The sequence below is a fragment of the Oryza brachyantha genome, chromosome 11 (assembly GCF_000231095.2).
Source record: "Oryza brachyantha chromosome 11, ObraRS2, whole genome shotgun sequence".
NCBI lineage: Eukaryota > Viridiplantae > Streptophyta > Magnoliopsida > Poales > Poaceae > Oryza > Oryza brachyantha.
This window is the reverse complement of record NC_023173.2, coordinates 12,242,735-12,386,447: the sequence shown is the minus strand read 5'-3', so window position 1 is coordinate 12,386,447 and position 143,713 is coordinate 12,242,735. Positions and strand designations below refer to the sequence as shown.

The window sequence follows — 143,713 nt, the reverse complement described above, 5'->3', positions numbered from 1 at the left end:
TTGTTCGTTTTTGCGTCTGAAGTTGGGTGCATCGTACTACCGTGCGTGCATACACCTTGGCTCGTCGTTGCTGATCCAATCCGTGGCCGACCGGCCGTCGCGTGCTGGCGCCGATGAGGTGGCTGAACGTTGCTAGTTTTAAAAAATTATGCAAACATGAAAATAAAATAAGTAGTGCTTAAAGTAATTTAATGATAAGGTAAATCATAATAAAATAAATAATAATTAAGTAGTTTTCTAATAAGACGGATAATTCAACCTATATTTAAAATTAACGGTGTTATATATTAAAAATCGGAGAGAGTACTCACTTGTCCGTACGCGTGTCGCTTAAAAATCTAAAATTACAGCATATGATGGTATTATGATCTACAAGGAGCTTCTCAGACCAAGATGGAATTGTGATGACGAATAAATTAAAATTTTAAGCATGCAAAGATTTCGAGTATCGATAGCCAATGCATCAAATCAATTAGGTATAGTTATCTTGCAATTACAACCACAGGTACTGAGTTTAAGGGCGGGCTCAGCCTTGGCCCTTGGGAGCGAAGGCATACAAACAGGCAAATGATCAAGCAACGAGACATAGAAATAGGCAAATGATCAAGAAGAAGAAATGTGACATATACAAAACTAGCATGAACAAAATTACCATGATAGATCAGATTTGCCTCTCTCATCTCAAATTATTTCGAAACATGAGGAATTGAGAGCAAGAGTACTGTTATCATCACCAATACATGATTCTAGTTGCAAGGAACAAACCTCACATATTCTAATCAACACCTGTGAAGTGATTTCTACTTAAGCTAATGCACAGATGCAACAGACTGCACTGCAGGCAACAAACAGCATAAAGAAAAAGAAGCAATAATCTAATTAATCATTCGTCGAGTAATTCGCATAAGAAAAAGCGAAATGAAAGTAGCTCAAGTGGTTAGGTAGTGGTAGGCAACATCCCGTTGATGGTGAGACATATGCTGTGACTTCGTCAATCCTAATTTGTTATCGGCCCAGTCTTGATTTGCTCAAGAAAAAAGTATGAACAGTAAAGGGGAGGTCTTTCAATTTACCAGAAACTCGGAGCCCGATCTGGAGCGAGGAAGGCAGCCCGGGTCGATGTCTCTGAGCCATAAGCACATCGGCCTATCTAGCTATTCACCACGTCACTCCACCCAAGATCAAACTCCATTGTGCTCTCCAGCCTGGAATTTTTTATTATTGATTTTATTTTTATAAATATTTACAGAAATATATTTTTATTTTAAAAATTACAATACTAACCTCCTCGCACCCAATTAGTGGGCACGGTGTATAAAGTGCAATCCGGGAGAACACGGCATGTGACATGACAGACGACAAGTGGGGCGCGAGAGACGACCGTTAGGGGTGTGAGGCTTTTTTGCTAGCATCCCCCTTAAAGCCCTCTAGTAGAGCGTTTTATCTGTAGCAAAGGGGTCTGTAAAAAAGACAGCGCAGTAATTTTACAGGCGACCCCTTAAAGCCATCTGGTAGAGCGTTTTATCGGCAATAATGGACTGCCTGCAAAAAAGCAGCATGGTAATATTGCAAGCGGTCCCCTGGCCGTCGATAAAACCCCCTTACAGAGGGCGGCAAGGGGACCACTCGCAAAATTCTACCCTGCCCCTAACGGCCGTCTCCTGCACACCACTCGTTGTCTGCCACGTCATCTACCGCGTGTAATTATAGGGTGTTTTATACAGATAAAATTAATAATAATAAAAATTCTCCAGCCTGCCTATACAAGTCATTTTTCCGGTCGTTGTCCAGGAACTGCATCGACACAGGATGGAAACCTGGCCGAATGCAACAAGCCATGAGCAGAGAGCGTGCTTTGTGTCTGGAAGCAGCTCCTTTTCATTATTGTGAGCTTTTTCTGTTCATGAATTTGAGAAATACCTGCCTGTCAACAAGAAAAACATGCTAATGCTTTTCATAAAAAAGGAAATAAAGACTTGCTAAATAGTTACAAGGAGGACTGTGAGTTTCCATCCTGAATGGTTAATTTATACCACCACTTTCATGTCCATACACAGGACTGCAGATTTCCCCCCTAGAAAAGAAGCAATGAAACCCACGATTGTTCAGTCCTACCCAAATCTCAGGCAGCACGTCCAGATCAGTCAACCGATCGATTAGTTGTGTCAAATACAACACCATCACTAAACATCCATAAGCTAGCCTGCAGTACTGATGATGCAAACGACCAGGCAATTTTAGTGGTTTATTCCCGGTGAAATGTTAAGTGGGTTATTTGCATAATTGGTGAAGTCACACTTGAAATTGGCATCCTTCTTATTACATCTTGTGCATATTTTAATAAGATGGGCATTCTTTCTTCCCGGACCAAACTTCCTCAAGGACTAGGTCAGCTTCCTCGTATATATGCTTCTACTCCGTAGGTAAGGGCACGTTGATACGGTAGAGTCTCGCGTAGACTTAGAAAATATTCCCTCCGTTCCATATTATAAGACTTTCTGACCTTATCTAAATTTATTTATTTGCTAATAAATCTAGATATATATATATATAACATATACATTGATATATGAATGAATCTAAACAAACCCAGAAAGTCTTATAATATGGAACGGAGGGAGTACATGTAATCAAAGAGACCATGAAACTCCACTATTTAAGAGCAAGATTAATAGCAGAGAGCCGACTAATAGCTACTACATCCATCTCATAACATAATAGATTTTGGCTATATAAATGCATAACCAAAATTCCTTATATTATAGAACTGAGGTAATATAATCCTATATTAGAGCTAACATGTATAATAAATTAATTATAAAGTTGGCTCTACTATTTTTTTTTTCATATATATATTTCTCACTTATGTATTTAATGCATTTATCAACATGTGCTCTTACCTGAGAGCTAACAATTCTTATTTTTTATTTTTTCTTTCCTTCACGTGTGCTTATAATTGACTTGTAGTCAGCTATTGTTTTTCAATAATAAAAGGTTTATTGAACTCAATCAATTACATCAAGATGATAAAACAAATTGTGCTAACTCCGGCCTATGCATAACTAAAATACACGCATCCAAAAAAAATACACGCACACTAACACACACACAAAAGACAGAAACAAAGGACTCAATGGCTATCAATCCGTAGGCTAGATCACCACCCATGCTCCTGGTAAAACATTCCTGTGTCACCCTGTCCAATTACTGACATGCCACTGCAAAGATATCATGTAACCCTGGTCAATGAAGAATGGCCCAGGAACAGATCCACCGGTAACCCAAAAAAAACCCTACAAAAGATTCACTTGTTTGTTGTAAAAAATGACAGCATTTCTATATAGCCATAGTGACCAACATAATGTCGTTGCACCCATCAAAAGCAAGTTTCTCATTTCCTTGGGAACGCATAAAAGTCAACTCCCTAACATATGAGAAACACTGTGAGTAGGTTTCAAATTAGAAGTTGTAAGGGTAATAGACAACACTAGATGAGCTAAACGACAATGAAAGAACAAGTGTTGTATAGTTTCATTTTTGTGACAAAACCAAGAAGTCATACATCCATTTCAATTTCACTTAGCTAAGTTATCTTTTGCGAGAACTACACCATATCAAAGATACCTCGTGAAAATCTTAACCTTTAGCAATACTTTTATCTTCCAGATACATCTATTAATGTTTGGCATCCTAGTGTGAACTAGAACTAAGTAATGAGATTTGACATAGAAAACCCCACTTGGTATAAGGTTCCAATGAAACTCATCTTGCTCCTGGTGCCAACTCTAAATTAGCGATGCGACGTAACAAATCATTCCAAGCTGCCAATTAAATCACGTCTCCATCAAAAGTTTGGTGGGTTGGTTTGGTAGATCTAGGAGATGGTCGACTGCTTATGCCTAACAATGTTATAAAAGATAGGGATATTGGTCTTGCAATGGGACATTACCCAACCATCTATACTCCCAAAATCTAATTTGAAGGTCAAAAAAAATATGAATCCTTGCTTTCCAATAAGCCTGAGAGAAAGGATGTGATCCTAAATACTTATGACGTAACATCTGTTGCCACGTTTCATCGGTGGTGAGTAACTTACATAACCACTTACTAAGCAACCCAATGTTCTTAATATCTAGATCATGAATTCCTAAACCCCCTTTATCTTTGGGCCAACAAATGATGTTTCACCCAAGCCGATATTTCTTCTTATGTTCGTCTCCTTGCCAATAAAACCTAGATCGACAATAATCAAGTTTCTTCAGAACCCCGCTAGGAATTGCAAGGAACACCATTGTCTGTGTTGTGGGAACCAGGGTATCCACTTTAATAGCTCGTGTTGCCTCAAAGGCCAGGTGACGCTTAGTCAGAATTAGTCACTGACCAGATCTCATCGGCTGATTGACTCTGGAGACGACCCTCTAGTCGCATGGCCCTAGTTGCTTCCATCGGTCCATTAGCCGAATAGGAGAAGTGGGTTGACTAGGCGGTTAGAGGACATGGCTCACCCCCGATATGAGGGATCGGGTTACCCCGGGCCCCTATCACAGGAATAGGCAAGCCCTCCTTCAGGACACAGTTTGCCCCCACTAAGAGAGGTCGGGCTCTCCCGGCCCTCTCCTAGGAGTAGGCAAAGACGTGTCCTGTGTAGGTGTGCAAAGAAAGCATCTAACTTCATAAATACAGGAGTAGTGAGTCTTATTGGCTTACTACTGGTGGAAGCTCTTTCCTACTTGCTGACGTGCTCGGCATGCAAAGGCTCCCAAAGCCTTGTCATCTAACACCAGCTAGTGTGCATGGGAAAGTGGGCGATATGTAGAGATTGATGCCGTCACATTCACCTGTGCCAAGTCACTTCAGCATCCAATCAATAGGACGACCATTTATGACTTCACCAAGAACATTTAAGACATTGTTCATATTCCTACCTCCCAAGCACTATGTACCTCCTTTAAGTATAAAAGGAGGGACTCGCCGAGAGAGGAGAACTTTTTGAACCCAGAAAAAATCATACATAAAATAGGAGTAGGGTATTCTACCTCCATGCGGGCCAAACTTGTATAAACACTTGCGTCACTCTTTCTTGTTCGCTTGGACCTACAATTTTCGTCCTAGTCTCTTGACCTACAGTTTTCATCCTAGTCTGAGTTCGCTTGGCTGAACTCTACCGGTGTCCCGCTAGAGGAGAAAGCTCTCCAACAGCAACCATATACATTGGGAGGCTACTAAGCACCGAGTTATCAAAGTTAGTCGTCCTCCTAATGAAAGAAAATTCCCTTTTCAGCTGCTCAACCTCTTCTTAAAGCGTTCCACCACCTCTTTCCATTCCATATTTCTTAACTTTCTATAATGAATAGGTATACCAAGATATTAAAATAAAAATTCACCGACTTAAGTCCAAAAATTTGGATGTAGTTGTCAGTAAAGTCTAATGCTTCTCCAAAATAGTACGGATCACTTTTACGAAAATTGGTCTTAAGACCCAATTACTGCTCAAAAGCTAGAAGAATTGTCATCATGTTCTTAGCCTTGTCAAGGTCATGATCCATAAAAAGCACCGTACCATCAGCATGTGTAAAATGGACAAACCTCCACCAATGAGGTGTGGTATTAGTCCCGCAATCTACCCCTGTGTTTTGGCCTTATTTATCAAGGTGGCTAACAATAACCTGCTATTGTACCTGCTCTAAATCGGCCTATCGGCTTTAGCAATTAATAATCTATGAAGTTTTCTATTCTCCTTTTCGTTCCTCGTTAGTTCCACTTTTCTCACTAACATCATAGGTAGAAACGCCATCACTCAACTACCTCTAACCTCCTTTCTCCTCCTTACCAATAGATCACTGACCGGTAGAGCTCCTCCATCCGATTATCTTGAGCTCGCCACCGATGGATCCGTATCTTCATAGAGGTGGTGCCCACAGCAGAGGATGGGCTGCCACGATTAGGTTGGTTCGGGTCTTCCTGGAGACGGATTCTCCAATGCCCGTCCCTTCTCGTGTTTGCTCGCTTTCTGCATGTTTTGAGCCAATGTCATGCATAACATCTTTGTTTCTCTATCTTCCCCTATCTTTAGTCCATATCAATGAATTTTCTTGTCTAGTAATTGGAAGAGCTAACTAATAAACATTATTGTACATGCCTAAAAGGACTGATTGCCTGGCTCGATACATATCACTGCTGCAGGGAGATCCCCAGAGCTTGCAAACATCAAAATCTGGTCTGTCATTGTCAGAGATGATGCGGTATGCCAGGAGGAAACACACACTGCTGCCTTCTTTGGCCAACTGCCCCTCTTCCTCCTCCCACTGCTATGATTGTACTGTAGCATTTATTTGGCATGATTGTTTCGTTGATTCTGCCTAATGCAGAAAACTTCTGACAAGTGACTCTGGCTTTGTAAAAAAATAGGCTGAGATATTTTATTTCATAATACAAAAAGAATTTGACATGCTCCTGCATGGTTTAGAAGCATGACAACCTGGTTCTTGTTTATTGTAAATTCACAGCTGATCGGGACAACAATATTCTTGACTACTGATACCGTCTCTAAGGATGTAATTATGTTAAGACATATTTCAGTTTGGTTGAATGGTTGTAAGATATTCGATTGAGCAAGTGGGTAAACTCTTTTCTTTTTCTTTTTTTTTTTCTGAAACGAAACTCTTTTTGTGGGATACCTATACCAGGGGTATCCGTAGACTACGCGATTGCGTACGGTCAAAGCAGTACCGAATAGGAAGGAGTTTGTATCCGTATGGCATTGACTAGGGGTTTGGTAACTACCGGATTGCATGCCGTGTGTACCATATCCGAGTCATAACCGAATAAGGATAGATCTTAGTCTTGTTAAATTAGGACTCTGTCATATCTGTAAGCCTTACCCCCACTATATAAGGGGGAATGGGGCACCCCACCGGGGACACGGTTATTCACATCCAATTCCATCGACAAGCAGGATTAGGGTATTATCTCGCTAAGTCGAGAGCCTGAACCTGGGTAAATCGTCTCCTCCTTCATCTTAACCATCGAGTTCCCAGCGTAATAGCCACCCCGTAAGTTTATTGCCGACACCAAACATCGATAGTTGGCGTGCCAGGTAGGGGTTCCACGCTATCTTCTTTTCTCGCTAAGGTTCTTTGCAGACCGGCTCGATGGACTTCAACTCTGATATTATGAAGAAGAGGTTCCCGCCGGGTTCGACGTTCAAGTTTGGTGGCATCCGGCTCCAGATCGACCAGTTTGGTGCCCTCTCCTACACCGACTCCAGCTCGGCTGACTCTGGTGAAGAGGTTTGCCATTTCGAGCCCGACACAAAGGTCTCGGATCAAATCCAGATCCAATCTGAGTCACATGATACCAAGATCCAATCTCCGCGGTAGGCTAGCCAAGGCGCCATCCCCATGGAGGTGGACATGAAGCCCGAGCAGGTGTGGGCCTCTAATACACGCAGCAGCACGGGAAACTTCGTGCCGCCACGCGAGGTCTTTGCCACCATTCAGTCGACTGGTTCGAACACCTCCGAGGGGAGACGACAAGAGGAGGAAGCCGCCCGACTGGCGGAAGAGCGCCGGATCCAGGACGACAAGGAGCGTCAGGAACGGGAAGAGCGGGAACGACGTGCGACCCAGTCGCATGCCGAGCTGCGTGCCCAGTCCCGGAAGATGCAGCGTAATCTGCTGCAAACTCAAGTCGAGGGGCACGATGTCTTCAAGACGCCCCAACAAAATGTCCGAGTGGCAGCAGACCTACTCGGTGACGTCGTTTAGCAGCTCCCACAACAAGATCTTCAGGTGGTCAACACCATCAACAAGATCAAAGCCATGGTGATGACGGCTGTGATCCAACAATCCCTTCAGCATACTTTAGGTACACCAGCGGCCCGTTCGGAGGCTCAGTCGTCTAGATCGCCAAGATCTAGGCCAAACGTTTCCCAGCAGCCGACTGGTTCGCGACAACCAACTGAAAACCGATCGCGCCGCGGATGCCCTGAAGCTTCATCAAGAAGAGACGTCGATAGGCAACACCGCATCGATGAAGAGATCCGCTGACTGGACCGGCAGTGCCAAGACCTCAAGGTGGAAAGGAGGCGCCTACACACCGAAGGCCCCTCCGTCCTCCGCCACAAGCTTGAACACCAATGCCGAGCACATCGGGATGGTCACCATCGCAACCGCGATCGTGATCATCGCAGTCGGAGTCAGGCGTTCAGGCATCGGTCACCCGAAAGCTTAGACACTAACACGATAGATGGCATCTCGGCCTTTACCAAGAACTTGAGTCAACTGACTTGGTCGATTGGTTTCAAGCCTACTGGCATAAAGAAGTAAGACGGCTCAACCGATCCAAAAGCCTGGCTGACGGTGTACTCTATGGCCATCCGTGCTGCAGGAGGAGACTCCAAGGCAATAGCCAACCACCTCCCGGTTGTGCTGGACGACTCGGCAATGTCTTCGATCCCCTCCTCTTTCTTATCCGTCCTTACTAAATAAATTACGACAAAGCCATAAAACCAAAAATATATACAAATAATGAACTAAATAATCTAAATATTTTAACCAACAAATAAATACTACAATAATATTTTCCTTTCTTACATACTAAAATATTACAGTAAATTACATATTATTAAAAAAATAAATTATTATTAAAAAATAGACGAGAGTACCAATCGAACAGGTAGTGTTCGATAGGGTTCTATTGAGGGCCTGTCGAACTAGTGGTGCTCGACAGGGCCTGTCGAGGGCTTATCAAACTGCCCCTATTTAACATGGCCTATTGAACTTGCAGCGTTTCGATTATCTTTTGAGTCGTGCGCTGGCCGTTTGATAGGAAGCCTATCGAACTACACCCGTTCGACAGAGACCTATATTTGCGATTTACCCCGGCTAGGCTAAAAGTAATTTTCCATTAAAACAATATTATTTTCAAAAAAAAATTCCCTCGTTCCGCCCCTCTACCCTCGTGCTAGGGTTCATCCACGCCCTCCTCCCGTCGCCACCCACGGCCTCCTCCACCCGCAAACCGGCGCGACTCCCCGCCGTTTCCTTCCTCCTCCCGCACCCGCCGGCGCCTCCGTCCTCGCGCACCACCCGGCGCCGCCTCCTCCGTCCTCCTCCCTCCTCCCGCCACCACCCCCGCCGCCTCCTTCCTCCTGCCGCGAAGCAGTCCGCCTCATCCCGGTGCCAGAAGCAGTCCGCCGCCGGCTCGGGCGGTCTCCCCCTGTCGTCGTCGTCCAGATCTGGAAGACACCGAGGCCCCGCCGCCGGAAGACCCCCACGCCACCTCCTCCCATCGCCGGCAGCCCGAGACTCCTCCCCCGCACCCCGTGGTATTGTTTTGATCTAGATATGTGCTGTGGATATGACTGTTCTTGCAGCATGATGATTTTTATTGCATGTTCATGTGATTTTTCTATATATAGATCTGTTCACTTCGTGTAGGCATGATTATGTGGAAATTGATTGTGCTGGGACTGGAACAAATTCCTATATTTTCTTTTGTGAACTGATGCTTCAGGTGGTACTGGACACCATGTCAGCTATTTTACTGTATCAAATAATTGGATCAGATGTTTCCATTCCACTAATTGGGTCTTTCTGGTGGCTAATGCTTGTGTTTTGTACTGGATTGCAAAATGGTCATGCTTCATTATTTGTGTGAATGATGTAACAGCAATGGTGATGCTTGATTATTTATGCGAATGCTTGTGTTTTGTACTGGAATGCCAAACCTGTTCTAGCATGCTTATGTTATGTTTGTCAATTCATCGGTTCTTATGGTATATATACATTGCTTATTCTTGTTTCTCAAGTGACAAACTGGTAGTTACTTGCTTTCTATAAACCACTTGCAGAAAGTATGCCATATATTTTATTGTGCACAAGCATGGTGCATCTAATCTGTCAAAACAGAAAGTTGTTCAGCAAGTGTTGAGGTGCAGTACTAATATATAAATTGGAAATATATATAAGTTCTTTAGTTTATTCTTTCTAAAAAAACTTTGTTCAAATCAACCACTTAACTAAAAATGATTTGACAATTTGTTCACTACACATCAGTAAGGACATAAAATAATTTTTCATTGTAATGATTCAAGTGGTAACCTTACCTTTCATAATAAGAGGTGACTGAACTCAGGTCCAAAACATCCAACCAAACACCATCTTTGGATAGAGCATCCAGAGATATAACCAACCAAACAATATCTCAGATCATCCAGGACAAACCCATACAAGCAACCAAATAGAGACAATTACATTACTCTAGCCAGGCTGAGAGCGGCCTGGATGAAGGATACGGACCAGGCTGGGGACATACGAACAACCAAACAGACCATATGTACATCCCTCCGTAACCTGGTTAGATGGATCCACGTGCAAATGCACAATGCAAAGTGGAAGTGTTGAACTTATTTGCATATACATGTTTATGATAGATTTATATAAGTAGTCTATTATTTTACTGCAAAACTGTTAGTCTAATTTTTTTTGTTGAGTTCTATAATTGCATATTTTGGATAAATCATATACAATTTGCACACACATGTGAGCTCAACTTGCAATTTGATACATGTAGTGAACGGCTGTACTCTTAACCTTTCTCTTGAATGAATCCACTCGCAGAAGAAAATGGTGGTGAAGAACTTTTAATGCTTGCCAGTTACACAACTAAAAGAAATTCTCAAATGGATGCTGCTGCTGCTGAACTAGAGGTTCATGTGCTATTTTTATCTTGTGTTCATTTGCATCCCATGTAACAAGTTTTCTCTGCACAAAATAACGCTTTTACTCTCCCGATCCCATTTGTTTTGTTTCTATGTTCAATAGAGTCACATGTTTGACTGCTCTGGGGATGGTGCAAGCTGTGAGAATGAAACTAATTTCACTGATTATGCGAAACAGTCAAATGAGCTTGGCCATACAAGAATGTCGGTAAGCTCATTGTTATTCCATTCTCTCAGTAATCTGCATTACGTCTGATATAGATCTGAATTAGCACGTAAAGAAAACAGCTCTCTAGCATGCTTTTAAGTGAGGGAACATGCCAAATTCCCTTAGATTAGGACACTCAAACGACTTTAAAATTTCCCAAAAACTTTACTGATGTAAGATCTAAAATCCTTCTGTAGTGATAAACTAGACAGGAAATTTGTTGTGAAAAATTATTTTCTCTCTTCCAGTTTAATTATCTGACAGACTTTTTACTTCATTTCTTTTTGCACAAGCTGTTTTTGAGCATGACTTCTATAGTCTTGCCAGTGACAGTTAGGTGTGATAATGAATGTCTTATTAGTACTTCGTTTGAATTGTATGGTACATCCTGTTATTGCTAAAACCACTTATTGGTTCCTGGATCTAAACATGAGTAACCATCATCTAGTGCCTCACATTTGCATAAGTTATCGATTACAAGTTAAGTTGCATGTGGATATGGTTCCTTGAACCTAATGTGAACCAGATTAAACTGTCCTTGTGAATCACTTGTGTAAGTTTATAGACGTTAGTGTTGAGTTATCAAGTTCATAAAACTAACAGAACATCATGCAAACTTAAGAAACTATTGTACAGTTCATTCAATTATAGTATCTGGAGCCACCACATTTCTTTTTGTTTGGGAGACTTTGATTAGTCATAGTGTTTATACCTGTCTCCTAGCTTGAAGGCATTCTGTTCATTACACAGGGTACTGGTGGGGGTGATGTTCAGCAGATGCTCGCAGAGCACACCATTATCTCTGAAGCATTTCTTTCTGCAGCAACCTGTTCATGGTACGTGAAACTTACATGACGTATAGTTTCATTGCTAGATATGAAGTGTACAATTGCTTACATTAGTTTTGAACGCAGGTTTGAGAAAGACAAAGCTTTGCTTGCCTCTCTCCTTAGTTCCTTGAAAAGTCTTTGGGCACAACCACAGTGGCAAGCTTGCCTAAAGCATTTATGTTGTCATGGTGATTTTAGGAGGGCTATGCTCAAAATTGTAAAATTATTTGAGAAAGAGCTTAAAAACCACAGGGTAGAGACTGATATATTACATAAACCAGACCAAATAAGCTATTCAACTTTAATTTCCCTTGTTTCATTGATCGTTCCTCCACTTCTTAAGGTAAATCTTATCTAATTCGTCAGTTTAATTAGAGTAGTTGAATATTATAAGTCTAACAGTTGCTTGATATTGCTAATAATAACACTGAAGAATTGAATATGACTATTGAATTTCAGCTGATTCGATTTGTACATGCACTATGGACCAATGAAGCTGTATTTAGATTCCCAGAGGAACTTATAGAAGCTAGAAAGTTGAAAAATGTTGATCAGATTTTGAGATTCAAAGGAGAAATGCTGGAATTTCTCGATGTTAGTCTTGAAGAGTTGGAAGAGAATGATTTAGCACAATGGTTACAACTAATGCGAGAGAGTGGGTATGGCACCCTTTTGCATTTTTTTCCTTTATTTTGTTTCCTTCTGTCAAAGAATGCTTTCCAAGAAGTAGATTTTATGAATTGCACCAGCGTTCTCAAATTTTGTTCAGAAATATGTATTTCTTTGAGTTGTCAATCAATTGTTGTAGGAATAAGCTCGATTTGTTATACTAGGCATGTTCTCCTTGATTTAAATTTAGAGAGAGAATGAGAGCAAGGAGAGGAGATTCACAGGTATACTAGGCATGTTCTCCTTGATTTAAATTTAGAGAGAGAATGAGCAAGGAGAGGAGATTCACAGGTCAGCGTGGACATGGGAAGAGGAAGAGGGTGAGAGTGTGAGCTTAACCTGACCTTTGGTTCTACCACCTAGTTGTAATCACTGGCCTAGTCACCTTGCAGTAGCTCACCTCTATTTGGTTTCAGGGTGGTTGGGTTTGATTGGTGTTACTTATTCTTTGTATCTACCAGATTTGGTGCCACAATTTTGGGTTTGTGTGTTTATTGGTCCCACTGGATCTGGCCCCATTGCTTCTGGCAGTGCTTATCTTGATGCTGGTAAAAAAAAAAGAAGAGAGAAGAACTGTACTTCTCCATCCCAAAATATAAGAGTACTTATTTTTAGGAAAATCAATAATTGGAAATCTTGACTAACAGTTCAACTATCAATATATATGTTTAATTTCATGCATGTGGTATCATTAGATTTGTACTTGAAAGTATTTCCGTATGATGTTAATTCATAGTTGTTGATATCTATCATGGAAGGAATTAATGGTCAAAGTATAATGTTGGAGAGCATGTAAAAAGCTCATACACCCTATATTTTGGGCTAGAGGGAGGTAGTGTTGGATGGGGAGGTCCAGGGTGTCTAAGCTACCCTTGTTAACTGTATACACCTCGTCGACAGTAACATCATTCTTTTTGTAATGACAGCTATTTAGTGGTAATTCCATCACATTTGCCCCAAAAAATAGTTATCTTTATATATGTAATTAGCTCAACCTATGCTATGATTTCATTTGTGAACTAAGGCAGTGGTGCAAAAAAGTTGCCATGCCATATAAGTAGCGATGCTGGTGCCTAGTTGCTAAATTACAATGCAGTAATATGTAGGTATAAAATGATACTGAATCATAAATGAAATGTTATGCATAAGCAGTGTAATTACCATATGGAAATTCATTTCTGTTTCGTGTTCAACTTTCTTTCATGATCGTACTTTGGACTTTCGGTATGTCATGAGGCTGACTACATGTTCATATGTATGTAATTTATGTACTTTGGATGCCCTTTTCCCTCTGCAGATCCTATATATTAGTGGGAGTGATTCACTAGCAAAAAATGGTGGGTGAGAAGCATTGTGTAACCACAAGTTGTATGTATCATGTTAACACTGTAATTATTTAGTTTATTTGCTGTAGAGCTTTTCCTCATGTCATTGTTCACAACAAAGGTATTCTGCTCAACATTCACTACTGCAAGCATTGCTGTCTAATGTTGTACTATTGCTTACAGTTTTCTCAGATCTGTACTGCAAATGCAGTTACTGTTTAGTCTTTTGTTTCTTATTCGTTCTTTTAACTTTAAACTTGATATGTATACTAGTTTTTGTTATGGGCTGTACTGTTTAGTCTTTTTTCCTTATTCTTATTCCTTTAAATTTTAAATACGATAGTTACAGTTTCTTTTGACCAATTTTGCATTTGAGCATCTTTGTTTGTATATTGCTGCAGGTACAACCTATTAGGTTTATGTGCAACCATTAAGGGAGCATTCTCAGAGTTGTTAGACATTTCATCAATCAACGATGCTATCATGGAAAACATAAGATCAATGGAATTCCGGCATGTAGCCAAACTTATCGATCTTGTCATTATTCCATTCATCAAGCATTGCCCTCATAATCTATGGGAAGAATGGATGTTGAAGCTCTTACTACCCTTGTTTGACTATTGTGGAGACATGCTTCACTACTCATGGTTCACTCTTCTAAATAATGGTCGGGCTGATGTTCCACATTACTTTGGTTATCTTTGTGGATCAGAAGAAACTGTAAACAAAATGGAAAATTACCTACTGCTTGACTTGACTCGTAAAGTCTCCAAGTTGCTTGGGGCCTTAGCCTCGCAAGAACTGAATCATGATGTTTGCCATGCTGCTCTTCATTCTGTCCTTGACAAGTGCACACCTTCTACCTCTTTAGTTGGGTATGCAAAAAGACTAACTAGAGTGTTTTTATTTCCTTGGTGGCATTACATTATGTTCATGTTTCATCATTTGTAAATGTGGCTCTAAGAGAGCACATGACCTTTATTTGCAGATATATTTTACTCAATGGTTGCTTTGAAAGCTTAAGCATGGACGTCTTTGGATGGTGGGTGGATGGTGAAGCAGCAATAGATTCTGTTCCCTTTTGTCATGCTTTGGTCCAAGTGGCAGTTGATAGCAACAATGAAAAGCTCAGGCGATTTGTAAAAGATGATATGCTTCGTGCTATAGTCCACCGCCTATGTGATGATCTTCCATGTGCAGTTCAAAAGACCATCAGAAAGTTATCTCCCCTGATGAACTTAACCAAGTGCAGGAAGGCCAGCAAGGATCTTTTCATTCTGTGTCAAGAGATTTATGAAGTTTACATACAATGTCAGGTAGTTTTTCTTGATGGCCTTGTTCCCATTCCAATCTTATTTGTTGATGGCTTGTATGCACACAAATGTCATTGACTTATTGGCTAGGTAGGTGGTTGGCTGTCTGGTCGTACTGGTAGCAGACTAGCAGCCATAACAGCTAGGTCTGACTATGAGTTCTGTCTAGCTACTGTTAGGGATAGGTTATTGTCTAGATGGAACGCATTGTTATCAAGTCATGCAACTAGTTGCCAAGTTGGCCTAGCAGCATGACTAGTGCACTATATCTCAACTAGAGCATTTAGTCGTGCAGCTAGGTGACTAGCTGACTAATCATTTACTAGCTCAGGCTAGTCTGGCACGACTGTCATGTTAAGTGTGGACTGGAAGAGTAAATCATCATTTGCATGGGCCTTGAGAGATTGGCCCACTTGCCAATGCTTAGCTACTGGCATGGTCAGCATAGAACAGGGAACAAACAAGCAGGCAAAGCATCAAGACCGAGAGGCAGCTGAGGCTGCACTCATCACTGGTCCACTGGTCTGTAACCTCTTTGAGGTAAGCCTGATGGATATATTCTGGTACCCTCCTAATACACCCCAGATCTTTGTGTTTCAAAGATGGTGGTTATCCGTCATATGGCTGGATAAAGCGGATGAGAAGCTCCAAGAGAGAGCTTACCATGTTCTTCTCTCATCTAATAGTTAGATATCCCTTATTTCTCTCCTTTTCCTGATCTTGTGCCTTTTTCTGCTACTCTGTTTTACTCAAGCTCCATGGGCAGCAGCAGCAAGTAGTTGCATGATGGCTTGACTTTATGACTTAAATGCCATTTCAGAATGTCGTCTTACCTGATTATAATGTTATATCAGCTAGTTGGATTAAATCTGTTTGTTATGGGCTGGCTCCATATAAGGCATGCGATGTATTCCTCCCTCGTAGAGAAAAAAAATTACCAAGACTGGGTGGTGATAGGAGAAATGGGAAATGCTATACCTGAGAGTAATGTAGTAACATGTAAACTGTGCTTTTTTTTGTTCCATATAAAGTGGCAAATGGTTAGATTATGCTAGCGATACAATTATCATAAGAAGTGTAGGATAGTAGATTCCGTGAACAGTCCAAGATCCTGGAAAGGAATGTGAAGTTGATCAATTTTATATACTCATACCACATAAGCTCTCTACTCTTATATTTTGAAACATTGATTTACATTACTTTATGTCTTTCTGTTATGTATATATACATTAGGATTTGGAAGGTGAAGACCAGGATAATGATAGCACAGCACATCGGTTTGAAGATTGGTTTACAAATCAAAAGAAAGATCTCTGTGTAAAGGCATCCTCTGCTATTCCTGATGAATTTCCAGCTGCATTGTGGAATTGGGAGGTTCATTTTCTTGTTAACTTTGTCTTACATGTCATATTCGAAACATTACCTGGCCTAGTTTTTATGTTTATTTTTTCTTTTACAATACTTAATTCCCTAACCAGTTTGAAGAGGAATTTCGAAGGTATCTTCCTACATATCTTGATGTGCTGCATGAAGTCGATGCAATGGATGACTGTCTAGAGGTAATTGTTTTGTTTGAACTGGAGTACATGTACCGTGATGTTCTTTTCTTAGTTAAATCCATTCCCACCCCCCAAAAGACCACTAAATTTGCACCAAAGGAAACACCTAGCAAAATTGTATTGTTGATCTTACACTGGGGTAGTAGTAGTAACTAGTTGAAGTGACGAGAAAAAAAGGATAGGTGTAGTACAGCTTTAAAGCTTATTTATTCTCACCAAATTAATTGATCAGAAACTAGTTGAAGTAACTAGTTTCTGGGTGGTGGTTGATGCACTTGGGTGGTAGCAGTGACTAGTTGAAGATATGGTCCACCTTTCAAACTCATTGATTCTCACAAAATCATCTGACTATTTCATGTTTCCACAATGATGTACAATTTACTTTTTTTTTCATTATATAGTGCTCTGCTCTGTACGATCTTTCACAACTTGAAAGAATCATGCCAATTTCTGTCATAATCTAGATTGTTCTAAAGTATTTACTAGAAAAGAATAGCTTACGTGGTTTTTAATCAGATTATTTATGCATATCTTATATTACTCTTCTTGAGAGGGAGTTAAGGGTGAGGGTAGGTTTTCTATTTTCTGCATTCACCCCCGCTTTGGATCTTTTGTGCCTGTAAATCTGTAGACATTTATGTGTTATTTATAAGAATTTTATAGAAAAATTATTGAACAAATCGACTATACACTATCGAGGAGGCTCATATTTATAATATACAATAACAAAGGATGATTCCATTTTATTCCAATATGCTGTTGTACAAGCCATTTTGTTCCTTCTTATTACTCCGTCCATTAGACACAGTAAAAGTCCAATTTGCTCAGTGATATGGACATACGAGATGGTAATACACCCAATGCACTGAAAATACAACATAACGAGATGGTGATGTTTGAACTTATTCAAATCAGCAAACAGTGAAAAGAAATATTGTTCCAAATGCAAATTCCCATTGGTTGAATTGATTATCCAGCTATTTAAGTGGGTTCTGGGCTGCTTTAGCTTTTATGTAAAAAAGCTTTGCAGTGAGCAATTTGCTTATGCTTTTTAGATGCTCAGATGACTTTCGGAAAAGGATGTTGAAATGTTAGACCATATGCAATGTAAAGATAGAGCGGTAATTTCCTTGGCGATTTCCTTGTGAAGAGAACAGTTTGTCTAATATATTATCTATTCATTTGCAGGGTAATTGTTTGGACAGCACCAAGATATTTGAGAATCTGAGTCTGGAATTTCGATCTAGGCATGCCATTAGCAGCTGTACAGATCACCTTGTGTGGATGATATCAAATTTGTTACAAGTATACAATATTCTGCATAACTTCACACTCATGTGTATGTGCATGTGTCTTGCCTAATAATTGTTAATCTTCTTTTTTCTAAAGCGGAAGATGCCTGCAGCATACTCAGAGCAACGCTCTGATCAAATTTCCAAATGCATTTGTAAACTCATTACATCGAAGCCTTACATCAAGGTGCTTTTCTTGTTCACTAGTTTTTTTACTGAGTCAAAGTATCGTAGTATACCTGGATGTTACAATACCGTATGTGAACTTGAATACTTTACAGCGCTCTGATGGTTGGAATAATGCTATGAAACGGCTGGAGGAAAACTTTGAGATAAATTTGCATACTAGATTGAGTGCAGAAGATGCAGTTGATGTGCGTATTATCCTTAATTCAATTTTGTCGCTAAATGCACTATTCGGAAATTATTCTGACAACTGTTGCTCATTAGATCTTTTACATTTCAATATTACGTCTCTGGGAACCACAATTTCATCCTTTAATCCGGGAGGTGAGCTGCCCTTCCCCCCTCCCCCCAAAAGAAAATCTTTGTCTGTTGTTTCTTACTGTGCATCTTTTGAAATGTTTGTATTATACAGGGTCAAAAGGATGTACTTGTAAAGATAGCTCGACAGTTTGCTTTTGCAAAAGAGAGAGAAAACTATGAGGTTTGTTTCTTCGTATCCTTTTCCCTTGTTTGTTTTACCTTGTTGGACTGTTCAATGTAAGTGAAGATCTTTTTTTTTTCAGCCATTGGAACCCGATTCATTAGATTTTTTGGACCATTTGCAACTTTATGCATCATTTTACATCTATAGAAAGAAGAAAGAATCTGGGGTATGTCTCATTATGTTATTGATATTATTTTGTGCATTTACTTTGTGATTTTGATTACGGTCTGTTTATTTGTATTGTCTTAAATTAAACTATACAGTGTTCTTCTATTGAGGTACTTCTTGCATTTTCCAATGAATTAGAATATGTGATTTAAGGACTTTTTTGTAATTTTCTGTCCCATAACTTCATTATTGACCACAAAATAGCTCTTCAATGATATGATGAATGCTTATTGTGATAAATGACTAGATAATGCAAGAACCTACTAATTTCAAACAGCTCCAAACCAGTGGCCTGCAAACTTAATCTTTTGAGCAAAAGGTACAAAAGAGGGACACATTTTACATTTTTGCATCCTATTATAATGCCAAGACAACACAAATCTATAGATAGTAAAATTAAATTTTAGTCAGAATATCGCATAGTACAAGATTTATGAATTAATGAGGATGTTTCTGGTTGTGTTGAATTACAAGTAGCAAAAGTCAAAAGGAATTATAATATGAGTTGTTTTGTCAGAAGGAAACGGAAGTATCTACTACATAATTACGGAGCATATATATACATGGCTTGCAAATTAGTATTGGACCCTGCCATCTGGAAAAAGCACCACATTTGATGTAGTCATCAACTAACCCTAGAGATTCAGCAGCTTACAAATTTATATTGGATACGCACCACCTGGCAAAAGCACCATGTTGATGTGGTCATCAACTAACCCATGAAATTCATAGGACTGAATCACGGAAAGTTTATTTGCTTGGAGCCAATGAGGCAAGTATTTGATGATGAGCTAGAAATGAACCTATTTTGGGACGGAGGAAGTAATAGAAAAAGGTCTGTAGATTTGTTTCTCAACCCAAACTCATGGGATTAGATTTTGTTATACCAAATGGTTCAGAAAGATGTAGAAAGGTATAGTATCCGCTGAGCAATGTGACTTGGAATTGCAATGGACCAAATAGGCCATAAATTGATGAAGACAACTAAACAAATAGAAGAGTTAAATACACCAGCAGCTATACAATACACCTACAGGATTAACTTCTAGGATTGATATGTTGCTTTCGCTTTCAGTATAACTTTGGCTAGTGGCGGAGCCTGGATTTTGCCGATGTGACTCAAGTGGTACAACAACATAATTAAATGCTAAGACGATTCTAACTATACATGCATGTTAAAATCTTAATGAAGCAAACTGTATATTTCTATTGAAGATTTGCACCGAGGGTCACAAAATATGAGAATATTTCGACATGAAGAGATTATACCTTGATTAGCAGGATAATTATCTAGCTAATGGTCTCATCTGTACATGGAAATGTAAAAGCTAGAGACTAACAGCAATCTTGTTATATATAGAAGGAAATATATGTAAGGAGATTAGCGGCAAGATTACTTATCTAATTGAAATAGCTCTACATGATTAATGGTAAAGTTAATGGCAGGACTTGCGTATTGGGCAGCTGTCCTGATTATTATACCTAACAAGTTCTGTTCCAAAATTTTTGGGGATGCAACCGCACCCCATGCATCTTCATTGGATCCGACACTGAACTTGGCATACTTTCCAAAATACAGTTGAGCATTTTTTTCCATAACGCATTCTTGGTGATGACCCTGAATAGTTATAAAAAGAGTTTCTTGTGGTAGGTCAAACAGAAGCAAGCACCCAAAGTGTATTCTTAATTGTTTCTGTTTTGTGAATATACAGCTTGGTTATATCTCTGTTTTACTAGATAATCCTATTACATCAAGACTATGCTATTAGCCTTTTGTGAGTTTGAAGTACTAATGTGCAGTTCTTTTGTAGTATTTTATGGCAAGAGAACAAGTCAAATTGCATGAAGAATTCGACAGATTCTTGGATTCAGGCAAATTGGACAGTGATATTTGTAAGCTCAGTTGTTTACAGGTACATATATTGTTGTGATAGTTCAACTGTAGTTTTGGATTGGACTAATACAACTTCCAACTAGCCGAGCTTTTATGTATTCCATTAGGCTATGCCAAATTATAACTGCAGTGAAAAGGAAATATGTGCCAGTTTACTTTTTAGTATTACCTAATAATTAATAAATCCCTCGCTTCCTGCCAACTGTGTGGAACCGAACCATGCACAAGAAAAGTCGCCACTTCTATTCACCACTCCTTTATTGCTTTCGAGGTTTTATGCCCCCTGAAAAACGCTTCCTCATCCCTTGTGGTTCTATTCTTTGGAATCGTGTGATTCCACTTGTTGCAGAATATAAACATTTTAATGGCTTATCTCCAAATTTTCTTATGGCAACTAAATATGCTATCCTAGTCAGTTCAATGCAATTACTAGTTAAGTGTTTTGTCCCTTCCTGCAGGATGACTTTATCGAAAAATTTGCTGATAAACAGATTGCGAAAAGTCAATTTGTGCAATTGGACAAGAAACTCGTTATATTGTCATTGGAGGTACAGTGACTATTTTTGCATAATTTCGTGGTTGGTTTTGGTTACATTATATCCTTAGAATTTTATTTTGTTTAATAGCAACGAGCTCAGCTCCTGGATACACAACGTCAAAAAAACGCTTATGCTGAATGTTTGAGAAATATCCTGACAGATCAGAAGGTATGCTATATTGCTATTTTGGTGTCTTTATTTCATGCAATGTTCCTGAGTATTAGTTCAAGTTGGTCCAGTGCGTTGTAATGAGAAATTTAACTCATAATACAAGTTCTAACATTGCCAATATTACTGTAGGTAATCGATTGTATGAGTAATATTTTAATGGTAAATGAAAGATGATATGTTAGAACCTTCGTGATTTGTGGAAAATTGAGCTGATGATATTCTGATAATTTTTTCTGCGTTCCTGCTGTTTATTGTTAATTTTTTGGAAGAAGTCCATTAAAGCTGATTGCACTTTACCATTTTGTTGATCTAGCAATGCTAATTTCACCACCTGATTGACATATCCTGTATTTGGCTTAGAAATACACAGATGGACTTTTGAGGAAATAGAAGATTGAAATGCAACTTTTGCCTTCACTGTAATAACTAATAAATCACACAAATATACCTGTACATGTAATTACGTCTCTTTGATTTTTTTTAAGACATGAACGCGGATCTTAGTTAGTAAACCGCTCATGCTCTTTGCTTGTGTTATTATTCTCTTGGGCTGATTTCTTTGTATTTAAATATATAACACAAATTCCAGCTGCAAGATGGTCTTCAAAGATTGATAAGTGAGCTAGAAGTACAAGGTTTCTTTGATGTGGATAACAATTCTATAGATTGGGTATGTCGCTCACCGAAATAGATGCCTTCTTCCTTTTTCTTTTGCTAAATATGTCATTTGTTAGTCATTTTCCTATTTTTGTAGGAGAAGGGATGCTTCTTACCACTTGTTGACAAATTCGAAGGTTTAGTTTTCAAAGGACATAGCTTTCCCCAATACCTTGTCATTCAAGGAATTATGGTATTCTTTTTCGTTGGTGTTGTTTTCTTGTATATTCCAAGTAATGAGTGAAGCTCAACATAACTTGTGACTAATGCAAGGATTATCGGAAAATGTCACAACAAAGCGACAGTAACTTGAAAGATTCTTTTGAACAGGTTGGCCACCAGATCTCGTGAAATCTAGGCCTTATTAACTTCATTCATTAGAATATTCCTTCTGTGAAAACAAACTTACTTTGTTGGCAATTTGGCAGGCTGTTAATTGGAGGCAAGATCTTACACGGGTATGGATAGTTTTCCATCTTCTGTGTTTAGAACAATAGTTAACTATTTAGTTTGTCTGTGTAGATTTGGATGGCTACAAGATACTATGAAGGCTTATATTATGATGTACTTAGGAAACCTTTAAAAAAGGTAGGTGCCTTTATTGTACTGGTACACAATACCTGCAAAATTCAGTTTCTTCTGGTTGCCAGTTGTTGCATGTAATGGAGCCTGTAACGATACTTTGCTGTCAAATCACTTTTTTCCTGTTTGACTTTTGGAGGAGCTTGTTATATTATTATTTTTTTGGAGGATAAGATTACATGGTCATGTACCAGCAAAAAGATCTGGCATCTTATATTTTAACATTTGTATGACCACTCATGTGGACTATGGTTTTGCATCCTGTTGGTAACCAATTATTAATTACTGAATATCCGTTTGGGAATAGTATTTTAGGGAACTGTCTGATTTTGTTAAATTTAAATGGAACAGTTTCTTGTTTCTTTTTCTTATCGAACCCATATTTGCGTATAAATTTCCATTAGAGGTTATCCTAGTATCTCTGTTTACAATATGATCCAATACCTGACTGGCACTGTTTTCCTAGAACCAGTTTCCGAAACCTTGTTGCCTGACATGATTTGTTAACTAGATAGATGCGCATCTAAATGGATTATGGGAGTGTCTTGCATATTTTTACCTTTTGAGGATTACAATGCAGCAATATCTTTAGTTTTGCTCCAAACCACGTTGAAAATTTGTTAGGAAAAGTCTGTTGAAAGTTGTGCTAGTTGTCATATGACCTAACAATCGATGTGTCGATCAGATTGCAACAATTTGTTTAAAATGTTCTTTTGTAGGTATTTAATTTGGTAAATTTTTGTAATGATTTGGCTATCAATTTGTAATATCATCATTGTACTGATTTGACCTCTCATGGTTTCTGTTGCTTACATGTTTCTGCCTTTTTGTAAGTTATGACTAATGTGGGCTTTTGTTTTCCTTAACAGATCTTCATGCAAAACACTGAAGCATCAAAACTATAGCTTCAGTTTTTATGTCAGAAGTACGAATATCCATGCCAGCTATCATTTCTGATAGTGAAGGACGCCGTTGTTTTCATCATTCTGAATGTAATCCCATTGTTAATAATTTGAGAAATGTTTCCTTACATGATTTACCTATTGTTGGTTTTAGTACGATATATAAGCACGCGTATGTGCAAATAACATTAAGCTATCACACACTAACAGAAAGCTTGCTTGAGCCATGAGTTGCATGTAAACTTTCTAAGGTTAAGCAGACATGAATTAAACTGTTGTGCCCGTCACAAGAAGTCAAGAGCAAAAGAGTTCCGTTTCAGAAAAAAGAAGAAAAAGAAAAGAGCACAAAAGTTTATCCACTTGCTCAATCGAAGATCTTACAATCATTCAACCGAACTGAAATATGTCGTAACATGATTACATCCTTAAAGGGTATCAGTAATCAAGAATATTGCTGACCTGATCAACTGCGATTGACTGGTGGTGGTGATGGTGATGGGTGATATATTTCCAGTGATAGCAAGAGTGAACTCTAGCAATCTACTGAAATTACTTTAGCCATTTTACAAATATATACTCTGTAATATAAAATGGACTAGTGGTGTGGTCGACAGTGGATGGACCACCATTATCTTTTTATTTTTTAAAATAAAAAATAATTGTGGTACTCATGTATCAATAAGCTTTACTTTTTTACTTTTTTTAAAGAAAAAATAAAGGACCAATTGACTCGTATTTCTAGTAGAGTCAGTTTGTTCTTTCCATCCTATGTTGCAAAAACTACTACTTTAAAACTAAAAAAAAATCAAGTGTTTTCTTTAAGAAAATTGTTTTTTTTTTCATGAGCCTATGCAATTCATCGTTAGTTGTATAGATCATTTTTTTATGGGCTTATGCAGTCTATCCTTAGTTGTATGAATATATCAAAGTGTTACTAGTATTAGTAAAAAGTGTATGCAACAATTAAGAGATCATACATATACATATAAAAAGTTTCATGTTGATAATTTTCTTTAATAAATTCCTATTGCAAGGCTAATCTTGATATTTTTTATTCGTTTCCACATCTGGGTAAGACCTAGCAAGCCTGCAGACCACTTTTCCAAGCTAAAACACTATGCTAGTAGACCATAAAAAATGTAACAAGATTTTAAAATCAGGCTGAAAAGACTCATGGGTTCAACACCTAATGTGATCAGGCCAAAGATGTTACATCCAATGTCTTAGTAACATGAATCCTGACATACACCCTGTGGCATATGGATTACCACCTGTTATAGTAATTGTTAACCATTATGACACTGAAAACATGGTTATAATTTATAATAGAAAAGTGTTATACCATGTCGCACTGTCCCTTGACAGGCGGATGATATAGCCCCCTACACTTAGACTCATTTGCGCTTGTCCTTATGAACCACAAACGTATCCCTTACATTTTTAATGTCAAGCCTAATCTTGATAATTTTTTATTCGTTTCTACATCTTAGCGCACGAGTACCAGATTCAAATGATGACCCGTTAATGACTCACGCGAACGGTGACGAATCAGCGGAAAACTCGCACGAAACACAGATTCACACGGAATAACCAGGACCTCGTATGAAACACAGATTCGCATGGTTGAACTGATCTGTCGCACGGATAGTGAAACAGGTAGACGAAAAAACGACAGCAACCACGGCTTGCGGCTGCATAACACGAACAGGGGATTCACACAATGAAACAACAGGTTCGGCTGGTGGCTAGGACAGGTGTCGGTCCCTAATTCTGGAAATCGGTAACCTTCTGTATTTATCACTATCAATCACTAGATCAGTAGTTGGTACACGCATACATAGCTGAATCATAGCATATCACGAATGAAATAAGGGTAAAGTGTTACTTACAATATTATCGGTTACACTAGTACTTTTTCAGAGAACAACAGCGGAAGATAAAAAGTAATAATAGGGTCCAGCTGACATGCCACGTACATTCGACTGGGAAACGACACCTAGAAAGGAACCACACTTCGTCATCCTGTTAAGTATGCAAACGAACTAACAAGTGCTTCTCTTCAACACTTCGCTAAAGATTTATATAGAGCAATAATGAGTACAAAAGTACTTAGCAATAATGGTGGTTATGTAACTTAGGAAGGAACTTAACATCTAAGGCTTACTTCTAGTTGACATGGTGGCTTAGATTGGAGATAACCTATATCATGGATATATTACTTTGGTCAATTATGTTTCGGTGTAGTTTGAGTGTAGCTAAAGGTCTTGCACTAGAGGATGGTTTAAGATCAATCAAAACATAATAGCAAATCGTTTATACTTTCATTATTAACTTCACTTGTAAACTAGATTATTAATTAATAAGTTAGATTCTATTTACATGATCTTAATGGTTCATTAAATCATTATCTATCCATATTTATAATACTTAGCTAACGGTTTTCACCTTGCCGTTAAGTTCGGGTGTACTGTTCAAGTGAGTATATATGTATATATATATATATATATATATATATATATATATATATATATATATATATATATATATATATATATATATATATATATTAGACATTGATTAATAATTTTACAGGTAGTCGAATGAATTAGCTTGCTCTTGTCATTTTATTTCAAATATACAATATCAAGCATGATTTATTTATTTGTTCTTTTTAACACTATTGTAAGGATAAAATTCATTTAAATAATTATAAGCCATGTATTTAATTCTATATGGGGATAAGCTAACAGTGGTGTAAAGTATTTCTAGCGTTGAATTAATTTGATTCAATATTATCTTTAGGTTATAATATTCTAATAAGCCATGCTAGATATGATAAATGTATTTCTACTGTTATGGATTAATTATCTATCTACCATATGTGAAAGGGGTACCTACGTCGAGCACGACACAACCACGTCCGCATGTATTACAAACTCCGCCTTATATTCACCACACTTAGGGAGCATCTGGGTTGGCACACTTCTCTTACATGCTAACAGGGGACAAGGTGTTGAACACACCAGCATGGAGACTTCATATCACTCCGCGTGCGCCAGAGCAAGGCCACAAACAGCATACATGTAAGTCATTTTAAACAATAACACACTTTTAGGGTCTAATTATATATATCATTACTAAGTACGTCTTTTTTTTTCTCCCTTCTTATGCAAACAAATGATGAGTACGGTTCGGCGTCGACGCATCACGGAATGTCTGCTTACTCCCCTCTCTCAACATTCATTGAGGACTTCTTTTCCACTCAGCCTCCTCAAGGGAAAGCAGTGATGGAGCATGCAGCACCTTCGGTCACACAGCCGACGCAGGAGACGGAGGCCGTTCAGGCACCCGAGGTGATACCACAGCAGGCACCAAGAGATAGGCACCCCCTGATCATTTGACATATCCCACTGAGTAGATTAGGTGTAGGAAGAAGGGGGACCTAGCAAGCGTGTGAAGGGCACTGATCGTCCTTAACTTATCTATTTGTATTAAAATTTGATACATTTATGTTTTCTCCCTACTATTTGTGAAACACTTTATTATTAACGTAGTAACTATCAGTACTATTTTATAATCTTTTTCTTCTATTAAGCTCATTTCGGCATCCGCTCATCTTCTTGAGCTTTGAAGTGATGCCACTCATCTTCAAAATATGCTCTCTATCCCCTCCACCGGGATACTTCATTGTCACTAAGTTCTTGACGAGGTGTTTGAGGTCAAAAATGAACTTGATGATGTGTTACACACGTGGGCCTGGAAGACTTTCTGAGACTACTTTAGTGCAGGACCTACTTCTTAGAATCTTAAGATAAACAGGTGTGCCGGTCAATTTGACCGTACAACTGACAAGATATAAAAAGAAACAAAAAGAAAGCATTAAACCTAAATGCTCTATCGACAAGATAGCCGATATCGCTTTAGGACCCTAGCCGATGAATAACATAAATTGGCTCCGCAGAAATTTCATGATAAGTAAATATAGCACTCATTATCGACTGAATTATGGATATAATAATCAATATACTGCCTGATTAACCAGCTAATCCCAGAAGATCAGACTTAACCAAGATAGTTCAAGAATTAACTAAGCGATCACTCCGCTTATTGTCTATTATATGTGCAATCGACAACCGATAAGATTTTACTATGAATATAAACATAGCAAACTAAATTAATAACTCGATTACCACTATAAAACAATACCAAGTAAGTTCATGCATAGTGAAGCTAAACCTAGAAGATTAGATTTAAGCATGTTGAGGCATAAAATCAACATAGTGTTTTATAATATTGGTAATTGACTATTAAATCAGCGTGGTTCATCAACTTATCTACTAAATCTAGTAGATCAGAGATGCTTCTGAAACCAAATCGGACTAGACTAACATAGATCAAATTGAACCGAGATAGTACGCAATCCAAACCGATATGATCACAGATGACACAACGATCTATAAGCTCAATAAACCAGCCGATGAATCACTCAAGATAATGCGAGCTAAAACTCCAGCAAAAGGAACATGCAAGCATTCAATCTAGTCTACAAACATGAACTCAGAAAATACAATTGATAGGACAAAATTGAGATAGGATCACATCTACCTAATTCATGTCAATAAACACAATCAAACCCCAGCATATACCTTGATTGAGACTAAGCTATTACCTTGAATATAGATCAAAATAATCACGAAGCCTCAAATAAACCGTCAAATAGATTAGATAGAATATCGGACTAAACCGAGAAAGTTCCATCTAATCGATCCGACGGGTTGATAATTACGAATTTACATCACAAAGTCGCTTAACCTTGTGCCGAAAGCTCGCGCTTTCAAAATATGTGGCGATGCGCCGAAAGAGGTGTATTGATCTGTCGCTGATACCTATTACAAGCTACGGGTTATGCATTTATACCCCTAAAACTGACTGATATGGACTCGCATCTATTAACTAACCGTAACAAAAATATTCTTGCACTGGAAAAATAACATATTATTTCACATTCATCTACTCTCTACGCAATTGTCACGTTGGCTTAACTTGCTTAGAAATTATTGCAATCAATAACTTAAAACATACAAGTTTTTGAAACAGGGATTGAAATCAGACTTATTTCCTTTTTCTTTGGCCCCGAGGAACCAAATTTAGACTTATTTCTGGCCTTGCCGGTTCGGCCCACGACCAATTTCATGCGCGCGTGATGTTCCTGAGCTACCCAAGCAGCAACCTAGGCCTGGGTCATGAAAGTCGCGGCCACTCCCTTCCCGCGTAGGGCGCATCTGGCCCAGCTAGTTCCTGGTCGTCCAATCGGCTAGGGTTCCGATCGGACGACCGGGCGACAAGATCGAGGAAACAAAACCCCCGATCCGGCTGTTGCCGCCGCCCGATCAATCCCTCACCCTAACTCTCTCCTCTCCTCTCGTTCGAGCGATGCGGCGAGGTGCAGCGGCGCCGTCGCACGACCCCTTGTCGGCATGCGCGCTCGCCTGAGGGTGAGGGCGCTGCCGTCGAGCGGCCTCACGGTGGTGCCTGGACCGGAGCATAGCACCCCCTTCTTTCTTTCTACTTCCTGTGCGGGGCTGGCGGTGGTCGTGGTTCCCTCTTTTTCTTTTTTTTTTGTTTGTTTCATGTAGCATTTTTCTTCAGGGTCCGAGACCCCTTCTTCCTTCCTCCTAGCTTGGCTCTGATATCATTGTTAGATACTAGGGTTTCTAGGTGCGGATCTAGTGGTAGGGTTCTTGGCTCTTTTGAATAAAAGTGCGAGTCTCAGGGAGTGAACGGAGAAAGAGAGAGACGAGAGAAGTGATACCTTCACCCTTGGATGTTGATGCGGCCATGGGGATTGCGGTGTCAGGATTACTCTAGTGGCTACAGTGATGCCGTGAGGATTCCCCTCACTTCAGCGTGTTCCTGATCGGTGGGGTCTAGGGTTTGTGGGGAGTCCTGTGGGCAACTCCCCCTATTTATTGTGCATTGCGTGAGAGGGGTCCACGGCCATAGATCGGTTGACGCCACCGATCAGGGCGAATGAGACGGAGTGGGGAATCGGTTTTACCGATTCCCTGGGGGATCGCAACTAACATGGTCATATAAATGTTAAAATATAAGATGCCATATCTTTTTGCTGGTACATGACCATGTAATCTTATCCTCTAAAAAAATAATAATATAACAAGTTCTTCCAAAATGTCAAACAGGAAAAGGTGATTTGACAACAAAGCATCATTAGGGCACTCCCAGTGCTAGAAACTACCGTGGTTTCTGTACTCTAGGGCATCGTGTCATGAAACTATCTTTTACAATGTAACTTTTGTATTTTGTTATTACTTGACCCACTCGTCTCTCTTATAGATAGTTTTGTTTTACATGAAGACACTGGGTCTTAATCTAGAACCTCTTAATCTAGAACCAGCTTATTTATTTTTGTCTCTCTCTTCAATAAATAATCTGCCAAAACAGTAAATTGATTAGGTGACATAGCAATAAATATAGATAGAAACTACTCTTGGGTCTGCATTGTGAGTGCCCTTACAGGCTGCATTACATGCAATAACTGGCAACGAGAAGAAATTGAATTTTTCAGGTAGTGTGTACCAGTACGATAAAGACACCTAACTTTTTTAAAACTTTCCTAAGTACATCATAATATAAGACTTCATAGTATCTTGTAGCCATCCAAGTCTACACAAACAAAATAGTTAACTAGTGTTCTAAACACAGAAGATGGAAAACTATCCATACCTGTGTAAGATCTTGCCTCCAATTAACACATAATATTTCAACAGACTGCCAAATTGCCAACAAAGTAAGTTTGTTTTCACAGAAGGAATATTCTAATGAATGAAGTTAATAAAGCCTTGTTTTCAGGAGATCTGGTAGCCAACCTGTTCAAAAGAATCTTTCAAGGTACTGTCGCTCTGTTGTGACATTTTCCGATAATCCTTGCATCAGCCACAAGTTATGTTGAGCTTCACTCATTATTTGGAATTTACAAGAAAACAATACCAATGAAAGAATACCATAATTCCTTGAATGACAAGGTATCGGGTAAAGCCATGTCCTGTGAAAACTAAATCTTCGAATTTGTCAACAAGTGGTAAGAAGCATCCCTTCTCATACAAAAATAGGAACATGACTAACGAATAACATATTTAGCAAAAGAAAAAGGAAGAAGGCATTTATTTCAGTGAGTGACATACCCAATATTTAGATTGTTATCCACGTCAAAGAAACCTTCTACCTCTAGCTCACTGATCAATCTTTGAAGACCATCTTGCAGCTGGAATTTGTGTTATATATTTAAATACAAAGAAATCAGCCCAGGAGAATAACACAAGCAAAGAGCATGAGTGGTTTACTAACTAAGCACATAGATCTTGTTTTAACAAAATCAAAGAGATGTTATTACATGTACAGGCATATTTGTGTGATTTATTAGTTATTACAACACACTGGACCCTGTTTCAGGAACATTGCATGAAACAAAGACACCAAAATAGCAATCTAGCATACCTTCTGGTCTGTCATGATATTTCTCAAACATTCAGCATAAGCATTTATTTGACGTTGTGTATCTAGGAGCTGAGCTCGTTGCTATTACATGAAATAAACTTCGAAGGACATAATGTAACCAAAACCAACCAAGAAATTGTGCAAAAATAGTTAGTGTACCTCCAATGACAAAATAACAAGTTTCTTGTCCACCTGCACAAATTGAGTTTTCGCAATGTGTTTATCAACAAATTCCTCGATAAAGTCATCCTGCAGCAAGGGACAGAACACTAAACAAGTAACTACATTGAATTGACTATGATAGCATATTTAGTTGCCATAAGAAATTTGGACATAAGCCATTAAAATATTTATATTCTACAACAAGTGGAACCAAAGAATAGAACCACAACGGACAAAACACTGAACTAGTAATTGCATTGACTTGACTAGGATAGCATAATTAGTTGCCATATTCTGCAACAAGTGGAATCACACGATTCCAAAGATATTTATATTCTGCAACAAGGGATGAGGAAGCGTTTTTCACGGGGCATAAAACCTCAAAAGCAATCAAGGAGTGGTGAATAGAAGTGGTGACTTTTCTTGTGCAGGGTTCGGTTCCACATAGTTGGTAGGAAGCAAGGATTTATTAATTACTAGGTAATACGAAAAGATAAACTAGGACATATTTCCTTTTCACTGCAGTTATAATTTGGCATAGCCTATTGGGATACATTGGAAGTTGTATTAGTCTAATCCAAAGCTTTACCCCCACCCCACCCACCCACCAAAAAGAAACAATGGCCAAATTTACAGTTGAACTATCACAACAATATATGTACCTGTAAAGAACTAAGCTTACAAATATCCCTGTCCAATTTGCCTGAAGCCAACAATCTGTCGAATTCTTCATGCAATTTGACTTGTTCTATTGCCTTAAAATACATCAAAATAACTTCACATTAGTACTTTAAACTCACAAAAGGCAAATAGCATAGTCTTGATGTAATAGGATTGTCCAGTAAAACAGAGATATAACCATGATGTATAGTCAAAAAACAGAAACAATTAAGAATACACTTGGGTGCTTGCTTCTGTTTGACCTGCCACAAGAAACCCTTTTTATAACCCTTCAAGGTCATCACCAAGAATGTGTGTGATGGAAAAATGCTGAACTGTATTATGTAAAGTATGCCAAGTTCAGTGTCGAATTCAATGTAGATGCATGGGGATCGGTTGGATCCCCAAAATTTTTAGAACGGAATTTTTAGGTATAATAATCAGGACAACTGCCAAATACATAAGTCCTGCCATTAACTTTACCGTTTATCATGTAGAGCTAAGTCAATTAGATAAGTAATCTTGCCGCTTATCTCCTTACATATATTTCCTTCTATATATAACAAGATTGCTGTTAGTCTCTAGCTTTTACATTTCCATGTGCAGATGAGGCCATTAGATAGATAACTATCCTGCTAATCAAGGTATAATCTCTTCACGTCGAAATATTCTCATATTTTGTGACCCTCGGTATAAAACTTCAATGGAAATATACAGTTTACTTCATTAAAATTTTAGCATTCATTAAAATTTTAGCATACATGTATAGTTAGAATCGTCTTAGCATTATTTATGTTGTTGTACCAACATCGGCAAAATCCTGGCTCCGCCACTAGCCAAGTTATACCGAAAGCGGAAGCAGCATGTCAATCCTAGATGTTAATCCTGTAGGTGTATTGTATAGCTGCTGGTGTATTTAACTCTTATATTTATTTAGTTGTCTTGCACAATTTATGGCCTATTTGGTTCATTGCAATTCCAAGTCACATTCCTCATTAGATCCTATACTTTTCTACATCTTTCCGAACCATTTGGTATAACAAAATCAAATCCCATCAGTTTGGGTTGAGAAACAAATCTACAGACCCTTTCTATTACTTCCTCCATCCCAAAATAGGTTCATTTCTAGCTCATCATCAAATACTTGCCTCATTGGCTCCAAGCAAATAAACTTTCCGTGTTTCAGTCCTGTGAATTTCTTGGGTTAGTTGATGACCACGTCAGACATGGTGCTTCTGGCAGGTGGTGGGTCTCCAATATAAATTTGTAAGCCCCTGTGAATCTCTAGGGTTAATTGATGACTACATCAAATGTGGTGCTCTTTCCAGATGGTGGTCTCCAATACTAATTTGTAAGCCATGTATATATATGCTCCGTAGTACTTCCGTTTCCTTCTGACAAAACAACTCGTATTATAATTCCTTTTGACTTTTGCTACTTTTAATTTGACACAACCAGAAACATCCTCTCATTAATTCATAAATCTTGTAGTATGTGATATTCTGACTAAAATTTAATTTTACTATCTATAGATTTGTGTTGCCTTGGCATTATAATAGGATGCAAGAATGTAAAATGTGTCCCTCTTTTGTAGCTTTTGCTCAAAAGATTAATTTTGCATGCAACTGGTTTGGAGCTGTTTGAAATTAGTAGGTTCTTGCATTATCTAGCCATTTATCGCAATAAGCATTCGTCATATTATTGAAGAGCTATTTTGTGGTCAATAATGAAGTTATGGGACAAAAATTACAAAAAAGTTCTTAAACCACATACTCTAATTAATTGGAAAATGCAACAAGTACCTCAACAGAAGAACACTATATAGTTTAATTTAAGACGGTACAGATAAACAGACCGTAATCAAAATCACAAAGTAAATGCACAAGATAGTATTAATAAAATAATGAGATATTCCCCAGATTCTTTCTTCTTTCTATAGATGTAAAATGATGCATAAAGTTGCAAATAGTCCAGAAAATGTAATGAATCGGGTTCCAATGGAAAAAAAAGATATTCACTTATATTGAACAGTCCAACAAGCTAAAACTGTTGGTGATATGCCTTGAAGGTAATCATGGAGATGATTGTATCATATAATGTGTTAACATATTTATCATGCATTGTTCCTTGAGATACATAGTTTATTATCGATTAATAAATATATGATTCGTTTATGAGACTGTTTGTGCTATAAGTTGCTATTTTTTTTCAAAGGCTGATTAAATATCACATATTGACTAAATATGATTAGATGATCAACACATGTATTGATTGATGATTATGTCTCATGGATCATGGTATAGAGATACTAAATCTATCATGTGGACACATGTTGGAGAATATGATGTTGGATAGATCCAATAAGAGACACTGAGAGAGTAATGTGTGATGTGCTATCGGTGTTCTCATTGAGTGTTGATGTATAATACTTAGGCTTGAGATTATCATTGTTCCCAATATGTGTAATGGATTTCTTAGGGACTACTAAACGCTACATTGTGACTGGATAGTTATAAAAGTAATCTTTGGACATAACATGAAACATGTAGGGGAATATGAATAACCCACATGTGTAGTGGAATGAAGCCTTTTAGTAGCTCGCCTGGGTTTAAAGTTCTTCACGCCATTACACAATAGTTTGGAACTCCCGACGCTACATCGTGGACAAGAACTAGAACCAATTGATACACATGAATAAGGCCTACTCCCTCCATTTTGTACTGTAAGACTTTTTAGCTATATATAGATTTCTCTATTGATCAATATATATTATTTATACATGTGTTTAGATTCATTAGCATCCATATAATTATAGGCAATGTTATAAAGTCTTACATTATAAAACGAAGCTAGTTGTCGACGATTGATATCGACAACAAACTTATAGGGTGGCTATTAGGCTCGGAATTCGATGGTTAAGATGGTACGCAGATTCAGGCTCTCGACGTGGCGAGATAATATCTTACTCCTGCTTGGTGATTGTATTACGTAGATGATTCTCCGTTGCCCTCAAGGGGGCATCCCGTACCCCTTTATATAGTGGGGATAGGGTTACAGATATGATACAGTCCTAGTCCAACAAGGCTAGGATCTATCCTAATTTGGTTATGGTTCGGGTTCGGTACACTTGGCATGCAATCCAGTATCTCCCAAACTCCTAGCCGATACCATACAAATATATTCTCCTTCCTATTCGATACCCTATTGACCGTACTTATTCATGCAGTCTACAGATACCCCGGGTATAGGTATCCCACAGCAGCCCCCGGAGTCGTACATAGTCCCACAAATCATCCGTGTAGATTGTTGATCATCAGGCGTTTCTTCACACAGTATGCTTGATGTTATCCGAGTGCTTCCTAGGTGCTCCCCGAGTGCTTCTCAGGTGATCCCAGGTACTCTATAATGATTGTAGAGGTTGTGGAGGGCTCCGAATGGAAGAAAGGTTTAGGTGCATCTTCGATGCACCTAATAGGTGTAGCCCCCGACTCTATGCTTAAATACGTAACAATTAAACATAGAGTCATCTATGGACTGTTACCCAAAAAGGCATTTTCCGAAATACCGGATATCCCGACTCGAGCAACACTGTTCCGAGTGCTTTCGGACCCGAGTGGCACCAACTCAGGTTGCTCTTTTCGAGCGTCTTCCACCTGAGTGGTTTGGAGATGGTTTTGGTGTCGTGCCTCCCTAGACATACAACCTTGGATTGTGTTATGCCTGTGGGGTAGGTTATGCCGACTAGATTAACCGTTACAGTTGAGTAGTTAGTACCGAGTATATTCGGGTTTACTCAAAGTTTTGGCATAGGCTATAAAGCGCAATTAAGTGCCATGGGCGATATCAACTAACGCCTGTAAGAGTGCGACCCTGGGTCCATAACATAGGCGTTCCATTGATTCCCGTTTTGAAGGACATTACGAATTTCATATCACCATTTGGCGTACTATAAAACTCGCAACAATCCTTAAAAGTAGCATGGTATCCATTATGCCAGCACCGAAAATTTCGGCCCGCCATGCCCGCGAGGAGACATAACAATACTTAGCCCAGTAATGAAATTTTCTAGCCGTTAGGCCCGTTAACAGCCCATTTAAGCCTCCCGTTACCTCACCTGTTCATCTTCTTCTTCGCCGCATCAGTCGTAGTAGCCCCAACCTGCTCCGGTGATTCCCTCATCCGCCAAACCCTAGCCTCCGCGCCCAAAACTCCTGTGCCCCACCACCTGTCGCATCCATGCTCCCCTCCTAGTCTGCCAGAGAACGCCCAAGATGGTCACCTCAACGGACTCAGGGAAGATGCTGCCGCTTCACACGTGGCACCCCTCCATCATCTCTGACCAGAACCTCTTAGTGCTGTCCGGAGCCAGCCTGATCCAAAGCAAGGAGGTAGCAGGATACCACGGCGCTCTCAGCGAGGATTTTCCTACCCTTGACTCTAGGGAAGTAGTGGTATTCGAGCCATTCTTCGAGCGGGGTTTCGGGTTGCCGATGTTGTCATTTTTCCGAGGCTTGCTAGATTTTTACGGAATCGAACTTCATCATTTGAATCCTAATTCCATCCTTCAAATAACGGTGTTTGTATACACCTGCGAAACCTTCCTTGGAATCCCCCTCACTTCAATCTCTTCTGCCATCTTTTCACCGTCAAGCCCCAACCCAATCAGTACCATCCGTCTGTTGTAGGTGGTGCCGGCGTTCAGCTCCGTGAGAGAAGCAAGAAAGCTTGGCTTTCACTTCCCATGAAAACCTCGCTGAAGGGTTGGCATGCGGCATGGTTCTATTGTTCGAACTTAGCCGACTCCCTTCCTCCGTTTGTCGGTCATGCTCCGGTAGCGCATGACGCTTGGTCATCGCTTCCGACGGCCGAAGAGATGTCGCAGGTGAACTCTCTACTCAATTTAATCGAGAACCTGAAGACCGCTGGCTTGACCGGCATTAGGGTGGCTTGTCACTTCATCCGGCGTCGAATCCAACCACTCAAGGACCGGGCCTGGTTCTTTTTTGACTACACCGAGAGTGATGACCCGACTCGGGAGACGGCGGAGGCGATGCGATGGGAAATCATTCAGGGTCGGGCTCGCCAACTGTTCGCCCCGAACACTATCATCCCGGCCAACGCCATCGGCTTCCCCCCACCGTTTCATGCCGAGAACACTCCACCAGCGGTAAGTCTCTCGCGTCTCCGAGGATTTTACTTTCATCTCTCAAGCGTTTCCCTCGGTTTGCTTCAATCCTTCTTCTGGTGTTTCTATAGGGCCACCACCAATTCTTGTCCTACCCCCGAGCCGAGCCACACCCGTGCTCAAGAGGGGGTCGGAAACTTCGGCTAACAAGCCAGCTGCCAAGAGGATGGCGTTTGACCCTAACACCGAGCTCACTGGGGTACCAGAGGATTCTGATGCTCCGTGCCCGACTCGCTCTCCGAGCCTGCCACCTCTGAGGCACCTGAGGAAGCCTGTCTTCTGGACGGGATCGAGGTAACATAGTCCAGTGTCTATGCCATAACCCGATTGGGATCTCGGCTTGCTGAAGTCATGTCTTGTGGCTTGTTTGCAGGAAATCAAGTAACATCGACCCGACCGCCCTGACTGGTCCTGGCACTGCCCAGCCTCTGTCCCTATTAACAGCCATCATGCCTGTGGCACCAAGCGTGGTCCTTGCCCCCACGGCTAACACTGTCGAGGGGGCAGCCCCCGAAGCAACCCTCGCGATCGTCCTGACCGTCGCTCCTGTGCCAACTAGAGAGCTGGAAACCACTAGGCCATCATCAGCGACTGCCACGAAAGCTCCACTTGCCGGCGGCGTTGTGAGGTCAGATGCTGTCGCGGGGACAGACGCTGCGGCGCCACCTAGGGCTCGAGGAAACCTTCCTGGCTAGGTCAAGGTCGACTTGTTAGACAACTCCGACGACATCACCAAGATCAAGCGCTATATCGAGAAATCGGTCAGGCTCATGAAGGTACGCTTCTCGACTGTTATCCCTATCGACGCGAAGCCATTGACTCATGTCGCTATGCTCAAGGGATCGAGGCGCGCTCCAATGCGAAGTCTGAAGCTTTACGCTCGCTGGACCCGTAGTTGGGAAACCTCGATGCCTTGCGTCAGGACTGTAACGAGATCCTGGAGCGTGCGAAGGCCTTGGAGAACCGCTTGCAAGGTGAGATAGCTGAACACCATGTGGAGCAAGTGTCAGGTCACGTCCGAATCAAAGGTGCGACGAACTGACTTTAGCCACTCGGTCTTGTTTTTGGGGCTTAAAGGTAGTCTTCCTTTTGCTAGATCAAGACGCAGCCTTGGGGGAGATGAGGAAGGCAAATGCCGAGTTGCAGGCCAAGTATGCCCAGCTGCTAGTGGTGAAGGACGAACTCGAGGCCGAGCGCTCCCAGCTATCGGCCTCAAGGGCCGTACTAGAAGTCGAATGCGCCCGACTCAAGAAGGCTAAGGACACCGCGACCGCTGAGCTTGTGGGTACGTCATTTTCTGCCTTAGCTTTTTCCTCTCCTCCCGTATACTTGCTGACATCAAGATATGTTAGCAGAAGCTCAGTCCCAGGCGAAGTCCGTAGTGGCAGCCACCGAGGCCAAGACTCAAGAAGCTGAGCTAGCTCAGGACCATCTTGTTACGGTCACCCTTAGGGTTCTCGGTGCGACGCCATTGCAGGCGCAGGGTTCCTCGTCAGTGAGCGTAGACGAAGTGATCCAACAGCTCGAGAGGATGCCTACGGCTCATGAGGCCGAGTTGCGGGAGACGGCGAAGTTGGCATCCAGCCATGCCCTCGCCATCGTAAAGTCGTTGTACCCCCGGGTAGAGCTAGATGCCGTCTGCGAGGGTTTTGCCTTGTCAACGAAGCTCAAAGCGCTGCTAAGTCGATCGGTGACGCCCTCGGTCTGTAAAAAGACAGGGAAACTTCAAGTAGTTAACTGTATTTAGTCCGGATGCTTGTAATATATTTTGGTTTAATCTATGTGCTTTTGAGTCTTTTGCTGTGGTGTATCGTGTTGTCGAGTGAAGGGTTATCCTCTCAGCGTGTGCCTGTTCCAATAGCCCTCGTGCGGACTTAGCCAGCGCAGAGCATAGCGTAGTTTCGCTCGGTTTGATGGTAAGCTAGGTGTAGCCGAGAGGATGTGGAACCGCATCCAGACCTTGATTTAACCGACAGTTGGAGAGCTCATGAGCAGAAGACTTTATTAAAATCGAAGGTAGGATACATCGTAGCCCTCGACTGGTCTCTCGAGGGGAAAACCACTCGGCGATGGCAGTCTAAGGTTACTAAATGGAAAATTACAAAAATGATTGACTATGTGTAGAAGGGACGTAGCTGTTCGATGTTCCATGAATTCTCTAGCAGTCTTCCATCCTCCATTTTTAGTCGGTATGAACTAGGTCGAGTGACTTCGGCTATGGTGTATGGCCCTTCCCAGAGTGGAGAGAGCTTGTGTCGGTCTTTGGTAGTCTGTACTTTTCGTAGGACTAGATCTCCGACCAGGAACGCTCGGCCACGGACGTTTCTATTGTGGTACCGACGTAGCCCCTGTAGGTATCGTGCCGACTGGATAGTTGCGATGTCGCGAGCCTCTTCCAGTCGGTTGAGGTCGTCTTCTCTTGCCTGGTCTCCCGTTGACTCGTTGTAGTTGCGTATGCGAAAGGATTCGCGGTCGATTTCCATGGGTAAGACTGCTTCAGTCCCGTAGACTAGGAAGAAGGGCGATTGTCCTGTTGCCCGACTGACAGATGTGCGGAGTGCCCAAAGTACTGGAGGCAGCTCTTGCACCCATCGTTCGACGTAGGGGTGTAGTCGGTCGAAAACCCTAGCCTTGATCCCTTCGAGGACCATACCGTTGGCCCTCTCGACTTGCCCCTTGCTCTTCGGGTGTGCCACGGATGCGTAGCATATCTTGATCCCACGTTCTTTGCAAAAATTCTGAAAAACTCCAAAGATGAACTGTCTACCGTTATCTGTCATGATACGGTTCGAGATGCCGAAGCGGTAGATGATGTTCTGTATGAAGTCTTTCACATGCGCCGAGTCGATCGTGGCGACTGGCTTAGCTTCTATCCACTTGGTGAACTTGTCGATAGCGACGAACAAGTGGGTGAATCCCCCTGGGGCCCGCTTGAAAGGTCAGACGATGTCGATCCCCCAAACAACGATTGGCCATGAGATTGGAATTGTTTGTAGTTCCTGTGCCGGCACGTGTGTCTGCCTGGCAAAGAATTGGCATCCTTTGCATTTTCTAACCAGCTCTTGCGCGTCTGAGATGGCGGTTGGCCAGAAAAAACCTTGCCTATGTACTTTTCCGACAATCGTTTTGGCCAAGGCATGGTTGCCGCAAAGGCCCGAGTGGACCGACTAGAAGATTTTTTTGCCTTTGTCGGGAAGCACGCAGCGCATAAAGATGCCTGACGCGCTTTGATGGAGTTCCCCATCCGACACGATGTAGCAGTAGCTTAATCGGCTGACGCGCTCAGCTTCTGCCTTATCGGCCGGGAGTACTTCCTCTATGAGGAACTTGATGAACAGAGTTCTCCAGTCGTCGCTGATGACTGCGACGGTGCGGTTGCCAGGGTTTGGCGATTCGGCATTGTTTTCTTCATCTGCCCCATCACTCGGGGTCGACTTGGGCTCGGCCTTCTTCTTGACCGTTGGCTGAGTGAGGTGCTCAACGAATATATCGGTTGGCATCTGTAGCCGTTTCAATCCAAGGTTCGCTAATTCGTCGGCTGCTTCGTTCTTGTGTCGCAGGACGTGAACCAACTCAAGCCCGTCAAACTTGTCTTCAAGCTTCCGTACTTCCTATCGATAGGCTTGCATGTTTTCGTCAATGCAGGTGCACTCATTCATGACCTCGTTGACTACTAGTTGAGAATCCCCACGAACGAGCAGCCGCCTAATCCCAAGGGATATAGCCAACCGAAGCCCGTGTAGGAGTGCTTCGTACTCGGCAACGTTATGCGAGGCCGGAAAGTGGATTTGGTGCACGTACTTGAATTTCTCGCCATTAGGCGATATAAGCACGACCCCGGCTCCAGCACCCGACATGCGCAATGAGCCGTTGAAGTACATTGTCCAGTGAGGCAGTTCTTCTAGCGTGGTTTCTAGCTGTGCGTCTGTCCACTCGGCTACAAAGTCGGCGAGGGCCTGTGACTTGATCACGGTGCGAGGTTTAAAGGTGATGTCGTATGGCATCATTTCCAGTGCCCACTTTGCGGTGCGGCCTTGCGCCTCCTTGTTGTGTATGATGTCGCCGAGTGGAGAAGACGTGATGACTAAAACCTGGTGGGCTTGGAAGTAATGGGCGAGCTTCCTTACCGTGATCAGGATGCCATAGAGCAGTTTCTAGATCTGGGGGTACTTTAACTTGGACTCCCCGAGTACTTCGCTAACGAAGTAGACTGGCCACAACACTAGTTGGGCGTGCCGGTCTTCCTCCCGCTCGACATGAGGATCGTGCTGACAACTTGTTCTATGGCCGAGACGTAGAGGAGGAGAGGCTCGCCCGAGTTTGGTGAAGCCAGCACGGGGGGAGAAGTCATGTACTTTTTGAAGTCTTCAAAGGCTTCTTATGCTTCTGAGGTCCACGTGAAGTGGTCAGTGTTCTTCAGTAATTTGAAGAAGGGCATCTCGCGTACACCGAGTCGTGAAACAAATCGGCTAAGGGATGCCATGCAACCGGCCAGCTTCTGGACGTGTCGGAGCTCGCTGAGAGGCTTCATGTTAAGTATGGCCTAGACTTTTTCTGGGTTTGCCTCGATGCCTCGTTGGGAGACGACGAAACCGAGAAGCATGCCGGAGGGGACACCAAACACACATTTTTCAGGATTCAACTTCATCCTGTAGCGTCGGAGGTTGGTGAAGGTTTCCTCTAGGTCGTCGAGTAGGTCATCCTTTTTTCTCGACTTGATGACCACATCGTCGACGTAAGCCTCCACGTTTCGCCCAATCTGATCATGGAGGCAACCCTGAATCGTTCGTTGATAGGTTGCTCCAGCGTTTTTCAGACCGAACGACATCGTGATGTAGCAATACGCGCCAAATGGTGTGATGAAGGCGGTCTTCATCCGATCCTACTGCTTTAGGCTGATCTGGTGATAGCCTGAGTAGCAGTCAAGGAAGCTGAGCAGTGCGCAGCCAGCCGTCGAGTCTACGACTTGGTCGATGCGCGGCAGACCAAACGGATCCTTAGGGCATGCCTTGTTGAGGTCCGTGTAATCGACACATATCCGCCATTTGTTATTTTTCTTTTTTACCAAGACGGGGTTGGCCAACCAGTCGGGGTACTTGACTTCTTTAATGAAGCTGGCCGCGAGCAGTTTGGTCAACTCCTTCTTAATCGCATCTTTCCTCTCCAGCGCGAAGCGGCGAAGGCGCTGCTTGACCGGCCTGGCGTCGTCCTTTACATTCAAAGAGTGCTCAATCACTTCCCTATGGACTCCTGGCATATCAGACGGTTTCCAAGCAAAAATATCTTTATTATTTTGGAGGAAAGTGATGAGCGCGAGTTCCTATTTAGGTTCTAACTAGGTCCCTATGAATGTAAATTTAGACAAGTCGATGGGGTCGAGGGCGATCTGCTTCTTCTCATTGGAGGTGATTTTTGCCATCTTTTTAGATGGCACATCTTCTTCCTCTGTCTTGTGAGTTGAAGCTGCTCGTATCAGCTCTCGGCCGGCCTACTCCTCGGCGTGTTGTGCGATCTCGCAGCTTTTCACTTCGCAGCTGAAGGCCTGCTTGATGTCGCTGCGCAGAGTGATGATGCCGTGGGGCCCGGGCATCTTGACCATGAGGTAGGTATAGTGCGGGATCCCCATGAACTTCGTCAGCGCGGGCCTGCCGATGATGGCATGGTATGCTGTTTCAAAGTCAGCGACTTCAAAGCAAATGTTCTCCCTGTGGTAATTTTCTTTTGTTCCAAAGGTTACCGGAAGAGTGATCTGCCCGAGCGGTCTTGCCGATAGCCCTGGAATGACCCCATGAAAGGGCGCATTGCTCAGTCGTAGCTTCGTACTCGGGATTTTCATATCGTCAAGCGTCTTGGCGAAGAGAATGTTGAGAGCGCTTCCGCCGTCGATGAGCACGCGCTTCAATTTGATGCTTTTGATGACTGGGGCTAGCACCAGTGGGTACCGCCCTAGGTGAGCCACTCGGCCAGGGTGATCCGAGCGGTCGAACATGATCAGGACTTTCGACCACCGCAGGTACTGGGGGACGTCCACCGCTGTGGTGTTTATCTCCCTTGTCGTGAGTTTTTGCTTCCGCTTGGACTCATATGCGAGCGGGCCACCAAAGATGTGGTTTAGCTCGGCTTGTGGGTCTTGGAACTCGTCGTCTTTTTTATCGGCGAGCATTGGCTTGCTCGACCCGACGGCCCCCGACTGACCTTTGGCGAGCTGCTCTGCGTAATGACGCATGACAAAGCAGTCTTTGGCCAAGTGGGAGGACTTTAGGTGGTAGGGGCACTTGCTGTTCATGACCTTATCGTAGTCAGACATCTTAGGACGTTGGATTGGGTGCCGTTCTGCGACGGCAACCAGCTCCTCCAGCTTGCGTTTCCGCGAGTCCGAGTCCTTCTTGTGCTCCTTCTCCTTGCCTTTACCAGATGGCTGCTCCTTTCCCTCGTGCTTATCTCTCTGCGAGGCGGACACCGCGTTGGCAGCCGCAGCGTAGGAGTTAGCCATGTTGAAGAGGTCTTTGACCATAATCGGCTCCTTCTTGGTAAACTTGGCGATGAATGGCTCATCACGTACTCCCTTTCGAAAGGCAGCGATGACCACGTCATCTTTGATATCGGGGATGGAGTTGCGGACCTCTGAGAACCGTTTGATATAGGCCCGTAGAGATTCGTTTTTCCTTTGTTGGACTTGGTATAGATCATACTTTGTCCTTGGCCTTTCGTATGTGCCCTGGAAATTGGCTATGAACCAGTCGCGAAGCTCAGCCCATGAGTCAATGGACCGTTTGGGGAGCCCCGACAACCAATGCCCAGTCGAGTCGTCCTGCGGCCTAGATGGCCATGAAGTACATTGTGCGCCAGGCCTTTGGGTCGATGGAGCCGTCATACTTCTTGATGCCAGTTGGCTTGAAACCAGTTGGCCAAGTCAACTAACTCAAGTTCTTGGTAAATGCCGGGACGCCTTCCATCACGTCACTGTCAGAGCTCTCGGGTGACCGATGCCTAGACACCTGGCTGTGGCTGCGGTGGTCCCGGTCGTGATGGTGGCTATCCCGATGGGCCTAGTGTCGATGTTCAACCCTGTGATGGAAGTCAACAGAGCCCTCTTGGTCGAGGCATCGCCTTTCGGCCCTGAGCTCCTAGCGTTGCTGGTCCAATCGGCAGATTAAATCGTCAATGCAGCGTTGCCTATCGGCGGCACTTCTCCTCTCGTGGAGTCAGGGGAGTTCCGGCGTGACCTGTTCTCAGTGTGTAGCGGGGATCAGGTCGGCTGCCTAGGAGATCTAGACGATTGAGCCTTCGAACGAGCCGTTGGGGTCCCTGTCGTGCGCTGGAGAGACTGTTGAATCGCAGCAGTAGTTACCATAGCCTTGACCATGTTTATGGTTTCCACCACAGGTAGATCTGGCTGTGGAAGCTGCTGGATGATGTCGCCGAGTAGGTCGGCGGCCGCGCGGACATTCTGCTGAGGCGCCTTGAAGACGTCATGCCCGTCGACTCGGGTTTGGAGCAAATCGCGCTGCATTCTCCGAGATTGGAGTCGCAGCTCAACATGTGACTGAGTCGCGCGTTGTTCCTTGTCCTCGCGCTCCTGGCGTTCTTTCTCCTCCTCAAGTAGGCGCTCCTCAGCCAGTCGGGCCGCCTCCTCCTCCTGCCGTCTGGCATCAGAAGAAGGTGATGCCGGTTTACTGGCGGCGAAGACCTCTTGGGGGTACGAAACTTCTAGTGCTACTGCGAGCCTCGGACGAGTCGACTAAAGGAGTCAGCGCCGCCTCGAGATGGATTTCTACCTCCATCGGGAACATGACGTCGCTTGCCTGCTGTCACGCCCAGAAATTTACACCAAATTTCTGAACAATAGCATGTATTGAATCTCGGTCCAGGCATCAGCCTGAGTACACACTATGACAAATTAATACACAGTTCCACGACTTAAAAACAAATAAGAAACAATTATCTATCGAAATGCAGCGGAAAAGGAAAACAAACTAAACCATCTAATCTTCAGCTTCAGCTGGCGAAGACGGCTCCACACCACAGGCACTCTCGACGGCGGACTGAACCTTACTTCAACCTTCAGAACAACCTTCTTCTGACACAGGCTCTGGCACTTGCTCTGGTGGGGAAAATTAAGCAAGGCTGAGTACAAACCACCGTACTTAACAAGTAACACCCAAGAGAGGGAGAATAATGAATGCAATAGGGTAACAAGGAAAGGCTAAGGTTAACTTGCACAAAAGCTGCGGTAATTTAGCAAAACAGTAAATAAAATAGACTGAAATAAAAGTAAAGTAAACAATTAAAATAATCATCCACTGTCCAACGTTACACCACGTTGCAACAGGCCCAAACCACTGTCGAACGTTACACCACGTAGCGACAGGGTCAACCCTCTGCCCAACGTTAAACCACGTTGCGACAGACCCAAACCACTGCCAACGTTACACCACATTGCGCAGGGTCAAACCAATTCCAAGATTAATAAAATTATTAAAGAGGTTCAACTAATCCCAGTGAGTCTGTCAGTTCGCCCAATAACCGCAGGCACGGCTATTCGAATAGTTTTACTCTGCAGAGGTGTACAACTTTACCCACAAGACATGGCTGCCAAGCATGTTACCATGCCCCAACGTATCACCACGATACCTCAGTACGGAAACCATGATAAGACCTTTCACCTAGCCCTCCCTAGACAATCGCACCACACTTCAGGTTTCACCCCCTCCTTTACACCAAGTCGGGCAGTCCCCTCTTGTGCCTTGGTAGATCCGAAAGCAGGAGAAGCTTTCATTACACCACGATTGCCCGTCCATACTCCATCACGCCTACCCTTGCCTGGGTACGTCGAATAGGGACAAGCTAGATTACGAGTCTCACCGTTGCCCATTCTGGCTTGTGGTTAGTACGTGTAAGACCTTCAGGGTTTCCTGAGAACCGGTCCTTAACTGCCATGGGCACGACTCTCAAAACCATACACCCACAGCCCACCATAAGCAATATTTTAGTTGTATTAATCCACATCGGGAGAATAATAATGGTTTCAACCACTAAAGGTCTATCAAAGTGTAACAGTAATTAAATAATAATTGGTGAGCTAGTTGAACTAAGCATGGCTAAGCATTGACTAACTCTAAATCTAGTCAAATTAACCCTGGGATGACAATAATAATGAATGGGGATCAACGGGTGTAAGGGTAAATTCCCAATAGATAAATACAATAAATAGATTTGCATAAAACAATGCATGTTTGAATGTAAAAGCGGGGGATTTTATAATCATAGGTTCAATATGATCAAAGAAGGGTGCCACTTGCCTTGCTTAGACCCACGAGGAACTTCGGCGACGACTTCGAGAACGAACGGCGCTGCGACGGGGTCAAAACCTACGACAAACAAGGCAAAACAAGAAAAACAGGCTAAAAACTACTGAAACAGAGAAAGAAACTATTTTTAATGGATTCTTGGCATTTTTTGGATTTAATGAAACTTGAATGGACCTAAACGGAGACTAGATGAATTACTTATGAATTTTAGAAGTTTTCTGGGTTTTTTAGCTAAACAGAAAAGTCCTAAATCAATTATTGCGCAATAAATGGGGCTGCTGACGTCAGCGAGGAGAGAGGAGCTGACGGCTGACAGGTGGGGACCACCTGTCGGTGAGAGAAGGGGAGAGGGAGAGACTGACACGCGGGCCCGGGGAGGAGAGAGAGGAAGGGGCTGGCGGGGTGGCGACTGACGAGTGGGTCCCGCTCGTCAGCGAGAGAGGAACAGAGAGGAAGGGAGCCGAGTGCGCGGCTCGCGGCTCGCGGCGCGACGGCGCGGCGGGCGGCGACCAGCGGACGGCGGCGCGGACCGGCGGGTATGCGGCGGACGGCGGCGACCCAGTGGGTGGCCACGCGAGAGCTGGCGACGGCGCTAGGAGCGGCGACGCCGAAGGGAGAACAGCGGCGGCTCGGGGAGGACGACGACGACGGCGCAACGGGAGGGCGACGACGGCGTCGGCGAGCGCTGGCGCGAGGCGACGGGGAAGGCGGCGATGGTGAAGGTGGTGACGAGGACGGCGACGACGAGTCGACGCGGAGGAGGCGGAGACAGCGATGGGGTGGCGCGGCTCGGAGCGGCGATGAGCGGCGGGAGGGAAAGACGGCGACGCAAAGATGACGATTGCGACGAAGTGGGGAACGGCGGCGTGGAGACACGGCCGAGAGGGAGAGGGATCGGGGCGGCGTGGCGGTGAGTCAGCCAGCAGCGCGGCGGGCGGAGGAGCTCAGCGACGACGTCGCGAGGGAGAGGGGGATGGGATGCGGCATTCAGCCGGGGAGGCGGCGACGGCGCAGCAATGACGGCGTCGGCGACAACGTCGGGCGGCGACAAGCGGGCGACGACGGCGACGACGGCGCGACGACAACGACGGCGCGACGACGACGACGGCGCGACGACGATGACCGGCGTCCGACGACAGCGCGTGGCGCGCGACCGAGCGCGGCGCACGGCGACGACGGCACAGCGGCACGGCGACGGCGGGCGGGCGCGGGAAGCGGCCAGAGGAGCTAGACGGGAGCTCGAGGGAGGAGCGAGGTGGCGTCTACCAAGCAGCGACGCAGCCTGGCGGCCGAGCGGCGGACGCGACCGGAGCGGCGGCGCAAGACGACGGCGCAATCGGAGCAGCAACGACGGCGCGACGAGCGCGGCGGTGCGGCGAATGGGAACGAGCGGTGCCGGCGAGGCGGGGACGACGGCAAGCGGAGGGGCGACGGCAACGCCCAAGGCACGCACGCGCACGGCGGGATTAAGAAAGAATATGCGGGTTGGTAAAGCCCGAGACTTCACCGAAGATGACAAAGTTGTAGTTTGGATGAATGAAAAGTTGTGTGTGTCTGATAACAAGGAGTTGAAAGAGCTAATTTTGAGTGAAGCTCATGGAGCCCAATATTCTATTCATCCTGGCAGTACCAACATGTACTAAGACTTGAAGGAGAAGTTCTGGTGGGTCATTATGAAAAGAGAAATAGCAGAGTTTGTGGCTTTGTGTGATGTGTGTTAGCGAGTGAGGGCTGAACATCAAAGACATGCTGGTTTGTTACAACCGTTGAAGATCCTAGAGTGGAAGTGGGAAGAGATTGGTATGGATTTCATTACCGGGTTACCAAGAACATCAACTGGACATGATTCCATTTGGGTAATCGTGGATCGACTTACTAAGGTTGCACACTTCATACCTGTGCATACTACCTATTCCGCGAAGAAGTTAGCTCAGTTCTATATGGCCCTAATAGTGTGTTTACATGGAGTTCCCAAGAGGATTATATATGATCGTGGAAGTCGGTTTACCTCAAATTTTGGCAAAGACTTTAAGAGGAGATGGGAACACATTTAAACTTCAGTATGGCTTATCATCCTTAGACTGATAGACAGATAGAAAGAGTGAACCAAATTTTGGAAGATATAATGAGAGCATGTGCACTCAATTTTGGAGGAATGTGGGACAAGAGTCTACCATGTGCGGAGTTCTCATACAACAAAAGTTATCAAGCCAGTCTGCAGATGGCACCTTTTTAGGCGTTATATCAATTTAAGTGTCATACACCTCTCTTTTGGGATCAACCCGATGACAGACAAGTGTTTGGGATGGATGTCTTGAAAGAAGCAAAAGATAAAGTCAAGATCATCCGTGATCGGTTGAAGACAACCCAGTCATGACAGAAGAGTTACTTAGACAATCGCCGTAGAGAGTTGAGTTTTGAAGAAGGAGATCATGTGTACCTTCGAATCATGTCGCTTCATGGACCACCCACCATCATATTCCTACTCCTCAACCACCACTATTGTGCGTTGGTCCCTCCATCCTCGTGCGCGCCTCCTATCTCGGCCATCCTTATCATTTCGGCTGTGGCACCGTCCTCATGGCCAAGAAGCTCGACGCTGCGGGTTTTGAGCTGCTCTGCAAGTTCACAAACATGAACTGCTACTGCATAGTCCTGAAAGCATGAGTTGATGGTGGAGCTCGCCATCCAATGGGTCGACACTTGACAGTGGCCGACAAGGTCTCCACCACCTCTATGGGCTCCTTTACTCCAAGCTCCATGGTAGCCACAGGAAGCAAGGAAGACAGCAAGGAGGGGTCTAGAGACAGGGAGCATCCAGCATGGAGTGGAGAACTAGAGATCCATGGTGGCGACGCACCTTACTCCCCCACGGCATGGAGGCTACCAATAGCACCAGCCCCGCCCCCGCAATCCATCAGCCTAGCCCTAGCTAAAAATCCAATCCGATGGCAAGGCCACTAGCCTCACCTCTCTCCCTCCTCCCTGACAGTGCTGCTCTTTCTTTTCAAGCGAAGGAAAAGGTCGTTGGAAATAATATGTCGCCTAAGACCCATATGAAAATTAAATCTTTGAAAATCACTAAAGCACACTTCATAGGTTGGCATGCAAGTGGGTTTAGTACTACCTTGCCTATTCTACAAGAGGGAGACCTCCTTATATGGAAGGATATTCTCACCGCCACTTGAGGCATGTGTGGTGGAGAGAACAAGAGGAATACACATGCTCGCTCGCTTGGCCTAGCCAGATACGTGCGTACATACGTGACATTGTGCATGAATGGCCTATGGGCCAAAATTGGTTCCTCATCCTTGTGCAGACATAATTTTCCTCATCCTTGCACAGGGGCAGTTTTCTTTTGCGGATTTATTTTGCTGCTATTCGGTTTTGTTGCCATGGTGTGGAGCCCGAATAAGTTACGAGCGACTTATCCAATTCGGTTATATGAGGTGGAGATCGTGCAAGTGCCCAGATCACGCATCTTGATATATCTATATAAATCAAGCCACCACCTCGTCGCAAAGGATAGATAAAAAAATAATCTAGGGTTTTGCCGCCTCCTCTATAGTGCACCGTAGCTCTTAGTCTACTCCATCCCATTCACCGACTTGCACCAGTGTTCGGGAGAGCATGTCTCTGAAACCTTCGCCTTCAACATCTTGCACTTGGAGGAGGCCGCAATAAGATTTTTGGTAGCACCTTGTGCAACTGCTCACTAATCTTTCACAATGGTTCGTCTTCCTCTACGCTCGAGGGTCGTACACCAATGACAACACCCTACACCATGCGTTGTTCCTTTGGTACACGTTGCTTCTTGTCAACCTGATTCACAACAGAACCAGAATACTCACTACATGTTCACCATGTTTCCCATATTTGATCTGTTCACATTTTACTATCTAGTTTACATGTATAGATCATATGATGTGATTATCGTAGTCTACATGGTCAATGTCATGATTTATTTATGAAATAAATAAAATCAATATGTGCTTATATTTTTAATAATCCAAAAACCTTGTTATTGGCACTATGGTTTTAATATGGCTGGTTTTGTCGATGCACTAAGGCCAGAAATATTCACTGGTGTGCACTTCAAGAGATGTCACAACAAGGTCACTCTATGGCTGACAGCAATGAAATGCTTATGGGATAGTAATGGCAAAGCTGAATGAGTTCTTACTACTGAAAAGCAGAAAGAATTTGAGAAGGCCACTACTTTGTGGGAGGCATTCTTGGTGTTCTTGGCAAAGGTCTGGTCAAGGTGTATATACACAGGACCGACGCTAAGGAGTTATGGGATGTACTGAATACCAAATTTGGTGCCACTGATGCTAGCAATGATCTGTATGTCATGGAGCTGCTTAATGACTATAGGAAGGTTGTCAACCGTTCTGTAGTTGAACAGGCTCATGAGATACAAGACATGGCTAAAGATCTCGAATTTCTTAAGTGTGTCTTACCGGACAAATTTGTGGCTAGGTGCATTATTGCGAAACTACCTCCTTCCTGGAGGAATTTTGATATTGCACTCAGACACGAGACAAGAGTACACTGCTGAGGGGTTGATAGCGTCTAAAGGCGATGGTGGGTAGTCTAGTGCTAATGTGGTGCACAGGGCTCTAAACAAGAATAAATGAAAATACAAATTCCAACAAACCACCAACTTCAAGCAAAAAAGAAGAACAACAATCTACACTAGGATGATAGAACTTGTTTTGTGTGTGATTTGCCTGGTCATCTACCCAAGAATTGTCCACAATGCAAGGGGATGAAGGCACCTGCAGGGCAGACTACTAAATTTACCAATGTGACCATTGGCAACACTAGAGATGGAAGCGGGTATGGTAAGTTACCTACTGTTTTTCAGTTAATCACTCTACCAATTGGTGGGTTGATACAAGGGCCAATGTACACATATGTGCTAATATCTCATTGCTTTCTTCTTGTCATGTCGCATGAGATATCTCTTTCCTAATGGGGAATGCGTTGCATGCCTCTATTCATGGTGTTGGCATGGTAGATCTGAAGTTTACTTCGGGAAAGATCGTGCAGCATGTTTCTACTATCGACAGAAATCTCGTTTGTGGCTCCCGTCTATATAGAGACGGACTTAACTTGGTTTTTGAGTCTAACAAAGTAATCATGTCTAAACATGGATATTTTATTGGTAAAGGTTATGAGTGCGAAGGCTTGTTCCATTTTTCCCTTTTTGGTTTCTGCAATAAATCTGTGAACCATATTTATGGCAATGTGGATGATGAAGCTAATGTTTGGCACTCACATTTATGTCATACTAACTTTGGTTGATGTCTCGGCTCTCCAGGATGTGTTTAATTCCTAAGTTTTCCATCGTAAAAAATTGCCGAGGAGAGAAACTTGGCACTTCTAGAACTTCTACATTCAGATCTTTGTGAGATGAATGGGGTATTGACGAAGGCTGAAAAACGATATTTCATGACGTTGATTGATGATGCTACTTGATTTTGTTATGTGTATTTATTGAAAATGAAAGATGAGGTTCTAGCCTATTTTAAAATATATAAGGCAGAAGTTGAAAAGCAACTTGACAGGAAGATAAAAAGACTTAGGTCCGATCGTGGTGGAGATTTTTCTCAAACAAATTTGACTTATTCTGTGAGAAACATAACATCATACAAGAGAGGACCCCTCCCTATTCTTCCAAGTCTAATGGGATTGCCAAAAGGAAGAATCGCACACTGACTAACTTGCTGAATACCATGTTGGATACTGCGGAACTACCTAAGGCATGGTACAGGGAGGCATTCTTAACCTCAAATCATGTGTTAAATAGAGTTCCTAATAGAAACAAGGACAAAACACCATACAAGGTATGGATTGGGAGAAAACCATCATTGTCTTACTTGCGCACATAGGGCTTCTTGGCAAAAGTCAATGTACCAATAACTAAGAAGCGCAAGCTTGGACCTAAGACTATAGATTGAGCCTTTCGGGGATATGCTCACCACATCATTTCCTATAGATTTTTAATAGTCAAATCTAAGATACCTAACATGTATGTTGGTATAATTATGGAGTCTTGTGATGCTACCTTGTTTGAGAGTTTTTTTCTAATAAAGGATACACATAAGTACTTCTAGACAACGTTCTAAAATAATTCCCAGCTTAATCACACCACCAGAACAAACTGAACATGCGCATGAACTTGTCACTGAGGAGGATGATAGTGAAGCTCCTCGGAGGAGCAAGAGATAAAGGATGGTTAAGTCTTTTGGTGATGATTTCACTATACATCTCGTGGATGACACTCCTAAGTCAATTTTAGAAACATATGCATCCTGATGTTGTTTAGATGGAGGCTATCCGTAGTAAATTGGATTCTATTATTGCTAACGGGACTTGGATGGTGACACAACAACCCTATGGGTGTAAACCTGTGGGGTGCAAGTCGGTGTTCAAGAAGAGACTTAGGCCTGACGGTATGATTGGAAAGTACAAGGCTTGGCTTGTTGCAAAAGGCTATACTCGGAAAGAAGGTGAAGACTTCTTTGACACTTACTCATCTATTGCTAGATTGACCATAATATGTGTGCTATTTTCCCTAGCAGCCTCAGATGGTCTTCTCATTCATCAAATAGACGTTAAGGCAGTTTTTCCTAATGAAGAGCTGGATGAGGAGATCTATATGGATCAGCCTGATGGGTTTGTAACGAAAGTTCAAGAAGGCAAGGTGTGCAAATTGTTGAAGTCCTTGTATGGTCTAAAACAAGCTCCCAAACAATGCCATGAGAAGTTTCATAGAACAAACATCTGTAGGCTTTGCAATAAATAAGGTAGATAAATTTGTATACTATCTGTTGACATCAAAAGTTAACCCGATGACGTGTCACACACGAAGGCATGGGAGTCACTTCTCAGAACGCTCCAGTGCAGGACCTAAATTCTTAGAATGTGTGGGTGTGCTAATCAGTTTGATCCTGCAACTGATAAGATGAACAATAAAACAAGCCGATCGGCTATCGAGACGATAGGTAACTGAGAAACCAGCCGATCGGATGTTGATGTAGCAGTATTTAGCCGATAGACTAAGCAATCGGTTGTTGAAAGCTTGGATTGGCAAAGAATCCGATACAAATAGACTTGAATAGTTAAATAAACAATGAATCATGTGTTACGATTGGCTAAAACCAATTTGGATATAATTCTCATAAGCCGATGTAACATAAATAACTACCGATCTAACTAAATCAAACCGATTGGTATAAAAACAATACAGTAAGGCAATCGACTACTCTATTGATGTAAATATAACAAGCATGTAGATCGGCAAAGATCATCGGCTATGAACGACTGACAAACGACCAAGATCTATAAAATATCTAGCCCAGATTACTAAGAATAATCATAGAAGCTCGGACCAAACTGAGACAGTTCAAGATTATGCCTAGCAATGTCAAGATAGATACTAAACAGATTTAGATTGCTATCAAGTCGATGAGCCGATGACTGATAACTTATCGGCTGGTACTCCGATAAAACAATGAGCAAAATACATTGATCTGATATAAACCATCTGATAAACGCAATCTACTAGATCGGACCGAACCGAGGCAGTATTAGATTGAAGATGTCAAATAGCAAATATCAAAACAACATAGATCGTCCAAAGTGGTTGACCAGATCAACTCAGGACATGAAAGTAATCTAAGATGAAACTGATAAGATAACTAGCAACTGCACAACCAAATTAGAAGATCGGACCAAACTGAGAAAGTTCCAATCTAGCCGATGCGATTACTATGGCCGGTGAAACATAGGACTTACCCCTCCACCAGAGATTGAGACGATGCAGCCCCGCATCAGGTGCCAAGTTCCACCGGTGTTGAAACCTCGGTGAAGAGGATGGCGACGCACCGAGAATAATCGATCTATATTGAGAAGTAGATGATTTACAATGACCCCGGGCATACATATTTACACCCACGGGTGGATAGTAGTCCATGTCGAATATGACACACGACTCCTAATAGATAAAAAGAAATAACAAACTCTATTTGGACTCTATCTCTAATTCCTATTGAATACGACATGGTTTCCTAATAGATAAAAAGAAAACAAACAAGTCCCGATCGGACTCTAACTCTCTTAGAGATAAAGAAAAATCCTAAACTAACTCTAATTAATAGATAAATTTATGCCGCTATGCCTTGATCTTCACGATTCCCTGTTGGATTTGAACTCTTCCGGATAAAATTTCCATCTGTGATTGCACATTTCCTTATCCGAATCCAATAAGGAATTTTACCAAATTTTGGTTTTAACACTATCATCATGGTGGGGGTGAGGGAGTTATTTTGTGACTCGATTTTGATGACATACTTATATTTGGGACAAATCTTGAGATGATTAATGAGGTTAAATCATTTTTGTCTCAAAATTTTGATATGAAGAATTACATTAAGTTAATTAGCGGTGAGAATGGTATTACATTCTTGCAATCCCATTATGTGGAGAAGATCTTGAGTCGCTTTGGCTACCTTGATGACAAGTCTTTTTCAACACCTTATGATCATTGCTTGTTGCTTCGCAAGAACAAGAGACTTGCTAGGAATCAATTGGAGTACTCCCAAATCATTAGCTCACTTATGTACCTAGCTAGCGCAACTAGACTTGATATCTCATTTGTTGTGAGTAAATTGAGTCGATTTACCTTTAATCTGGGAGATGATCATTGGTGTGCACTTGAGCGAGTGTTGCATTATCTAAACTAAAAGGTACTATGAACTTGGGGCTTCACTGTATCGGGTACTCTATGGTATTGGAGGGATATTGTGATTCTAATTGGATATCTGATGTTGATGAAATCAAAGCCATTAGTGGATATGTATTCATGCTAGGTGGTAATGATGTTCCAAGGAGGTCTTCCAAACAGACTATTTTGACAAGGTCAACTATTGAAGCAGAGCTTACGGCACTAGATACTGCTACTGGTGAGGCAGAATGGTTGCGTGTTCTACCGATGGATCTGTCTCTGGATGGAAAAATAGTGCCAACTATTCTTATGAACTCTGACAATCAAACGGTAATTGTCAAGATAAATAGTTCAAAGGATAACATGAAATCGTCTACACATGTGAAAAGACGATTGAAGTTTGTTGAAAAATTGAGAAACACCGGGGTTATAACATTGGATTACATCCAAACAGCTAGAAATCTGGCAGATCCCTTCACGGAGGGACTATCACAAAATATGGTAGACAATGCATCAAAGAAGATAGGTATGAGACCCATCTAAGTTATACTACGGTGGTAACCCAATTTATGTGATTGAAGATCCCATGAATTAGGACCTAGCAAAAACAAGCTTTTAGTTAACTGTTGGATAGTCCTTTCTAAAACTCTCTCTTGGTGAAGATGTATATACTCTCTTAATCTGTAAAGCAGGTTAGCAATTGCCTTAATGTATTTTGTTGGCTTTAAATAGTAAAGGTGTTGTTCTACATAGTATTTTTGAAAAAATACACTTATATGAGTTTGACTGTTAGTCACGGTCTATAGAAATTTTAGCTGAGTCTCCTAAAAGCTTATGAAAGAACATGGGTATGACCTATATGCTCCACTCGATGGATAATCTACTAAAAACCTAGTATCAGATAAAACTCTGAGTGAAACTTGCTTGCACAAGACTTGCAATTCAAGGTACAGTCGATTGTTCAAGTTGTGAGTAAATGTAGCTTGGAGTTCTAGGTGGATGTTCAACCTTAATCGGTCTCCATCGAACCGTTGGTATATTAACAGTATATTGGAAAAAGTAAATCTCTGTAGGATTTTGAGATTTGGTGGGGGATTACTGGAATTAATATGCAGGCTAAGGCCTATATAAAGATTAATTCTTTAAAAAATCACAAAAGTACACTTCATGAGATGACATGAAAGGGGGTTTAGTATCACTTACCTATTCTTGATAAGTTATGCGTGACTTTCCCGTTCGCTTACGTAAAGTGGGATTATACAGGTACCCTAATCACACATCTTGATATCTCTGTATAAATCCAGTCACCGCCTCGTCGAAAAGGACAGATACGAAAAAACAATATAGGGTGTTGCCTCCTCTATATTGCACCGTCGCTCGTAGTCTACTCCGTCCTATTCGTCGACGTGCACCAATTCGAAATAGCGTGTCTCTAAAACCTTCGCATTCGACATCCTATGCTAGGATGAGGCGGTAATAAGGTTTTTAGTAGTGTCTTAGGTGAGTGCTTAGTAATCTTTCATGATGGTCCATCTTCCTCTACGCTCGAGGGCCACGTGCTGACGATAACATCCCTGCATTCACATGTTGTTAGTTTGGTACGTGTGGCTTCTCGTCAACCCAATTCACAACAGAACCAAAATACTCGACACATGTCGATCATGTTTCACGTATTCAATCTGTTCATATTTTACTATCTAGTTTATATATATATATATACAACGTGATTATCATAGTCTATATGATCAATGTCATGATTTAATTAGAAAATAAATTAAATCAATATATACTTATATTTTCAACAAACATGACGGGCGGCGGACATACATCCTGCTGGGAGGCGGCTGAGGATTTCCTTCGCCGGCGGCGAGGTGGCTAAGTCACAGACCAGGAGAGAGACAGAGAGAAGGGAGGAGAGAGGAGGAAGGAGAGAAGTGGCGAGAATAGATCATAGAACAATATGGCACGTGGTCCTATTAATTAATATTTTTTAAGTTACATACATGTTGACTCTTCTGTGGATGCCACGTTAGCAAACTTTGATTAGTTAATACGTTATATAGGAGACTACGTAACAAATCACCAGAGGAGGCAAATTAATCTAGTTTTGATATTTCGGAGAGGCAATATATCCGTTTCTATTGTACAGGGAGGTAAATCATATTCGTAACTATTCCAATTTATTAGAAGTGTTTGTGCATTACAGGATATGATCTAAGAGTACTGTACTACTAAGGCTCCATTCAGTGAGAACGTTTCGCGGTTGCAACTGCTTATAAGCCAAAATTTAAATTTTAGAACTTAATTTTAAACTTAATTTTGTGGTTTTTTATTATAGTTTGTTTTATACATTTTGCTTTTGAGTTACTGTGGACATGTATATAAAAGTTTTACCTGTAAATTATTTTTCATTTGTAAAAACGTTTTTCGCTTATTCCTCCAAAAAGCAAAACAATGGAAGCCTAAGTGTGAAAGGAGAAAAGCTATCGTTTTACATATGCACGGTTCACAAATTGTCAAACAATATATTTTATAAATTCTAAAAACTTGCTTTAAAAATCATATTAATTATTTTTTTTCAATTTATAATAGTTAATACTTAATTTAAGTTGTCTCATTTTGTGTGCTTCTTTTTCACTAACTCTCAAACTCACCCTAATTAGCACTTATAATGGCTGCTAATATGACCAAATTAGAGGGAGAGAACTAATTCCATTATCTATGCATCTTTAAAAAGAAGCAGTGGTGAATACTCACACCCTATCACTAACTCTCTATTTAAAAAAAATAATTATGGATCCATATATTAACCACAATAATAACTTTTATAAAGTAGATTGAGAAAGACGACTACGAAGGCAATGAGCTCACGTGTTAATAACAAATATATGAAATACTTAAGATATGATATATAGAGAAAATAATAAATTATTGCCTATTTTCTATAATTAAAATTTCGTTGCAGCATATGGACAAAATGCTATTGCTGCAATATAACAGCATCCGTTATGTTGAATTTTGAAGTTTGAACTTGTGTTCTGAATTTAAACTTTATTGATTCCTTGCTTGAACATTTTTTATGTGTACCTTGTTCGTTGCAGATACCGATGAACTATATCTCTTTAGTTCTGTACTTTTGAACTGGTAGCCTGTTACTGTTACTACTATATAAATTATCGAACGACTACCGTTGCTTCGGTTGCACCACTCTGCTATGTGCATCCTACGAAAGTATTTAATACTTCCTCTGGTTTTTAAATATTTAATGTCATTTAACTTTTTCATAAAAGTTTGACCATCCATCTTTTAAAAAAATTATCTGAATATACAAAAGTACAAGTCATGTTTAAAATATCTATAATGGTAAAACAAATCATAACAAAATAAATAATAATTCTATAATTCTCTAAAATAATATAAACGATCAAATGTATATCAAAAATCATCCTGTCCGTGTTGACAGGACAGATTATCTTTCTTCATCACAGGACTCATTTTTCTTTGGATGTTATGATATAAGTGATGGCAGCTTATGGAAATTAAATAGCTAAAAGGAAGGCATTGAGATGGGAAAGGGTAAATTTAGAAGCCATAGTGACATTTCAAAACGTAGGAAGTATTTCACGAGATTACAGGCACTGAATCCAGGGAGCTTTAAATGAAATAAATGGAAAGTAACATGTTGCATTTTCTAGATATCTCAGGCAGAATTGAGTACCAAAGATGGCTCTAACAAAATAGCGAACGGCAGAACTGAAAGAACCGTCAAGAATAAACCACAATATTCAGATGGTGGTATGGAAGAGGATGTCATCCAAAACAGAGTTCCATCAGCAATGTTCCAGGATGAAAAACATTGCAACACACTAATCTGCCTAAAGTTACAGAGCATATGTAGCTCCTTGAAGACAGCAGCCTACTTGTCTTTGTTTTCGTCAGCTTCCTGCTGGTATCGGCGGTTAAACTTCGCAATCTGGCCCAGGCTTTGAGCCATCTGACGCTTTGCCCTCATATGATACACTTTGCCAGTATGGTTGACCTTGGTCATCATGATATTGATCAACCTGCCACTTTGTGTCACATATGAAATCCACTGCATCTGAGGATGCAATCCCTTCTTCATCCTTCAAAACTATTCAAAAGGAATAACAAATGCTAAGATATTAGAAAAGGTTGTGAGTTTTCATGCTGAATAATATAAATTTACTGAACAGACACTGTATAACGAATAGGTTAGGAGACAATGGACAGTGATAAGATGCATTCCTGGGGGAAAAATGGTAACAAACGCATGACCTTTGACATCATCATAGCAAATATCCGCATTAAGGTGGATCTTAAGCCAATTAAGGAGTGATATATCTGTTCTGCCATACAAATGTTGCACAAGCATAAAATGTGATGTCTTAGATCCCATTTCTCCAATGTTATTTGGGCAAACTGTGAGTGAATCACTAAGTCATACAAAAGAAGGTAAGATGGTATGCTGGACATAAAAGAAAAAAAAAGACAGTATATGGTTATTTAAGATAAATAATATGAAAGTAAGGGTCAAAGCAGTAGTTGCTTATTAGTCACACAAGAAGACAACCAAAGGCAAAGATGACATTCAGATGTACTCCATTAGAAAGGAATCTCCATTAATATGCATATTCAAGTTCCTCCATTGAACTTATTGAATGAGATTGTTGAACTATCTTACAAAATTTGCTTGGAAATACCATTCCTAACACCACAAAGTTGTGCCTAATATGCAATGCAAAGCAAAGGTATATATGAACTACAGAAAATTAGACCAAAGCAATTCCTACTAATACCCTGTTACCCATGGATAATGGATCCATCTAGAACTATCCCACAGTCCTGTTGCATTACTGTTTTTTTTTTTTTTGAACTGTCCTGTTGCATTGTTAGAGTTAGGTAGTTCTCCATAAGAAATGAAATATGCAGGATAAAAAGAGCAGTCATCTTTATGCTTCCACATGTATGGAAGTTAAATGAGTGAATTAGGAACTTTTCAACAGGCGGTGCTGCTTAAAAATCGGTTGTAGTTCACTAGAGTATGTCCTAAATCCCCAATCCTGTGAAATAGTCTAGGCCAATTCAAGTTGCAAGTTCAGAGTGGCAATCAGGCTGATAACCTTGGTCCTTACAAGGAAAAGCAGCAAAATATGGACTGCTGGACTGTATTCTGTTTTCACATTTTTCTTATCCAATATACAAACTCCTTTAGCAATACACAGTCGCCCCTAGAGCTATACAAGTCCATTCGAACATTGATTTTCATCATTCTGAGGTCACCACAGTTCAGAGGTAGTACAATACTGCTGTGCCAGATGACCATATTAACCATGGCACTAAAACCAACCATCACGACAAAACAGAAAGAACGACAAAGAACGACTAAAACGAATTAAACTGGCTGTCCTACCATGTCAATTTACAGACTCTCTTGCAAGATAAAAATAAGACCTACACAAGATCCAGCAGGTGCATCATAAGTCAAACATTCTGAGCGAATCTTTCCTAGACATTTGGAGCTAATCAGCAGTCTGTTCAAAGCACTTAAAATCAGCGTGAAATTGCTGCATACTAATTCCTGAACAGCGAGCAAACGGTGACGAAATGGAGCAACCCTCCTGGTCCAAACAAAAAGTCTCAGGGGATTTGAGCCAGGACGGATCTATTGCCCAAACTTTTTGGGAACAAAAAAGAAAAACCTGTTATTAGTCTCCCTTAAGGCTATCACTAAGGAAAACTAAGCCAGATCCAGGAGAGAACCTATCTAGGGTTCATGACGCCGATTCCACAAGTTAAAAAAAAAATTAAAAAAAAACAGTGCCTGGATAGAGAGATGAGAAGAGAGGATGTGGACGGATGCTCACCGGTGAGGATGAAGGACGACGGCGCCCGAGCTCGCGGGAGATCGGCGCTGGCGGTGGGAGGAGAAGCCCGTCCTGGGCCGCCGCGAGGGAGAGCGCGGAGGGGGGGAGCTCGCCGGCCGGCTGCCGCTGCCGCGTACGGAGAGAGAGAGTACTAGGGTGAGGAGGCTGTGGCTGGGGGGCCTTTTGGTCTTTTCGGATGGCCATAAAGGTTTACAGGGTTACAATGGTACCGGAAAAATTGGCCGTGCATTAGGACCGAAAAGAGGATATTATGATAAAATAGTATTACCTGTCGTATTTTTCTTATTTTGTATGTACGATCAAACTAGGAAGATATTGACCAACAATTAACTATAATAAAAATAAAAGTTTATTGTTGTATAAAGATTATACCAATAAGTTTGTTCTGAAATGTGCCATCACAAATTATTAGTTTTACATTCACCTAGCAATTGATGATTTTGGAACGAGGGATTATATACGAAGCGGTACTTTGTTTTCTTCGGTGAAAAAAAAAACTCTCTTCGTAATTCTACCTTCGTCCCTAAATATTTGACGCCGTTGACTTTTTAATACACATTTGACCATTCGTCTTATTCAAAAAATTTACATAGTTATTAATTATTGTTAAGTATATTTTTATGCATATATATAACTTTACATATTTTTAAAAAATTAAATAAAACAAATGGTCAAACGTGCATAAAAAAATCAACGGCGTCAAACATTTAGGACGGAGGGACCGTTGATTTAGCGGCAGACGTTTCACTGTTCGTCTCATAAAAAAACTTACGTAAATTATTATTTATTTTTTTATGATTGGATTTATTACCAAATTTATTTTATTTATAACTTACCTTTACGGATGTTTGCATAAAGTTTTTAAATATGTCCAATAGTCAAATGTCTACCGAAACATCAACGGTGTTATTTATTAAAATATGAAGAGAGTACTATGTAGTTGGGATTATATGCATCTTACTACCACAAATGAGTCCTTAATGTTTTCTACTCATGTAGCTATGTTCAAGTTTGCTTGCATCCATTTCCTAATGCTCACTTGTTCCTTGATGTTTCATGAGATAGACAAATGCCTTGCTTTTTTTATGAGCTTAGTCGAACGATGATTGATTTTTTTTCTGATTTTGGATTTTCGTTGATGTTTTTCCTGAGTGAGATCGAGTCATTTTCTTATCTCCACCTCGCGGGCTTTTTTTTTTTTTGGGGTGAGCGGCCAGCAATTGAATGACGAATGAAGCACCTCAAATCTTTTAAGGAGGTTAAGATTTTGATAATTCACATGTTAAGAGTGTAACAGTACATATCTTAACGTCGAGAGAACGAGAAAATATACTCAAGACAATGATTTTCTCATTTCTTTTCTAAATCAAAATCAACATTTTTAGACATGGTTGTCATACTGAAAAAAACAAAAATTATAGTATAATTTGGAAGAGCTATAGCCAGACAAAAATTTCACAAAATTCAAACTGTTCATGTAATTCTCATCTCGTCCAAACTGGTTTTGAGGTAGGAAGATTTATAATTAATTAGAATTTTTTTCAGAACATTCGAATCGCTCCACTAAGACAATGTTGCTGTTTCAATGGCAAAAAGGGACTTATTTAATATTTCTCTCTTTAGTGTTCTGTCCATATTTTTTTCAAAGGGAATATCAAAGGCACTAGTTTTTATGTTTCTCATACTCTAAATTGGACTGCAAGTAAAAAAGAATACATAAAGAAAAAACATATTCTTCCAAGAATTGAAGTCAAATGATATTAAATTCAAGGTGGTTGCATCTGGTCAATTAAAATTAATATACATATATTGTTCAAGTGACTATGGGAGGGTATATATTTAGAATATATTTATACATGTTATAGAATCTCAGTATATTTCTGTAACACTAAGACAAATAGTGCATTGGCATTTGTAAGCTACATTACACCTCAAAAATATTTTTTGAGTAAATATGGAGAACACATGAAAGCATCGTGTCCTTCGTACAATGGTCACTTCAACTTTCAACAAAAAATCACTAGAAATGTTCTCATAATTTAATTTGTATTGCGTCTATCAAGTATTACATGAAGAAAATTGATTAATAATAGAACAATCAAACTTCGACCAGCTATACACATTTAGAAGTGTAATTGTACAACCAACAGTAGTCAGCTAATGAGACAGACTCTGGATTCTCAAGTATCAACAAAATTCCAAGTCAAATCTATGAAACCACTCAACAACATGCGCTTGTCACCAAGATCCACTGGGTTCCAGCAACTTGAGCATTCATGGGGCTAACCCAGTTGAGTTCATCATTTACTCCAGCTTATCATGATCAGCTTCAGCAATCTTTGGTGGCTCTGCGGGAAAGTATTTGATGCCCACAAGATCACCAACTCTGCTGATAACCTGAGTGGATTACAAAGATGAGAGCAATGTGAATTGGAATCTCTTTACGTGTATGTGGACAACTGGAAATTTTCATACAAGATAGAGCACTCACATCAAGGGCTTTTATCAGGTCCTCCCTGGTGTGTGAAGCAGAAATGCAGATACGCGCCCTTGCAAGGAGCAGAGGTGTAGCAGGGAATGCCACAGTGACAACAGCAACCTGAAATGTCAGCAGGTACATCAGTCGCATGGTAACAGGGACTAGGGAGCCACAAAAAAACTGGCAAAAGCAGTGATTGCTATTACTGAAGATAAACAGCATTATGTACCATTACTAACCTTTTGTCTGAGGCACTCCCTAGAAAAGGCTGGAATTTTAGCTGGATTATACAACATTATCGGCATAACTGGAGAGTCATTGTTACCCAGAACCTCAAAACCCATCTTCTTGAGCTCTGCCCTAAAGAAATTGCTGTTCTCACGGATGCGTGCAAGTTTTTGGGCTCCTGCAAGACATCACAAGCAAAATAAATAAAAACTCACAGTAAAATTTACATAGATAGCCTGCAGCACATTGAAATGGTCAGAATAGGGCAAAAGGATTACACCTCTGTTCGAGCCATCCTCTCCAAGGATCACTTTAATGGCTGAAATAACTTGTTGCACTGCTGGTGGTGACATGGAGGTAGCATAAAGATGTGCTGGACAGCTAAGCTTCAGGTGCTGAATTATCTCCTGAGAGTCCAAGCAGCAAGAATCAGTAAATTTTCAATCTAAGCAGTTTAACAATGTGCTTTGGAGAAGACATACCTTCGATGCTGCAATATATCCACCACATGATCCAAATGACTTAGTGAAAGTGCCCATCATTATGTCTACATCAGCTGGATCAACCCCAAGGAGCTCACAAACACCCCGACCAGACTGCCCAACTGCACCAATGCTATGGGCCTCATCCAGATACGTATAAGCCTATTTGACAGAATAAAGAATAAATCAACATGGTCAACTCTCAATGATGCACCTGAAATAGATTGCTAATGTCTTGAGAAGCTAATTAGACTACTTTACATACAGAACACAAACTGTAAATTAGAGGGAATTTCTTTGAACCTTGTATTTCTTGCATACAGCTATGATCTCAGGTAGTTTGCATAGCTCGCCTTCCATGCTGTAGATACCCTCAACAATTACAATGATCTTTTTCCATGGTCTGTGTGTACGTGGTTGACCACCAGCTATCTGCTCTCTCAGGACCTCTTCCAAATGAGCAGGGGCTGCAAGCGGCATGCTGGCAGATAAGTCCTTGTGAACCACAAACACTGAATATTGCTTCACATTGCATAAAGGTATAAAAGCTTACAGTTATGCTGGAAAACCCGGACAGTTGCGCCAGATCCTCTTGCACCATTGACAATCGAATTATGGTTCAACGAGTCACTAATAATAAGCCCGCCCTGGAATAACATGAGAAGGTAGATTAAGTTAATTGTTGCTCAGTTTAGTCATGCTTTCTGTTACTGGATATATCAATCATATCATTTGAAGTTCTGTGCATACCTTTCCTACTAGACAAGGAATGATGGCTGAGTTTGTAACATAGCCCATGCCAAATAGGATAGCAGCAGGCTTTCCAACAAAGCGTGCAACCAATTCCTCCAACTCAGCGTGAAGTTTGGTAGTGCCTGTTACAAATAAAAGGAATCAGCATGGTTCTTGCAGACTGCAGTTCTTAAAAAAACAAGAATATAGCATGACAATCATCCAGGCATACCTCCATCTACACGAACACTGCAGGTGCTGGGTGAGTATTTCTTGAGAGATTCGATAACAAGTGGAGTGCAGTATTCATCTGCTGCTGCAAATCCAAGATAGTTGTAGGATCCTAGGTTGAGGCATCTCGTCGTATTTGTAGTACGCCTGAAACAATACTTGGAATGTAAACACAGTAGAAACTTCTGCATTTTTTTTCATTTATTTCTGGATCATACATTTTATCATAGTCAACTACAGGTTAAAATAGATCATTGATGCTCAATTGACAACTTTCCAAAAAATGCATGATGGATAAACTTGATTATGGTCATTATATAGTATATAGCCAAATAATGTTGAACAAATACAGACACAGATTGAGTGGGCTGACTTTGCTTGCATGCAGTCAGCTGACTTTTTGTCAAAGCAATAAGTTCGCAGCTGCATGGGACTTGCATGCCAGCCAATTTGACTGTCCCAGATGACAAAACTGAACGTGATTTGTTCAGATCTATAGTCTTAATCTAGAGCCCTATCCTAAAATGGTAACAATAAGAAGAATAAGTAGAGAATTAAGTGCATACTGTAATGTCTTGTTACTGTCATTGGAGTAGCGCTCAACAACATCAAACCAAGCATCTGGTGCACTTGCTATGGGCCTACCAAAGCAGTCCTGTCAAAACATAAATGTGGATTGGTCAATATAAAATGCAATCAATAATGAACTAATCAAAGGAGACAACCTTGAAAAATAACTCAGAATTATGCAAACCCAATCTGATATTGACTAGTACAGTACATTTAACATGAAGTTGACTAAATCTATACATTTGAAATGAGAAGCACGATTGGATTACACCATGTTTACAAATACATACATGCATTCAAACACATTTCAAACAAACAAAATAATACATGAACACCAAATATGTTGTGTTACCGCCTATTTCATAAATCCAGCACTTATGAACTGGAGCTAAAATGTTCTGCCGTCCAAATTGGTTATTACACATTAGCTTCAGCAAGTAATGTGGTAATTTTAAGCCATGGAAGAATCCAGATAGCTTAAGCTCGGAACAACAGAGGTTGCATCCAAAGTTCCTCGCAGAGCTTTTTTTAAAAAAAATCCCTTCTCGTAATAAACACTTGCTCCAACTCCTAAATAATCAGAACATCCCCCAAAATTATCGCAACACATTTGTATAAATATTCATAACAATGCAACATTTCGTCAAAAATGCAATAAAATGTGTCCTTGAACCCGCAATTGCCCCAACTCATCACCACAGAGCCCACCCCAAATCGCAGAAACATGTATCAAATAGCTTATATATCCAGACGTTTGTAACAACGAAGCATGCATGCAAGGCGAGTAATCCGTTGACGCAACGGCAAAGAAACATCAATTCTGTAGACGCGTTGGAATTCCTAAACCAGGATAGGACGACGAAGCAATGCGCTGATCCAAGAGTGCGTGCGTACCTGGATCCGCAGGTAGAGGCGGCGCACGTAGAAATCCTCCAGGCCGAGGCAGATCGGCGCGTAGCCCTGCGTCAGAAATCCAAATCTCTCCCGTCAACAGAAAAAAAAAAACAGCCGGAAAAATCACGCCGCCACCACCCGGATCCGGGCCGCGAAGAGCAGCCAAAATCGATCGCCGAGGCCCTACCTTGACGTTCTTGGCCTTGAACCAATCGATGAGCCTGCGGAAGAAATCCCTGAGCTGGCCGAACGCGAAGAGCAGGCCGTAGCTGAACAGCGTCGTCAGCGCCGTGGTGTACGGCAGCCTCACCATCTCGCCCACCTCCGGGGGCTCCCTCCCTTCTCGACTGAAACCGTCCTTCCTCGGTTTCTCGGCCGCCGCCACCCCCCGCCTCCCGCGGCTCGTTCTTGGATTCCGAGATGGTGGCGGGGCCCGTCTTCTTGGGCGGGAATCTCTGTGCCGGTAGGCGAGGATCCGGTGCGGGCGGTGGACGGGGAGAGGCGAGGCGAGGAGAGGAGGGATTTAAGGGGGTGGAGATGGAGGTGGTCGCCAATGGCGACCGGGAGGAGGAGGAAGGGTTTGAACGTTGAACAGCACGGCGATGGGGAAGGAAGGAGCCAAAAGCCAATCTGTAACACAAATCCAAAAAAAAATAAAAAAAGGAAAGGAAAAAAAGGTTTGGTTTTTTTTCTCTCTCTTTTTTCTTTTTTAGATGCGGTTTTTCCCGTTCGTTATTATTCCCTCCCTCTCGTTGTCAAGGGCCTATCCTTGTCTCCGGAATTTCTACCGAGACTAACGAATGAAGTGAGGTGCTGAAAGTATTCTGTGAAGCATTATATTTATATGGTTTTTTACGGGTTTATTTATTTATTTATTATTAGGATCACCATGTGATCTTGATGATGTAATATTATCTATTGATTTTTGGTCATGTTAGGTTTCGTTCGTGACCGAGACAAAGGGAGGAAAATCTTATGGTTTTCCTGAGACACGTTAAACTGCTAAACAGTATTTTTACTATTTTTTTCTATATAAAGTTTACTTTTACACTCTTATATTTGAAGTAATGTTTATACTTACAAGCCAAAATTTAAATTTTTATAACCTTAAATTTGCAGTTGATTTTTGAATCATAATTTATTTTTTTGCTTTGAATTATATATCACCTTGTTTTTGTGTATCACCTCTTCTTTTTTTTTTTCTTTTCCTTCCTCTCAAACTCCTTAGATTGGAGTATTAAGTGTATTTGGTTGCAATTTTGTATTAAGATAGTTGGACTAATCTAGTTGGTAGGTTATTTGTTGCTTTTACTTAGATAGTATGACGGCAGTATTATATAAATAAAATACTGTTTTGAGATCTATTTTAATGCTAAAAAGAATGATATAATATAATGTGATGTATGTATTGATTAATAGGAAACTAAACTATGCACATTCAGGTTTTAATACAATAATACCTTCAGTGGCAATTGATTTAATAAGCCAATATGAATATATATCATGAGAAGAAAAATATTGTCACATCTGTTTTTTATTATATAAGATATTTTCGTTATTTATCTAGATTTATATGGATACTAGTATATTTAGATACATATATAACACATATTTATGGATTTATGGATAAATCTAGATAGAACCCCACACACACACACACACATATATATATATATATATATATATATATATATATATATATATATATATATATATATATATATATGTGTGTGTGTGTGGGGAACGGAGGAATACTATCTTTTGGACCCTCATCTTTTCATTTCTATATATACTTATAAGCCAAAATTTAATTTTTCAACCTTAAATTTGGTGTTGACTTAGGGATTTTATATCGTATTTTATTTTTTAGTATTTGTTTTAAAATCACTGAGAACACGTATATAAATTTTTTTTATAAATAAATTATTTTTATTTGTAAATACCTCGTTTGGCACAACGAGAAGCATGAAGTATCATTCAGGCATTCAATGATTAGTTGTGTTTTTTAATAGAAAAATACAACTCCCTTAAATAACCTGTGATAGAGCAATATGAAATTATTATCTTCAAACCGCATGGCATATTCCAATGACGAGTAACTCCCGAGTGCATTGTTTTTAGGGTTGATGTACTTACTGTCTTTGACTCACTTTCAACTAATCAGCGGTAGGAATACTAAAGAAATCGCAACGCATCAATCCTTAGAGGTTGTTTGATCGACTATTTCACTTGGGTTAAGTTTATCTTTTTTTTAGGCAGCTCCGCTAAGTTGAGGTCAATAAAATTGTACCCGTAGCCTCGTCTTTTTCTTGCTTTTTATACCCACAAGCAAAACGATTTATTAACGATTTACTAGCAATCTAAAAGCAAAATCTTAAAAAATAGACTACTAAAAAAATCTTAAAATTAACTCTAAATTTAAGTATTAAAATCAAATTTTGGCTTAAAAGCCCACACCTTAGTTAGCATGGGATATTTTTTTTCTCTTAATGACATATGGAGTACACATTTTTATTGACCGTATATTATCCAAAAGCATATATTTCCCTTAAATTTTGGGTCAATATGCGGGCGCTATCATCACCAATTTTAAGCCTGTATTAATTTTGAATCGATGTGACCAAGGAAACCTTCAAATCTGTCATCCCAAGGCGAGACACAGACACCATCGTCGGAGACTCGGAGTAAACTGATGACAAGTTGTGGTCGGTTAGGTCGATGCACACTACCTCTCACTTATTAATTACTACATTCGATTATATTTGACTTATTTTTACGATGTTTGACCTTTTGTATTACTAAAGTCACAAGCAAAATAAATAATATTTTTGTAATTTTTTAAATAAAATAAATGACCACATATTACGAACAAAAAAGTCAAATATCTTAAATTATGAAATGGGGGAGTAATATATACAGAGACCTTGTTAACTAGAATCGGTAATATGAGTTTAATTAAGTTGAATTAATCATACTATATATGCGAGCGTTGTGTCGATCCGGACAGAAAATGTTGTACTATACCTTACAGATTGCTAGTAGAAATTAATGACGTCAGGGAGAATATATTATATTAAACAACATGCATCATATGATTACGTTAATTTTTTCGTCTTCATCTAAAGACCATGTTTAGTTCCTAATTTTTTTTCCAAAAAACATCATATCGAATCTTTGGATACCTAAATAAAGCATTAAATATACATAAACATTAAAACTAATTATATAGTTATGGAGAAAATCATGAGACGAATCTTTTGAGCCTAATTAGGACGTGATTAGCCATAAGTGCTACAGTAACCAATATGTGCTAATGACGGATTAATTAGACTCAAAAGATTCGTCTTGCGGTTTCCAGACAGAATCTAAAATTTGTTTTGTAATTAGACTACGTTTAATACTTCGAATGTGTGTTAAAAAACTTGATGGTATATTTTTGCAAAAAAAATTTGCAAACTACGCAAGCCCTAACAAAACGTACAACCAAAATGTCTATTTTGACTAAGATTGGACACATGCACGGATCATCCAACCTCACAGGGTCAGACATGTCCATCAGAATCACTACTTCATGGGAAACATATCCATGAATTGAAGAGAAGAAAAAAAAAATAAACCCAGGCAACAAAATTGACCGGTTCAATCAGAGCATATAAATTAACGTATGTAGCTAGTTAATTAATTCTGGTGTCCCTGTTCGTTGGCTGCACCCCAAAGTTGAAATGAACAAAAGGAATGGAAGTTTTTTTCTTTTTTTCAAATTAGATGAAGTATGAATGTAAAAAAAATTCAGCATATGCTATATATACATGTGGGTAGAGTGTAGCCAGACAGACGCCTTATCAAACACAGCTATATTTTTTTTGTTATATTAATGGTGATGGAGCGCTTATTCGACCTGCATAAATAAAATATTCAAATATTCTCCCATCCCTTTCTAAAATATTTTTTTACTTGTATCTCAGGGTGCATATATATAATATGTCAACACTAGGTGGTGATTGTTTGGCAAAATATTTCAAATGAAAATAATTTCTGAATAGAAATTTTATATACATATTTTTAGCGATATAAAAGCACAAGCTAAAAAATAAACTTCGATAAAAAAACCTTAAAATTGACTACAAATATAAGATTAAAAATTCAAATATTGGTTTATAAATATAAGAAAAACGAAAAGATACGAGTGTATATTCTCATTATTTATATATTCATCGCTGTACTCTTGTCTTGTCGTGTTAGGTCTTTTAGAAAGTTCTTGACAAATACGAAGAAAATACCAAGCAAGATCAAATTAGATACGAACAACAGGAGACAAGTAGGACGAAGTCGTTTTCAACTTCACTAATTTTCTATGCTCTGCACTCCAAAGTTGACTCCAAGCACGTAATCTTAACTAAATCAAGACATGACATGTCGTTGGTGGAGAAAATAATATTATTTCAGTCGTAGCAGATTAAATTAAAACTGATGGGTTTAATTCCTCGAAGAAATTAATTAAGCTAGGGCTGCCTAAACAAGTAATTAAATCATCAGGTCAAGGGAAGAGCATATTAAATTTGGTGACCAGCATGACGAGGTCAAGCTCACACGGCTGACTGGTCACTTTGTTTATTGTTGTCTTTTCTAGAACTCACTTGTTAAGTATTGTTTTGGTTTGACACCATCTTGAATTAATGTCAACATCCACTTTGAATAGTTATAAAATGGACCCATTTAATTAACCGAGTAATCATGATATGATGATCGGGTTAACTTTGTTTTATAATTTTCTAAAAAATCATGTTCCTTATTTTCTTTGCCCAAAATAAATGGAGTAACTAGAAGATCAAAGTGCCTTAGTAAGAACTTAGTACGAGCGGGTGAGTAGCTAAAGGATATTTCCTCTGTTTTATATTCTCTCTGTCTCAATAAAAATAGGGCCTACTCATCTTAAATAGTGCTACAATAAAGATAAAAGATCAAAAAACCATTTTTAATAAGAAAGTAGTATAAGTGGATGGGTATGTTAAGAATATAAAAGGAATAAAGCTTCTTAATTTATAGACTAGTGATAGGTAAAAGTGAAGAAATCAACTTGATTTGCAACAAAGCCTAAACTAAAAAATCAACTTATTTTAGGAAGGATGAAATGTTTTTTTACCTCTTAATCTAGGCAAGATTAGGGATGGCAATGGGTAAATACCCATCGAGTATTGGTACCTCTGACTCATACCCACCAGTGAAATTTTGTACCATCAAAATACTCATATCCGTCACGGGTAGGAAAATTTCCCCAGACCCATACCTGCTTGGGTAAACCTCACCTGTCGGGTCACCCATATACCCGGAACAGTTTAAAACAATCTAAATTGCATAGTTTTCATATAGTATATTACAGGAGACACTAGATACTTAGACATCACGCATTTATATAATGTGCTGAAAAAGATATGGATGGTTTAAATACCTAGGGTTTTGGTTAATTGGTTTAAGCTAATTTGATATTGGGCCATGACGTGCATTTAAACTTGCGGGTATTTATTACCCATGGGTAAATGGGTATGGGGATCATAAGAACGTTTCCATACCAGCGTACCTATCGGATAAAGTTATTTGCCCGATTACTTATCCACGGATGATATATTTAGTTTATACCCGTATCGTAATAGAGTAAATACCCATCGGGTCTCGGGTCGGGGTTCCCATTGCCATCTCTAGGCGAGATGTTCATATCATGTTCCTCTATTTTATCATAAATTATTGTATGCATGGATGTGATGAGAGCACGAAATATCAGGTTAATTAGGCTTCTATTCTTAATTATTGTGATTTTGATATTGCTAAATAGGGTATATCTAATTTACAATAATAATAATAATAATGATAATAATAATAATAATAATAATAATAATAATAATAATAATAATAGAAAAGAAAAGTACGTAAACCGGTACATATGTTGGGCTGCTAGCTTATGGCAAATATACCATGTATAACCATGTTCAGCCACCTCATTAGCCCGGTTTTGTGGCTGGAGTGAGGCCACACAGCTAGTCTAATCTATTCTGTCGACTCCTCTTTTAATTTATCTCCAAACCATAGATGCAAGGGTACCCTAGATGCAAAGACTCTGCCCAAAGCTCGAATTTGAGGTGAAAGCTTGAATGCTTTGCAAATATTTAGTTAATTATAATCTAGACTTTGCAAATTTAAATCAACCTTTGTACGTCCTTATCATTGCATACAAGCATAAGTCTTAGATATTTTATTTTTAGAAAAGAGATAGATGTATAGGGAACAAATCATCGGAACATTCAATTGTTTATCGTGTTGGTCATTTTTATCCCATGAAAGGGGTGATTGTTTAGTTTTTTTTGAAAAAAAGACAAACGATATATTTGCAAAAAAATAATAATTTGTGAATATAAATATAAATATATATATATATATGTGTGTGTGTTAGGGTGATCTAAAAGCTAAGACTAAAATTAAACCACGATAAAAAATCTAAAATCAACTTCAAATTTGATGTTGAAAATTTAAATCAGCTTATAGCATAATTAAACATAAGAAAAAAAAAGACCGTAAGTACACAATCTAATTTGTCTCCAGTTTTGTTCTTCTTATCCTGCCCCTATTGATTTATGTATGGCATATATCAATGGCCTCTCCATAAGTCCATAACACCTGTATTCATGTAACAGATCGCTCAATTTTGCTCCTTGGCCATAGAAATATGGTAAACCCCACTCAAATTCTTCGTGACAGTGGGATAATAATTAAGATAGGAGGTAATACGCAGTTAACTTTTTATTCTAACATTTCTAATGAAATTTACAATTAGGCAGCACTATTTCTTTTAAAAGAAAGCAATTTGAATTTTTGACCTTAAATTTGGAGTTCATATTGGAGGTTTTTTTTATCAGTTTTTTTTCAATCTTAATTTTAAATTACTAAGAATACATATATAAAAAATTTATTCATAAATTATTTTTTAATTGTAAATATGTTATTTGACACTTTGCATAAAAAGCCAAGCAATCACCCCGCCCCTATGAGGATGTGCGTGATCAATTGATACCATATTGGCCATGTGTAACATGTTTCATGATATGGCCAGCCTTATCACATAACATCATTACTCGGGGTTGACAAAATTATTATGCCATGTCATGGTCCAAAGGTTTGAAATATATATTTTTAAATAGTTTACACAAACCCTAATTGAGGATTTGAAAAACACAATTTAGGCATATCTTCCTCCATAAAGTTTACCTTAAACATTTTTGTCTAATTTATCACAAAGTTTAGCGAATTATTATTTAACAAACCACAACAAAAATCATACTATTTTACCAGAAAACAACAAACATATAGGCTGTATCTAACGTGTGGACAAATGGATGGACTGACTTGCATGGAACTCATTACAGACAAAGTTGTTGCTTTCAAGGACCCATTTGGAACACGAGATTATAAAAACGTTAAAAATAGGAAACTAACATAAATAGGGTAGAAATGCACTTATAAAATACATGGAAAAAACATAAATTCAATGCAAAGGAAATCAAACAAAGAGGTCGGAGTAGATACTAATTTAGCTTTGTTTCTCAATAGAATCTAATGGAAAGAGAAAATTCCTTTGATTTTCCATGAAATCAATTCATGTAAACCAAACTACCCTAAGGGGTTGTCAGTTTGTTACCAAAATAAACCATTCTAAATATCGATAGCATCAAAATTTTGGTTCGAATAAACTAAGTTTAACCTTATCAATATTTGGTAATTCTAGAAACTTATACTCATAAACATATGCCAAAAATTGGTCAAACTAAACATAAGCTATGTATCTTGAAATTGTCAATTTTTCAGCAATACGAAATCTCTGTATATTGAATCTTGGACGTTTTCTTGCTATCTAATTAGTCCACGTGGCTCTTCCCAATTTCAGCTTTACTTGAGTACTCGAGGCATCGTGCCTTGACTCTTGCGTGGGTCTATGCATCTCAGAGCAGCGGAACGCTCGGCGGCCCAAGCACGCTCGCCGGTCCATCTTCCACGTGTATCACACGCAATAAATGAACCGACATCACTTCAATCAGAAAAAAATGAATATAATAATTGTTACGAGCCGAGAACATTTCTGATTTTGCATCATTCAAACTTCATGACCTAGCACCGCTCAGCATATATATATATATATATATATATATATATATATATATATATATATATAATTAATGTAATATTAACCGCTGTTATACTAGAGCACACATTAACTGATGGAGTGACGGGTCACTGCTCTATTGCTTATTCACTGAGATTATATATAACTATCTTAACCATTACAAGAAACATACGAGAATAAAGTACATAATAAAATATAGTTACGTGGCTAAACCAAACATAAACACAATGAACTACCTGTTAATATAAGTAATTACTAATCCACGTTTATACTACTACATCCATAAACAGGCAATGTGTCCATCGATTCTTGACATGGCCCGTATTTTTTCGAGTTTTGGTAAAAAATTGCCAATAGATGGTAAGATTTATCTGGGCAACATGCCCTAAAGTTACCCAATCCACAGTAAGTATTTCAATTTAATTTAAACCAGAAAGTTTAAAATTGAAAGATAAAATGGCGACAAAAATTTCTTTGCCTTCGCTGTCTAGCGAACATTCGCGGAATGGGCTCATCAACCGCTTCCCATCTCCTTTCCTCCCCCTCCCTCTTGCGAAGGAGAAAATACCCCTCCCTCACCTCCGCCTCTCTTCCGCGCCGGAGCCACGCCCAACACTTCTCCCCCTCGCCGCCGCCGGAGGCGCTGCGCGTACGGCCTCCTCCCCGACCCCGCAGTAGACCTACCCTTCTCCACAGCTGCGCGCACGGCCGGCGCGATCGGCCGCGTTCCACCGGATTCCGTCTCGGTTCGGATCGAACGGGTGGTATGCGCTCCTCTCTCTCTCGTAGCCCCTCACTCCCTCCTCCTCCTTCCCCGAGCGCTCCACGATCTGGCGTGCCGTGGACTGGGGATCGATTCGATCGGTCCTCGTTAATTGCAAAGGATTCAGCTGAACCCCTATGCCCTACGATTAGTACACCCTTGCAGTGAACAGGTCACGGTTGGGGGATGATATGGATTATGTATGGAGTTCATATGGATTATGGTGATCATATGAATTATGGAGGTTTTTTGTTAGGATTCTAGGAGGTGGGTGCCATGTACTTCCCGGAGGAGGTGGTGGAGCTCATCCTTGGCTTCCTGACATCGCACGGCGACCGCAATGCCGCGTCGCTGGTGTGCCGGGCGTGGTTCCGCATCGACCGCCTCAGCCGCCGCTCGGTGTTCGTGTGCAACTGCTACGCGGTGCGCCCGGAGCGCGTGCACGTGCGTTTCCCCCGCCTGCGCGCGCTGAGCGTCAAGGGAAAACCGCACTTTGATCTTGTCCCTGCGGGGTGGGGTGCCATGGCGGAGCCATGGGTTGGTTCGTGCGCCGCTGCGTGCCCTGGCCTTGAGGAGCTCCGGCTGAAGCGAATGGTTGTCACTGATGAGTGCCTCAAGCTGCTCGCTCGCTCATTCCCCAATTTTAAGTCGCTTGTCCTTGCTAGCTGCGAGGGGTTCAGCACTGATGGTCTTGCTGCTGTTGCTACCAATTGCAGGTAAGAATCACGAAAGATTCATTTTTTTCATAACAGTCTCAATTTACAAGTATTCGAATAGGTATTGAATTTGCAGTTTCTGTTTATTTAAATTTCTCTGGCATAGCCATTTTAATTAGCTGCAGTTCATACTTATTGTTAGATACTTATGTTTTTAACCTTCCTTCTATTCAGTTTATGGCAATGTTAAACACTAAAGTTTACACCAGATCATGGAACTTCTTATTTGACCTGTGTATCTGGTTTCAGTTTGGACTTTATCTATATATGTTTAGAGATCATAATTTCCTAACGGAAACTGTCAACACAGTGCACAAGCTCCTCACAGCAGTTAGGAGCGGTCCAAGTTATCCACAATTTAAATTGAATCTCCACATAAATATTTGAACCTTTTCCCCTTAGTTCTTAGCAATTAACACTGTTTTACTCAAAGCAAATTGTGTTATTTGTTTTATTTGTGCATTTATTGGTATTTCTCTGACTTACGTCAGGAGATAATTATTGAGATCATGAAAGCAGGAATACTTCAAGATTCTTTTAGCTATACTTCTAATTGACTTGTGGAATGCAAATAGCTTGGAGGAAACACCAAGAAAAACCATGTAATGTTTGGAAAAACGAGCAAGTTGCTGCTGCTAGTATATTGATATTGCAAGTTAAAGGACTGGAAATACATCATTGTGTATTTAGACTTGTTTAGGGAGTGCTGTAAGTAATAACAAGCAACAATACTGGAGGGTGGAGATCCAACAAAAGTAGTAATTCCAAAGTCTATACTAAATGACAAAATAAACTCTTAACTATTCACTGTTATACCTTTCGCATTTTGCAATTTCACAGTTTCATTTATAAGTCATCCCATACTAATAGGCTATTATGTTTTTCATAACAGCCGTTGACCTTTTACTCCAAATTGAATTATGATAAATCCTTTGGTCTGTCTGGACTATATCATATTTATGGGCATTTGCTCATTCAATAGTTTGTGCAGTGCTTGTTTCTTTATGGTAGAACTGGTAGTCAGTGCTCAAGTGGCACCAACAATAGGTCACTAGCACCTTATGTTGTATCAATTACCTTTAAATTTCGTTTATCCTCTTCTCTCTTGCTAGCTTTTCTGCATTTCTTTTTGTCTGGTGCAATGAATCTTATGTATTTAATAACTGTACACTCTTAGATTTATCAAGGAACTGGACTTACAAGAGAGTTTGGTGGAGGATCGAGGTTCACGCTGGCTTAGATGTTTCCCCAAGCCTTCTACATCATTAGAATCCTTAAATTTTTCTTGCTTGACTGGGGAAGTGAATGGTCATGCATTGGAAAAACTGGTTGCAAGGAGCCCAAATCTTAGGAGCTTGAGATTGAGTCGCTCAGTTCCACTTGATGTTTTAGCCAGAATTCTTTCTCACACACCTAGGCTGGTGGATTTATGTACAGGATCTTTTGTACGAGGCAATATTGCTGATGCATACACTGCGCTATTCAATGGTTTCCATCATTGCAGTTTGCTGAGGAGTTTATCTGGGCTTTGGGATGCTACAAACTTCTTTATTCCAGTGATAGCTCCTGTTTGCAATAAACTAACATGCTTGAACCTTAGCTATGCTCCAATGGTCCGGAGTGCTTACCTTACTGCATTTATTCGTCAGTGCAAGAATCTCCAAAACTTGTGGGTAAGGCTTTCTATAAATAATATTAACATGAATGAGTATATGTTCCTAAATTATCAACATAGTTAGATAGATTTACAACTGTATGGGAATTTTGAAATAACATTTCGACTTTTCGTCTATCTTTAGCAATGCTACTATGGTTTAAGTAATATTGATTTGTGTATTGATTGCGCATATACGGTTCAATATTCATGTCAATATGGTACTTATACCTTGGGAATGGAAAATAAGCAATTTATGACTTGTAAACAACGGAATAATGCCAAATATATGTTGGACTAGAGTATCAACGACCTAATCATTTCATTGTGTGATTGGTGCACATAATGACATAAGAAACCACATGTAATAAGTAATAACAATTTTGGTGTTACACTCAGATTAGATAAACTTGTTATGTGTGTTATGTTAGAAATTACTGTACTTAGAATAGAAGTTAAAGCTTACCACACTAACTGCAGTAGAACACTCATGATAAATGGATGATTCCAGTTAACTTTGCCATCCGTATGCTTCTTTTATTTGTGATGCACTTGTTGGTTGTTTCTTCATAAATATGTTTTAGTTACCTAGGCTTTATCCTTGGTTTCAGGTATTAGATCATATTGGTGATGAAGGTTTGAAAATTGTAGCCTCCTCATGTATAGAGCTCCAAGAGTTGAGGGTGTTTCCTGCAAATGCAGATGTCAGAGAAAGCACAGCTGTGACTGAGGAAGGGCTAGTTGCCATATCTGCAGGGTGTAACAAGTTACAGTCTGTGCTCTATTTTTGCCAACGGATGACAAACTCTGCATTGATTACTGTCGCAAAGAACTGTCCACAATTCAGTTCATTCAGACTGTGTGTTGTTGATCCAGGATCAGCAGACGCTGTGACAGGGCAGCCGTTGGATGAGGGTTTTGGGGCAATCGTTTATTCATGCAAAGACCTTAGGCGGCTATCTTTGTCTGGACTTCTCACAGACAGGGTGTTCCTCTACATCGGCATGTATGCCGAGAGGCTGGAGATGCTTTCTGTAGCATTCGCAGGAGATACCGACGATGGCATGACCTACGTGCTCAATGGCTGCAAGAATCTCAAGAAGCTGGAAATCAGGGACAGTCCATTTGGTGATAGCGCACTTCTTGCAGGCATGCCTAAGTACGAGGCAATGCGCTCACTCTGGATGTCCTCATGCAATATCACCCTGGGGGCTTGCAAGTCTCTTGCAGCAAACATGCCAAACCTCAATGTCGAGGTCATGAATGAAGCAGCAAGAATCGATGAGGCAGATGAGGATGCTAACAATGCAAAGAAGGTGCAGAAGCTCTATATTTACAGGACAGTCGCTGGACCAAGGGGTGATGCGCCTGAATTCATCTCTATATGCTGAATCCATATATTTTTGCTGTTGAAGGGTGGTTCTTGGACACCTCCCTTTTGTATATATATTCCTTTGCTATCATACTCTGGTACGCCAAATCCATCTACATATTCCAAAGATCCATCTATCCATGTTCCAATGGTTCTATGACCGCATTTTATGTAAATTCCTTTACTGCTACCTCTGCTGCCGTTATCCTTCATCAGTGCTAGACTTATGATTAATCTCCAATTTTGGAACTCTTAGTCATGGCTTTAGCTTAAACCTTGTCAAAGTACCTTATTCTAGCAAGTCATAAACGGTGATTCATCTTCATGTATATATTGGTTTCATATCAGTGCTCCCCTGTATTGTCTGGGGAAATTTTAGTGTCAAATTGTTGCTTTCCTTAGTCGAAAGATACTTATATTCTGATAATCAGTTAAATCTGACGAACATCTGATCTTGTAGCTGGACACTTGTAATTTGTGGCAGCATTTCAGCATTTACAAGTTGAGAATTCCTTTCTGATGTCACATCCTAAATGTCCCTCTCGTTAGAAGACAGGCGAGTTCGAGGTCACCAAATTTCGCTGTCAGTTTGTAGCGTGTGGTGTACTGGTGTTCACAGTTAGATATCAGCATCATGTGGGGCTATCATACACATGCTTATTCCTGCGCGGTTTAACGAACTTCAATTAATTATCACCTTTACGTTGGCCAGGCTAGCATGATTTTCAGATAATTAAGGTTAGAAAGAATATGTATGGATTCGGATTCTTTGTGATACTGCTTACTAATATATGGGATCTATACCACACGGAGTCCTTACGTTAACTTTAACAGACAGTACTACAGAGAATCTGGTTCCAATATATATATATATATATATATGGCCAGGTTGGAAGAACAGTATGAGCAGCGACCTACGTATGTAGGACAGTATGGGCGTCTCTGTCATCATGTGATGAGCCCCCCATCTGCTCTGAAAATCAATGCTAGCATGAGAAGTTTCTTCAAACAAGCGTGATCGATCTTCCAGAGCGAGACAAAATTGGGCGGTGAGAATTGATCACAAGGCCTTGTTTAGTTAAATTTTTTTTTCAAAAACATCACATCGAATCTTTAGACATCTAAATAAAGCATTTTATACACATGAACATTAAAACTAATTACACAATTACATGAGAAATCGTAAGACGAATCTTTTGAGCCTAATTAGGACATGATTAGCTATAAGTGCTACAGTAACCAATATGTGCTAATGATGGATTAATTAGGCTCAAAAAATTCGTCTCGTGGTTTCCAGTCGGAATCTGAAATTTGTTTTTCCATTTGTGTCAAAAACCCTTTCGACTTTCGGTCAAACGTTCGATGTGACCCCCTTTAGCAAAAAGTTTTGCCAGCTAAACACCACCTAAATCAGAAGAATCTCATCGACATGTCTACCATGCATGTCGGCGCCGGGTATGGATCACATGCTACCTTTCGATGATGTAATTAATTAGGGAATGGGTAGTTTCCCTTGTGATACCTCACTAAAACTGAGAATTTTTCAAGTTACTGAAAACAAAAAAAAATCCCAATTAATTATTTTTTACTTAATTAGTTATTTTTCAAGAATTAACACATTTTTAGCGATGGACGGCCGGAAGTTAGAAACAAAATTCTTGATCAGGTCTGTAAAACATCCCATGTCTATATTCCAGTGTTTTGAAGGCAATGTGTTCCAGCTGTGTGAACTGTAAATATTCAACTTCAGAATTAGCCACATGAAACGTGAGAAAATAAGTTCTGACCTGACCTTATTTAGATCATATAGTAGGAACTAATTTTACTTGTAGTGTCAGTGAAGTGTCACGTGCCTGTCACATACGTGGGTCTACATATTCAGCACAGCATCTGCTTAAGTAGAATCTAGTCGTGGAAGACAACTTTTGCTTAGATTCTCATCTTCTGACTAATTAATTTTCATAAGTTAATTACAGCATTTTGAACGGTAGAATCATGCCCTTTAGGGCATCTGCTTTTTTAATTTCGCCATTAGCTGTGCCAAAAAAAAAATGTCAAGCTGTAGTCCTTCTATTCCAAATTTTCACGCGTCACAAGAAAAAAACCGCTTCCTCTTGTCAGAAGTATATCGTCTGACTTTAATTTCGGTCGTTGTGTGTGATTACAACAATACTAATTTTGTGTATTTAGACGTGTTTAATTACGGAATATTTAGTCATATATTTTACCTTTCTCATATGTAACAAATCTTTAGTAAAAAAAATTAGTACTTTAATATATCTGTAGTACATGTGGTTTATGAAATATTTACATCGGAAATATGGTACTCACTCTCATTATCTTTTCAAATACGATAAAACTACTCATACATACAAGGTGTAAGCATAATCAATGTACATATTACATTTAGCTTGCTTGCTGCTAGCTAGTCAGTTTGTTCCAAAATATAGCTATTTATGATATACTGCAAGGCGATGTTGGTGATTCTAATTTTGGTACTACTTCAATCAAAACTTCCATTATTAGATTTATAGTATAAGAAGATATCTTGCTCTATCATGGATAACTGTATTTTAGAACAAAGAGATCAGTGAGCTATGCATGCATTAATCAAGCAGATGATATAACCTATTGAGTAAAATACATGGTCTGTTCTTAAATCGTGAGCGGATGTCAATTAGGTCCGTAAACTTTTAGATTACACATCTAGGTCCTTCATATTGATTTAATAAATCATAACTAGTCCAAACCTCATTTGACTGAATTTGGCTGCTGACATGGCATCCCACGTAGTTACTATAGTTACAAACAATTCCGTTCATGCTTAACTTTAGTTAAATGAGATTTGAACCGACTATTATTCATTAAGTTAAGATAGTGAATCTAGATATGCAATCTTCAAGTTTACGGACCTAAATGATATCCGTTCTTAAGTTTAAGGATCTAAATATACAATTTAAAAGTTTGTGGACCTAAATGACACTGCTTCCAAGTATAAGGACATCGATACACAATTTTTATGCTTATTGACCCAGATGATATCCAGTCACAAGTTTAAAAACTGACCATGTATTTTACTCTAACCTAAGAGCATCTCTAAGAGATGTCTAAAATTGATCCCTAAAACTGAATTTCAGAAATTAAGGTAGAAAATATATCTCCAACAGAACAGGTTACCATATACATTCCTAATATTTAACATGCATAAAATCAGCTCACTTATGTCCTAAATTTAGGGCAAGAATATATATGTGTTCCTAATACAAGTTTTTATTTTTAGATTTCTGTTGGAAAAGTGTGTAATTTTTATGCCCAATACTGAATCTAATACTTCATATTTAAATGTTAGATGTTGGTACGTCTAAAAAAACAGGAGGGAGTACAAATTTTTGGAAAACAAAATATTAGCATTAAGATGTAAAGGCAAAAGCTAGCTCCTAGCTATAGCTAACTGCAGATCGTTGACGGCCGATGATATATATATGCAGGAGACGACGGACGGCTGGATCACGCGCAGGGTCGACGATGAATACATCATGAGTCATGAGTGCGATCCGAAATCCCGGAGGATCATGCATGCATGCACATCGCAATTGTACGCGATTATTGATCCACCCGTACGTACCATGTTGTGCGTGGAAAGCGACATGCACCTCCCTCTTAGAGCAAGTTTAATATAATAGCCAGGTACTCGCTCCAATTTATCTATAGTCAATCTAATAGTCAATTTACACAATAGCTAGTTACAAAACATCAATACATGATTCCACATGTGATACACATATTTTGTTTATCTTCTCTCTCCCCTCTTATCTCTTTAAAATATGTTTACAGCTGGTTTATAGCCTGCTATTGTACCTGCTCTAAATATTACTCGAAACACACACATATATTCTATCCTATTGTCAGGTGTAGCTACTCCTTTCACGTCTAAGGTGCAGAAACATATTCATATATATTTGTGCTCTTTTCTAATAGAAAATACAATATATATATATATATATAAATTAGATCCTACTCACAGGTGTAGCTACTCCCTGCACCTCCATGATGAAAAATATTTTCATAACTGTTTCTGCTCCCACCCAATAGAAAGTCTAAACACTATTAAATTATATATATATATATATATATATATATATATATTTGTATCATTCATATGAGATTTAATAGTGTCTATACTTTCTGTTAGGTGGGAGCAGAAACAGTCATGAAAGTGCTTCTCATCATGGACCTACACCTGGTAGTAGTATCTAATTTTCATATATATATATATATATTACGATGAGTTTAAATTAATTTCGTCATGTTTAGGCAGATTGCTTAATATGGCACGCAGGCAGGTAGCTAGGCATATGCAGCCAGCTATTTGGTTGACACGGCTAACTTAACTTAACTAGCTTCCTGATCATTTTATTGTGTATTGTAACCTTACGCGATTCATGGACATTTCACGTACGTAAAATGTGATGATCACTGCAATGCAAGAAACCTCGGCTCACATCTGTCATCAGTGTTCGGCTATATATATAGCATCATTCACTGATATATAATTGATTAGTGATTTGAAAATCTTATTTATGATGGGAACAGTCATGAAGAACGGTAAGTCAGCTGTTGCACTAATTCACGTATGATTTTCGTGGACGGCCTCCTATGCATCATAGACGGATCTATAAATACCTCATCTATAAAAATAACGGGAGACATATTATAGATCAAACCCCACTTGCAAAATCGAATTTTACAGGCGGTCCACGTAAGAGGTCCAACCCTATTTTTAATAGCTGAACCTCTTATAATATGTGTCGGCATGAGTTTTTCATTGACTAAATTGTAATAGATAAATGGATCAAAATTATTTTAATTAAGTCGAGAGTTAATTAAGTAAAATGAATTATTAAATAAAAGGATTAAAAAGGCCATGAATAATTTTGTTATATTCATCGTACCGAAATTGATTAACAAGATTTCTATTGGAATTTTTAGATGGTCCAGAATAAGTTTTATTGAAAGAATTAATTAAAAGACACCTTTTGTTTTTTTCTTTTCTTCGGTCCTTTTTCCCTCTGGCTATGTCCCCTGCTCTGGCCGGCGTCGTGGCCGCCGCATTCTGCCTGCCCGTCCGCCACCTCTCTCTCTCTCTTTCTTTCAATTTTTTTCTCCGCTGGAGTTTCAATATAATTTATCATTTTTTTGACGGTTAAATTGATTAGATTTTCTTTAAACATCTGATTTTCTTTGAAATTATAGGCCGGAGTGATTGAAACCATGAAAATTAGTATATAAATACTTATATTACAGTACAAAACTTAAATATAAAAATACTTATATTTTAGAACAGAGAATTATAAAACACATACTAGCTCCAGTCATTTTTTATGACTTTTGACATGTAAATTAGCTTTGTTTTAACTAAAATACTGGGTGCTAACGACAAACATTAATTACCAGAGGGAGTATAAAGAATTATAAACCAACACAGATCCGCTCGATACCTAGCTCCTAATTCATAGCTACCTGAGAGCATCTATATCTAAAATTGATTTCTAAAATCAAACTTTGAAAATTAGACTAGAAAATATATCTCCAACAGGTTACTAAATACATTTCTAATATTTACTTATGTCTAAAATTACCTTAATTGTATCTTAAATTTGGAGCAAAAATATGAGTTGTTAGTACAGGTTACTCATTTTAGATTTCTGTGGAGCGTAATTTTTATGCCCAATATTTTTTAGATGAACACAATATAAGTTTTTGATTGCAAAATATTAATATTCTCTTGTAGACAGTCTGACATGGGTTGCAAAGACTACATTGCATTCTAGCATGCACGGGTGGTTGTTGGATGTAAGGCTGACGGTGCAGTCGGTTGGGTGGTTGCCATCACTCAACTCATGTGTTTAGAGCACAATGCAAAAGCAGCACAACACTTTGCGATTAGCCAGGGTTGGGGCTGTTTGGATCGAGGAAATTTTTTTAGTTTCCTGTTATATTGGATGTTTGGTGTTAATTAGGAGTATTAAATATAGACTAATAACAAAACTAATTGTATAAATAAAAGCTATTTCATTAAACAAATTTTTAAAGCCTAATTAATCTACGATTAGCAAATGATTACTGTAGCATCATATTTGTTAATCATGGACTAATTAGGCTCAATAGATTCGTCTCGCGAAATAGTCTATAGTATGAAGTTGATTTTATTAATAGTCTATATTTAATCCCTACAACCTTTTCTAGTCCCTGTCACATCGAATGTTTGGACACTAATTAGAAGTATTAAATATAGACTATTAATAAAACCCACCTCATACTCTGGACTATTTCGCGAGAGAAATCTATTGAGCCTAATTAACCCATGATTAGTAAATGTGATGCTACATTAAATATTTACTAATCGTAGCTTAATTAGGCTTAAAAAATTTGTCTAATAAAATAGCCTTTAGTTATACAATTAGTTTTGTTATCGGTCTATGTTAAATAATCCTAATTAACTTCCAAATATCCGATGTGACAAGTGATTTAAAAAAAGTCTCTCCATCCAAACCGCTACTTAATTTGTTTCCTGTTGGTCCCTGTCCCATCGGTTCATTTATTTCCAGTATAAAGATTTAATTGCAATATATATATATATATATATATATATATATATATATATGTGATGCAAATATGCAATTGTGCAACTAAATTTAATTAAATACACCTAGCATGTAGCCATCATCGATCTAGGAAATGACTGGGCCGGGATTAATTGAGAGAACAAATTAAATGTTCATTCGATCGATCGGATCGACACAGCATCGATTGATGGATCAGGACCCATGTGAATCACTGCTTTCTTTGCTTTTCTTTTCTTGATTGTGTATGTATATGTTGGATTTTTGTGGTAGTTGGCCAGCAAAGAGTGACATAAAAAAGGCGAAGAAAAGATGTCTTGTATACATATATATACCAGCTGCTTACCAGAGATATATATGTGCAGCTTGATCTGTAGGTCCTACCTGTAATATTAGTGAATGGATTATATATACTTTTTATATTATACATTTGCTAATCTATATCACAACTATCTTCTTAACTGATTAACTTAATTATTAATTTGCACCTGCCTGGCCGGCCTTTCTCTAGCAAAACCATGTGTATACGCTTAATTGTCTCTGGTTATTCTGATTGTACACTACGCGTACACGCCATCTATACTGAACTTTAATTGCGATGTGTTCCCCCATGTAGCATGGAATATTTTCTTACTAACTACGTACTCCCTTCCATAGATGATCTATATATTTGGATTTGCACTAAAAACTAAGGTTAAATTTACATGTATTGTCTTACATCAAAATATCCCTGACATATATAATTTCAAGGTAAAGAATATGTATGTCAGAAGAATATAAACCTCATGCATCAAGTTTGCATGCACAGGAGCTTATGATATTCATTTAATCTGTATTACTATATAAAAAAGGAGTAGTGGTCATGGTGATGGTGGTGCTAAATCTGCCATCTACACCACCATCAACCATATCCTATTTTTTGGAATGAAAAATGATTGAGACATATATACCAAATTATTTTTATTAATTCTATTTTATTAAGATGCTAATAATATTTTTTAATAATATCTCGTTGCAGTGCACGAGTAATATGCCAGTATGGTAATAAAACCAAAAAAACACATGCTATACGTAGATCTATTTTGGAAAAGGAAAGATGGAAAAGCAAAGAAAGCTAATGCGTATATCATTTGTGAATGGAGTCAAACATTACTTGTTTACTTAGTTAATTGTCTGTATATATAGCAATGTAATATATTTGTAGTACTACCAGGGCCCAGCACTACTGGAACTGGAGGCTAGCTATAGCTAACAAGCTAGCTAGAGAGTATGTGTTTATCCCTTGTATGCATGCTTGCTTGATTGGTGATTCCAACAACATTTTAATGAACTATCATCTGCTTGGTGTTTTCTTAATTTTGTCTTATGTGTAGGATTAGTGATGAGCCTCTTTTGCTTGGCCGGCCGGCCCTCTCCTCAAGGACCATGTGCCAGCTTGTTAGTTAGGTCGATTGATCACATCCCTAGGCAGTTTGCTCTGATCGATTTGCCAGAAATGAAATAACAACTAATTGATCATCAAGTACCCATGAGAAGAAAATACTCCCTAATCAACAAGTGGCATCACTAATTGGTGCACATAATGACATAAGTGTTTTAACAACACAGGATGATAACTCAATTACAGTGTCAAGCTAGGCAAGTTTGGAGAATGATTACAAGTAAACGGTGGGAGCTGTCTGGGAGAGACCGGTACGATTTCAATGTACTCATAGTTTTTAATAGAGTTGAAAATATTTCCTTCAAAACCTTATAATGGTAGATTTACATACTTATCTGGTGTAACATGACACATATATACAAATGTGAATTTGTACTATTATATAGTACTAAACTTCCTCTGCCCACAAATATTAGAATTTGTATATCTTTTTAAGGGACTAAGAAAGGTGAAAAAAACTCGTTGATTCTCATTAAATAAGGGATGGTTAGGGTGAGAGAGTTGGAAAATGAGGAAGAGATTTAAATGATAAGTGATTAATGCAATAAGTACTGGCTAGTACCATTACATACTTTAGTTCTAATTTTATCCTTTCTAACACTCAACCCCTCGCATCACCAATGACAGTATAATATAATCAAATCCTATCAAATTGAATTATAATTGATGGCCCATAATCATTCTATGTTGCCCTAGGAGAATGAATATGGAAGAGCGTTATGGACAACAATGGCCAAATGAAACACCAGTTAGCATCGAATTAGGCCGCGTTCGGCTGGCCATGATAAGTTAACTTACCTCCATCGTTTTTCGCGCACACGCTTCCCAAACTTGCTAAACGATGTATTTTTTGTAAAAATTTTCAGTAGAAAAGTTGTTTTAAAAAATCATATTAATTTATTTTATATTTTTTAATAATTAATCATGTACTATACTAAGTAGTATGTGGCAAGTGCAGTGTTACTTTCTCACGTTTTCAGCTGGCTCCCTGTACTGTACATGTGGACCTATGACCTATGATCCCATATGCATGGCTGGATAGGATGCAAGATGCCACTAACTAATTACAATTAATTAGAGAGATTATGACATACCTATAGCAGCAAGCAAGCAGCTACGGCCTACAAAGCCATGCAGCAAGCAGCTTTCTGTTACACCTTCCGCGGGAGAGAAAGCGATCCGTCTCTTATTGTTAGCAAGCGACCAGCTGAGTGATTAATTAATCAACGAGATGCCAAATGCCAAAGGCTGGATTAACTTAATTACCTCTCTCTCTCTCTCTTATTTTGAGCGAAAAACTGTCAGCTAGCTCTTGCATGGATTATGGTACGTACGAACGTACTGCGTCATTTTCTTAGTCCAATAATTTAGTCTGGCCTTTATCTTTTGCACCTCTACCTTCTTCTTGTTTCTTTCACGTCGCTTTAATTTGGTACACCTAGGCTCGGTCGGGGTGCATTGCTTTGACTCCTCAATTTCGTGCATGAAATTGACAGGAAATCAGGACGGATGTAAACCGTTCGTCCCTAAATATTTAACGCCATTTGACTTTTTTATATACGTTTCGCCATTCGTGTTATTTAAAATTTTTTGTAAAATATGTAAAGCTATATATATACATAAAAGTATACTTAATAATAAATAAAATGATATAAAAATAATTAATAATTATATAAATTTTTTGAATAAGATGAATGATCAAACTTGTATAAAAAAATCAACGGCGTCAAACATTTAGGGACGAAGGTTGTATATAACATGAATGGAGTAGTTACTCCATTCTATTCACCTATAAGGTGTATGAACGCTTTAATACATGTTTATGCTCTCACAAGGTAGAAAACACGAGCATCGCTAAATTCCATATGAATAGTCCAACTATATATATATATATGAAGTATGTGCTTTCTACTGTGCGAGAGCATAAATATGTATGAAAGTGTTTCTGTACCTTAGATGTCAGCATAATAACTACATCTAGTAGTAGGATATATGCTTTATATATATATATATATATATATGTATATATATATGTATATATACCCCACCTTGCATAGTTGCATGAACAATAGCTAGCATACATATATGCGAGTTATGCACATGCCATTGAGGATGATAACATGTAGGGCAGGGGTGATTATTTGCTTTTTAGGAAAAAAAGAGTCAAACGACGTGTCTCCAGACGAAAAATAATTCATAAATAAAATATTTATATATATACATGTTCTTAGTGATCGGAAAATAAATATTGAAAAATAAAGTACGATGAAAAACACCCAAAATCAACTTCAAATTTAAGAATAAAAATATAAATTTTGATCCATAAGCATAAGCAGGAACGAAAAGATGCCGACGCTAATTTTTTGGAAGGGCAGATTGAGGATGGATGTGAGAGGGTTGATCAAGGATAAAACACTCAATTGAATCTAATTTTTGGAGAGGTGGTTTAGAAATTACACTTAGTCTATGTTCGACAAAAGAGAGGGTAACTTACCCAATGTGGAAAATAGAGTAATAAATTAGTACATGATTAATTAATTATTAAAAATATAAAATAGATTAATATGATTTTTTAAAACAACTTTTTTATAAATTTTTTTAAAAAAATATATCGTTTTAGCCGTTCGAAAAACATGCATGTAGAAAATGAGGACGCCATGCCCTGCGAACGCGCAGCCTTAGTGAATATATGGGAAGAACAGGATACGCTGAGTCCGGACGGAGGAGGGAGGAGGGGGCCGAAGAACACTTTAAAATCACGGACGGCCCCAAGGGATAGTAAAGTGGTCGCTGATTGAGCTCAGATGTTAACTAAAAATAACATGTTAAAAAATAGAATAGCTTATTAGGGGCCAAAGTACAAGATTTTTACAACCTAGAGTTGTCATTTGATTTTATAGTTTAGAATTAACTTCCCATGAATTTCTCTAGGAACAAATTTCATTTTACAATCCAAAAACTTTCGCTAAGTATATTCATCTATGAACTTTCAAATCGTATATCGTTCAACCTTATACTTTTTGGAACGGTTTACTTTATGGACTGGCCTAATAAAGGCATGATGGGTTAATTATCCTACATGGCAAGTTGACGTGATATATATATTAATACAATACGTAAGAAAATTAAACACAGCAATAACATCTCACCATAGCGATACTAGGGATTGGCGTACGTAGGGGCGACGATGCATGGTTACTAGCTGGTGAAGAAAGATGCATGACAGCCTCTGCATCACCATATATGCCATCGTTGAAATCAGCGTCATCATTTTACTTTTGCAAATGCTTATATGCCAAAATTTGAATTTTTAATTTTTAATTTTAAGTTAACTTTAGACTTTTTTCATCATATTTTATTTTTCATCAGTATAAAAAAGTTTTGTCCATAAACTATTTTTTATGGGCCAATTCCCTGTATGCCCTTATAATTTCCCCTAATCTCTTCTATGCACGTGAGATTTGCTTGCTCTCTTATATATCTCTTAGTTTTTATTTAGATCATTTACATACCCACTCCGTTAGTTGCCTGTTAGCTTGACCGTTAATATTATAGAAATGACTTTACTATCCTTGGTATATTGCTAAAAACTAGAAATGTTTGATGTGTAATTTATTTGGGTTGTCAATAACAATAAGAGATAAATTACTAAATATTTTTAAAAATAAAACATAATTTCATTAACAATTAAAAAATATTTATTGTAAACAAATCAAGCTCCCCATCAAATTTAAAATTTACTTTTCAACGAATATGCAATGAAAAAAGATTCATTGTAAAAAAAACAAAGGGGATGAAATTATTTCATCACAAACTAAAAAACATATTTAAAATTAATGTGTAGATTTAATCATATTTTTTTAAAAAAATTAAATAAGTTTTATTTTTAAGTTTAGCATTAACTGATTATATCCTTTTATTTTAGTATAAGATTTTTTGCGCATGATAATTTATCGAGTAGGTAGGACATATGTATAAGAGGGGTAATATATTCATTTTAAAAATATTTGATGGTCAACTAACGGGAATGGGATAGAGAGAATCAAAATAAAACCTCAGGGGAATACAAAAGATGAGGTAAAATTGAAGGGACTGAGCAAATTTTTAGGGGCATTTAAGGAGTTTATCTATTTTTTATTTACAGATATGCCATTTAGGCTGATAAAGCTAAATGGTGGTCAGACCGCACCTCGGTCAGACCGGCCTCGCAAAGATTTTCTGAAAAATTCTCAAACTGCTTTTGCACGTCGATATATGCCTATTGGATCTACTGGTCGTGTGTCTCGGTACTAGATTCCTAAATTTCTTTTATCCCAGTACTGAGGCTTCGACATCCTCTCTTGTGTAGGCTTTGGTGGCGAGGAAGGAGAACATGTGGATCGTGGATTCCGGTTGTTCGCGGCACATGACCGGTGATAAAAATTGGTTCTCCTCCCTCAAACAGGCATCCAAGACTGAATCGATTATCTTTGGTGATGCTTCTACTAGTGCCGTTCTTGCTACAGGTATGGTTAAGGTAAGTGACAAGTTTGAATTAAAAAACGTAGTTTTGGTTGAGGATTTAAAGTATAATTTGCTTTCAGTTTCACAAATTGTTGATGAGAATTTTGAGGTTCATTTTAAGAAATCCGGAAGTAAAATATTTGATTCTTGTGGTGATTCTGTGCTGAATATTTCTCGCTGTGGAATAGTTTTTAAAGCTGACTTTGATAATCCAGTTTCACCTGTGATAATATGTCTGGTTGCTATGTTTAGCAAGAATGTGATGTTTTGGCATCGTAGACTTGAACATGTTGATTTTGATAATCTTACGAGGATAAGTGGTTTGGATCTTGTTCGTGGTTTTCCTAAACTTAAGAAGGATCTTGATTTGGTTTGTATACCCTGTCGTCATGCTAAGATGGTTGCTTCTTTACATGCCCCAATTGTTTCTGTGATGACGGATGCACCAGGATAGCTTTTACACATGGACATTGTTGGTCCAGCTAGAGTGCAATCGGTTGGAGGAAAGTGGTATGTGTTAGTCATAGTTGACGATTTTTCTCGATATTCTTGGGTTTTCTTTATGACAACTAAGGATCAGGCCTTTTAACACTTTCGTAGTTTGTATCTTCGATTGAATCTTGAACTTTCTGGTTCCCTAAATAGAATTCGAAGTGATAATGGTGGTGAATTTAAAAATGCTTCTTTTGGACAATTTTGTACTGAAAAAGGTCTTGAACATGAATTTTCTTCTCCTCGTGTTCCCCAACAAAATGGTATTGTTGAAAGAAAAAATTGCTCTTTGGTTGAGATGGCTAGAACAATGCTTGACGAGTATCATACTCCAAGAAAATTTTAGGCCGAAGCAGTGAATACTGCATGTTATATTTCAAATCGAGTTTTCTTGAGATCTAAACTTAGAAAAACTCCTTATGAACTTCGTTTTGGTCGTCAACCCAAAGTTTCTCATTTGCGTGTTTTTGGTTGCAAATGCTTTGTCTTGAAATCTGGAAATTTGGACAAATTTGAGGCACGCTCTTCCGATGGATTGTTTCTTGGTTACCCCACACATTGACGTGGCCATCGTGTACTTGTTTTGAAAACTAACAAAATCATTAAAACCTGTGAAGTTACTTTTGATGAAGCTAGTCCAGGTACTAGACTAGAAATTGCAGGTACACTGTCACAAATTCAGGGGGAGCATGGTCTGATTATTGAAGACGAGAGCGACGACGACGACGAGGTCGGCTCGGCTGGTCAGACCGGGCGCCAAGTCGGTCAGACCGCCGACCCATCTCCGGTCAGACCGATACAGGAAGTGCGGTCAGACCGGCCAGGGTTGTCGAGTGTTGGTTCTGTTGGTAATCACAATGGTCATCCAGAGGCTTCAACCTCGAGTACAGAATGCGAAATAACTTCAGAAGTCGTTGCTCCTTTGCACATTCAACGATGATATTCACCAGAACAAATCATTGGTAATTTAGGTGAGCGGATTACAAGGTCTAAGGTAACAACCCATGATGTTTGTGCAAATTCTGCATTTGTTGCTTCTTTTAAACCCAAAGATGTTACTCATGCATTAACTGTTGAATCGTGGATTAACGCCATGCATGAAGAACTTGAAAATTTTGAAAGGAACAAAGTTTGGATTTTGGTTGAACCACCTTCTGGTTATTATATTATTGGAACCAAATGAGTTTTCAAAAATAAAATGAGGATGGTTTGATTGTGAGAAACAAAGCTAGACTTGTTGCTCAAGGTTTTACCCAGGTGGAGGGTTTGGATTTTGATGAAACTTTTGCTTATGTTGCTAGAATTGAAGCAATTAGACTTTTATTAGCTTTTGCTGCTTACAAAGGTTTTAAGGTTTTAAACTCTATCAAATGGATGTGAAAAGTGCTTTTCCAAATGGTTTTATACAGGAGTAAGTTTATGTCAAACAACCACCAGGTTTTGAAAATTATGATTTTCCCAACCATATTTTTAAATTGTCTAAAGCTTTGTATGGCTTGAAACAAGCACCTAGAGCATGGTATGATAAGCTTAAGAACTTTTTGCTTGCGAAAGGTTTTCGAATGGGAAAGGTTGACAAAACGCTTTTTGTTCTTAAGCATGGTGATAATCAACTTTTCGTTCAGATTTATGTTGATAATATCATCTTTGGTTGTTCATCTCACGCTTTGGTTGTGGAGTTTGCTGAGACTATGCGCAGGGAATTTAAGACGAGCATGATGGGTGAGTTATCGTACTTTTTGGGGTTGCAAATTAAACAAACACCTCAAGGTACTTTTGTGCATCAAATGAAGTATACGAAGGATCTTTTGAGACGATTCAAGATGGAGAACTGCAAGCCAATTTCAACACCAATTGGTACTACAACTGTGCTGGATCCTGATGAAGATGGTGAAGCGGTTGATCAAAAGGAGTATAGAAGCATTATTGGATCTTTATTGTATCTAACTGCTTCTAGACCAGACATACAATTTGCTGTGTGTTTGTGTACACGCTTTCAAGCTCCTCCTCGTGCTTCACATCATCAAGCAGAGGTATTTGCAACATACACTTGAGTTTGGTATTTGGTATTCTACTTCTTCTTCTATATGCTTGAGTGGATATTCCGATGCTGATTTTGCTGGGTGTAGAATTGATAGAAAAAGTACCAGTGGAGCATGTCATTTTCTTGGTACTTCATTGATTGAATGGTCTTTTAGGAAACAGTCTAGTGTTGCTCAATCTACTGCTGAATCAGAATATGTTGCTGCTGCTAGTTGTTGTTCACAAATTCTTTGCCTTTTATCAATTTTGAAGGATTATGGTTTTACTTTTGAGAAAGTACCTCTCTTTTGTGATAATACCAGTGCTATTAACATTGCTAAGAATCCTGTACAACACTCATATTGATATTCGTTTTTATTTTTTGAGGGATTATGTTGAGAAGGGAGATGTTGCACTGACATTTTTGGATATATACAAAATTGCAACTTGCTGATATTTTCACTAAACCATTGGATTCTTCTCGCTTTGCCTTTCCTCGTGGAGAATTGGGAATAATTCATCCTTTTGGCATGGTTTGAGGGGGAGTTTTGCACCTCATGGTCTTATCAAGCAAAATATGACAATAAGAAAAATTGACAAAGAGAGCTTTGTTTTATACATATGGTATTTCATGTGCATGCTAGCAATACTATGAAGATTTATTTGTCTCTAGCATAGCTTGTATGTATTCTAGTCCTTTTATGAAACTTAGATATTGCTTTTAAGGGATATGATGCATGACATTTAAATTCTATAATTAAGAAATTATGCAATATTGATGCTAGCATATGGTTTGATTTATAAATGCTTGTATATATGCTTTATTGATTTGTTATTTCTCAAATAGCTTCTAAATTGTTCATTGTGCAAGAGAATAAAAATATGAGAGAGAAAAATGAATACCGAATCCTTGGACAGTCTTGACGATAAGGACGTATTCGATGTGTGAGAAAAAAAATAGGTGCCGAATCCTTGGACAGTCTTGACGACAAGGACATACCCGGAATAATTGAGAGAAAAATAAGAGCAAAAAGACTCAAACAAAAGAATGTTAAAAATTCTCTTGGTGATTTTGTGCTAAGGCTAATTTGAGAAAGAGTGATAAATACAATAAGTATATATGTCTAGTTTTTATTCTTTACTCTATGTGCTTGTAACAGTGTTGCATTATAAATCGTTTGAAATCATAGATTTTGATTGTTGAGTTGAACTTAATTGCAAAATCTTTGGTTCATGATTATACTTTAATACATGCTTGCTATTTTATAGATGAGTTCTTCTTCTTTTTATTGTAACACATGACTTGATATACTATGTGTATGCTAAGCTCTTAAACATTAATGAACATAATTTCTACGCTTGATGAAATTATTGTTAAAAGGGGGAAAAGATTTTTGGAAGGAAGAGAGCATGTTTTTGAAAATTTGGAAATTTCTTTCTTTTTAAAAGTGAAAGATGTTTCTTTTAAATGCTTTTTGGAGTTGCTTCACAAAAACAAGAAACAATTTTGAAGTGTTTGCCAATGTGTTTATCAAGGGGGAGATTGTAAGATCAAGGAGTGATCTACATGTTTTTGTGATGAATAAATTGGTGGTTTGCGAGTTAAATGTTTTTGTGAAAATTGACCGGGCGGTCAGACTGTAGGTATATGGGCGGTCAGACCTTTCAGATAATTGCGGTCAGACCGCAGGTGTCTGGGCGGTCAGACCAGCAGGTCAGCCTCGAAAGTTTCAGCTTTCGGTTTTCTTTTTGGTTTTGGATTTGTTCTTCGTGAATTCGACTTCTAGTTGTTTTCTATACATATGGGTACTGTTGTTTTGCTAATCATGAGTCAAGTTGGAGATAGCTTGGTCTCGGAATATGTTTTCTTTGTTTGATTCATGTGTAGGTGACTTGATGCCTCGGGAGAGTATTGCCGGTGATGGATCGGGAGTCAACTTGGAGATAAGTTGACGTCCGGCGGTCGAGATATCATGCGGGATACTTAGGCTAGAGTTCAATGCACGTGGTGGTGAAGATTCCATGTGGCATACGATGGAGATATTGTGTGCGTATGGGATATGAAAGTTGAGTTCGGATAGAGTCCGGATTTGAGAAGATTTGTTGTATTAGAGATAGAGATATGGTTAGTTATGGATAAGGATATGTTTCCCACGAGATTGGAAGTCCTAATTCGTGCTAGATACGTGGGTCTTGCATACCCACGTTGAGGTTATAAATAGGTACCGATGGGTATGCCCCCGGTGAGCTTTTTGTGCCGTTTGAGAGAAAAAGTTAGGGTTTCGACTCTATTTTGATATTAGATCGAAAGTTTTGGTTAGGAGTGCCTTCTATGCACTTTGTAAACACTGGTTGATCAATAAAAGTCGAGAGATTCAATCTACATCTTGAAGCTTTATCAATCGGCGTGTTTCTAGGGTCCCAGCGGTCTAACCGCAGGTAGGCTGGCGGTCTGACCAGCCACTCAACGTCGGTCTAACTGAGGTTATGCGAGCGGTTTGACCGGCCACATAACGGCGATCTGACCGGTGGTTCATTCGCAGTGCAATCGGAGACTTTGGTAAGGCTTTTGTGAAGGTAATCTTTTATTTCCGCGAAAAGATTTAGTTTTTTTGATCTAGCTACCATTCACCCCCTCTGGTAGGTGTTTTACTCTGTTGCGATCCTACAAGTGGTATTAGAGCATGGCTAGTTTAACATTTCTGGTCCGATGGACATAGTGTGTGAAGGTCTGATGGATCGTAGGGTGCCTGCGTGTGTATACCTAATGGACCATGGGCTGGTGATAGCCCAGATATGGAGAAGGGGCGGTGAAGGGCTGAGGGAGACCAATGTGTGCAGGGGGAGATTGTTGAATAGTCTTACATTGGTTGTGGAGGGGCAATAAACCTAGGATATAAGTGAGAGAGACCCTCACCTCAATTCCTAGCTTTTGAGATGGGAAAGACCCTTTACGATCCTACAAACACACCGCAGACCAAATGAATAACCAAAATAGATAAGGTCGGTTATCAACCAGCCATCTCGTGAAAGGTGGCATCATCACCCCTCTTCAATAGTTCTAGATAAGGTCATAAACAATAATAAATTACCTTATTGTAGCCAATTTAGTAGTGAATTGATGTTTGTGATTCTTGTTAAACAGCAGAGAATCATCAATTGTCCTACCCAAAGTCTTTTAGTAGATCCAAGTATCCCCGGTCTGTTAGGGGCAAGAAATACTCTGTTAGCTTTATTGATGATTATAGCAAGTTTACTTAGATTTACTTTATTAAGTTCAAATATAAAGTTTTTCAGAAATTCCATGAGTTTCAAACCTCGTCAAACGTTTGTTTGATAGAAAAATCATAGTTGTTCAGACTGTCTGGGAAGGAGAGTATAAAAAACTCCATCCCTCAAAAAAATCTGGCATCTATTGTCACGTGTCTGACTATGTGGTCCTCATGTTCATCATTAGAATGGCTCAACAGAGAGAAAACACCGTCATATCTTTAAAATTGGCCTTGCCCTTCTAGCTCAAGCCTCAATGCATTTAAATTTTGGAACAAAACTTTCAATTCGATTGTTTATCTTATCAATCGAACTCCTAATCGACTGCTCCACTGTATGTCTCCTTTAATTTGGAACGTCTGGTTGGTCAAACTCTTGATTATAATGTCATGTGTATTTTTGGATGAGCTTGTTGCCCAAATCTACAAATTAACATACGATACCCGTGAACTTTAATTTCACTCGAAAGAGTGCACCTTTCTAGGCTACAGTTCTTTTTTTCTCGAACGCGCAAGAGATTTGCACGTCAATATAATAGCAGGAAAGAGGTTGAAACAGAAGCTATAGTTCTTTTTTTCTCGAACACACAAAAAATTTGCATGTCAATATAATAGCAGGAAAGATATTGAAACAGAGACCCCTTAGGCTACAATTCTCTTCATAAGATTTTTAGGTGTCTTATCCCTCTACCGATCGAGTTTACATCTCTAGAGATGTTATTTTGATGAACTTGTCTTTCCGTTTTTGAACTTGTATCACCCTCCGGATGCATCAAGCCTCCAGTCGATGTTGCCGTGTGGCCACTTCATGAGTCCAGTCGAGAACTGCACATTGGTGCTCCTCTGTCCCGCATTGCTCGTAGGTCCTCTGATTCCGTTTTTTTTACAAGAAGCTTTATCTAATAATAACTGGAAAGATACCATGGATGTTCAATATATGGCTTTGATTAGAAATAAAACATGCTATTATTTCCCCCACAAAAGGCACACAGATCATTGGCTGCAAATAGGTTTGTAAGATCAAAAGGAAACAATATGGAAGTTTAGAAAGGTACGCGCTCGCTTGGTACCCAAAGGTTTTAAGCAGAGGTATGATATAGATTACGAGGACATGTTCAGTCCTATGACTAAGCCATCTATTATACGAATTACTCTTTATGTTACAATTTCAAGGCGCTATACCTTATCAAGACTAGAATTGATCTAATCGAGTCGATGACTTATATTTTATATGATAACAATATAAGTCATCCACTACAACTCTGATAAAACAATGAGTAAGGTAAAATGATATAATAAAACTATTTGAAACACAATCCAAATGATTGAATTTAACTAAGACAATATAATATTAAATATAACAAACAGTAAATAAAAAAATTGATATAGAATATTCAAAGTGATTTATCAGAACAGTAGAAGAGACAAAAGTAACTTAAATTGAGCCAATACGATAACTAGTAACCATACAAGATTAAGATTAACAAGAATATTGGACTTAACTAACAAAATATTGATCCAGCCGATGTGATAAACGGGTGACAAGAACTCGTTTGCGTGTTGAAGGTCGAAGCCAATACAACATATCCTAGAATTCGCTCTGTTAAAAAAGTATTTGTTAGAGTGACTATGCACCAAAGTGTATTATTGTTGAACTCGTTTTTAATAAAGCTTCAAAACAAATATATTTATACCCTCAAGTCTACCTAGAGTCCGACTCGGTTATGAGCACCAACAACCAAACGAAAACTGTTCCTAGAAAAGGAAAAGCAAATTTATAAAAAAAACTAAATTGATATGGTAAAACTTCTTAATTCCTTATGAAAACCCCCCTCGATACCGAATCAGCTTCCATCAGCTATATGATGTAATTCTCTTTGTAACGTTCGTCTTGTTTTATCCGTACTTTATTTTCTACATAAATTGTTTAACAACGAGTCAAAATTTGTCGTTAACACGGTTAGAGACCAGCCTCTGCGCACAAACACCATCCTTTAATTTTCAAATTTGGTACTCCCTCCGTATTTTTATGTATGACACCATTGACTTTTAGGATTACGTTTGACCATTCGTCTTATTCAAAATTTATATCTAAATATACAAAATTATAATGCATACTTAAAGTTTCTATAATAATAAATCATATTATAACAAAATAGTTAATAATTATATAATTTTTTTGAATAAGACAAATGGTCAAATATGGACCTAAAAGTCAATGGCGTCATATAAAAAAATATGGAGGGAGTATATACTATAAATTTGTTACATAGTTAAATTTCGTTGACACAGAACTCGTTGTAGTTCACAAGCTTATTTTAATATAACATAGATTAGTAGAGTTTTAAAAGTTTAACCAAGCCTTATTAGAAGTCAAATATTTACGACCGAGGAATAGCATCCGCTAATTTTGGATTATATTTGAAGATGCGCCTGGTTAATTCGCTTGGGCTTATTCTCTCTAAACTAAAAATGGAACCTCCAAGAGTATAAAAGAAAAAAAAAGAAATTTACTACTCTCTTCATTTTTTTTTATACGACGCTGTTGACTTTTAGGCCACGTTTGACCTTTCGTCTTATTAAAAAATTATATAATTATTAATTATTTTGTTATAATATGATTTATTATTATAGAAACTTTAAGTATACTTTATAATTTGACATATTTAGATATAAATTTTAAATAATACGAACAGTTAAACGTAGATTCAAAAGTTAACGGTGTCGTATAAAAAATATGGAGGTACTAAGTTATTTTTGAATTCCTATGTGCATTGCGTTGGATGCTTTGGTCAGCAGTGCAACTAATCGGCTGACCACAAATTAATAATGTCAATAATGTGTCCACTGTCAAGTACTACCAACCTGTACACATCCCAAGTGGCTCCCAAATTATCCATTTAATTATTGAAATGCGATGACCATGTCCATGTGTACTAGCTACATAGTTTGTACAGAAAAATTTTGTGGAACGTTGCGAGGATTGCCGATCACGCTACGTAGTTAAGATCATCAGTAGGTCGTCACAGTCATTACCGATCGAAGTAATCAGGTTTAAGAACTCCTCGTGGCTTGACGATTAGAAATAATATCACCTCTTCTGCCATATGAAAAATCTTAGATCCAACTTCATCTTTTGTGGTCGTCACCGTCTACGTACACATAGGGCTATTGCGGCCGGTTGGGATGATGATTCGAGTCTTAGGGTTTCGTCGCAACTTATAATTAATTATCATATTTAGGAGTAAAACATGAGTAATTTTATGGTCGAAGTTAAGAGCATTTTATATAAATTCATTTAATTTTCGTAGAAATTAAAAAGGCTTTGGGCATGTTTTGAGGAGTTTCTGGTAGATGCAGCTCCTCACAGAATCTTTTATAAGTCAAAAGCTCTATCAAATAACACTCAACTACCGAGAATCTGAAGTCGTAGAATTCGTAAAATATGAACTGGAAGCCAGAAGTTAGGAAACCCAGTTTTTCTAGATTCTAAAAAGCTGGCTTCTTATCAACCACTTGTCATAATGTTAAGCTCTCCACAGAAATTTTATGTGTTCTGACAAAGCCTATTTACTGTTTCATGTGTAACAACTAATAGGTGCACTTAGTTTGATAATGGCACCTTTGATAAGTGTAGCTGGATAGCAGCATTGCAGAGATGTGCCTGGCATGAACCCCAACAACCTCTAGGACCAAAACCGCACATATCAACATGGAATGAAATGGGTTCCATGTGATTGTAGCCACTTTCCAACTCTCACTTGTCTTTCTTGTTATCTCACCTCACCTCACCTCACCATCTTTCCATTTTCCCATTGCAAACGGTTGGCCTACTCCCTCCTGTGTGATCCGCATGACTCTTTGGCCAAAAAAAAAAAGATAATAACAATAATTATTATTATAAAAAGGAATGTGGGCCCAGATACCAACAAAAAGAAAATACAGGCACCTCTACTGTCAGAATATTGTATACTGGTATAGAATACAGTGACAGTGCTAGTTTGATATACTATACTGTAGCTAGTAGCAGATGGTAATTGCAAGGTGGCAAGAAGGCAGCTATGGCGTCGGTAGCAAAAGTGACAGTGCTAATTTGATATACTTCATTCCTTAATTATTTTAAGAGGTTTTTTTATTCGAGAAGTTGTACATTAGATACTGATTATTTGTTTCTCATATATTATATTTTTACTGTCTCCAAAATTAAGTGTGTGCTAGCATTTTGAAATATGAAACTATGATATGTATAATATGTTGATCCAAATATACAGTTTTTGGATTTTTAAAATTAATTAGTACACCCTATAAAATCAACAGTGAATAGTACCTTGTGACTTTTTGATAGTTTGAGCTACGTTTAGTAAGTAATAGGAAAAATAAATAAAGCAACATACAATAATTTATGAGGAAAAGTTTTATACCTGCATCATCAATGGTTTAAATAACAAAACTGAAAGAAGACCTTAAAATCACTTTAAAACATACCCTAAAAGACAAACTATAAAAAAGGATAAATTGCTATATTAGCATGTTAACCTTTCTAATTTCATGCAAAAAAAGCTGTATTATTCCTCTCAATCTACATTTGATATTTTCTAAAAGATAATCTAGAGTTGATAAATTTTTTAGAGATAATCTACACTTAACAGTTGCGACGACTACTGTACTAGTGGTAGTATATAGGGTAGTAGTATTAATTAGGAGTAGTTGGCTTTGCATTTGTGGCGCGCAGATTCAGCGCGCTTTCGCGGTTTCCCCCGCCAACCCATTTCGCCACCTCTCTCGCCGCGTCATGCCGCCGCCGTTGCCGCCGGAGTCCGGCGAGGCCGCCGCGGGGGACGAAGGCGTCCTGGTGGCGGAGTGCCTCCGCCTGCTGGCCGCGCTGCCCTCCGCCGCGGCCGCCTCCCCGGCGTTCCGCCGCCACTGGCCGTCCATCTCGGCCTCGCTTGCGTCGCTCTCGGCGTCGCTCTCCCACCCGGCGTTCCCTCCCCAGGCGCCGCTCCTCGCGCCGCTGGCGTCCGCGCTCTCCGCGCTGGTGTCCGTCGCCGGGAACCATGGTAGCATCGGGCACCTGCATACCGTGTCGTTGCTTTCTTCTTCTGCTGCCGAGCTCTCACAGCTCGCCGCCGACGCGCAGCTGGTGGTGTCGCCTGGGGGGAGCGGTGGGGGTGAGGGGGAAGGGGCGGACGGGCTGATCCCCCGCCTCCGCCTCGGCTCCGCGGCGTCGCGCGCCGCGGCGCTGGACTCGCTCGTTGACTCCGTCGGGTCGCTGCCGGCGTCCTCCGCGGCCGCCGCGGTGTCCGCCGTCGCCGCGATGCTCGACTCCGGCGAGATCCTGCCGGCGTCGCGCGAGAAGGCCGTGTACGTGCTCGCCGCCTTCGCGTCCTCGGAGGCTACCCGCCGGTTCTTGGCGCAGGAGGCCGGCGCCGTCGTGCCCCACCTCTGCCGCGCGCTGGAGTCCGGCGGCGTGGCCGGCGCGGAGCAAGCGTGCCTGGCTTTGGGCCCGCTCACCGCGGACTCGCGGGACGCCGCGGCGGCAGTGGCGGCGCGGGGCGGCGTGGCCGCGCTCCTCGGCGCGTGCGCCGCGGGAACACCCGCGGCGCAGGCCGCCGCGGCGGGCGTGCTCCGCAACCTCGCCTCGTTTCCGGACCTCCTCCCGTCCTTCCGCGAGGAGGGAGCGCTCCCTTCGCTCCTGCAGCTCGTCTCCCTCGGCACCCCGCGCGCGCAGGAGCTTGCGCTGGGCTGCCTCCAGAACCTCACCTCCGGCGACGGCGACGAGTGCCAGCAGCTCAAGGTGGAGGCGTTCCAGGGTGGTGCGCTTGGCTGCGTCAAGGACTTCCTCGAGTCTTGCGTCGGCGACGAGCCTGGCCTCGCGCCGGCGTTCGGGCTCCTCCGCAACATGGCCTCCTTCCGCTACATCGCCGAGATAGCCGTCTCCGCCAGCTTCGTCGACCACGTCCTCGCCGCGCTGGACAGCGACAAGGCCGCGACGCGCACCGAAGCCGCCATGGCGCTTGCCGAGCTCTGCAACGTCGGCAGCAAGAACCGCAGGGACGTCGGCGACGCCATCCCGCGCCTCATCTGGATGCTCGAGGCCAAGGCCGTCACCGAGAGGGACGCCGCCGCCAGGGCGCTCGCCGCGCTCGTCGCGGCCAGCGGCTACCGGAAGCTGTTCAAGAAGGAGGAGAGGGGCATCGTCAACGTCGTCCAGCTGCTCGACCCGGGCGCCGCCCGCGGCGTCGACGCGCGGTTCCCGGTGTCGGTGCTGCTCGCCGTCTCGCAGTCCCGGCGGTGCCGGAAGCAGATGGTCGCCGCCGGCGCGTGCGGCTTCCTGCAGGGCCTCCTGGCCGCGGAGGTGGACGGCGCCAAGAAGCTCGCCGACTGCCTTGGCAGAGGAAAGATGCTCGGCGTGTTCCCGCGATCATGACAGGGCGGCGATCGATCGACATTGGCGCCGATCGATTCGAGCTCGAAACGGCGATTCGGGGGGGAAGAATTCAGAGCTCTTGTGATGATCAAATCAAAAACTTGAGCTGTATGTATGAACCAACCTCAGTTTACATCCTGCTTGCTCTCTGTATCAAATATGATATATATATCATGCTTCTGATGATCTTTGTACAGGCTGCTTGAGAATTTCTGTTCCATAGCTTTTAGATTGCTAGGTGATGAGTGTTTTTTAGTGTGCTAAAATCAAATAAGAGCATGAAAAAATCTTGTAATTTAATCTTTGGTATGAAGAAATTGAGCTTCCTTTGCTGATGTGCACTACTGTTGCTTGTCAAATTAGCTGTTGCTATACGAACTTGATGCCTTTTTCTTCAGAGTATATGCAATTATGCATCTGCTGTCATTTCATAGCATAGGTACTATAATTGTATGATTGAAATGGATATAACACCGACAATTGCATCATTATTCACTAGAACTAGTGGCTAACAGTTTTGGTTAACATTTTCTTGTCCGGGGCAAGTATGGCATTGTTATCCTCAATTATTTTTGCTCAACATGATTGTTCTCCTGAATTATTTTGCGAAATGTTCTCTTTGATTATGAACTGGTTGCTAGTGAGGGTACAACAGGTCTATGTGGCTCACTGCTCATAATTCAATGTGTAAAATAGGGATTAGTTCCTCTTTTAAGATAAGGGATCAGCCGTGGTACATTTTGGTACAAGTTTGGCAATAACTTCAAACAGAGAAATGAGTGTACGGTTCTGCAATACCCATCCACTCATGTTTCTTCTTTCCTGACTATATGATCTGTAGTAAAAATAATTAATTTGAGGATTACTGATGAGTTTATAAGCTGGATTTAGATTCAAATCAATGTTCTTTTATGTGTTCAGCAAGATGAAACCTGTTGAGTTATCCCAAGCAAGATCCAATCAGATGTGTTGCTGCTTTGAATTGCATAAGTTAATTCTCAGTTGCTGTCTGGAGAGTTCATCACAAGGTCAACTACAACAAGTTTGTATATAAAAAAAAAGTGTAGAACTGCTACAAGGTTGTTCTCATCAAGAAAAAAAAAGAAAAGTTAGAACCATCATATGTTGATGGTCAATGGTAAACTGCCTAGCCCAGCCAAAAACTGGTAAACTGCCTATGGAATCACATGGGGATGGGGTCAACTGAACTGGCGCAGCAAATCTACCACTCTGGCACATTCATGAACAAGCTTAAATGTGACTACATGGGGCATGCTGGATTAGGTAGCCTTTCTGCCTTTTTTTTTCTGGACCAGACTCTCAGATAGGAGATGAGCACTGCACCAAGGTTTACTCATGCATATTGATATACGTTACCCTATCATATCCTAAAATATATGTTTTTTTAATTAGCAAGGTTTAGTATTGATAAAAAATTATAGTATGATTTAATAATAAGGAATAAATAAGGGTATAAGGATAGGTAAGGGCTGATGGAAAGAATCTTCAATAAAAAGTCATTGATGAGATAAATAGTAGTATGATTAGTGTTAAAAGTATTTATATTTTGGACTGAAATTGCAACCATGGATCAATCATGTCCATGGTACTGGTAGGCATTCTGTTGAGATTCAACATTCTTTCTCCCAGTCCAAAGACTCATGGCCACATGGCCACTCATGGGCACCTGGCAGAGTTGGTAGGCAGTAGGCTCATGTATTGCTGTGTGCCAAAATGCTGAACAGTATCAGGAGTCAATCTTTTAACCATTTAAGTTTGACGTTTAACCATCTATCTTATTTGAAAAAAAATCAAGAAATTAGAAAAGAATTAGTCACAAGTAAAGCATAATTCATGATTTATCATCTAATAAAATCATAAATATAAATCATAAATTTTTTTTAATAAGACGAAGCATCAAACATTATAGCTAAAAAGTGAAAGATTAATTTATTTTGAGACGGAGCTAGAATGTGTGTATCTTTTTAATTTTTTTGTTTCAGAGAGGGGCATGCCATGTTCTGATGCCGATGGTGTCTACATTTTTTCTGGAGTGAGTGCCCTGAACCTTCCCTGGATGATATCTGACCCCTCTGATCGCCATTGCCGTCGCCTTGTGATCATCATGCATAAGTTGGTCGTGTCTGCATGCATAGGACTCTGTTTGTTGATCTGTCGATCAGTATTATTACATCCTTTTCCTATTATAAACTATTTTAACTCTACATATTCAGATAGATGCTAATAAGACAATTAGCAAATGCAACCAATACGAATACTGAAAACACTCCAATTCAAAGAAAAAGGAAAGAAAAACTGATGGCCTATTTGGATGGAGGGGAATTTAATTTCTTTTGTGGTATTAGATTTTCTTTGAGGGGAAACAGGAATATATTCAGTAGAATTCATATCCTCCATCACTGGTTGTGATATGAGGTTACAAGAGTTGTCTCTTCAAAACATAGAAATATCTTGAGTTCTAGTATAATTGACGAGCTCATGTGGCGAGCTCATGGCTCACTCTATTCTGAGAGCGATTAACTTCCGGAGTACTATTTTCCTGTCTCCATCCATAATGCATCTGGCTTCCTGAATTAGAAACGCTAGTTGCAACTTATCAATCTCCCTAGAGGTCATCAAGCTAACCACCATAGCACAATCAGATTCCACCACTAAGGGAAGCAAGGTCCATTGGAGGGCCTTAGTAATTCATTCTTAAAAGCAAGAATTTCAGACTCAAGAGCACTACTACTCTGATGAATGGGCTAGCAGGCTGTGAAGATCGGCATGTCAGAAGGATCACGAAGGATCATTCCTATTCCTGTCCGCTTATCTTGATCTACGAATGAACCGTCAATATTAAGCTTCATCCATCCTTGATTTGGCTTAATCTATTTAGGTCCTGACTGCACCAAACCTGCTTTCCTTAGCTTACTCATTTTGCATTTCTCAGGGTAGTAGTCCATCTTGTATAGATCACCCCTCTCTCACTGATCGCTGTGAGAGGTTAAAACCATACAATAAAGAGTAGTAAGATGTTGAAAGTCACTTTGGATGGAAGGAATTTCGTAAAAATTTTCGAAGAACTGAATGGTTTCCCTGAATATCTAGACAAAACTTCTCTCTTAAATTTGGTTAGATCACTGGGTGGATTAGGGGGACGATGGTGGATGGTTGAGCCATTAATTTCCAGTGTAAGGTTGCACCGTGTGGTTTCCAACGATACTCTATGATCAAAACATATTTAAATAAATAAATAAAACATGTGTATTTAATACAAATTTCACTTCAAGATTCAAACTAACACATCACTCGAATATTTTGCATCAATTGCCTAATAGGAGTTTATTAAATACGTGAAGATGAAACGAATTATTCTAGATAACTGTATATATCAAGTTTTATCTCGTCATATATAATTATATGCCATATCACTGTTCTTGACTATATAATATATTATTTAATAAGATTGGAACGCTGTATAAACCCTAAATGATGAGAAATTTGCTATTCTGTCATTCTCAATCATAGGTTTTTTCTCTTATGCCTCTTTGGATTTGGGTTTATCTAAAATGTCACTATCAAAAGATGACACTTTTTTTTGCCATTTCCTCCTTTTGCTCCAAATCTAAAATGGTTTTCTTCTTTTTAATTTTATTTGTGACCATTTTGCTCGTCGTTCACTAGCTCGCACTCTAAAGCTCGCCATCGCCCTTATATAGCCAGCAGCCGTGGGGCGTGGGCGCTCCACCACCACTGTCGGCCGCCTGCCTAGCCACCGGAGCCTCACCGATGGTCAAACTATGCGGCGTGCGCCGCCCTTGTGTGCTCAGTCGCCCCCGCCGCCTTCCCCTAGCTCGCCGTTGACCCTCTTGCTCGCCCACGCTCTAAAGCTCGCCGCCGCCCCATATACAACCAGCCACAGGGGCAAAACAGCCACAAATAAAATTGAAAAGGAGAAAACCATTTCATATTTACAGCAAAAAAAGGAAATGGCAAAAAAGAGAAAGAATATCATCGTTAATAATAGCATTTTAGACCATACCAGTAATTCATCTATTCCATCCTCCATCATGAAGATAAAAGATAAAAGCTAAAAATTGAGCTCTAGTAGAGCATCTATCCTATCATCTGCTTTTGGATGTCATCTATATTAAGAGAGAAACTCTATACTAGATGTTACATATATGGATGATCTGTTGAAGTATAAAGAGATAGAAAGTATAAACTGTTTAGATAATTATGTAGATAAAGATATAGATGATTAAATTTAGATTAGCTGCTGAGGTACTCTCGGAGAAACCGTGAAACCCACGTTTGAGAATTTCAGCATAACAAATTTCTCGTAAATGACTGACCTTAGTGGATGGATGGGAGCACCGATGCGGCAGCAGCAGGTTTGTCGGGCGTGGGGTGGGGTGGCCTCTGGAACGGCGGACGCACGCGCCGGGATCCTCTGCGCCCATGTCTCAACTATCCAGTGGCGAAGTGCTTAGTACTCCCTACGAGACCTGAATAAATACAGTACATGGCAGGAGGCTCATTCGGAGTGTGGATACTATGTATGTATTCTATCTGTTTTTTTCGGTTATTCAACTGAGGTAGCTAATCTTTCAATTTACGTTTGATCATTTATCATATTCAGCTTGTTTATAATTATATGTTTTTAAATAAGATGAAATCAAACATAAATAAAATAGTCAGCGACACCAAATAAAAATATCGCATGCAGTACTACGTCCGTTCTAAAATATAATCATTTTTTATATTATTTAGCAGCAATTAATGTTAAGAGAAAATGATTATGGCACTCCTTAAAAAATGAGGAATTAATGGTGCGGGAAGGTATGTGAGGGATAAAATATGATAATTTTTTAATAAAAAGTGATTAATGAGAAAGTATATTGCGAATAGTGTTAGACATAGTTATATTCTAGTAAAAGATTCAGGTTCTAAAAATACCTACATCTTGGAATAGAGGAAGGAGGGTTAATTTTATGGAAACATCCAATTTCTCATCTAAGTAGGCCCTTAACCCTCTTCTCCCAAATAGTAGATTAAGATAATCTCGAAGATGAATTCCGTGAAATCTTACCAAATTTGACAGATGTAGACCAATAATAAATATATTACCTCACTAGAGTATTATTTAATCTGCATGGGAGTAATATGGACAGGACTCACCTGGAGCTCGAGTAATACACACGTGTGACTCCACCACTTCCTTTGGTTAATAGTCATTTTTGACAAATCCACGTGTTACAATTCATACACCTAATATTTTTTTAAAAAAATCTAGCCCCAAAATTCTTAATGGGAGTAAACAAAATTATAGGTTTTCTAGTACGTTCAAACAAGATCTACACTCTGCACCTTTTGTCGGTAAACCGATTATATAACTTAAGTAGAGCAGCTGTGAGAGGGAATGATTGATTGGCTTTACTTAGAAAAAAGCTAAACGATATATTTATAAGTAAAAAATAATTTGTGAATAAAACTTTTATGTAAGTGTTTTTATTAAGCTAAAGTCAAAGATTAAAAGAATAATAAAAAACTTAAAATCAATTCCAAATTTAAGCTTAAAAATTCAAAATTCTGTCTTATAAGAAAAGACGTTGTGTAAAATTATAATTTTCCGCTGGAATTGGACTACTTCTATCTAAAATATGAAATCACTGTGTGTCCAGACTTGCCGACACAATGCTTGGCCTAAATTGTGAGACAAACCATTGAAAATCAAGCTGTTACTATGTCCAACTGTCCATGGTCAAGGGCTCAAGGCACTAAGTTAAATCGCTGTTCAGTGTTTATTACTTCATTTTTTTTTTGTAAACGTGTTTATTACTTCTTGATGCACGGCCGTAGAGGTGGATCGGAGAATTAAAAAGTTTTGCTGGCTTATTTATCACGGCCACAGTGAATCAAGGACACTGACAACTTTCCGAAGAAGGCCAGCTGCCTCTGTAATCTCTGTTTATATTATAAGCATTTTTCTATCCTCGAGCAGGTATCATGAGGTACATTTTTTTTAAGCGTACTAATTTTACGTAGAAAACAGTAGTATTAAATTTTATTAGAAAACAGTAGTAACTCCTGATTCCTACTTAATGATGATAAAATTGCTCAAATATTATAGGCTTAATTATTAAAAGATGCTGCTGCATATGCTTTCTTTGACCTCACTAATCTCTCGCTTTTCCACTATGGAAGGAAAGTCTTTCTAGCTACTCCCTGCCACTGTCAAGTCTGTCATGTCCTTTGTGTTTTCTTTTTTACAAAAAAGTTGAATCCACATTTTAATGTATTTTTCTTTCTTGGATAATGCCGTTTAACAGTGGTGAACTCATAAATGAAACAAGCTCCGATGGCTCGGTTGGGACATGTGCTGATTTTATAGTTCTTTTTTACTGGATTTAGCTCACTTCTTGTAAACTTTTTTCTCGTTTTTAAAGAAGGCCTGAAATAATGTCATCTGTGCTGTACGTTTCGGAGTAATGCATCTGTCCATATACAACAACATTCTGTAACTCGTCAACATAACTATATTTTTTTTCTTTATCCTATAATGTAAGGCATGTATACAGGTATGTATTAGCTAAGTATGTATTAGCTAGCTGGCACTTTTTTTCTAAATTTAATTTATTCTAAATTCTTCGCCATAAAAACAACAAATCACATTATATGCATACATATATGTACCTAGTTAATCTAAATGAGAGGATATTTATAGCTCTTTAGTAATAGTTACAACCTATATAACAGAGGAGCACAATTTTATCAATATCAGTGATGGCGCTAATGATCCTATTGAGCTCAGACAAGTAATAGTATTTCATAGTGTTGGCCATTTTTTTCACACACCAAAAACAACCAGCAGAGTAAACTCATCCATACTTTCTATAAAAATTAATGCCATTCTCTCTTCTCTCGTAAAATCACATCACTTCAATTGTTTTTAGCTTTAGATACATCAAGGGTGTAAATTAAGCCACATCATCTCAATTATTTTTAGCCTTATGATGATATATCAAAAGTATAAATTACATCTCTTCACATCACCTCAATTGTTTTTAGCCTTTTCGACGATTCATCAAAAGTGTAAATTACATCTCTTCCCTAAAAAGACACAACATACAATCCAACCATTTATAACTTACGGATAATTGATAAACACAAAAAATATATAAATACATGAAAAAAATCATATAGTAGGTAATTTTTTTATAATTCATATATACTATATTATCACACAGTTTTCGTGCAGCATCGCATGGGGTATTAGTAGTAAAAGCCCAGGCCAAAGGTGGTTCCAGCGTTGGTCAATATAAAAGGAAGAGAGATGAAGTGAGAAAAACATTGAACCTTAGCCCAAGTTCGTCATGTTCAAGCTTGCACTGAAGTTGGGCTTTGATACCTTCGGCCTTGGGCTTCACCATGAACATTTAAGCTCAATCTTCACCCTGTCACTATTTCTCCCCAGACTATACAATCTCCATTGCGTCTATAATATATAACAAAAATGATAAGAGTAGGGTAATTCCAAGAATTGGTCTTAATTCCATCTTTTTGAAATAAAAAAACCATTGGATATGTCATAGTACTCCCTTCAATCATAAATACTTAACTTTTAAACTGAGATTTTGTTATAGTTTTAAATTCTGTGATTTACTTGGATTTGCGTCGAAAAGTGATATCATAAACTTATTCTAAATGGAGTTATGTCTGGGATTTCACAAATTCAACCGAATCCTGTCCAAAGCATCAAAATTTGTAATTTTATTAGTATAATTATCCTATAGTTTTAAACTAGTAATATTTAAATAAGAAAATATTGTGTTTTTGCTTGTTACAATGCAATTTGTGACCGTGCTTAAATTTAAATGACACTAGATGATTCTTAGCACAAGTGAGATAAGAGTATTATCAACCATTCAGTCGCAAATTTAAAAAAATATTAGGAGAGACCAGATGAAAGAGAACTGCTTCCAACCCTTTCTTCTCTTCAGAAATACTAGAAACTTTGCTGCGGGGGCTAATGCAGAAATTGGACACTATACCACTCCCAAAAGCGGCGTCCGCCAAAATGCCACTCCGTATGTTGACATATTTAAAATGCCACTCACAAGCTAAGGGTAACGTCTATTTTGCCATTTTCGCAATTCCAACCAACTTTGTTCCCTTTCCCCTCCTAGTCGGACAAAAATACCCTTCTCCTCCTCCGTGCCCTCCCCCACCCCCAGACCCACCACCCCGCCCCGGCGCGCGCCTCGTCTTCAGCCTTCGTCTGCCGCGTCGCCGCGTTGGGCGATACGCTGTGGTCGCTGGCCCCGCCGGCGCGCCCCGAGCTGCTCTCCCTCGACCTCCCGCGCTACGACCCGGCGCTCTCCAGGCCTGTCGACCTCGCTGTCGCGCAGCGCGTCGCCAAGTCCAACATCTCCGTCAGCGCCATGGACCCGTCCCCGGCGCTTGTGTGGCCGAACAACTACGACGTCTGGGTCGACGAGTTCAAGGCCATGGGGCTGTCGCACTACCTCAACGCCGTCTGGCCCTCCGCCTCTGTCTTCGTTGACGACCGCCGTGTCAAGTCACTGGACTGCCCCTACGCCCGCGTCGCCCGCCGCAAGCTCAAGTCCGCCATGATGGATCACTGCGTCGCGCATGGCGTGCAGTTCCACCAGGCCAAGGTCGTCAAGGCCGTCCACAACGAGGCCTCCTCCTGGCCTCCTCATCTGCGACGACGGCGTCACCGCCCCGGCCACCGTCGTGCTCGACGCCACCGGCTTCTCCCGCTGTCTCGTCCAGTACGACAAGCCCTACAACCCCGGGTACCAGGTCGCCTTCGGCATCCTCGCCGAGGTGGACGAGCACCCATTCAACATCGACAAGATGCTCTTCATGGACTGGCGCGACGAGGAGCTCGTTCACATGCGGGACAAGTACGACCGCCTCAAGGCGACGCGGCCGACTGCGAGCTTCCGGGTCTTCGTCTCCACCGCAGCCGCCGGCGCCTTGCAGTGTCGCCCACCCCTGGTGCCCCCGATGATGCGCCGCGCGCGGAGCGAGTAGGACCTTGGAGCCCGCCGGGGGCATCCACTCGCATCCGTGCTTCTACGACTGTCGCCGCCAGAGCTATTGCTGCTGCTGCCGTCGCCGCCGTCGCCTCGGAATGCTGGAGAAGAGGAAGAGGAAAGAGGAGACGGGTATTTTCATCCGACCGGGTGGAGAAAGGCAGCAAAATCGATTGGAATCGTAAAAATGGCAAAATAAATGTTGCCCGCAGCTTGCAAGTGACATTTTAAATGTGTTAACATGTGAAGTGGTATTTTGTCGGCCACCACTTTTAAGGATGACATAATGTCTAATTTCTTGGGTTAAGAGGGCTTCAAAAACGCAAATCAGGTAGGGGCCGAAGCCCCCTAGCACCTAGCACTAGTGGTAGATCCCCTCGCGTAACCATTAGATCTATGCATGATGGATTACTCATATTAGAGTAATTTTATAGTTCTTGAGAAGATATCAAGATGTATAAAAATTTTAGTGTATAAGTATCGAGAAGTATCAAATTTTACACTAAAATTTTCGTACATACTCGAGAACTGTAAAATTATTTCTCGTATTAATTTGGTGCACCTTATATAAACACATGTACACACGTGTGTAGAGTACACATTCAATGTAGATCAAGTTTTTCAAACCAACATATATACCTAGGAGGTTGCTTGAAAATATCCCATCCTTATCTATATCTCATAGATATCCATGTTTCTTACAATGCAGTTGATCTCATGTCAATAAGTTATCTCATCAGCTGAACTGCTAATTAACTTAAGCAGACAGTGTACATAGTGCATGCATTCACATCCATGCACACAAAAATATAAATATATATATGTCACTGAAACTTTGTTGCCTAAGTTTTAGCAATATAGATATGTTGATGTCAACTTGAGTAATTAAAGAAATATGATCTGATCATCGAGTTGATGCATGCAATGATATCACGCAATTAAGCCGATCGATGCAGAAACGGCCTGGGAACCTACATTCCGATGTGGAATGGATGCATGCTTTGCTTCACAAAAAGCAGCAATCCATTAACAAATGCTATATAATATTTGCTAAATCTACAATGACTTAGAACTTACGCTGCTAATCAAGCTCATCTCTACAACACATGCATGCATGCATTATATTTGCTCTCTCCTTCCCTTCTGCTGTATTTTTTCTATAATGTTTAGAGATAATGACTGAATTTTATCAAAGATTAATTTTGATAGTAGATTACAATCTTAATTGGTAGAATTAAACACCTCACCTAGTAATTAATCAGCCTGTTGGATGTTCACAATAATTAATAAGTTACCAGTATTTTATTTGGCCATCAAAGCCTGCAAGCATGATCAGTCATGTGGCTGTGGTCCTTAATTACATGTTTAGGAAAAGGAAGCCAAATTTATTTTATTTTATTTTTCTCTGTATATGCAAACAAGTGGTCCATATAGTAGTACACATGTACATGCTCATGTGGATTCTAGACAAGTATAGCTGTAAGTGCACTATATGCAAGTTGCAGGTAAGCTATAGCCCTACACATCTGGTCTTCTCAAACAAGGTCGTATCATGGGGAGTAGTTAGATATATCTGGTGATGATAGTTTTGCAAGTGTCATCCACTTGTCAACCATGCATATTCCATATTGGCAGAAGATCACTTTAATTTGTTAAAAAGTTGGCACAAGATCGATGAAAGAAGGCATGGATCGACTGAAAGTTGACCCCTTGATCCTAATCATATATTGATGTCTAGATCCAACGGCTAGCTGAAACAATATGTGAATGCCATGTTCATCAAGAATACAGGAGCAAAACTAAATCTTGGGTAAATATTACTAGTCCTAAATAGGACTTAGTCATAGTTGTTTCTGGTTAATCAGGAGGAAAGAAAGATCTTTCTCCTGAAAGAATCAAAGAGTAGTGTACTTTCAAATGGCCCTAGTTGGGGCCTACATGAGGGCATCCACATGGGTGCAATATCATGAGCACCCTTTGTGTAATTTGTGTTGTTATTTGCTTTTCTATGTTTTGGAAAGATAACCTTTTGCATGTGGCTTTCAACTGGACACTAGGAGATTAGTAAACAATATGCATGATATCATTTTGCTGATATTGTTTCTCAGCATCCTCCTTCAACCTTTTCTGTATTATATGTATATGCATGGAATTTATATAAACCCCATGTGTCACACATATGGCCTTTAACTTTACACTCCAACATCTCACTTTTATCCAATGAGAATCCCATAAGTAAAATATTATACCAAAAGGCCCTTACAATCACAAGTCATCCATGCTACATTTTTTCACTATTTTTATGCCATGGCGCAAGATAGCTAACCACCTGCATATCCTGGCACGCAGGAACAAATTGCATATAAAATTCAATAAACAACAATTAATTGCATGGATCTTAGTCCGGACTAAATATTTTAGATTCAACCCATTTTATGGTACGTATGAGTCCAAAACATCTTGCAGTAAAACCCTCATTTACAACACAAAAGATAATGAGGTGGAGTTGACTTTTATCTAGACAATGTACCTAGTGATATTTATGCACTCCATCTGTTCCATATTATATGTTTCATTAGTATCTAAATTCACTTATAGATGAATGAATATGCTTTATAAACGTGTCCAGATTTATTAGTATTCATATTAGGAAGGAACAAAACGTTTTATAATCCAGATCATAATATTTTGGCTTCTATTAATGATTTAAAATATATGTTGAGGTTTGACTGCACATATTTTAGGACATCACCATTTTGAGAACATCGGTAATATTCTTTAATCTCTCCATTCGGATCAAAAGATGTGAAGAATCATTATTTGCTTTGATCAAGAATTAGTGAAAGGTGAGGTTTCCAAAAAAAAAAAAAGATATTGTCGAGAACAAATCTCCAAGAAGCGTTGAGGATTATGTCCTCCAAACAAAAATTATTTTGAAGCATGGCACAATCATAATATTTGGAAACTAAATTTAAAGAAACTTTGCATATCTATCACATCCGCGAGGATTTTTCTCATCCTCAGAGCGGTATGGACCTTCACCACATGAAATAGTTTCTCCATGATGGAGGTACCAAAATTAATCCAAGAAGTAGGAGTAGGATTAAAAGAAAATCTCTGCGTCTGTTTTTGAATATTTCTTCAGGTATTTAGTATTAAATATGGTAGATGAATATACCTTCTGATTAACAAAATGGGATATATGTCTTTATGTACCCTAATTAAGTATTAGAAATGTCTTGGCATTGTCGATTGTACATTATTGTTCTAATCATCTCAACATCTATGTTTTCCTTTTCTTTTACCTCTCAAGTGATGAGGAGATATATACTTCTTAGTACAAAAGAAAACCTATCCCAATCGTATCTCCTACTTATTTTAATAGATGATGCCATTAATATTTTAGCACACATTTAACTATTCGTCTTGTTTAAAAAATACTTACGTAACTATGTTGCGATTGGATTTGTTACTTAAATGTATTTTAATTATAGTTTATATTTTCCCATATTTAAAAAATAAATAATACGACGAATGATGTGCCAAAATATCAACAACGTCAACTATTAAAATGCGCAAGGAATATTATACCGTAAAAGGAAAAAAAAAAACTATTCAACTATGTGAAATTCTTGTGTAAGGTACAATGCTGCGTTAATCCTAAACTCCAGGAAACCTTCACAGAACCACCAACCGGTTCACCGGTTCACCCCTTCTCCCATTTTTCCCCTTGATCCAAGCATAATTCCTGAATGCATTTTATAATCGTAGCAGTTAATTGCACTGGCACCCATGCACCCACGACGGTGACACATACTTTAGTTGTGCCAGTACAGCTTCCTCTTCCACTTGGGGATCACCTCCTGTGGCCTCTCCATGTGATCCTCGCCCTCCTCCTCCTCCTCCTCGGTCTCTACATTGCCAAGATCTCTCTCTCTCTCTCTCTCTCTCTCTGACTGACTGAAACTTGCAGTGTGATCTGAACAAAAGCTTCAGTGCCATCTTGCGTCTCCTCCTCGTAAGCGCACTTGCCGTTTGTTTCGCCAACTATAAAGGTCGGTCCAATGGAGGAGTGACCTTTTTGTATCCATGTGCAGGGTCAAAACACCCACACACATCCGTCTCTTGTTCATCCTGCAGCCAGACAGCTCTTCAGGTTTCTTGGCTGCTGCTGTGCTGCCTCCAGCCTTGCTCACATTGTAAGTGTGGTCAGTGATTGATGGGTGTTCTTGATGGTTCTTGGATGCATTGATTGGTTTGCTGATCTGTGTGTGCTGTTGCTGCATCTGTTGGGTTGATGCATTATTGGTTTCAGGGTGAGTGTAGAGATCCAGAACATGCTGATGCCCTCTCCCAGGGTAATCAGATGATTAAACTTGTGTCATGAATTTTGTCAGAACAAATAACTAGTATGCCAAATGTTCATATTCTTGGATTTGTATGTTGGTGTGTTGAGCTCTGATTCCCTCTACTGGTGTCAAGATCCATTATTTCCTGATCATTTCTTAGATATCTGACCGACTCACAGATCAACAGTTTTCAGTTCTCACTGCATTGATCCAGTTACCCACACCAATGTTACTGTTAATTTTTAGTTCCTTGCTTTGCCTCTGGATATCTTGCTTTGTAAATCTCTTGCCAAAGACAAACAACCAATTTATTTACTACAAGTAACTTAACTGTAAGCTGTTGTGATATCTGATCTCTGCTTCTGCTCTGCAACAGGATGATTGGTGATCCAAACATCTTCACCACTGACAGACATGGGGTGTGGTGCATCAATACCTAATAAATGCAAGGTTGGGGGGAAGGGGAAAAAGCGCAGGAGCATCATGCAGGAGGTCGCCGTTTTCGTACCGACAATCCGCATTCCGGTGGATAGTGAAATTGTGCATCCACTCAGGGGACTAGTATCCAAGGAACTCGTCGACCGCCTCTCCAAGTTCCGGGACCGTGTTGTTGCGCTGTCTGAAGAAATCTGTATGTCAATTGCCTCTTTGGCTGCTGGATTCTGGACATTGGCAATGATATGATGCTGACAATTTGTTCTAATTTTCTTGTGTTGGATTGTTGGCTACACATGAAGATTGCGCAGATGTTTCGGATGTTTCAGAGTTACAACATGCCCTTGAGGAGTACTTGCCGGTTGTTCTTGGTTTAACAATGAAAGGTCTGGCCTTTCGGCTTATGAATATTTTTTTTCTAATTTCCAGGATGAAGCTTAATGTTGATAGTGATGTTTTCAAATTTAACAGAAAGCCGTCTTGAAGCATCAGTAGAATTCAGATGGAGGACCTTAGATGATGACCAGGTAAGCATAAGCTCCAACTGTAATTCATGTTTTTTGATGTTTTTCATTGATTTATTTGAAAGATGGCATGTTTGAATTCAGGAGTGTTGTCTTTCGAGTGCATGGTATGAGGTTCTGTCGGTCGTCCACATGATGGCGATGCTTGCATTGTTTGAGGCCAACCTGATACTCATTCCGAAGAACGGCCAAGTTGGAGGTGAAAGGAAGGTATCAGAAGGTATGTTCATCTTTTTGGAGTATACATATCTATAATGTTAATGAGTATTCATTCATTTGTGATGTGATGTGTGCTTAGCTTATAGTCATAACTGTTCAATTTGATCGTCCACTAATATGAAATATTGTTGAATCATCTCAATAATTTTATAGAATGCATTTTATCTATTCAAGGAAGTTCTACCACTTTGGGAGTACATTACCAATTAAATCTGATGAAATTAAATGACACATTCAGTGATTTGTTTCTGCAGATGCAAAGAAGGATGTCGTCGATTCTTTGCTCAGGGCATCAGGATGTTTAGACTACTGTGTGCATCGTATATTTGTTCAGATACCAGAACAAGTCAAGTATGCCTGCAACCTGGAATGAACAAATCCATGACCATATATCACCTTTATCAATTGCTTTCTGAATGTACTTATTCAGACTTGCTTTGTACTATTGCAGGAAAAGTTTTCCTAATTATTTGAGAGAAGGTATGCTTGAAGCCATTTCAATTCAAGCATTGGCTCAGGTAACAAACTTTCAAGCTTACATATATATCATGCAAATTTTGAGATCTGCATTTCCTTATGTTGCTTCCACTATGAAAACAGTGTGTAGAAATACAACTTGGATTGGCTTCAGAGTGTGAGAAGGCAACGTTGTCAGTAAAGAGGAGGTTGGCCTGTGAGCTAGTCAGTTATTTTTCACAGGTTTGTCCTTCACAACCAAGCTCATGTTCAATATTTTCAGAACTATATCAAATGTGAATTTTATCATCATATTTGAGCATTCCTACTGAACATATACTTACTGATCTCTCCTTTTTTTTGTCAGGCTCACTATTGTCTGTCAGGATGCGACACGAGCGACTCCTACGGAAAGAAGCTTCTCCTGTTTCTGAAGTGGAAATGCATGGAAGCCAAGGTTGCCTGAACAAACAAACAAACAAACGCAGCTTCCCTGAAGTCTGTAAGAATGGCTTGAATTCTGACGATATTAACACAATGTTGCATCTTGTCATCAGGCAGTAGCATACTACTACCATGGCCTTGTTCTTGACAAGGGCAACGAGGCGAGCAACCATATCAGCGCAGTCTGCTGCCTCTCTGCAGCTGATGATATTGTTGCAGAGAGCAAGAGGGCTTGTTTAAGCTTTTGCTTGGCAAACCCCATCACAAGGTATGAATGTTCTCTGATGTAAAATTATCTTCATGTGTAAAAATGTTAATGGAAATATGTGGTGATATGGAATTGTTTCTGACCTAAAATGCAGGGTACCTCCACCCTGGGGTATCATGAGGAATATGCACAAGAAAATTCCAGATGCCGCGTGCAAGAGATTCCAGATGTATGGATATCTTTTTGAACAAGACAAGAATAGGTAATTCTCTGATCTCAAGAAAAATTACGGGAAAAATATTCAAAACCTGGAATTTCATGCAAAATGTTTTTCGCGCGTTTTGATATGATAATTTATTTTGGATTTAGCTCAAGAACATGCATGAACAATCTGTTCTTCACCTTTATTGTACGGGGTTAACTTCGGTGTATTTTACTGGTAGTATAATTTAATTTATACCATTAATCTATTTTTATTGGACTACTGTGATTAAATTATACTACTAACAATATTAGGTGTAGTCGAAATTTAAAGGGGTAATATCGTCTTTTTATTATGATCTTTATTATAAAAAACAAAATTACAAAATACCGCTAATCAAGTAATTAATAAAATACAAAAATACTTTTTTTCTACTGGTAGTATAATACTACCAGTAAAATGCACCGGAGAGTTGCCCTTACTGTAATTATACTCAACCTGTTATTTCCTGGAGCAGTGCACTTCAATCCTTACCAGATCTACCAGAATTTGCGCTGTCGCTGAGACCTGAAGGGTATGAACTGCCAAGCACCGATTCAATCTGGGACAATGTTGATAGCCAACCTCAGGTTCAGAGTCTCAAGGAGCATCTGGATGATGAAGACGAAGTGGAAACAAAATGATACTTCAGGCACCCAAAATGCTTCCTTTTATTGTACCATGGAAAGTAGCATTAGTACTAGTTGACACATCAAAATGCTCAGTTCAAAAGTCTTTGGATTCAGCATGTGGCAGAGAGCCAAAAAAAATCAGAATCTGTACCTGTGTAGTTGAAAGTATCTATCACTGATTATAAACAGAATCAACAATAATAGGAAAGAAGGGTTGTTTCTTATTTTTCATCTGCTTGCTGGGATAACAGGCATATAATTAGTTTTACTTAATTACAGTGTCATTCTACTGTGATAGTCTGCAGTATAACAGAAGCATCCATGAGGAACAGTCTCACATTCTTAGCCTAAGAAACAGCATAACTGTTATACAAGGTTCTTCTGTCTCAATAGATGAGAAAATTCCAGGTCTAGATAAACAAAAACACTTGTTTTTCTAATTGAAACATAAATTCCTGTGATACTCTGCAGTAAAATAGGTGCATCCAGGATGAACAATCTGACCTGTTTAGCCTAACAGTCATACAAGGTTCTTCTGACGAAATAGACGAGAAAAATTCAGATCTAAGATAAAAAAAAAAAGCTTTTTCCATAAGTATTGCACCACACTTTTTTACTTGATTTCAATCCTTTTTGTGATATTGTAACTGGTACCTCCTTGTAAGTAAATATATTTTTCTCTCTCATATCTTCTCTTTTAAGTAGGTAATCAGTTATTCTCATTCCCCAATATAATGTGTACCCTCTACGTTCCAAAATATAATTATTTTATGGTATTCAAATTTTATACTACAATATAAGCATTTCTAACTGATTACTATGATTATAATCACATCAATGATTTCCCAACCAATGAGAAGCTTGGAAAGGAATCTAAACCATTCAAAACTCAAAAATTGACCAATAAAATAACTAAAAAGTATCTTTTGATATAAACTTAATGTATTTGCTAAATAACCTAGAAAATTTTGGAACCGAGGGAGTACTAGAAAATTTAGTGTTAGTTTTTAAATCTATAGTGTAAATATATGCAACTTATAATGTAAATAAAAATTGGCTGTTTTGACGAAAAATATAGCCCCATAAATGTACGTATACTCAACAATAATACCTTTTGTTCTACCTGAAATATAAAATTTCTGCAGGAGATAATTAAATTGGCCACAAAGCTCCATTGACTGCAAAACTTGGACACAAGTTCCGTTGGAAGCTTTTGCAGACAACTTTGTGATGCTTAGATGGCAAGTATGACCATCTGGCCGGCTTCTTCGTAAAGTTGAAGTTAGGCTAGTTAGGCCTCGTTTAGTTTGCAAAAAAAAATTACAAAACATCACATCAAAACTTTAAACATACATTTAAAATATTAAACTTAGTCTAATTACAAAACAAATTTTAGATTCCGCCTGAAAACCGCGAGAAGAATCTTTTGAACCCAAAGAATCTATCATTAGCGCATGTTGGTTACTGTAGCACTTATGGCTAATTACGTACTAGTTAGCTCAAAAGATTTGTCTCACGATTTCTCACATAACTGTGTAATTAGTTTCTCGTTTTTTCTACGTTTAATACTATATTTAGATATCTAAAGATTTGACGTGATGTTTCTGGGTGAAATTTTTTGGAAACTAAACAGCCCCTTAGCCTAAGGATAAGCATTGACTGCCAAGAGTCATGTCCAATGGGTGATAGGAGGCAGAACTGTCTAATGGTTTTCTGCATGGCTTGGATTGTATTTGAACTCTACACCATGCGAAATAGAATATGAAATGAAAGTGCAAGGATGTTTGCAGCCAATCAAGTGGTGCACAGTACTTGAAGTTGATATGAAATCGGGTACAAATTAAAATTATGTATTGCACAGTTAATTGGATATAGACAATCACTAGTGAGACACCTGTGTTTTGCGATCATTTAGTATCGAACCCCGGTAGGCTGCGTGCACGATGGCTATGCTAATTAACTGAGCAATACATAATTTCTTTTCTTAAGTGATATATATTTGTTGTTTAAAATTCTAATTAATATATTTTTATGACATAGCCATTTTTCGGAAATAATTAAATCCATACTCTCTCTGGTTGTAAATATTGGATATTCAGGACAAGATCTAGCCAAAATTATAAAATATTTAACCATCAATGTTATATTTTAATAAAATCTAATCAGTTTAGAGAATTACTATATCTTGAGTGATAAGTTTACGATAGTTAATTTTAGGAAAAAACATACATATACCACTGCTTTGTTTTTAATCTAATGATTTGAGAAATTATTAATGGTTGTAATTTTTAAATTTGGAAAGGACGTTTTCTTAAATATGAAATATTTATGATTGAAGGGAGTATATATATTAACAGTTCAAAATAGTAGGATATTTTAACCATTACTCTTTTTGTATTCTCAACAAGACTTTCTTAGCCTCTCATCGTCTGATTGTAGCCAGAGTCCAAATGTAAATGCTGAAACTTAATTTTGGGTTGATTTTGTTTTTACGTTGTAGTCTATTTTTCAGTATTGGATTTTAAATTATTAATAACATACATGTAAAAGTTTATCTAGATATTTTTTATTTCTTCATTCATTTAACTATGGCTTATTAGCCGTAGCTCAAACAGTCACAATAGATATGATTAAATTCATGTATTTTTACTTCCCTAAAAATGTTTTTTTGTGAATCTACTTTTTGACATCTCTAGAAAACAAATTATTCTATAACCTAGCATATACCCCCTCTGTTTAGATGTTTTGGTTTTTTTCTAGATTCATTGATGAACCAACATATATGTTTTATATATATATATATATATATATATATATATATATATATATATATATATATATATATATATATATATATATATAACACATGTCCAGATTTATTAGTATCCATATGGATATAGAGAAAACGACCCCCCCCCCCCACTTTTTTGTTATTCATGATATGCATTCGATTGTTGGAGTATAAAGCTAAAAGTCCTACAAAGGATCAATACAATGGTCAAAATACAAGGTGTCACAAGGTTCAGCATGATTGATGAAAGTGGTAAACGGGGTTTCTTCTTTGACCACCTTTCAAAAAGTTCGTAGCCAAGTGGATGAAGAGAGCTTTTCCAGGTCAAAGAGAACTTGAAATTTTGGTTAGAACCCATTCTTAGCTGCTTCCTGTAGTTGTATAAGAAGCCTGGGTGCATCTCAGTTTAGCACAGGCAGCTTTCAGGTTTCATCACATTCTCAGTTAACCAGCAATGGGGGCTCAATTTGCAGAAGCAATATCAGCTGCCCTCCTCACTGGCCTTGTCACTCTTGCAACACTTGTCAGCTGCAACACTGAAGGTATGTATGACACATAATATTTCTGATATTTGAAATGTGGGTTAGTAGAAATTGTTTTCTGATATTTGCATTCTGTATTTTTTTTCAATGGCAAAATTGAAGGTGACATACTGTACAAGCAAAAGTTAGTCTGGGAGGACCCCCAAAATGCGCTGCAGACATGGGATCCAACCCTTCACAATCCCTGCAGCTGGGAGCATATCACCTGCAACAAGGATAACTCCGTCATCCGCGTGTAAGTCCTTCCTCTCTTCTTTTACTTGTTCTTAAAATTGAAGAACAAGAAAATTCAAAATGTCATTTTTACCTTCTTGGATCTCAGCCTTAAGCCCGTCGTGCCTCTAGGCGTCGTGTACCAAAATTCTTTTCTGCTAATATATTGATGTGCAAGTCATTTGCACGTTCGAGAAAAAAACAAAACAAGGTATCAGCAGCATTGTGCAATTCCGTCTGAACATTTTCATTGAAGATTTCAGTACTTTGGTGCTGAAAATGTTCATGGAACCGCTGAGATTTTAGTTATTATGCAATAATAAAAAGGGAAGATGTACTTGTCTGAAAATCTTGTGCGGTTGAAAGTGAACATAATGTGTTTTGATTTTTGTTCTGTTAGGGATTTGTTGAATGTGGACATCTCAGGGCCTCTGATTCCTCAATTGGGAGGACTGAAAAATCTCCAGTTTCTGTAAGAACTTCATAACACACTTTGCTAATTAGGACAGGATAGCTTGCATTCAGATTCTGAGTAGCTGGAAAATATCTGACAAACTCATGTTTGCATTTTGCAGTCAGTTGTATGGGAGTCGCCTGAATGGATCAATACCAGCAACCCTGGGCAAGCTGAAACATCTTGTCAGTCTTGATCTTTCTATCAACCTTCTCACTGGCGCGATACCGGATTCGCTTGGAGCCCTGAGCAATTTGCTAATTCTGTATGCTGGCTATTCTTTTTGACAAGAATTCTATATACTGAATAGTGAAGAAACTGCAGTGAAGTCCGGATATATATTTGTTTGAAGTGCCAAAATGATCGCTGGTTGTATGCAGGAGGTTATCTCAGAACAACCTGACAGGGGCTATACCCCCATCCTTGGGCAATCTGAAGAAACTTGAGATCTTGGAGCTTCGGAACAATGCACTGAGTGGAACTATTCCGGCTTCTCTTGGAGATATCGAAACATTGAATTACCTGTATGCGTTCATTTCTGTTCCCATTTCAGAAGTTGCAAGATATCTCATCAAAAGAAAAGAAAACTTGCAAGATGTTTTAAACTTAAGTAGCATTTATTTGAACGAAAAACCAATTCAAAGAGCTCATAGAGTTCCTGAAAAGTACCCTCAAGTCCTATCCTGGTTGTCAGAGAAATCTGTAGTATAATACTCCCTCTATGTTTTTTTAATACGAGGTTATTGATTTTTATTTTTACGTTTGGCCATTCGTTTTATTCAAAAAGAACTATATAATTATTAATTATTTTATTATAATTTGATTTATTAGAGGAACTTTAAGTATAACTTATAATTTTTCATATTTGAATAATTTTTTTAATAAGACAAATCATCAAACGAAGATCCAAAAGTCAACGGCGTAATATAAAAAATAATAAATGGCATAATTAAGAAGAGGACAAAAGCTTATAGATCAGTATTAAAAAAATCTTAAACCATACAAATTTGATGTGTGATCTCAAATAAACTGAACGATTTATCTTTTAATTTGTGTGCAGGGATTTGAATGATAATAAGCTGACTGGCACCGTGCCATTGGAAATCCTTGCTCGTCTTGTCACCACCTTGGGTGAACTGTGAGTGGCATACTTTATTTCCCATATTGAGTTAATCCTGCATAACTCATGCTGGCAGATGTTCAAAAAAAAAAAAAGAAGAAAACAAAAACTCATACTAAGACATGACTTAATATTTCTTACAGAACTGTTTCACATAATGATTTGGACGGCACAAGCAGAGATTCTGTAACCAGAGGTATGTATATATGTATCATTATAAACTTTTCGCCTTTTTCGCCGTATATGCATGCCAAATGTGTGCTTACATAAACTCTGATTTTGCATTTCTGCAGTTACTACCGTACTCCATGACATGCCGAAAACTTCAAATTGAGTCCAAGCTCATGATTCTGTATTTCAGGCAACATTTTGGAAATGAGGAGTAATAAATAAAATTACAGTTCCCTGCATACGTTGAGGGTTATTTAGTATTTCTGCGTTTACCGATCAGGCTGCTCCATGATTCATTCCTTTCCTGTATCAATCATATGTAATATCCCACGTGTTGCTGTGAAAGAACTACGTTATAATATAGTAGATATAAATTCTAAAAAAATTTCTTACCTACCATATGATTTTCTGTGTTTATATATTTTTGGATCTTTATTAATTATCCATAGGTTATAAATGACTAGGTTGTATGGCGTACCCTCTAGGGGAAGAGATACAATTTACACTTTTGATTAATCATCCAAAGACTAAAAACAATTGAAATGATGCGAAGAGATGCAATTTACATTCTTGATGTATCATCCTAATGTTAAAAACAATTAGGGGTGACGTGCCTTCATAAGAAAAGAGAATGACATTAACTTTGTAGAAAATAGAGATTTCTAGTTTAATTATAATATGTCTATCGTACTTTATGCTCCAGATGAAAGAGTAAATTTTACTTCGGACTATTTTCAGTTTCAGTTACCAATTGCAAACAGTTTGAATTAGGTGTTACAAATCTTATCACTTTGGACCAGTTCGTGTTACTAAACACAATACTTAGGCTACAATTTGAACCTGTGGCCCACCCATCAGTGACAAGGCGATCCATCGCCTAGCAACTCCATGCGGTCTCCCAGGCTCACTACTGGAGGATCCATTGATATTCTATGCAATTGTATAAATTGAAATAAATTTTTTTAGCAAATATTAGATCTACTTAATTTTGTCCAGGTGAAACATATCCAAGCAGAGTAAAAGATAGGAGAAAATAATAAATTTGTGCTTTCGCACGAAGAGATCTTCATTGGCCATGATCTGTTTTATTTAAGGGAAATTTACAAACGTGTCATTATAATTTTGCAAAGTTGGTATCTCAATGATATGTAGGACCCGCATGAGTCAATGACATGTGAATCAGGATGATGTATCTCTAATTTTACAATATAATGGCATCCTTGCAATTTTTACTTTTTCTTTAATGAAAGTTTCGTTGTGTAAGTACCGAAGGAGAAAAACGAATAGGGTGCAGAAAAAATTGCAGTGCAAGCCTGCAAGGGCCTCTCTCTCTCTAATGTGACCAACGGTGCATCTATTCTATTATCAAACTGACATTGGGATTATATGTAGAAATTACTGTTACATTAACAACATCGCGAATTTAATTCCTTCTTGGAGCAGCTACAATAAGATCAGCAATCGTCCCCGAAATGCACTTTTTCATGTGGCTTGCAGTTAACAGTGTTTTTGCAACCAAGCCAAGGAAATGTTGCAACATATTAATTCTGTTTTTAGCCAACAAAGTGTGGTCATTGATCTAGACTAGGTTTCACCAACATCATTTCAACCCACGATACACGACATTTCTCTAGTTTTTTTAAGACAAAGCCAGATGTTATCATCCAGGTCCGTCTCCGGTGAATTCTAGTAGCTGTAGTGGTGGAATTTAATCGACACCAGTACTCTATTTTTATCAGAAATTTGAAGGAGTAATATTATCCTTTTTATCGTGATCTTTATTGCCAAAAATAAAATTATAAAATATTACTAATCAATTAATTAACAAAGTATAAAATATTCTTTTTAATCAATAGTTAAGATTCATTATACCAGGAGAGACTCTATCATCCATTATCTAGAAAAACACAACAGTTCTTGAGTTAGGTGGTCCAAGACGGTGAATGGCACCCACAAGTGAAGAAAGGGGTAAACATGCATATTATTTTAGTGTCGTGGTAAATTTAGAAACATGAGAGTGATTGTGTGTTTAATGGAACAACTCCGAGTGTGACAGTGTCCTATATTTGTATTGAATTTTTTTACCATTCTTAATAAATATTAATAAATATCTCAAGGTACTATATTTTTTAGTGTAAAAGTTTAGTATCTCGATGCGCCAGAATTATAAAATTTTTGGTAACTCAAGCAACTTCTCAGAGATGTAAAAAAGCCAATCTATATTACAATGAATCAATGATGTAACAGACTAAATGATACATGATTTTTTTTGTGTGGAAATCTTCAAAGTTTTTTGTGCCTATTTGTCATTTAGTCGGAGTTCTGATCCTTTGTTGCTGTTTTCCCTTATATTTAAGACGTTATTATGTAATTTCCCCCTCAAATTTGACACAATTATTATCAACTTCAAATTCCTAGACCTCCATTGTTCAGTTGGGCCGAAATCCTTTTCACGGTCCATTTCCTTGCTCTGTTTGGGCCGTCCCGAGCCCATCTAACCTGGCGATCCTCTTTTCGTGTATGCTTGAAAGTATTTATTACTGATTATTGGTAGAATAGTATGGAAAGAAGGGTATTTTATTTTTCATCAGCTTGCTGCTGTGACATACATATAATATTTGATGATCGGTTAATTTACTTAATTACAATATCATTCTACTAATTATAATGCTCTGCAGTATAACAAAATCATCCGTGATGTATAGTCTTTCTCCTTGCTCGAGAATTTTCACTATTTTTCCATCAAATTCGCAACGCTCAGCTTAAACATAATAGCTGTCTTACAAGGTTCTTCTGAAAACGATAGATGACAAAAGTCCATGTCTTTAGAGAAATTAAACAAAAATAGTTTTTATGCGTGAAATATAAAATTCCTGCAGGAAATCATGACCACAAAGCTCCATTGACTGCAAGACTTGGAAACCTAAAATTGGAAGCTTCTGTAGAAATGTTTGTGATTGCTTAGGTGACAAGCACGTTCATCTCTGGCCACCTTAATTCTTCTTTTACCATTGAAGTTAATCCAATGGGTGGTAGGAAGTAGGATTCTGGTTTTCTTCCATGCCTTGAGATTGTATTTGAAACTTTACTCTATTTGAAATACTCCCTCCGTCACTAAATATTTAATGTCGTTGATTTTTTTATACACATTTAACTACTCATCTTATTTAATTTTTTTATCAAATATGTGAAGCTATATATATGCATGAAAGTATATTTAACAATAAATAAAATGATATGAAAAGAATTAATAATTATATAAATTTTTTGAATAAAACGAGTAGTCAACATGTATAAGAAATTCAACGGCATTAAACATTTAGATAACGAGGGAGTATAATATGAAATGGTGGTGCAAGGATGTTTGACAGTTGAAAGTTGATACATAGTTGCTGTAAGAGTTTTATTTTTTTTCATGCTTAATTTCTCCTATGAAAGTTAGAAGTGCTTATATGTGTAAATTAATATTTATAGTCATGCACACATATAGTACTTTCTCCGTCCCAAATATAAGCATTTCAGAGCTTAAAAATTTGTGCCAAAACTGTAAGAACTTCTAGATTACTACTGCTTCCCAATCAACCACTCCCTATTTAAATTTCACTCGATATTAATCTTAACCACCGTCCCACTCCCCAAACACCCCTCATCTAATCAGGGGCGCATCATAGTCTTTTTTATCCTTAATCTCACCTATAAAAAGCTAGAAGTGTTTATGTTTTGCAATGCAATGAGTATGATCATTTTATGGTCGTCTCAGCAAGATTTCCTTCTACCTTTTATTCATTCCTTAATTAAATTCATGCATTTTACCTTAAAAATGTTTTTTTTGTGAACCTACCTTCTTTTGGCGTTCCTAAAGAAAAAGAAAACATTTTATAGCCTAACCTTTACCATCTAAAATTTTTGCTATCTTCAAAGCCATTTTTTCCTTTTTTTCCTCTTTAATAATAGGAATATCCTGGCTTGTTCTTTATGAAATAATAAAAACAAAACGTTCTACTAGGTTCAATATAGTTGCTGAAAATAATAAAATGTAATGGGTCTCTTTCCGGTTCTCTCTACTATTATACTATTATTATACTATTAGTAGAATTAATCTAAGTCCTTGAGTAAAAAAGATGTTTTTAGTATTTTGTTAATTAATTGATTAGTAGTATTTTGTAATTTAGATTTTTTTTTATAAACAAAAAGGTAATACGTACATGACTTTTGGTAGCCCGGCGGAAGAGAAGATTATTTCACCCGTGTGCGCATCCACAACGGCAACGCTGCGATCCATGGTAGCCGGACAGTCCAAATAACCTAGGTTTTCTAGGCTCATAATTAAAAAGACAATAATATCCCCTCTAGATTTCTACTACTCCTAATGTCATTGCTAGTATAATTTAATTACATCCATTAAATTCTACTGCCAGCAGAGTAGAGAGCACCAGAAAGGAACTCAGATGTAATAGGGTTCATCATATTGCTAAAAACAGTAAATGGAGTTTATATCCACTATCTAAAAAAGTAGATGCAATTTCTTCTTTGAGCACCATTAAAAAAGTTCATATCTGAGTGGAAGAAAATAGGCTTTACCAGGTCAAGAAGACTTGAAAATTAGGTTAGAAACCATTGTTAGCTGCTTCATGTAGCTGTATAAAGAGCCTTCCCTCTCAAGTCTGAATGCACCGGAGTGTAGTACAAGCCGCATTCAGGTTTCAACACATTTTCAGTTAACAACAGCAATGAGCACTCAGTTTGCAGAAGCAATATCAGCTATCTTCCTCACTGGCCTTCTTGCTCTTGCTACACTTGTCAGCTGCAACACTGAAGGTATTTATGCACATTTTATATGATTTGCAACGTGCACAGTCAGACAATGCAAGTTACTAAAATTGATTTTTGAAACCCCATTCTATATTTTTAATGGCAAAATTAAAGGTGACATACTGTACAAGCAAAAGGTAGCTTGGAAGGACCCTGAAAATGTGTTGCAGTCATGGGATCCAAAACTTAACAATCCCTGCACTTGGATGCATATCACCTGCAACAATGATAACTCCGTCATCCGTGTGTAAGGCCTTCCTTTCTCTTCTTCATCCTTGTTCTGTCTATCAATTTTATTTGAGTTTCAGAACTTCGGTTTCGAAATGTTCATAGAACTGCAGTTCAAAGTGAACAAATTGTTCGATTTTACTTTTCTTTGTGTGCAGGGATTTGGGGGATGCACACATATCAGGACCTCTGATTCCTCAATTAGCAGGACTGAATAATCTCCAGTACCTGTAAGAACTTAATAATAACTCACTCTACTTCGAACATGACAGTTTGCACTCAGATGCCGAGTTGCTGGGAAAAATTATTGACAACTCATGTTTGCAGTGAGTTGTATGGGAATTACCTGAATGGATCAATACCAATAGCACTGGGCAAGCTGAAACATCTTGTCAGCCTTGATCTATATGACAACCTGCTCACTGGTTGGATACCATCTTCGCTTGGCGCCATCAGCAGTTTGCGATATCTGTATGCTGTTTCTTTTTTCACATGGATTTTATGAAAGATTTCGGCGAAATCTGAATTATTTTGAACTGCCAAAATGAATTATGGTTTTATGCAGGAGGTTATCTGGGAACAACCTGAAAGGGCCAATACCACCATTGCTGGGCAATCTGGAGAGCCTTGAAAACTTGGAGCTTCAGAATAATGCACTGGGTGGCTATATTCCGGCTTCTCTGGGAAATATCAAAACATTAATTTACTTGTATGTGATTACTCCTAAATTTGCCAGCAGCGAAGTTGCAAAATATTTTAATAAAGAACCTACAGAATACTTAAAAGTAATATTTTTTGAAAATAACTAATTAAAATAAATTATAAAGTTTCTTTTCCGAAAAATCGAATCTTTGTTACTAGAGGAAATTGCACGCTGGACAGTTCCCTCGAGTCACTAATATTAATATCTTAGGTTCTGCAGATATCTGTGACATAGAAAGGGGATGAAAGTATACAACTTTGATGTGTGATTCTTCTCAAATCAACAAAACAATATGTATATTGTTTTTATTTATATGTACAGGCGGTTGAATGGTAATATGCTGACTGGCTCCTTGCCGTTGGAAATCCTCTCACTTCTTGACAACAACTTGGTTGAATTGTGAGTTTTTACATGATTGTCTTCATGTATTGATTAGTTACGTTCCAGAGCAACAGTACTGCTGAACGCATACTGAAATATGAAAGCAAAAGAAAAACTCATATTGACAAGATTAAATATTTTTGTACAGAAATGTTGCAAACAATAACCTGGACGGCACAACCAGAAAATCTGGAACGAGAGGTATGTATCATTTGAAGCTTTTGCTTTATTCTGTTAAAATAGAGAAGATCAGGGGTCTTCTGGCTAGCACCACAAGGTTGGTTGGCTAGTCGACCTAGGTTCAAGGAACTCCCTACTTAATAAGTACTTATACGAGAGCCCTTTCATATCCAACACTATTATGTTAAAATATCAAATGTGCTGATTACAATCGACATATTTGCAGTTACTACAATTATCCAGGACATGCTGAAGACTACAAGTTGAGCCCAATGTCAAGATTCTATATTTCAGGCACATTTTGAAATTGGATAGATAAATAAAATAACAACCATTGTCCCCCATGTGCTCACTGGAGCACTGGACATATCCTAGCCTTTGAATGTTTACTAGGCTTGCAATGGAAATTCAGGTGCTCATACTTGTGCGTTTACTGATCATGTCATCATGCGCATGTGTTCCGAAACTATGCTAATCATGTACCTCTTAAAAGTTCTTCCATTTGGTGAAACTGAGAACTATTATGGTTTCAGGTTAAAGAGTAGATTTGCTTTGGACTAGCTTGATTACCCATTCGCAGTTTGTATTAGGGTCTTAACAAAACCTATCACCTTGGAACTCGAACAGGTTCTGTTACCAAATACTTCCTCCTTCCCTAAACGTTTGCTTCCTCCTTCCCTAAACGTTTGACGCCGTTGATTTTTTTATAAACATTTGACTATTCATCTTATTCAAAAAATTTACATAATTATTAATTATTTTTATATCATTTCATTTATTATTAAATATATTTTATGGATATATAGCTTTACATATTTGACAAAAAAATTTAAATAAGACAAATAGTCAAACGTTTATAGAAAAGTCAACGACGTCAAACGTTTAGGGACGGAGGTAGTAGTTGCAACTCGGACCTGATGGCGGACCGGTCAGTGATAAGAAAGGGAGAAGTAACATAACAATGCAGAAGTAAATAGGGATGTATGATGGAAACCCTAACTTAGGTGATCATGGTTTACACCGCATATTAACCCGGAAAACAGGGGAAGGAAACTGCATGTGATTGACCATTTTCCTAACGTTCTTTTTTTCTCCTCTCCCTCCTTATCTTCCATGAGGATCCAGTGGGTACTCCTCCACCCACGCTGGATCCGCCCCTGGTAGAGAAGGAGAAAAAACGAAAAGCTGCAGCAAAATTCGCAGTGAGATGGCTCTCTGTTTGGGTTCATGTCCCGGTCTAGATCTGAATTTATAGTTTTGTTATAGGAAAATTTGTTCTTGTGTACCTTGTAGCAACGGATGACTCACATTGTGCAGATGTAGTAACAACTGCATTCCATTAACAATACTTGGAATTTAAATATTCAAAAAGATACAGTAAAATATCATTAAAATAAAACCTAATAAAAAACAAATAATACCGGAGTAGTTAATGTCATTAGGTCCCATCGTTTTACTTTTTAGAAGAAAAAGCGGAAACGTGTTTTTGCAAACGAAAAATAATTTGCATCTAAAAATTTTATATATGTGTCCACAATAACTCAAAAGCAAAATGTGTAAACAAATCACGATGAAAGAAATCACAAAATTAAGTCCAAAATTAAGTTCTAAAGTTCAAAAGTTTTGGATTATAAGCCGTTCTAAACTGCAAAATGATGGGAGCCATTGCATGGTTTGACGGCCAGTGGTTCTAATCCAGCACTCCTGTGATGGCTGCAGTGGGTGTGCCACGAGCGGGTCCATTTGTTGATAGAAATTCTTCAAACATGTTATGCTTTGTTGAACCATTCTGATTCCAATTTGACGAATGCAACATATTCCATTATCAAGTTTCACCCCCATATTTTCACTTCTACTACATTTATAAGCCAAAATTTGAATTTTTAACTTTAAATTGGAGTTGATTTTGGGGTATTTTTTACCGAAATTTATTTTTCGGCTTTTAGATAGATCAGAATATGTATATACAAGTTTTGTTCATAAATTATTTTTCACTTGTAAATATGTTGTTTGACAATCACCCCCTTGATGTTTAGATTTGCTTGGGGATAACTAAGAGTGAAGTACATTTGAGGTGGTGTTTGGTTCAATAACATTAACTTAATTGGGAATGCTTCCACCAGAAACTGATTATAATGTAACAAATTACGTGCTTTGTTTGAATAGTTACTGTAACGGATACCAATTCATTCCCGTTGTTTGGTTAGGCAGCCAGTTAACAGACTAACAGATACAAGTAAAAACATGTGTCAGTTGAGAATTCAAATTCTGAAACTGATACACAATGAGAAAATACATAATATGGAGACTTCTGTTTGGATGCAAATGCAGTGAACAAGCACAACACTGCCACTTCTATTTGGATGCAAATTTTGACAGCAAGAATTCAATCAAGAGATAATATTTTGCAAAATATAATCAATAGCACACCTCTCGAGTAGCCTCCTGCTGCAAGTCCTCACCCTTCCCGTAAAAGATCCGGTCTCCATGGAGTTCTTCCCGTCACGATCCAATCACAGGCGACGGGCATGGGGCAAGGGCACGGATGGAGGGGGCTGCGCCGGCGATAGGCGCGGGGCGTGGGGGCAGCGCCGGTGACGGTCACAGGGCGAGGGGATGATACCGGTGACGTGTGCCCTATGAGGAAGTAGTGGCAGCGGTGACAGTGTGCGTTCTCCTCTCCGTATCAGTATCACTTTATGCCCGTATGTCCAGGAGCGTAATCAGATTTGTAGTGGATCAGAATTCATCTGCAGGCAATCTGATTACGGTCCATCTAAAACAAACGAGCATAACATGATATATTGACAGTAGGAATTGAGACGGGCCAAAAACGACTCAACCAAACAGCTCGTGAGATTCTTGGGAATAACAAAGAGTGAAGAGAAATAATATGATACCGCTCATTAAATGTGGACCGGGAGGGTGGTTGGCATATAAGATTGGATGAAAATTGAACCAAAGGTGTCTAGCAACATCACAAGTTGAGTTTTTTCTTCTAAGAGTTTTTTTTTATCATCATTGAAATAATATCTTAGGGTATTATATTTTGTAGCACAAAAATTTGGTACCTACGAGTACCCAAATTTTACATAAAAATTTGGTATCTTGGAAATGCTTTCTTAAAAACCATAGAATTTCCCTACTTCTAAACAGGGTTCTATATTTCAATCCGTAATTTCCAAAATTTTGGTCCACTTAGGCACAAAACTATTTTTACCCCAAAAAAATTGTTTGTGAACTTAGTAACATTTATTTAAATCCAACCATAGATTTTTAAAGTTTCAAGTTATTTCGGGCTGAACTATCCAACCCCCAAACCCCCACCCACACACTATTTTATTTGGCTTTCCACCAAGGATCCAAATTTAAGTTGTTTTAGACTTGTGCAGAACTCGAATAAGTTCGCTGTCCTTCATCTATGCTTATTGTAAAAAAAATGAAGCATTTATTTGTGAGAGTGATACCATATACTATCTCCGTCCCTAAATATTTGACACCATTGACTTTTTTTTATAAATATTTGACTACTCGTCTTATTTAATTTTTTTTGTCAAATATGTAAAACCATATATACATAAAAGTATATTTAACAATAAATGAAATAATATAAAAATAATTAATAATTATGTCAATTTTCTGAATAAGACGAATAGTCAAACGTGTATAAAAAAGTCAACGGCGTCAAACATTTATGTCAAACATTTATGGAAGGAGGGAGTATTATTTAACAGAGAGAAACAAAGAAAGAATGCTTGCAGAAGTGACTGGAAGTTCCAAAACGGCGTATATTTAGAAAATAGTTGAGAAGTCTAAAACAACTTATCTGTATGAATCGGTGGGAGTAATCTACAATATGGGTCAAAGTAATTGATAAACAAATTAACTCTTAGACCATGTTATTTTCCGCTGCTAGGGCTGAGGTACTCATATTCCATTAGGACATTTTTCAAACTACTGAGCGTTTGTTTTGTGCAAAAAGTTTACGGAAATACTATAGTGCAGGATCCTGCTTTGATGAGATCCAACTGCGGCTGCGGCGACGACGACGCCCTGGAGCAGCAAGCGGCAGTCAACGGTGGCTGCCGCAGCGACGATGGCGGCGACAACGATGACGTCGGTGGCCGAGAGCAGCCACCGGCTATCGACGGCGGTTGCGGTGACGACAACGGTGGTGGCGACGGTGACGATAGTGGTGGCTAGGAGCAATTAGCGGCGGTCGACGGCGATGACGATGATGCACTCCATCCTCTTTGAGAACCCAAGGATTCAGTAGCTTTTGGATGATACTAACCGAGTATCAGATGTTATCGCTATAGAATCACCTGTTACTGGTGCGGTATCAGATCTAATACTGATGAGGTATCATATTTGGTACCTTGTCAGAATCATCCCATTCTAATATCAGATCTGGTATCGATGAAGTATCGTGTTTGAGAGAATCATCTCATTTGTATCAAATCTGACATCGATACCTCATCGGAATCATCCCGTCCCAAACGGGATTCCGTATTGTAGCACCCCAAAAGCTTATATATGAAAGTTACTCTAACAAATCAAATAAATTTATTTTTCAAGTTTTTAATAATTAATACTTAATTAAACATGCGCTAATTATATTTCTCGTTTTGCGTGCCAAAAAAGCTTCATCCGTTAGGCTGAATTAAACGCAGACTTAGAGTTTTAGTTCTTCAAGCAGATGAACTGGGGTTACCATTATGAAGACATGAAAACTAATAAAAAATAAGATGGACGTTTATATATGGTACTGAATATTTGGAAAATATAAAAGGTAGGAATGACGTTGCCTTGTTCTTGCAACACCTGCCAACTGAGCAATGAAGGTACGTACACAACTTATACATGGTATTATATTATTAATTTTGAACTTCTGTATTATTTAGTTAAGAGAATGTTTAATAGTAGATCCAACTATTAGCTATAAGATTGGTTCCATTATTTTTCTCCTATTTGTTTCTCTCACCTATGCATTTAATGTGTTGTTTTATAGATAAAATATAAAATATTTCCTAATTTTAATAGTAATTTAATGGTGTAAATAAATAAATTAACTACTAAAAAGTAAAAAGAATACTTTAGAAATGTGAGATGATGAACTTATATTTATATATATATATACTTTTTTTGTAAAAAAAACATATTGTTTAGCAATTCAACAAGGTCCGTGCAAAAGCTGAGGAGAAAATGAGAATAAGTGGGAGAAGAATACCGCGTTAATGCATATATCTTAGAGCATGCGTAGAGCTAGCTTTTATATAAGAGCCAACACTTCTCATTTTTCATTTTCTCTGTTCTATCCATGTGCTTATAGATACCTTAAGGTACGCGCAAAGGTGCTTATTAATTGTCTCTCTCCATTAATCACGTAAGTAAATATGATGACATGGAGAGAAAATGATAGAAGAAAATAGAAAAATTATCGTTATACATGACATCATATCATAGTCGACTCTCAGTAGCATTGATCGAAGAGAATTTTGTTGCATGGGTGGATAAAACAGGAAATGAGGTTAATAAAAAATATTACCTTTGTATATGCTCTTACAAGATGAGTCGTTATTACTGATGTGGACTAATGATGTGGACTAAAGAAGAAGAGTTCATATTAGATTCTGCCATCGAACATGTCATTATAGCCTACAATTATATTTGTTCTAAGAAGTGCATGTCATGTCTAACTTATTAAATATAATTTCAAATATGGAATGGATCCATTAAAATTAAAATCATGATTTCAAGCTAAGAACTCTGCACTTATTAATTTCTAAATTTGGAACTAGTAAATCAAGAAAATAGAAAGACATAAATAAATATTGGGATTGTTTCCATACACAAACACATATAAGTCAAATATATATATATAGACATATTTAAGAACACACAGTACAACGCAGACGCTCATAACGCACGCACGCAAAGAACCCAAGAAGTGTCACTAAAGCCTTTGTAACCACTGGGCTATAGCCCCTTTCGCAAGTCAAATATATATTTGCTTTATAGTTCTAGATTTTAACGTCTAGATGATAAAGGAAGAGATAATGGAAGCTTTTTGTTAGAGTTCCAGATGATTGCAACCCATGCAAATGCACAAAGCGAATCCACTTTTATCGTCAATTACTTTGTAGAAACCATTCACCGATCATGTTCTGACCAACAAAATTTTCCAATACATGATCAAAACCAAAGGCCTGACAACATTGCTATGACTTTTGCTGCCATAATTCATGCTCAGAAGCTAGAAATTCAATAGGAGAAGTCAGACTGGGGACAACAGGAAAGGGCGTAATCTCACTCTAGAAGTACGTGGTTCGATCGGTTCTAGATCAAGACTAACCATTTCAGTAATAAAACAGTAACTAGAAGAGCTCCGTTCAAACATTCCGACTCCACCAATATTACGCGAAATACAGGTGCTGCTGAGTGCTGACAAGGGTTGTGTACATTCTAAACTTGTCAGCTTTGACAGATGAGAGGTAGCATTGTAGAAATGTTAAGAATTCTATTGGTTCTTACTTGGTCAGAATAATCGATCTGCCTCAGGACTAATGTGGCAGATTTTTTCTAGACATCAGTAAAATATCAAGTCAATTGGGAATACCAAGAAACGTCAGAGTTTCTGGTCAGAAAAACCATCCCCAGTTTCCTCTGCACAACAGTATATAAAGAGGCTTCCCTCGGCGACATTTCATTGTGCCAAGAACTACTCAGGTTTTTCCTTTCAAAAAAAGAACAACTCAGGTTTTGCAGCAATGGGGACTCATTCTTCAGCATCAGTAGCAGCAGCAGCAGCTCTGTTCACTGGCCTTCTTGCTTTTGCTACACTTGTGAGCAGCAACACTGAAGGTACAGACAGTTATAACCATCGATCATGCATAATTGGTGAATTGTTTTTTCGGAAGATGTATTCTGATTAGCGTTGTTGTGGTGGTCTGATTGTGAAGGTGACATTCTTTACGCTCAAAGGCAGGCATGGAAGGACCCCAACAATGTGCTGCAGAGCTGGGATCCAACCCTTGCCAATCCCTGCACTTGGTTCCATGTCACCTGCAACAACAACAACTCTGTCGTCCGTCTGTATGTCACTTGTTCTTTTCTCCTTTCCTTGTTGTCAAGATCAAAAATAAAATTTCAACAGGTCTGAAATTCATCAGTGGTTGTGATTGCTTTATGACAAGTTTCTTCTAAGCTTAGACTAGTTTCTAAGATAGTAACAATTCACCTGTATGAAAGTTAAAATTCTGATTTTCTTTTCACTCTCTTCAAGATTCAGAACTTGTAATTGACTATTGAAAGCCGCATCTTACGGTGTAAATTATGCTTCCTGAATCCATATATGGTACTGAATATCTGCTATCTGCTTCTTATGCAGGGATTTGGGGTTAGCTGGTCTGTCAGGTCCTCTGATCCCACAGCTGGGAGAACTGAGTTATCTTGAGTACTTGTAAGAACTGAAACTAAACTTTACACAGCTCACAAGCTACACTAAATCTGACATGTCACTGAATATATGGATTTACCTATGTTTGCAGTGAACTGTTTGGCAATGAGCTCAATGGATCAATACCAGCATCACTGGGCAACCTGAGCAGTCTTGTCAGCCTTGATCTCCAGGGCAACCTGCTCACTGGCGCGATACCGGATTCGCTAGGCGCCATCAGCACCCTGCGAAATCTGTATGCAAAAAAAGTCCAGAAGTTTCTAGATACAGGTTACTCAAATCCCGTGGTGAAATTTGACTGATGTTTGAACTTGCAAAAATGTGTTCCTGCAGGAGGTTGTACGGGAACAACCTGACTGGAAGTATACCTCAATCTTTGGGCGACCTGACCAACCTTGTCAAATTGGAGCTTCAGAAGAATTCATTGAGTGGCACTATCCCTGCTTCTCTTGGCAACATCAAAACATTGGAGTTCTTGTAAGTGATTATTCCTGAATTTATCGAAAGACAAAAACTTGCGAGTACAGTTCTAAGTTCTATCAAAGTTACTTAGATATAGCTACAACACTTGGACATGCAAAACCACAAGTTTCTGCAAATGCCTCCCAGAGTCCCAGTGATCTGAAAATGGGAACTCGGGCCATAAAAAAAATCTTTTAATCATAGATTTTTGAACTGTATAATCATTAAATTCTGTTTCTGTAAGGTTTGCAGCATATGGGTCAACCTGTTGAATAATAACAATAAAGTATTTGTTGGATGCAGTAACAAATGACATGAGTTCTGCTTAATTCATTTTTACAGGCGGCTGAACGAGAATTCACTGACCGGCACAGTGCCAGTGGAAGTCCTCAACCTTGTCCTTGTCAGCAACTTGACTGAGCTGTGCGTAAAACCTTTTTTTAACTAACTAAACTGAATTAATCAGATATTGTATATTGTGTTCTTTATACAGTTATACTTGCACTGACGCATGAAAAATATATGCCTGCAGAAATGTTGCTAGAAACAATCTGGACGGCACTGTCGGATCAACTGAGTTGAGAGGTATGTAATCTGTGCATACGGGTTACTCTACAATAATTTAGAGGCCCTAACATATCACCCATGCGCTGCAATAAAATTTTATTAAAAATATTATTAGTATGTTATTAAAGTAGAGTTAATACATGTGGTTTGATATATAGGTCTTAGTTGTTTTTACTTTCAAAAAATAGAAGGAAGTTAGTGATAGACAGCGACGGAGCTAAAAATTATTTAAAGCCCATACCTATAATCAAATATATAATCTATATCCTTAATTGATTGAGCAACAGTGTTTTGCATCATGTAATTGCTAATCCTCAGATGGTTTGGCATCGGAAAGCCCAGGAGGTGAATCCGCCCATAGTGGTAGGGTAGATGAGAGATTCACTACCATCATCATCACTGTTTTTTTTTATTGGAGTATAGATAAGAAGTTTCTGACATATAGGCATATAGAAGGGTGACTGCATATGTCAATAACTTCTCGTTCATCTGCGTTACTGCGAATGATCTCAAAACCGTAATCGGCAGCAGCCATAGCTGTGATGGTCTATATATGGGTAATCACGAGTATTAATTGTGAAATTGGGATCATTTTGCAGTGACTGCCATCATCCAGGACAAGCTGAAGACCTCAGGCTGAGGAAAACCAGGAGTCAGCGCTTGATTTCTCACATCCGTTGGGGAATGGGAGTTGGGGAACATATCATTTAGAGGCTTTATTATAGATATACAGTAGAATATTTTTGATTGAATAAAATTTGTTGGTGACAGCTCCCATTTATTGTTGGAGACGAGATGTATGTATATATTTGTTACGTAAATAAAGATGAGCTTGACATTATTCAGTATTCACCATCTGCTACGGAAAGACGACAATAGAAGCCATTTTCTTCTGAGCGTACGTCCAGAGAGAGAGAACACTTGGGGATTGGGTGGTAGGAAATGAATTATATTTTCTTTCTTTCTTCTCGATACTTGGTGCTCTCGTAATGCACGCACATCCACTCCTATGAATACACACACTGTACTATTTTCCTATAAGCAACTAGGTCGGTTATATCTTCAGATTAACGAAGTCACCATAGGTGAATCGCTGCCGACGAGTATGCAGTAAATTGTAGCACCTGTGTCATATAACCGGTAACAAGTTCCACAATTAATAAGGAACCTAACTCATGTCCTCTTACATTATTCCACTCCTCAAATGCAGCTGAAATAGCTATAGAAAATACAGGAAGTGTTATAATATAGAGTATAATGGCGTATATCACTCCAACAAAGGTCATTTCTAAATTCCAAACATAGTCAAGGTTCAGAATAGTGATAGTGTATATAGTTTTTATTTTCATAGCCAGGTCCTTTGATTGGAAGTTCACTAGTTTTCCTTATATACCATCAGAAATCAGTTATTCCATTTCATTTATTTTGTTTGTAGGTGCACCATATTATATGCTAATTTGTGCTTTCTCCACCATTACAAACTAGGATCCTTTTTTAAGGTGCACAAAATTAATACGAGCTCATGTGTGGTAAGAGTCATTTATTGTCTTTTCAATTTAGTTATGACCATATATTGCACTGTAAAAAGGAAAGACAATTAATATTTCCTTATTTAAATACCACTAATTCGAAATTATAGAATAATTATACTAGTAAAATTACAAATATACAATACTCTTATTTTTTATACTTTCCATTTATAGACTAAGTTCAGAATAATTAGGATACACATATGAACAACTATTTTTCATATTTCTAATTTTATTTTATATTTTTTCAACAAAATCTAGCCTCATCATATCTATTTGGCTTCAAATAAGAAAAGTATTTGTCATAAATTTTATGTTAAGTTTAAATCCTTTGGAGAATTGAAGCTTTAACTATTTCTAGCAATATGCATAAATGAAAATTTTCAGTTTGACTGATATGTTAGTCCATCAAAATTTTGCCTAATATTGTTGTATGGAATCGATGTGCTTGACGTTATTATCATTTTCATAGTATGCATGCATGGATGATTAGCAAGGAAAGATGACACTACTGCAGTAATACTTTACTTATTTGACCATGATAAATTAATGAGGTATTGGATCTTTTATGTTGATTAAAATAAAAAGGCAAAATTGAAACGTTAAAATTAACCAAGAGCTCTTACCGCTCAACAGGTAAGATGGAGCACTGTAGAACTGCTCTACAAACTATGAACACTGTATAATACTTGAAAGATCCGACAAAAAAAATATATAACAGTGTATAATGCATATTATTTGCACATCCGCGCAAGATTGGTTAACAGCAATATCATATCCCAGAATATAGAACACGCATATGCACATTCCCTATGTATGCACTCACCAATCTTTCACCTCGATTTTTTTTGCTTCTGCTTATGTTTGTAAGCCAAAATTTAAATTTTTAAACTTAAATTTGGAATTAATTTTTGGGCTTATCACTTAAGTTTATTTTCTAGCACTGGCTTTTAAATTTCTAATAATATGTATATATAAAAGTTTTATTTACAAATTATTTTTTGTTTACAAATATATTGTGAAAAAGCCAAACAAGCACCCCTCTTGATTTCCCCTAAAACACATTCAAAAGAGACTAGCTAGGGATGGGTGTGGTCCCACGGGTATGTCCATGGGTAATGCATGGTCGGATTTAGTTTAATTAAATAAACTATTTTTATATTTTAGATGTCAAAAACAAAGTTACCTATAAAAAACTTAGCTTATTTAATTGAAACTGGTCATGAATTAACCCGCAGGTCAACTTGCATGGCCAGACGCCTGAGACTGACACATGCTATGCTATTTAGGATATAAGATGATATATGGGAGAGAGGTATTAATCCAAAGCACCACAATGCTCAATATGTGAGAAAACTTGGGGGATTTTAACATAAGAATACGAAGAATACATTTACAGCAAAGGATTGAATCATGCCTTTTGAACGGACAATCTTATTGAGATTTTCGAAAAAAAAAATAAATATAAGGAAATTCTTGTGG

General features: G+C 39.0%; 11 protein-coding genes across 15 annotated transcripts; 8 read left to right on the top strand and 3 right to left on the bottom strand.

The window, feature by feature from the left end:
* Window positions 1-8,969: 8,969 nt before the first annotated feature.
* On the top strand, window positions 8,970-24,066 carry LOC102721490. Of its 5 annotated transcripts, none has more exons than XM_015842526.2 (25): window positions 8,970-9,328; window positions 10,623-10,711; window positions 10,827-10,931; window positions 11,682-11,767; window positions 11,846-12,104; window positions 12,221-12,420; window positions 14,157-14,630; window positions 14,744-15,071; window positions 16,302-16,442; window positions 16,547-16,627; window positions 17,816-17,932; window positions 18,017-18,106; window positions 18,201-18,293; window positions 18,370-18,429; window positions 18,518-18,586; window positions 18,669-18,755; window positions 20,569-20,670; window positions 21,143-21,199; window positions 21,278-21,358; window positions 21,951-22,031; window positions 22,116-22,211; window positions 22,292-22,348; window positions 22,447-22,476; window positions 22,541-22,606; window positions 23,470-24,066. In XM_015842526.2, the coding sequence occupies exons 2-25, from the start codon at window positions 10,649-10,651 to the stop codon at window positions 23,503-23,505; spliced, it is 2,859 nt and encodes a 952-aa protein (XP_015698012.1). In that variant the 5' UTR covers window positions 8,970-9,328; window positions 10,623-10,648; the 3' UTR covers window positions 23,506-24,066. The 5 variants fall into 5 exon arrangements, with proteins under 5 accessions (XP_015698012.1, XP_015698013.1, XP_015698015.1 ...); XM_006662894.3 differs by having other exon boundaries at window positions 8,971-9,328; window positions 21,110-21,199; window positions 23,470-24,065; XM_015842527.2 differs by lacking the exon at window positions 18,669-18,755 and having other exon boundaries at window positions 21,110-21,199.
* Window positions 24,067-39,138: 15,072 nt separating this feature from the next.
* Window positions 39,139-42,281, bottom strand: LOC102700382. Its single transcript, XM_015842186.1, has 4 exons — window positions 41,911-42,281; window positions 40,720-41,146; window positions 40,209-40,635; window positions 39,139-39,944 (listed from the first exon to the last, which is right to left on the bottom strand). Exons 1-4 carry the CDS (start codon window positions 42,279-42,281, stop codon window positions 39,139-39,141), a joined length of 2,031 nt encoding a protein of 676 aa, XP_015697672.1.
* Window positions 42,282-42,512: 231 nt separating this feature from the next.
* LOC107303416 lies at window positions 42,513-44,537 on the bottom strand. The gene is made up of 2 exons (XM_015842185.1): window positions 44,376-44,537; window positions 42,513-43,835 (listed from the first exon to the last, which is right to left on the bottom strand). The coding sequence occupies exons 1-2, from the start codon at window positions 44,535-44,537 to the stop codon at window positions 42,513-42,515; spliced, it is 1,485 nt and encodes a 494-aa protein (XP_015697671.1).
* Window positions 44,538-62,992: 18,455 nt separating this feature from the next.
* LOC102720746 (long chain base biosynthesis protein 2a) lies at window positions 62,993-67,191 on the bottom strand. Its single transcript, XM_006662893.3, has 12 exons — window positions 66,779-67,191; window positions 66,592-66,657; window positions 65,694-65,782; window positions 65,129-65,274; window positions 64,915-65,039; window positions 64,718-64,811; window positions 64,468-64,631; window positions 64,165-64,326; window positions 63,963-64,089; window positions 63,694-63,860; window positions 63,467-63,574; window positions 62,993-63,372 (listed from the first exon to the last, which is right to left on the bottom strand). Exons 1-12 carry the CDS (start codon window positions 66,902-66,904, stop codon window positions 63,280-63,282), a joined length of 1,467 nt encoding a protein of 488 aa, XP_006662956.1. The 5' UTR covers window positions 66,905-67,191; the 3' UTR covers window positions 62,993-63,279.
* An 8,098-nt stretch (window positions 67,192-75,289) lies between these two features.
* Window positions 75,290-80,006, top strand: LOC102720466 (transport inhibitor response 1-like protein Os11g0515500). Its single transcript, XM_015842655.2, has 4 exons — window positions 75,290-75,525; window positions 75,781-76,240; window positions 77,418-77,913; window positions 78,506-80,006. Exons 2-4 carry the CDS (start codon window positions 75,801-75,803, stop codon window positions 79,283-79,285), a joined length of 1,716 nt encoding a protein of 571 aa, XP_015698141.1. The 5' UTR covers window positions 75,290-75,525; window positions 75,781-75,800; the 3' UTR covers window positions 79,286-80,006.
* A 22,333-nt stretch (window positions 80,007-102,339) lies between these two features.
* Window positions 102,340-105,400, top strand: LOC102699545. The gene is made up of 2 exons (XM_040528632.1): window positions 102,340-102,988; window positions 103,211-105,400. Exons 1-2 carry the CDS (start codon window positions 102,409-102,411, stop codon window positions 104,041-104,043), a joined length of 1,413 nt encoding a protein of 470 aa, XP_040384566.1. The 5' UTR covers window positions 102,340-102,408; the 3' UTR covers window positions 104,044-105,400.
* A 3,025-nt stretch (window positions 105,401-108,425) lies between these two features.
* On the top strand, window positions 108,426-113,109 carry LOC102699266 (lycopene beta cyclase, chloroplastic/chromoplastic-like). The gene is made up of 3 exons (XM_006663411.2): window positions 108,426-108,440; window positions 112,236-112,627; window positions 112,713-113,109. Exons 1-3 carry the CDS (start codon window positions 108,426-108,428, stop codon window positions 113,107-113,109), a joined length of 804 nt encoding a protein of 267 aa, XP_006663474.2.
* A 3,928-nt stretch (window positions 113,110-117,037) lies between these two features.
* Window positions 117,038-120,843, top strand: LOC102717658. The gene is made up of 13 exons (XM_006662883.3): window positions 117,038-117,129; window positions 117,209-117,310; window positions 117,837-118,091; window positions 118,198-118,281; window positions 118,367-118,422; window positions 118,504-118,639; window positions 118,893-118,989; window positions 119,090-119,156; window positions 119,239-119,337; window positions 119,462-119,551; window positions 119,652-119,806; window positions 119,901-120,008; window positions 120,466-120,843. The coding sequence occupies exons 3-13, from the start codon at window positions 117,875-117,877 to the stop codon at window positions 120,629-120,631; spliced, it is 1,275 nt and encodes a 424-aa protein (XP_006662946.1). The 5' UTR covers window positions 117,038-117,129; window positions 117,209-117,310; window positions 117,837-117,874; the 3' UTR covers window positions 120,632-120,843.
* Window positions 120,844-123,839: 2,996 nt separating this feature from the next.
* LOC102717937 (somatic embryogenesis receptor kinase 2-like) lies at window positions 123,840-126,295 on the top strand. Its single transcript, XM_006662884.2, has 8 exons — window positions 123,840-123,952; window positions 124,055-124,187; window positions 124,566-124,637; window positions 124,741-124,884; window positions 125,000-125,143; window positions 125,680-125,757; window positions 125,883-125,935; window positions 126,033-126,295. The coding sequence occupies exons 1-8, from the start codon at window positions 123,865-123,867 to the stop codon at window positions 126,071-126,073; spliced, it is 753 nt and encodes a 250-aa protein (XP_006662947.1). The 5' UTR covers window positions 123,840-123,864; the 3' UTR covers window positions 126,074-126,295.
* Window positions 126,296-130,605: 4,310 nt separating this feature from the next.
* On the top strand, window positions 130,606-132,741 carry LOC102718216 (leucine-rich repeat protein 1-like). Its single transcript, XM_006662885.3, has 8 exons — window positions 130,606-130,728; window positions 130,837-130,969; window positions 131,109-131,180; window positions 131,278-131,421; window positions 131,516-131,659; window positions 131,975-132,052; window positions 132,183-132,235; window positions 132,441-132,741. Exons 1-8 carry the CDS (start codon window positions 130,641-130,643, stop codon window positions 132,479-132,481), a joined length of 753 nt encoding a protein of 250 aa, XP_006662948.1. The 5' UTR covers window positions 130,606-130,640; the 3' UTR covers window positions 132,482-132,741.
* Window positions 132,742-138,938: 6,197 nt separating this feature from the next.
* LOC102718496 (leucine-rich repeat protein 2-like) lies at window positions 138,939-141,533 on the top strand. Its single transcript, XM_006662886.2, has 8 exons — window positions 138,939-139,078; window positions 139,177-139,309; window positions 139,605-139,676; window positions 139,765-139,908; window positions 140,007-140,150; window positions 140,478-140,558; window positions 140,668-140,720; window positions 141,302-141,533. The coding sequence occupies exons 1-8, from the start codon at window positions 138,985-138,987 to the stop codon at window positions 141,340-141,342; spliced, it is 762 nt and encodes a 253-aa protein (XP_006662949.1). The 5' UTR covers window positions 138,939-138,984; the 3' UTR covers window positions 141,343-141,533.
* Window positions 141,534-143,713: the final 2,180 nt, after the last annotated feature.

What these genes read in the sequence shown, in the direction of transcription:
- LOC102721490 (XM_006662894.3), top strand. Translation starts at nt 10,649, where the DNA reads ATGCTTGCCAGTTACACAACTAAAAGAAATTCTCAAATGGATGCTGCT. An exon ending in AAGTTTACATACAATGTCAG is followed by an intron (nt 15,072 to 16,301) that starts GTAGTTTTTCTT and finishes TATATACATTAG; the next exon opens with GATTTGGAAGGTGAAGACCA. An exon ending in GGAGGCAAGATCTTACACGG is followed by an intron (nt 22,477 to 22,540) that starts GTATGGATAGTT and finishes TTGTCTGTGTAG; the next exon opens with ATTTGGATGGCTACAAGATA.
- LOC102700382 (XM_015842186.1), bottom strand. Translation starts at nt 42,281, where the DNA reads ATGCCAGGAGTCCATAGGGAAGTGATTGAGCACTCTTTGAATGTAAAG. An exon ending in CACCAGATCAGCCTAAAGCA is followed by an intron (nt 41,147 to 41,910) that starts GTAGGATCGGAT and finishes GATCACGGTAAG; the next exon opens with GAAGCTCGCCCATTACTTCC. An exon ending in TTGGGATTAGGCGGCTGCTC is followed by an intron (nt 40,636 to 40,719) that starts GTTCGTGGGGAT and finishes GCCTATCGATAG; the next exon opens with GAAGTACGGAAGCTTGAAGA.
- LOC107303416 (XM_015842185.1), bottom strand. Translation starts at nt 44,537, where the DNA reads ATGCAGCGCGATTTGCTCCAAACCCGAGTCGACGGGCATGACGTCTTC. An exon ending in TAAACATGGTCAAGGCTATG is followed by an intron (nt 43,836 to 44,375) that starts GTAACTACTGCT and finishes TCTAGGCCGCAG; the next exon opens with GACGACTCGACTGGGCATTG.
- LOC102720746 (XM_006662893.3), bottom strand. Translation starts at nt 66,904, where the DNA reads ATGGTGAGGCTGCCGTACACCACGGCGCTGACGACGCTGTTCAGCTAC. An exon ending in GACAGTAACAAGACATTACA is followed by an intron (nt 65,275 to 65,693) that starts GTATGCACTTAA and finishes GTATTGTTTCAG; the next exon opens with GCGTACTACAAATACGACGA. An exon ending in ACCTGATAAAAGCCCTTGAT is followed by an intron (nt 63,373 to 63,466) that starts GTGAGTGCTCTA and finishes TAATCCACTCAG; the next exon opens with GTTATCAGCAGAGTTGGTGA.
- LOC102720466 (XM_015842655.2), top strand. Translation starts at nt 75,801, where the DNA reads ATGTACTTCCCGGAGGAGGTGGTGGAGCTCATCCTTGGCTTCCTGACA. An exon ending in GCTGTTGCTACCAATTGCAG is followed by an intron (nt 76,241 to 77,417) that starts GTAAGAATCACG and finishes GTACACTCTTAG; the next exon opens with ATTTATCAAGGAACTGGACT. An exon ending in AGAATCTCCAAAACTTGTGG is followed by an intron (nt 77,914 to 78,505) that starts GTAAGGCTTTCT and finishes CCTTGGTTTCAG; the next exon opens with GTATTAGATCATATTGGTGA.
- LOC102699545 (XM_040528632.1), top strand. Translation starts at nt 102,409, where the DNA reads ATGCCGCCGCCGTTGCCGCCGGAGTCCGGCGAGGCCGCCGCGGGGGAC. An exon ending in GAAGGCCGTGTACGTGCTCG is followed by an intron (nt 102,989 to 103,210) that starts CCGCCTTCGCGT and finishes CCGCGGGAACAC; the next exon opens with CCGCGGCGCAGGCCGCCGCG.
- LOC102699266 (XM_006663411.2), top strand. An exon ending in GTTGACGACCGCCGTGTCAA is followed by an intron (nt 112,628 to 112,712) that starts GTCACTGGACTG and finishes CATGGCGTGCAG; the next exon opens with TTCCACCAGGCCAAGGTCGT.
- LOC102717658 (XM_006662883.3), top strand. Translation starts at nt 117,875, where the DNA reads ATGGGGTGTGGTGCATCAATACCTAATAAATGCAAGGTTGGGGGGAAG. An exon ending in CAGATACCAGAACAAGTCAA is followed by an intron (nt 118,990 to 119,089) that starts GTATGCCTGCAA and finishes GTACTATTGCAG; the next exon opens with GAAAAGTTTTCCTAATTATT. An exon ending in TTGGCAAACCCCATCACAAG is followed by an intron (nt 119,807 to 119,900) that starts GTATGAATGTTC and finishes CCTAAAATGCAG; the next exon opens with GGTACCTCCACCCTGGGGTA.
- LOC102717937 (XM_006662884.2), top strand. Translation starts at nt 123,865, where the DNA reads ATGGGGGCTCAATTTGCAGAAGCAATATCAGCTGCCCTCCTCACTGGC. An exon ending in CTGAAAAATCTCCAGTTTCT is followed by an intron (nt 124,638 to 124,740) that starts GTAAGAACTTCA and finishes TGCATTTTGCAG; the next exon opens with TCAGTTGTATGGGAGTCGCC. An exon ending in CAGAGATTCTGTAACCAGAG is followed by an intron (nt 125,936 to 126,032) that starts GTATGTATATAT and finishes GCATTTCTGCAG; the next exon opens with TTACTACCGTACTCCATGAC.
- LOC102718216 (XM_006662885.3), top strand. Translation starts at nt 130,641, where the DNA reads ATGAGCACTCAGTTTGCAGAAGCAATATCAGCTATCTTCCTCACTGGC. An exon ending in TGTCAGCTGCAACACTGAAG is followed by an intron (nt 130,729 to 130,836) that starts GTATTTATGCAC and finishes GCAAAATTAAAG; the next exon opens with GTGACATACTGTACAAGCAA. An exon ending in ATCAGCAGTTTGCGATATCT is followed by an intron (nt 131,422 to 131,515) that starts GTATGCTGTTTC and finishes GGTTTTATGCAG; the next exon opens with GAGGTTATCTGGGAACAACC.
- LOC102718496 (XM_006662886.2), top strand. Translation starts at nt 138,985, where the DNA reads ATGGGGACTCATTCTTCAGCATCAGTAGCAGCAGCAGCAGCTCTGTTC. An exon ending in CTGAGTTATCTTGAGTACTT is followed by an intron (nt 139,677 to 139,764) that starts GTAAGAACTGAA and finishes CTATGTTTGCAG; the next exon opens with TGAACTGTTTGGCAATGAGC. An exon ending in ATCAAAACATTGGAGTTCTT is followed by an intron (nt 140,151 to 140,477) that starts GTAAGTGATTAT and finishes TCATTTTTACAG; the next exon opens with GCGGCTGAACGAGAATTCAC.